Source organism: Lates calcarifer, linkage group LG13 (genome assembly GCF_001640805.2).
Source record: "Lates calcarifer isolate ASB-BC8 linkage group LG13, TLL_Latcal_v3, whole genome shotgun sequence".
In the NCBI taxonomy this organism is placed as follows: Eukaryota; Metazoa; Chordata; class Actinopteri; family Centropomidae; genus Lates; species Lates calcarifer.
In genome coordinates this window covers 21,487,582-21,604,538 of record NC_066845.1, presented here as the reverse complement: position 1 = coordinate 21,604,538, position 116,957 = coordinate 21,487,582, and the positions used below count along the sequence as shown (strand labels likewise).

The 116,957-nt window shown below is 40.1% G+C and overlaps 6 protein-coding genes and 1 long non-coding RNA gene across 16 annotated transcripts; 3 read left to right on the top strand and 4 right to left on the bottom strand.

The window, feature by feature from the left end:
- Positions 1-1,854: 1,854 nt before the first annotated feature.
- rpl35 (ribosomal protein L35) lies at positions 1,855-4,185 on the bottom strand. Its single transcript, XM_018669020.2, has 4 exons — positions 4,070-4,185; positions 3,416-3,552; positions 2,928-3,009; positions 1,855-2,049 (listed from the first exon to the last, which is right to left on the bottom strand). The coding sequence occupies exons 1-4, from the start codon at positions 4,070-4,072 to the stop codon at positions 1,900-1,902; spliced, it is 372 nt and encodes a 123-aa protein (XP_018524536.1). The 5' UTR covers positions 4,073-4,185; the 3' UTR covers positions 1,855-1,899.
- A 340-nt stretch (positions 4,186-4,525) lies between these two features.
- On the bottom strand, positions 4,526-25,621 carry golga1 (golgin A1). 5 transcript variants are annotated; one of them, XM_018669022.2, is made up of 24 exons: positions 25,423-25,621; positions 24,300-24,585; positions 20,736-20,826; positions 19,491-19,565; positions 17,857-17,954; positions 17,742-17,774; positions 16,609-16,737; positions 16,170-16,339; positions 15,927-16,038; positions 15,722-15,805; positions 15,299-15,424; positions 14,818-14,913; positions 14,225-14,320; positions 13,680-13,775; positions 12,133-12,273; positions 11,810-11,884; positions 11,559-11,648; positions 11,230-11,332; positions 10,707-10,867; positions 9,686-9,844; positions 9,495-9,554; positions 7,710-7,934; positions 7,466-7,552; positions 4,526-6,729 (listed from the first exon to the last, which is right to left on the bottom strand). In XM_018669022.2, exons 2-24 carry the CDS (start codon positions 24,426-24,428, stop codon positions 6,649-6,651), a joined length of 2,517 nt encoding a protein of 838 aa, XP_018524538.1. In that variant the 5' UTR covers positions 24,429-24,585; positions 25,423-25,621; the 3' UTR covers positions 4,526-6,648. The 5 variants fall into 5 exon arrangements, with proteins under 5 accessions (XP_018524538.1, XP_018524539.1, XP_018524541.1 ...); XM_018669023.2 differs by having other exon boundaries at positions 10,713-10,867; XM_018669025.2 differs by lacking the exon at positions 16,609-16,737.
- Positions 25,622-26,125: 504 nt separating this feature from the next.
- On the bottom strand, positions 26,126-33,360 carry LOC108878384 (serine/threonine-protein phosphatase 6 catalytic subunit). The gene is made up of 7 exons (XM_018669027.2): positions 33,207-33,360; positions 31,903-31,998; positions 31,696-31,761; positions 31,444-31,585; positions 31,253-31,332; positions 30,462-30,671; positions 26,126-27,050 (listed from the first exon to the last, which is right to left on the bottom strand). Exons 1-7 carry the CDS (start codon positions 33,279-33,281, stop codon positions 26,802-26,804), a joined length of 918 nt encoding a protein of 305 aa, XP_018524543.1. The 5' UTR covers positions 33,282-33,360; the 3' UTR covers positions 26,126-26,801.
- Positions 33,361-35,970: 2,610 nt separating this feature from the next.
- Positions 35,971-66,111, top strand: si:ch211-158d24.2 (multiple epidermal growth factor-like domains protein 9). Its single transcript, XM_018669412.2, has 6 exons — positions 35,971-36,900; positions 41,904-42,108; positions 53,546-53,685; positions 56,297-56,446; positions 62,910-63,179; positions 64,034-66,111. Exons 1-6 carry the CDS (start codon positions 36,336-36,338, stop codon positions 64,543-64,545), a joined length of 1,842 nt encoding a protein of 613 aa, XP_018524928.1. The 5' UTR covers positions 35,971-36,335; the 3' UTR covers positions 64,546-66,111.
- A 411-nt stretch (positions 66,112-66,522) lies between these two features.
- si:ch211-158d24.4 (uncharacterized protein LOC560966 homolog) lies at positions 66,523-71,605 on the top strand. Of its 2 annotated transcripts, XM_018669414.2 has the most exons (5): positions 66,523-66,708; positions 67,404-67,853; positions 68,819-68,849; positions 68,944-69,003; positions 69,177-71,605. In XM_018669414.2, exons 2-5 carry the CDS (start codon positions 67,638-67,640, stop codon positions 69,617-69,619), a joined length of 750 nt encoding a protein of 249 aa, XP_018524930.1. In that variant the 5' UTR covers positions 66,523-66,708; positions 67,404-67,637; the 3' UTR covers positions 69,620-71,605. The 2 variants fall into 2 exon arrangements, with proteins under 2 accessions (XP_018524930.1, XP_050931021.1); XM_051075064.1 differs by lacking the exon at positions 66,523-66,708 and having other exon boundaries at positions 67,336-67,853.
- Positions 71,606-83,286: 11,681 nt separating this feature from the next.
- Positions 83,287-88,350, top strand: LOC127143165 (uncharacterized). Its single transcript, XR_007814398.1, has 2 exons — positions 83,287-86,807; positions 87,026-88,350. It is a non-coding gene; the product is annotated as an uncharacterized LOC127143165 (long non-coding RNA).
- Positions 88,351-88,774: 424 nt separating this feature from the next.
- LOC108878427 (endophilin-B2) lies at positions 88,775-116,686 on the bottom strand. Of its 5 annotated transcripts, none has more exons than XM_018669112.2 (13): positions 116,397-116,683; positions 115,521-115,662; positions 112,408-112,419; positions 107,436-107,564; positions 106,626-106,759; positions 104,140-104,232; positions 103,998-104,009; positions 101,689-101,751; positions 100,409-100,432; positions 99,873-99,962; positions 99,379-99,479; positions 96,854-97,055; positions 88,775-91,065 (listed from the first exon to the last, which is right to left on the bottom strand). In XM_018669112.2, exons 1-13 carry the CDS (start codon positions 116,457-116,459, stop codon positions 90,958-90,960), a joined length of 1,173 nt encoding a protein of 390 aa, XP_018524628.1. In that variant the 5' UTR covers positions 116,460-116,683; the 3' UTR covers positions 88,775-90,957. The 5 variants fall into 5 exon arrangements, with proteins under 5 accessions (XP_018524628.1, XP_050930888.1, XP_050930887.1 ...); XM_051074932.1 differs by lacking the exon at positions 88,775-91,065 and adding an exon at positions 91,072-93,814 and having other exon boundaries at positions 116,397-116,686; XM_051074931.1 differs by lacking the exon at positions 103,998-104,009 and having other exon boundaries at positions 116,397-116,682.
- Positions 116,687-116,957: the final 271 nt, after the last annotated feature.

The window sequence follows — 116,957 nt, the reverse complement described above, 5'->3', positions numbered from 1 at the left end:
GTAACAGCACATACAAGAGCTGAGGACACAGAGGAAGATATGTCATTAGACAGACTTAAGTCTTAAGTCTGAAAACATGGGGGGAGGTAAATTTTAAAAAAATGTTCACAATGAGCAGAGGCTGACATATCCAAACTGCTACAACAATGGGCCAACACTTCCCATAATGCAACTCATTAGTATCTATGATTAGACCCTCCCCCTGTCTCTGATGTTTCAAACTCCTCACCTGACATTGGTTAACATGGTTTCTCTGTTACTGATTTGTAGTCTCCAAACCAAATGTTGTTGACATCACTGTGACATCATCAGGGTTATTTTCTCAGGCAAAGCTGGGATACAGATGCAGAGGACATCCTGCTACTGTTTCCACAGGAGCAGTAATACTCAATGTTCATATAAAACCAGTCGACTGCCCTTTTAATTACTCATTGACTTAAAACTATGTGAAATACACATGAAAAACTAAAATCTGATGGGAAGATTACGATTGAATGAGAATATTCAGGCTCTCAAGAGGACGAAGTGTGATGGACACTCACTGTAAAATATAACTGTTGTTTCAACTTAAAAGTACAAGTGAAAGGCCTGAAAGTTGTTCTTGTGTTCTAATGTCATCTTAATTAAATATTACATGTTGTGCAGAGCCTTGATTTAGTTTGGTTGATTTAGATGTGTTCATTTGCTCTTTGAACTTTCAAATCTTATTCAGCTGAATTAAAACTGAACATTGTGTAAACCTTTGTCTTGTTTATTTGATGTAAACTTCAGCCGTCTGGACTGAATTCAGTGCTAACTTTCATCAGCACTGTTTTGATTATTCTGAAAAGAAACAATCATGATTATCTTCACATGGATTAAAAACACAAGTTTCAAGAGTAGTTTCTGAGTTTTAACTCAAATAATACATGATGGGAAGTCTGCTAATATCCCAGCTTCTTTGAAAAAGTCATTTAACAAGTTGAGTGAACTTTGTAGAAGTACCAAGTATTGAAGTATTTGGTATATATTAAACATACTAAAGGCAAGTAAGTTGAGTAAATACTGCAGCGGTGGGTTGAGAAGTTTCTATGGACATTTAGTTGGATCAGTTCATTTATTTGGCCTCACATTAAAAAAAAAAAAAAAAAAAACTTCATGTAACAGTATGTAACTCCTCCTCACTCACTGTGTGTACTTCACTTCATGCAGAGATCATAAATGGTACAAGGCTCACGGGGACAATGCACCTGAATGTCACTTCATAACAGACCTAAGACTGACAGGTGCTGCCCTCCTGTAACATACACTTACGTTTTAATTAAATACCAACAGACACACAAGCTGTGTTTACCACCAGTTAGTCACAGTGAACACATTAAACAGTCGACTGTGTGAGCGTACAGTTCTAATCAAGACATAACTTCTGAACTGAAGGTGTAAGTTACATGTTCTCCTTGATGACTGAGCCTCAGTCTGCCACTGTAAGAGCAAATGAACAGTCTAAACATCACAGCAGCTTGTGTTACTGCTCCTCCCCGGGTTGTTACTCAGGAAAATCTGACTCATTAACACTCAACAAGTAGAATATTTAAATTAATGATTTACAGACTGGTCTTCAATGTGTGTGTCCTGCTGGGCAGACCTAGGGAGCCCAAAGAAATAACCATTATGAGAAGTCACCGCTCAACACTGAGGACACCAGGGAGGCACATCCCTGCCCAGGGGGTCATGGTCTACATCTGCAGGTCAAACCTGCTGATCTGGACAAATCTTTATTTAATGACAATACACTGTTATTGATCACATTTGGCTCTGTATGTCCCAAATGTCAGCATTCTGACATTTGCAGAGGAGATAATACACAACAGACCATTTTAGTCTACTACACAGATTTTATTGAGTCAATAGAAAACGCCTTTAAGCTTTGACTGCAAATTTGCGGATGGAGTAGAGGAGGTCTTTCCTCTGCTGTTTCTTGGTTCGCAGACTCTCTTCATGCTTGTTGAGTCGGCGGCGCAGAGCTCTGGTCTTCTTGGGCCTCAGATCCAGGGGCTTGTATTTCTTACCCTGAAAGAAATGAAAAAGAAAAAAAAAGTTTCAGTAGAGCTGGAAATCAGTTTTTTTCAGAATAAAAACTAAAAGTCAGCTAAGATTTATCTGCAGTTGTAGAAAGGTTTGACATGTGCCTGGAATATAAAGGATCATATTTCACGTTTGGTATTTATAAATAATATGTTGGAGTATTTTCATGCATGCAAGCAATGAGCACAAAGCAAGGCTTTACATGTCAAAAATGTCAGCCAATACTCACATCACAGACAGTTTGAATGTGCACACACTCATGTCACTTATCAAACAGAACATAAGAGATAAAATCCTGCAGCCATTTTGTAAAATGTCAGAGCCATAATCATGTAGCATCTGTCATCTTAATCTACTCTAATCACAGAAGCACTCTCACACTCCTTGTAAAACCAGTGCAGTTTGACAGTATTTGTATCTAAGAAATAAAAAATAAGCTTGGGTGTAGGCTGTGTCAGAAAAAAGACATTAGCCACACTTAGGAAACCAGCAACACTGTTTTCCTGTGGATGCTGTGATCAGGTTAAACTGATCCATTTTGACCATTTTCTGGTGGTTCTCATTTTTGACCAGACAACTAGTCCAAGTTTTCATTTCTGTTTGACAGGGGAAATAGACACTAGGAACATCCTTATAATAATTTAATCAGCATACCAGGGAACATCCAGATCAAAATAATGTCTTAATTAGATTTACAGCAGGCAATGCAAACTTTCAGGTCATCTCAAGTCTCAGTCTTTTGGTAAGCAGTTGTGAATGCATCAGCAAAACATCAGCTCAACAAATTATCATCTTAGACCAGAGAAGAGGAAAAGTGAGTGTGCTGCATGAGGAGCTGTGTTAGTAAAGTCAGACATTCTCACCTTGTAGAACTTCCTCAGGTTCTCCTTCTGTGTCTGGTTGATTACAGTCAGGACTCTGGCGATGGACTTGCGGACAACACGGCTGTTGAGAACCAGCAAAAATCAGACAGTGTTCTGTGCACCCCAGATTTTGGTTTAGTGACAAATTAACCTAAGCAAATGTAGATGTTCACTTCTCTGGTTAAATCAATGCGAAGAAAAAAAGAGCCCTGTAGATTGCAGATATCCCCACTGACTCAAATGACTTTTTACAATACTGCCGTCTATACTTCCTCCTCATGTGGGGAGGGGATTAGCAAACTTAAAACCTGACATAAATGAAAAAATAATAAAATGGTACATTTCTGAATACAACAAAACATTAACAGGCCGAACACTGAACCCATTTTGATCACAGTACAGATCAGCAGACAGTAAATGAATGATGCTGTGAGACTCTTAGGTTCCACACTACTACTGAGCTGGACTCTTTCGCATGCTGTACGTACATCTTGGAGAGCTTAGAAGCGGCTCCTCCGGTAACCTTGGCCACACGGAGCTGGGACAGTTCATTTTTCAGATCGTCCAGCTGCTTGAGCAGCTCCTCCTTCTTCTTGCCCCGCAGATCTCTTGCCTTAATCTTGGCCTGGACCAAGACAGAAGAAACAAACATTTGTTGGTGACAGCTGCTCATTAATCTAAACGATATCGGCACAAAATCCGCAGCTCGGGACTGGACTGTTCATCCCGACACGAGCCAAACACGGCTCGTGACGGTTAGCAGACCGATTACACCTTCATCACATTATGCTCACGACACAGCAAATTCATACCATTACTGTTTAATGCTACACGTGTTAACAAAGACGCGTCTGCCACACGTATTTTTCTGTTAACATTAACAGTACTGTTTGTAAGCAGGATGTCTATTGCCTGCCATCTCTCCATTAGCTTACGGTTAGCAACTCAGCTAAGCAGCGCCGCTCGGTAGCTGCACTCTGTAATATAACATTTTATTCCGTTCCGTTAGCAGCCCACTTATCTACACATGTATCAGCAACTATCTTAGAAGCTTATGTGTACGTATAGCACACATTTGTCGGGGTTTAGTTGAGTTAAACGTCAAAAAAATCGCAATTAATGCAAGAGTAACATCTCCTCACCATGTTCCTTATCGGTGCCCTGTTGGAAAGGCCGGACGCACCGCGTGCTCAGAAAAAGTAGCTTCCGGAGATTTTCTTCTTCGTTGGTTTTGATTCCAGTTTGTCAACATGCAGACAGTGCCCCTGGCGGGTGGTGCCACCACGGAGCCGACTGAGCCACGACGGAGGACAATTATATGAAAAAAAACAATGAAGAAATCAAGGAAATCAAAAAAAGAATTTCTTTCCTGGGTAAATTAAGTCCTTTCTAATGATTACATTACGATAATGAAAAATGTGTCTACGAAGTATACTGTTTACATTTTGCAATTAAATAACCCCCCACTGAAAAAAGATTCTTAAAAAAATACTGATGAACATGGATAAATAAATAAAATGAATACATAAAATGAAAAAAGTTAGGATTGAGAAATGAATTCTCTGACCACATGTGCAGGAACCAGAAACCACAACACATGATTTTATCATTTCAGATTTATTATTAATAAATGTGGGAAAAAGGAACCTGGCAGCAATTGTTAAATCATAAAGAGCAAAAGACACAAATGCTGTAGTGATTGTACAGTTGTGTTTCAGAGCTTAGCACAGCAAAATCAATCAGGTTAAAAAGTGCATTCACTGTTTCTTTTGATTCTCATGGAGACAGTATATTACCCAGCAGAGTCTAGGTCACTACATCAGTCTGCTACCTCTCATTTGTAACACAGAATGATGACAGGTCTGCATTCACAGATGTAGTCCTGCATCTTAGCATACAAAGAATGAGTTTAACAGATACAACTTCAAATGAAAAACAGATATCAGTTTCTAGTTTTCTGACAAACAACATCCCGATGTGTTTCTTGCTTCACATTATATGCATATTCCTGGAATGAATACAAATGCAGAATGTGCTGGTCTTTGGAAATGAGGAGAATTGTAAAAGACTGACCAGGCTGCTTTAGGGATTTAACCATTCAGTTTAACAGCAGACATGCAGATTCCCTGGGCTTCCCACGGACGTAAAAATAAATATCACAATGTTGTGACTGACATCACACTGGGGACTGAAGGAGAAACGTGTATGGGTTCTGATCTATGATGATAAATACTGCAAACTTGTCACATCAAACCATTTACATCCACTGATTTATAAAGTTCTCAATGCATACTGTATGTACATATTTCTATATATAAATAGACATGTGGAATGTACTTTTCATTAACATTAGCAAAGGCAGGTAAAGGTAGAGCATGTCGTCCTGTCACCATTAACATAGCATTCACTTATTTTATCACATTGTTATTATTATCCAAATGGTCAAATGTAGTCCATATCATTATTATTGGTGTTAAAGGACCGAATACAGTCTGCATGAACAGACCGCTGTGGTAGCCATTTTTGTTTCTCCAGTCCAGTAAAGAAGAGACTTTTTCCTACAATGAACTGAACCTCGCAGGCTGTGCATCCAAACTACAAAACACGTTTGTCTAACAAAGTGGAACTGACTACTTTTTATTTTCCATCTGTAAAATGTCCTGATCAATACACATCTTGGTCACAGTTCTTTGTTGGTCAAATCTAAGGGATCCTTGGCTGGTCTGTGTAATGTGTTTATATTAAAAAAGAATACCATCATAAGATTTTTTAAAACTCTAAAATATCAATATTGATTTTTGGCCTGTCATTCGGGCTCTAGTTCAGACCATCTTATAATGCTGGTGTCAGTGATGCAGTAGGAAGCAAAATAATGGAAAATGTGTTTATAAAGAGAAATGGGAGTAATTACATTTCACTGTTAATGATATGATTGATATGATCTGAAACTTTTCATTTCTCATTTCTTTGATGGAGCAACTGGACAATAATCCCAGTCTGGATTTCTTTGATTTTTCTAGGAACTTTGGAATTTTGAATCTGAAATTTACTGGCTTTAGTTCAGAGGACATAAAATCTAGACTTGCATTTAGACACACTCGGTCCTTTGACACCAATGTGAGCTATGTCCATTTGACAGGTATCATTAAATAAATTCTCACTGCCAAACTGGCATCAGAATGAGACATTTTCATTGAGTCATCCCCTGTGATTTAAATGAAAGAATAACCAATAACCAAGTGACAGACTAAAAGGTCCTTCAGTAATCAAAAGCTGTACCATCTGTCCAGTTAAGACACATCAAGTCAGCTGCTTTCTGTTCCAACACAAACAGAAGTGACTTCACTGACTAGAAAACATGAGATCTGTGTCATATATCTGAGGAGAAAAATGACGCTCAGGACACTTCAAACTCAAGTGTGAATATTGTATCTGTCAGTTTTCTCTCTATTACATTTGGTCAAAAGCCAGACTGCCTCAACCACTGACCAAGAAAATAATGTCACTTTAAACAACTGATTATGAATAGGTCTTTATCTCTTTGACTGTGCAGCCTTCCCAAACCACAGTTCTTCCCACACAGTGTCAGAGAAAACTGTGGGAGTCTGTTTAAAGCTAGAATCCTGCTCAGTGATGGGAGGCACACAGGAAGGACCTTCTCCTCCTGGAGGTGGTCCTTTAATTCCTTTCTCTCCACCGCTTCAGTTATTTCTGCTGCTCATCAACTCCAGTTAGTTGAGGTGCCTGAGATCGAAGGCCGGATGATACCTTTTGGAGAAGGTTTGGATCCAAACCATGACATCTATGAACACAAAACATGCCATAAACCAGGTTAGCTGAAGTAAAACCAGCTCAAATTAACATATGTGGTGTGTACCATTTAGGGCTTAATACAAGAACATTTTCATATTCTTATCCTAAACTTTTCCTTCTGTTTTCTAAGAGGATCCACATGTTAACAACACAACATGAATCAGTGGATGAAACCTGATGAATACCAGTTCAAATACACAGAACAAACTCAGCAGTGTCAGAGGGGACCCAAAACACAGGTCTGAATTAGATGAATGTGGTCAAGGGGACATTACAGATGGAAACAGACAAGCATTTGTATTAATTCCAAATTCATTTGGACAAAGACAGTATCATTTTCAAGTTTAACAAGTGTGTCTGTTTGATTGAAGGGTAGACGATCTCTACTGGACACATCTGAGCTGCTTGTGAATTTCATTTGTACTGAAGAGACTATTCTAAATACAAGAAATCAAGCTGTCAAGGTTTGGCTCTTGCCTGAGTCCATTGTGAGTACTGGTGTTAAATAAAGCTGAAAATATCTTGATCTTGACCTGTCAGTTTTTTTCAGGGTCTATATTTGCAGTCCAAATACCTAGTTTCAGTCAGTGCCCCATGACAGTGTAAATGTTTGAGACTTTTCCACCCGAATGACAACAACAATCTTAACTTTGGAAAAAAATTATGGTAAGAACAATATTCAAGAAACAAAGCTGAAAACTAAATACACTAACTTAAACACAAACCTTGTACTCCAGAGTTTGCTTCAACATGTCCTCTTCCTCACGAGTGAAGTTCAGCAGCACAGATACAGCTCGTATTAGCTGATACGCCTGACAGAGCAACACACACAAATTCAGAATGGCTTTGTAAGAGAGCCAATGTCAATCATTTAGTCACTACATACCCAGCAGACCTGTAGTGTTGTACACAAAAGCTTTGGTGAGTGTTGAATAGAAGGGATTTATAGAATGAGCACTGAGCACTTACCTCAGCCTCTCTGGATGACATAAACTTGAGGACGACATGTTTGAGATATTCAAAGTTGATTTCCCGTGAGTCATTGAGGTCTGACGTGTTGGTCACCATGGTGTTGGAGGTCGGGGGGCTCGGGGCAGATGCTGGGGGGGGCTCTGGACACAGCCTCTCTTGTTTTTCTGCTCGGCTTTCTTGCAACTTCTCCTTCCCCTCAGCCTCTGGTTCAGGCTTTAGCTTCTACACAGCACAGAGAAGGACATCATACAATATTCATCCACATTTACACTCAGTGCAGAAAAATAATACAATTTTATAAAATAATATAATGCAGTACAATCTAGTTGAATAGTGTGAGAATGTCAGTCACACATGAGTAAAATTGTGTGGACTTTGGGGTGTGAATGTGAATTTTTTTTGGGAGCACTGGTGCAAGTGACTCTTGGTTCTAAACCAGTTCTGAATTTCTAAGGAGCAGGACCATTTTATGTGTTCTTGAAGAGACCAGTGAGTGAGATTAGCAGATGTGAATAAATGGTTGTATTACTCCAGTGGACAACAGCTATGGTTGTTACTGTGTGTACAATAAAACTTTAAAAAGCCAATGAGAGTAATTTCTCTAAACAAGCACATTGAATAAGAGAGACATTGTCAACTTGGCCCACAGTCTCTCATGCACTGCCAGTATGTGTTCACCATAGCAGGTGTGTTAGGTTAGTGGCTAATTGGTGTGAACAAACTAAAATGAAAGCTGAAAATGAAAGTGACTGATAAGAAAGTGAGTGAGAGAGAGAGAGAGAGAGAGGAGAAGGGGGTGAGATGGGAGATGGTGATGCATTCTTTATGTTTAATGTTAAATGTTTAAGGTTTAAAAAAAGAGATGCATTGGCCTGATAGTCCTGAAATAGGTTTTGAGCTGATTCAATAGTATTATTATATTCATTAGAGCCATAGTTAGGATTTATGGTTATGTAATGGACTGAATGGTGTTTATGTGTTGTTCACATCCATGGGCCAGCAGAATATTACAAATGCTTCTTATTATAATGAAATGCAAATGTTAACAATCACAATTGTTTTCTTGTGCAAATTAAGATGAATCTATTGTCTTACTACAATACCCAATAAAGAATAATTAAGTTAATCAACATGGCAAATTGAAAGTAGTTACAAATACAATTTTTTCATGGAGTGTTTCGCTGAGTTTAACGGTTTACTTTCATACTTCTGACTTAGTTCACACTGTGTTTCCATTTTTCAGATCAAGATTTCAGGCCTCTCAGGTCTAACTAACAAGTGATGTTAGAAACACTCTAGTTGGTATAACTGAACTGTACATTCACAGCAGGACTGAATGATGAGCCAAAAAAAAAAATCATACTGAAATTATTTTGACAGCTATTGTGATGACTCATGATTTTAGTGGGAATGGGGGTCTGTACCAAACAAGCATGTTCCCTTTCATCTGGAGAATATGATTTATAGGCTGAGGCAACAAGCCTTCATTTATATGTTGTGACACATTTTACCTTTATTAAAAAAAATTGGATATTGCACTTGGCCATATTGAAGCTTTGATAATATTTGATGTTAAGCCCTAATTAATGGCAGCTTTGTCTTGATGGTAATCTTAAAGCAGGGGAGAAAAAAGTATAGATGACATCCTCCAGATAACATGGCTTCCTTTTGTTTATGTCCAGTTATAAGAAACAAGACAGACAAACTAACTTAATCAAGAAATTTTCAGCATACACTCATATTCCTACATTAGTACCATAATGTAGATTCATTTTGTCTTACCAGCTCTTTCTGCAGCGTCCTCTTCAGTTCTGCCAGTCTCTGCTGCAGCTGCTTGATGGTCTGCAAGACAACAACCACCATCACACTGATTAATTTCAATGTATACATCTACAGAATGTATCTGCTTGGAGCCAGTTGATATGTAATTGAAGCTACAGAAAACACAGAATGGGACTACAAAGATGGCTGACCCTGTTCTTGTCGCTGAGCTGCTGCTCCAGCTCTCTGTTGACTTTCTGAATGTGATCTAGGTCATCCACTGTCACACTGCCATTTTGATCCTCTTCACACACTTCAGGGCTGTGAAGCTGTTCTGTCAGGGTTTCCACCTCCACCTCCAGGTACAAGATCTGAACAACACACACCAGACCACGGAACAAACTGATCAGCAATTCATGTTCGAATAGTGACATAAGTTTCAGCTGCCTTTTTGGAGAGGCTGTCGCAGAACATTAGTGGACAGGATAAAATGAGAACACAGAGAACACATTCAGTATGTGAGATAATTACTACACTTCTAAAACTAATTACTGTTCTGAACTTGTGCAAAATATTGCTAACAAACATAAAGAAGATGAAACTACACATGATACAAAAACAATAGTTTCTGAACTGCAGTCTGATGCGACAGCAGCTCATTATGCGGTGTAGGAATGTAAGAGATGGAAACTGAGCTAGAGCTAACATGTCAAATTGAGCAAACAGTAATCTGTATTTTTGATTTATACTTCAGTGTGAAGCTAATTCATTTAAATTAATGCAACATTTTCAAATTAATTGTGTAGAATTACTCAACCTAACTTCAAAGGATCAATTCTTTTTAATCAGTCTGAACAATATAAAATAGTTCTGTCACAGATGAGGAGAGCTCCAAAAGTGGAACACTGGCCTGTCCTGGGTGTCACATGTTATGTGTGACTGACAGATGTATAATCAGCTTCAGTTGAGAGAATTGAGAGCTCTGAGTATTACATTTTCACTACAAAGGTCCAAGCAACTTATTAACAACATGGTAATATCTTATTCATAGGTGTTCAGATGATGCGAGAACAGTTGTCCAGTCCCAATGTAGAACTTATATAATACATGCCGTGTAGTCTATATCATTTCAATGATAAAGTCTACATCTTATTTTGAAGAAACAGTGTATGTTCCATATCAGAACATGCACAGTATGTTCACTGATTTTTGACTGTATGTGTAAATGCTGACCCGTGCCTGGCAGCTGTCTAGCTGCTGTGTCTGGCTGAGCAGCTCCTTCCTCAGGCTGATCAGCTGGGAGTCTCTGTCCAGCTCCATCTGCTGCAGCTGGGCTCGTAGCCGCTCAGCCTCCTCCTGCAGCTGGACCACTGACGCTTGCCGACACTGCAACTCTGCAACACACACACACACACGCACCATCTGAGAGGAGTTTGAATTTCCTATATATCAGTAATGGGGGTCACAGACAGACAGACACACACACACACACAGACAGACAGACACACACAGACAGACACACACACATATGCAGTGCTAGCACGAGACTCAAAGACAAACCACTCTGCTCCTCACACCCCTCCCACTCCCTGCTTCTTCATGCACCACCCACCCCTCCACCTACATCCTCCTTGTGTTCACCATCTCAGCTGATGTAAGAATCAGGAGCTCCTACCCTTGACTTTGGCCTTCTGTGATTGGTTAGAAAGGCAAGGTTTGCTCAAAAAGGATTTAGTGTGTGCGTGCATGCACATACCATTCTGGAGAGTTTTGATGTCTTCCTCTCTCAGTGCTAGCTTCTCAGTGACAGTAGACAGTTCCTGCTGTGAGGTCTGAAGAGATGCAGCCAGCTCTCCAACCTGACATCAAACACTTGTCATTACACAGTACATGCTTTCACAAACACCAAACAAACCAGCTCTGAATTTCTTCTACACTGTCTTAATCTTTGAGTGGTCAATGTTTGGTCCATGGACCCACACATTGATGTATGTGCTTGTGACTGGTGGAGGCTTGTGGGGGATTACATCAGCTGTTGCTTTTCTAATTCTGTGAATATTACATGGTGTGTGTTTATCCACAAACCTGTGTTTGCAGCTCCTCCTTCTGTCGTCTGGTTTCTTCCAGAGCTTTGGCGATTTCTATGCTCACTGTCTGCCGGCTGTCCAGCTCCGTCTGAGGGAACACACAGAAACAGAGAGTGAGGACTACCCACAGTATAACTCATTACTGTCCATATTTACAAACACTAAATATACGCAGAGAATATGCATTGAGAAGCCATTCAAACGTATTTATGTGCGCTGAAAACTCTAACGTGTTGAAGATGTTTTTACCCTGCACTGTTCCAGCTCCTCTGTCCGCTGCCTCAGTGAAGAGTTCACGTCATCTCTCTGCTTCTCCAGATCAGTCTACCACACAGGAACAGGAAGAGAATTAGGAAGAAAATTATTTTCACACTCAAAAGTTAAAAAAAAAGATCATACTCTCTCACTACAACAAGTACATTATATATATATTAGCAATTATTCTGCCGCTGATTCAGCATTGTCCTGGGAAGAATGAACATAGCTTACCAACATAACTTCTGCCTCGTGTTATAACTTACACATACATCTTTAACAAATCAAGAGAAGAGAAAATGAGAAGTAGAACATACCACCCTGTCCTGCAGCGTCTGTTTATCTGTCTCTAAAGAGGCAATGCTTTCTTCCAGCCGGCTGGCCTTCTCCTGACTCTGCTGCTGTAACAAACACACCTGCTGATCCAGAAAGGCTTTCTCTGCACTCCACACTCCTTGCTGAAAAAAAAAAACACACATAAGATGCATAATATATGTATACAAAAAGCCACAGTAATCAATATATTAACTCAAAAGGAATTCAGTGCACAAGACAGATTTATATTTTTTTCTTTTTATTGCTCACTGTTTCATATCCAGATTATGGATCAATATCTTCTCTATCTATTAATTAATGAGTGTGAGTGAGCACACTTGCACATGAACATGTGGCATTGAACTGTAACTGGAGGAATCTCTGTCTATATTTAAATTTTCTCAACAACCGCTCATTTGATCACCTTCAAACTTGGTGGACAGTGTCGACTTGGATGAGTGGTTCTCAAGAAAGCTTCAAGCTTCAAGGTGGAACTACACCATGAAGACAGTGAACACCCAGGGTCAGCTGGGAACAAAAAAGATCCATGCTTTCTTTATGTAACAGTGTATTTACTGTGCTTTTCACACTCCCAAACCAGGTGGTCTGAGGTCATAGATCTGAGGGCATGAACCTTGAATCCAGGAGCATGGCAAGTGTGCACACAGATTTCTACAGAGCCTACACATTTCCACATGGAGCTTCTTTTTCCCCTGCTGGCCCCTAGGGGGCTCTGTACCTACATTTGGTATGTTTCTGTAATGGGTAATTTTCATTCCCAAACTTAACCAGCTTCATTAAGTGGTGACTATTGCACCATCCCACAATATTTAATTGTTGCTGTGCTGTCCTGAAAGGCTAGACTTTTGAAATGAATACTGTGACGCTGTTTGGATGATGCTCTCAAGAAAGCTCTGAGATGTGTGACTGCAGACCAAGCAATCAGCCCTGAACCGGCACTGTACTAGCTTTACTGTATATGAAAATAAATGAATTCAACTTGAACTGCCTTGAGTTTGTATTGACTTTATAGGACAGTATGTCTAACTATCCAAAAAAGGGAAAAATGTGTCTTCCTACACAATAATAATTGAGATATTAGATATCATGGAAAGGGCATCCAGGAATCCATTTAATTTAGTAAGTGTAGTTCAGCTTCTGATAGTTGCTGGATCTAATGTTGTTTTGTCATAACTTGCTGTTATACTGTACTTTTTTTAATCATTTTTAATACTACCACCAGGTGGCAACAAAGTGAGCAATTTACAAATCCTTAGTGGTTTTACTATTTTGATTTTGTTAAGCCATTTGTTGAACAAATACAGGCAGAGCAGGAAAAGCAATTTGGAATGACAGCATGATTTTTAAAATCTAATTTAATTTTATGTGTACCATGCGTACAATGAAATTTCAATGATTTATTGATCATTGACCAACAAAATGACAACTGACAGATTAAGGAAAGTGCCTAAAATTATATTCCACAAGCGCAGAGATAATGTGTCGTCGTATTGAACATGGCTGATAAACCTTGTGCCTTGGTTCTCACCAGTTTATCCATGTGTTGTTGTTTGTCTGTGATCTGCTGCTCTGCACTCTTCAGTCTCTCACTGCTGTCTAGGACTTGCTGCTCCAGATTGGCAACCTGAAACACAAAATAGTATATTGACTGATTGTGACCGGACCACCACACTGTGAGAACATCATCAGAACAGAATCTGTTTTGTTTGTATTAAGGTAAACAACCAGACGCATTGATTCCCAAAACCATGAACTCTGTTTAATGAACAATGCTTAAAAAGAAACAAGTAATTTATTAGAGTAATCTAGATTGTTACAGTGCTTTTAGCTGTGTAATATGTTTGCTGTGTATCTGTAAGCTTGATCTGATATGCCTTCTGTTGGCAAAAAGTTGAATTGTGTGGCTCTATGCAGCTTGAGGCTGACTCAATTAATCACTACTAAGTTTTTCTGTTTATATTCCACAAGACATAATCATCAAAAAAACAATGTGACATTATGAAAGACAAAACACATAGAACAAACTAACAGGACTTTCCACTCTCAAATTTCTCTTGCAGGAGTGTTGCTTACTTGTGTGTCAGTTCTCTCTCTGTAGGCCCTGGACGAATCATCTTTGTGTCGGAGAAGGGTCTGGAGCTCAGTGATGCTGCAGCTCATTCTGGACACCTAAAGTCAGATGAGACAGACATATGTTGAGCTGGACCATTCATTACCTATCCTGAGATAGTTTTTTCTTTGACAGTGCAGTCTGTTTTTAATCAGCACCATCATAGTCAACATTTGGGACTTTTTTTTCAAACTGGATTGAAGTGACCACATTGTAACAGGATGGAATCGGAAATAAATTAAGGTGCATTTGTTTTCTTCACCCGAACTGCTCAACTGGCAAGTTGTGGCACTTTGTACAGCTTACTCTCCTCAGGCTACACTTCTTCACACTTCAATCTTATTTTCGTCACTCAAGAACAATATCCTCTATACCTGTGTCTGCTAATTTAGCATAGTGAGTAACTGACTCATGATTTATCATTCTGCTTCATCAACAGAAATTACAGCGATTTACATTTACAGAGTTTGTGGCTTTGGTGAAACACAATATGATAATAGATGCAGGGACTTTACCATAGATAAGGTTTTGGGGTTGAGTAATTGCAGCGGTTTACCTGCGCCTCCAGAGAGCTGACAGTATCAGCATGGTTTGTCCGGACAGCCAGCAGCTCTGCTCTGGTCTCTTCCAGACTTTCCTCCAGGCTGGATTTCTGAACAGCCAACCACAGCACTGATAAATAAACTGGTAAATAGCTGCTCTGCTTTGGTTTCTTTCTCTACAAATTCATGTGATGGTACTATTAACACTTGTTTTAATAGCTTTAAAAGTATTATCTGTGATCCAATAAAACATTACACCACTGAAATTCCCTCCACAAGTGAATGTGTTCATTGAGAACCATGTGTCCTACCAGTTTGTGCCTTTTGACACTTGGTAATCTACCAACTAATCTGCTGTAAATTATTGCAAGAGTCATAGTCAGAGATAACTGTAAAATAAAATTAAATAAATAAAAATACTAAATGACTAAAACTAATGGAAACACTCAGAAACACCAGTGTCCTAAACTCAGCCCGGGGCTAGATGTTCTTCACCTCCTGGAGAAGCTCTTGTAGATGCTCGTCTTGACTCAGGTTCCCCTGTAGTCGTCTCTCAAGGGAGGTCACTTTCTTCTGAAGGTCCATTAATAAGCGTTCCTTGTCCTCCTCTGTCACAGCAGCCTGATGATACCAAGAGAGGACATGTCTAAAAATAAGTACAGAATCCAGGTTTCCTCATCTTTATATCCAAAAACTTACAAAATCTCAGCTTTAAAACTCTCTGTTTTTGTGTTGGTTTTCAAAAATGCAGATATAATTCATAAAACAGTTCGGAAAAAGATCACTTATATTTTGTTACATTCCTGTCATGTAACTGTGATTTCTAGAACTCAGTAACTTTCACTGCCTGAAATACATTCTTACTCTGCATTGTTTGAATTTGATTTGAACACAGTTAGATGTTGTCTACTCTCTGACCTTTTGTTGTTGCAACTTCAGGACATCATGTTCAGTCTGTAAATCATGGAGGGACTTCTCTAAAGTTGAAACCATACTCTGTGACTGAAAAACAAAATTCCACAAACTTGGTTGACCAAAAAAACGTCCTGTCAAATGATGAATGATGAAATGATGTAAGATTTTGTGGAGACATATGTGGTGCAGCTTATATTCTCAGACTGACCTTCTGGAAGTCTTCAGAGACCTGTTGGATGACTGACTGCAGCTCCTGGCATCGTCCCTCCAGCTCGCCAATCTTCTTGTCTGCCTCCTCTCTAAGCAGAAGCAGATCCTCTCTGCACAAGTCAAGAGATACATGTTGTCTCATACATGGTATTCTTTTACAAAAATCACAGTCAAATTGTAACAGGCCATAATGAACTTCCTTTTCTCATTAGACATATTTATGTTTCTCTAGCCCACTTACCGCTCTATTTCAAGCTCAGAGTTGAGTCTGCAGCTCTCCTCATGCTGCTGCTGCAGAACCTGGAGTTTCCCTCGAGCCTCGGACAGCCCTCGCTTTGCTGACTGAGCTTCAGCCTCTTTCTGCTGGAGCTCTCGTTCCCTCTGGCTCAGCTGCTCCTCCTTCCGTAGCAACTGAATGGGAAATAAATCATAATCAAAGAACATACCATGCACTAAAGACTGAAGAGAATGCTGCTATGAACCCATGTTAAAAAAAAAATCAAACCTCAACAAACTAAGTGGTTTCAAACACATACAGTGCCAAAAAGACTCTCCTCTGCTGCACACAGGCTCACACACTGCATTCCAAAGCATTGTTCTTTAAATTACTTCTTTCCAGCTCAGCTCCACTTTTCAATTCAATTGCCAAATGCTGCAAATCCAATTCCACATGTACGCACCATGTGTTTAACTTTAGCGAGCTCCTGTTGCTGAAAGCCCTCCAGTTCATCCAGGTCATCCCTTTTCTGGAAGAGTGCTAAGCTTTGCTCCATCATCTCCTCTAGTCGGGCTGACAGGGCAGCCTTCTCCTAAACAAACACAACAGTTATACCAGTTGTACACATGCATTGTCCATTTTCAGGACAAGCAGGTTTTAAAAAGCCAATTTTTAAGGCTCCCTATGGAGGTTTTGACTTGTGCTTTGGAGCTGTTCTTCTATGGGTGAGCCCCAGTTTTGTTTATCTCATGCACGTGCACAAGGACATGCAGGTTATGGCATTAATAGTTTCACGAAACAGATAGCCCTAATACACCAAAATATGCAGCAATTTAAAAGTCAGGTTATGTATTCAACACATTTATTACAGCTCAAGGACACATACGACATGTGTTGGTGAGTAATACTGAATATAAGCATAACTTCTGCTTGTTTGTAAAAAAAAGTTCACCGAGCGTCTTTAAGTGTGTTTTTGCATTTCTTTGCTTGCTTGGTCCTGACAAAGGACAAAAGGAGCTCTGGTCTGTTTAATATTCACTCTGAAATAAACAACAGCTGATAGAAATGGGAGGGAAAAAAGAGGAACTTCATACCAGTATTATACCAATGGATTTACTGGTTTATTGTACTCATTTCATGTACTTTTTGTGGGAATACTACTAAAATAGCAGGAGCAGCGCACAAGCCCAACACACCTCAGGTTTAAAGCATTCACTTTCTGACATAACATGTTGCTATGCAGACATGGATGATACACATCACTTATAGCCTTGATCAGGAGATCATTTCTTAACAGTTCACAATCAGCAGTTCTATTAAACGATCATATAACTACAACAAAATCCTGTTAGTCTGTTTTGATTCCAAAAAACCAGACCAGACCAACAACCTGAATCCTTTTCAGGGTGTGTCAGTCTGGAACAAGGCTTCAATGACTTAACAAACACACTAAAATTCTGCAAACAGATTAGGTGTGAAAGCATCCAATTTGAGCACTGTACTTCATCTCTCCATGTTTGGTGTGGAAAACAGTCAAATTTTCATCACAAAATAACATATTACTGGAAGTCACCAACGATGGATTTAAAGACTGACCTTTTCCACATCGGCCATCTTCTCCATCCATTCCTGCAAGCAAAGGCCAAAAAGAGATAAGTACCCAAGTAACAAAGCAGCACTGTACAGCTGTACACTGGACAGTGGCACTTACCTGATCCTTCTTTTCCAGTGCTAAAGCCATCCCCTCTGCCATTTTGGCTCTGTTGGCCTGGTGAGACTCATTCTGCTCTTGAAGTTTCTTTATGGATGCTGAGTAGTAAAAGTGAAAGAGAGAAACAGAAAGGGAAACATGGAAACCATATAGAGAGGTTTGTAGACAACCAAAGAAAACAGAAATATTAAATAGCACAGACAGTGGCACTGTTAGCAGCTTAAAGTTAGAGTCAGATTAAGAAGTGTGTTTATCTCAGAAGCAAAGACAGGCAAAGACAAGCAATGCATGGCAACTGACAAAGACTAAAACACAGTTTGTTGAAGCTAACATCACACTATACAAGGTATATAAGAAAAAAATCCACCCTGAAGTAATGAAACTAGGATAAAATTCTAAAGCCCACAGAAGCTGTAACATTCACTCTATCTCACAATATCTAAACATGAAAACCAACTGATAATTTTACTATTCTTAGAGCGCTAATATTTGAGGATAAGCCTCAGTCCTCAGTAGCTCTTTACCATGAACTAAAACATTAAAGTCAGCTCTGAGGGGGGCGCCAGGAGAAAAGCTATGGGGCCATTAAAATCAAAAGATTAAGGCCTCATAGATAGAGAAAGGTTTATATCTTGGGAGGGCAACAGGGCAATGAGTCATCCTCTGGAGAGTATGAACAAACAAAGCAAATTTCATTGCAACCTGCCATTACCCCTTTATGTCCACTGGATCACTGTCAGTGAAGGCATTTATATAGACTCTAATTTATTTCAGGCATTAAGAGATGCTGGTCCAATGTATAAAGATTACAGACTGATGAAAGGAGCTGTGCAAAGGCACATCGGCACACTGACTGGAATGACAGTGGATCATCTCCAGTTGTGACTGAGCCAGTTGCACACAAAGCAGCTGTGCACAATGGACATTGGGGATTAGAGAGGGGTATAAAAAATTTCATTTTTAGAGTAAAGGCCAGGGACTCGCCAAAACATTAGGATTCCCCCTCAAGACCATAAATTCAGTATCATCAGTTAAGTCCTACAATGTTGGACAGAGAGCCTTCAAGATGTCACAAAACAGTCAGAGATATCAAGAGAAATACATGGTAAGGCGCAGAAATACCAGTTTCTCCACTAGCACCAAGCTCAACAGACCAGAATGCAACACAGCTACAAGACCTGTTAATATTTGAATAACGGGTGTGGCTATCATACAGTCTGTGTCTTGTGCACATACAGTACATCAGCTGAAAGCAATGGGTGAACATAATATCTTTAGGAGCTGTTTCCACACACTGTAGGGAATGTAGAAAACTGTTAACTTAAGTACATGTGTGGGGCAAATAGAGGGAAAGCAGGTAGACCAACAAAGTGACAGGCGGTGCATACACACCTCTAAAATCAATGTCCTGAATTAATATCAGTGTCAGAGAGCTGAGGGTGGATTTTTAGATTTAAAAGAAAAAGCGTCCAGCATTCCCAAAGCAAATCTCTAAAGCCCATGATATTAGCATCTGGAATACAAAACTGCCTTTACGGGAGGGAGTGATGTTGCACTGGGTGATGGTTTTTACAGCCAACAGAAAGACAGATGAGAGAAAGGAAGCTAATTGGGAGGAGAGTAGAGGTACGTACAATCCTGATGCTTTTCTAATGCAATTTCAAGCTTGTCCTTGGTCTTCTGCATAATTCGTAGCTGCTCAGCGTAGTCTAGTGTTGGGGAGTAGGGTCATGGGATGGGGTATTAACAGCACATCCACACACACACACACACACCAAAAAACAACCACACAAACAATACACAAACAAGGAAGAGGCAGATGACGGTAAGAGAGAGGCAGGAGAGAGAGTGAACAAAAGGAGGGGGAGAAAACAAAAGGGAAAACATGATTGAGAAATAATGGAAGGTAAAACTACTAATGATTTTCTTATCTAAGAAAACCATGCTGGTTAAAAGGCTCCATAAGAATGTGCAACCTTTAACCTTACGTCAGGGTGCGAAGTCACATAAGCCACCCAAAGGAAAGAGGAGCTATTATACCGAGTAGAGGATTGAAAAAAAACACCCTAAATCTAGAAATACATTATGACTTTTTTCCAACAAATATACAGCCACTAGCAATAAATGATTATATTCATTAATGTAGTCAATATTACAAACAAGAGAGATAACTGCTACCATGGCTAACCTCTCTGCTGCATTTTATAGCATGTAGAAGATGGTCACATTTATAGAGGAAACAGCTTCCCTACTTTACATTAAAGGATACTTATTTTCCCGTGTATTTGGGTGTAAATGACTGACAGAGATGAAAAATTTCTTTGTCACTCCATTAGTGAGCAAGGTGTACCTGGAACCACTAAACAGCTGCTGTAATGTAATCAAACGGTGCAACTGTCCGCCACTAAATACGTCCACTAAAAGCGCCTGTTTCTGCCACCAACAGGTTCATATGTTATTGTAAGAGTCTAACAACACTGTTCAAAGCCACCAGACTCCACTGACAAAAACAGTCATTTGATCTGACAGAACACAGGAGTTTCTAATCTAATACTACCTCATTCAGTTAGTTTGTGCTTTTACTTCAGTAAAGGACCTGAATACTTCTTCCACCACTGACAATCACACAATAACATAAACCAATTAACTGATGGAGACAATAGTAGATTAGCAGCTCCTGTATTCTCACAGGTAAAATGAGATAGGATGGCTGTTTCCAGTTGAACAAAAAAGACAAGATGAATGGCTTACAGCCCTGTGCATTGCTGGTACAAACTACACTTAAATTTTTCTAATCTTGGGTAGTGATCTCTCCTGTAAGCTACAGGCTGAATTGGGCCAGCTGTTTAGACTCTACTGACATGTCTGACATGTCCTACCTGATAGCTTGGCCTCCAGCTTCCGGATCTGATCATTCCTTCTGAGGAGCTGAGCAGGCAGGTCGTCCCTGGAGCTGCTGCCATCAGATGCCTGATGACACACACAAACGATACGTTAGATATCAATTCTACAAATCATCAAGCTGTGACAGTCAAAGTGTTTCAGAGGTAACTCATTATTTTCACTGCCAGAAAACATCCCTGGCTACCTTTCTAATCTAGTGATTCATCAGAAATTTGGGAAAGTCCCTGGATATAAAGTCCATGCATTAAACCAACCCTCTGCCACCACTGCATGTGCATCCTGTTGAGCCCTTATTATTCTATTTACACTTAGGGCAAGCTGTGTATTTTGGAAATATTATACCTTAAACCTACTTTAATGTCTTCCACCTGCATGTGTCACATGACTGTTTTGGTCATGATCATCAAGATCAAATGATCACATCTGTGGTAAAAGTCAGGCTAGTTTAATTAGCTATAGACAAATGTCGATTTGATATTAAATGGATACAATCGCTAAAGCAAAGAGGCTCAATATTTTGGTAATGAGAGATTTCAGTTTCTAATTTTTTTGAAAAAAAAAAATCAGAAAATGTTAGAATATGTTCTCACTTTGTCATTGTGCTTATGTGGTTATTGAGTGCAGAGTAATGGGCAAATGTCAATTTTTAAAAAAATCTACAACATAACAAGGAGTGCAAAAACTGAAGGGGTCTGAATACTTTCTGAAGCCACTATATCAGATGGCAGTATTGCTACTCAGCAACTTCACTAAATAATTTAACCAACTGCAACTGAGATGACACTACAGCCTAAGGATAGATTACAGTATCCCTTTTAGCTTCAATACACAGAGCATTTCCACAGATATGGATTTCCTTCATAAAAAAGGCAGGAGCACTGCTCTTACAAACAACCTGGGATATGCTTTACAAAACCCTAAAAATCACAGTGCACTGCAGAGCCTACCAAAACAGAAATGAAAAGAAGAAAAATTCTGAAACACAAAACAGACAAAGTCATCAGTGATTGTTTTCTGACTTCTGAATAAATGAGGTGGTGCAAATGACTGAACAGGGCTTCATGTTACAGTGGTTGGGCTTAAGTATAAGGCCTACATGCACTCAATACAAAGGAGACTATATTATCACAATTCTATTATAATAATGTGACATGTGACAAATTATCTGAGAAGAATATTCATCCGTAATTATTTGATAATATTATTTTTCAATCTACTTTCCATTACAGCCAGAATGAAAATAGTGTCATGGAATAAATGTGTGAACAAAGTTGAAAGAGAAATCTACTATTTCTGTAAAATAACCTGTTCAGAAAGTAACGTGACATTTGATAACCTTCTCCACAGAATTTATCACATTTCCTGTTTTTCTATTTTCACCATGTATACTGAAAAGTTATTTGAAGAGAAAAAACAGGTTTTGTTGTTTTCATGGAGCTAGTTGCATTTTTGGTTGGTTGCTGCAATTTTAATTCTGCTATTAGAATTCAAATCTGAGTTGAGATTGTTTATTTCATCATGCTGTTATTTTCTTTTTTTTGTGGGGGGAGATTTAATATTGAGCATCTATATAATTGGCAGTGATGTTGCACAATGACACAGTCCCTGGGACTCGATTACACTGGAGAGAGGCAGAAAAAGGCTCTTATCCAGCTACAGAGGGGATTACTAATGCAGCCGGACCAAGGCCATCAGCATCAACATGAGCTGCCAAAGAATCTCTAACATTTTAGTATGACTCACCGGATGTAGACTGTGGGTATAAGCCTGCCATTGGCTGTGTGTCTCAAGCAATGTTCTACTCCCTTACTGCTTCCCCCTGTCTGTTACTGTTCTCAAAATCCCCCTCACTACAGGAAACAACAACCTCCGAGCTAGAAGCCTACACATTAAAAATGGCAAGTTTAGATGAGTATTTGCATTGTGCAAACACACTGTCAACATCTTTTACTGTTGTTTCTGGTGTTCTCTTTGTGAGGAATTAGCTCCCTAAGCAAAAGTGTTCCATCAAAACAAGTTCCCTGCAGACACTATTTTGCACCCGCACTGGAGTCAACTGTGATTGGTTTAAGGAAATACAAACAGAAGAATGATAATGGTTTCAGCCAGACCACTCTGAAGCTCTGACAGGTCTGGCTATGAAAGACTGCTAACATTTAGACAACTGGCCTAAATATGACAGTTCTGCCTGACAATCAAAAATCATACTTAATGTCTGTCCAGTTTCAAAAGAATTCAATGCAGTGCGGTTCATTAATCAACAGATTAGATCTAGTAACGCCATAATGAGCCATTTAATTTAGTGAAACACAGGTCAGTTTGTTACAGAGGCTGTTGTGTGTGTTGTCATGTTCTCTGTCACTGTCTGTTGCAATGACTGGCTACAGCTTCTGCTGTCGATAGAAATTCCTGTTGAGCCTGTGAGAACCCAGTCAGAGTAAAAAAGTCTCTTCTCTGTTTTGAGTGCTTGCAAGTAGAGCTGTAACTTACTAATTATTTTCATTAGTGATTAATCAGCTAATTTTTTAAAATAATTATTTATATTATTTATATAAATGCCAGACTGCAAGATAATTCAATTACTATCATTTGGGACTAAGAATCCTCACAGAAGCCTGGCTGGAACTGTCTAATGTCTGGCATTTTAATTTATAAAGTAACTTAAACAGTTAATCAATTAGCAAAATAGTTAGTGATAATTTTTCTTTTAATTGCTGCAGCTTTAATACCAAGTCAAGTATAGAGATATTTGTTCTGCCTTAGAAAACCTAGGACTAAGGACAGCACAAATCAAAGATGGGCAATGACTACACTCACATGTGTAACAATTAAAAATAGTGTCATACAAGCTGCTGTGAAGGGCAATAAAGAAACATCCTTGAAAATATAAAGGGTCATTCCAATAATTGGACATGTAGAGTTTAATGCCAACTAGCTGCACCATTGGAAAAGGTGGATCTACCAATAAGCACAGATTTCTGGGTGCTCAGAGACAGAGAACATCTAATAGCCAGCAGTGTTTTCTTTACTAATTTGAACGCAACAGAGGAAAGGCAGACTAATTCTGGCAACTTTGTAACAAGGACTTTTATGAGTGAATATCATTACTCAATATCATGTGGGTCATCGTATAAAGTGACTCATTTTTTCGTCCATGCATTAAAACATTTCAGTGACTACTACACTTAGTTTAGTCATGTTCTAACAAGATATTCAGCTGAATAGTTGATGATAATGATGTGCAAAGCTGGTTAATTATTACACATTTTTAGATTAATATTTATCATGTAATTACTCATTATTCAAGTAACTTGACCAATAGATTTATGATCCCTACTACTTCATGCAGGTCACACACACACTTTCTATGTGTGTGATCTGTCTTTAGCGTGTTTTCAATTATTCTGAATTTTAAAAAAAATAAAATCTTAATGCAATGCAATGTCCAAAAATTTGCTGGTTATACATTAAACATGCAGTGAACCATGTAGAAAAACCACATGCAAAAATTTAAATGCATAAGACCTGTGAGAACTTACAAAGTCATCCCCCGAGTCTGCCCCCACTGAGGTGATGGATTCCTTACTGATGGTGCGTGGTATACGAACACCACCCCGAGGTGCTGTCGCCGCCTCTTCTGCAATCTTCTTCTTCAACTTGGCAAACATGTCTGCCTTTTCAGTGTCTCTTTTTTGGTGCAATTTGCGGTTTCTGGAGAGAAAGCAACTTCACGTGATGCATGGAGTTTATGAACTGAAACACAGCCTTGTCTTTATGCAGTGCCACTCAACAGAAGTCTGTACTGGTAATTCCATTCTGCTACATCTAGAAAAAGAAAAGAGACATGTATTAAAACACCAAGATTGACAACAGTGGTTTCTTGTCTGCAACAGTCACATGTCACATTTAATAAGCCCAACAATACCAACTCTTTTTGCATCCGTTATTGTCATCACACAGAACAACAGGTGGGCTGTTTTGCTACATCAGTGACAAATATTGGCAAATTTTGGTTGTGGTTGTATAGTCTGCAGGTCTACAGGCTACTTCTAGCAAAGAATCTAACTTATTTAGTAGTCTTTTATTGATGGTTAAAGGATAATTAACTGGAGACAATCAGTGTTTGTCAAACTGATAAACCACTGTGGCTTCCGCAATTGTTTAAAACACAGCTGATCATTTTGTTTTGTAGATGAGAGACTTCAGATTCTCCTTTTGTAATGCAAACTGCACCAGACCTATAAACGTCTGAGTTACTGTAAGACATATGACTGACTGATACAGGGCACAGAAAGTCTAATACTGGAGTAACTGCAATCAAATTAAAAATAACTGCAGTGGAGATTTTGAAAGAGGTTATTCGGAGTTTGTATCTAAATTTGGTTTCATGGCTGGGCTAGTGAGTGTATCCCAACTATTAACGCATCTTTCAACAAATGTGTGGATAACTAAAGACACAGACTGCTGCAAAGTAAAGGCTCTATGGTGTCTTGTCAGTGTAAAGCCCTTTTGTAAATGTACAATTTCACTGTCGGACTATGTTTTGACAGACAGCTAGCCTGCTAACTCTTCTAGCCATAACAATGAGAGTTAACATTACCACCGCCGGGTGATGTTAGCTGTCGCTAGCTTGCTCGTTCTCTGAAGTCGCTTTTATCTTACCATTTTAACAGCGAAAAATGTCAGTCCGTGGTGTTTTCGGGAGAACAATTAGTGTCCACTCCATTTTTCTCTATATACACACTAACAGAAGAGCTATCGTTGTGACCCCTCAATATGAACTCGCTGGTGGTATCCCCTCTGACAAGCTAACTGCTGCTAGTTGCGAGCTACACGTAATCACCTCAACACAGATGACTGCCGACGTCATGGATATGTCTCCGCTCATTGGACAGAACCGGTGGAACAACCGAGAGGTGCGGAAGTGCTGCTGGCACTGTGCGCGCCTACAGGCAAGAACAGTAGCAGCAGTAGCTTCACACCTGCAGATGTGTAAGATGTTTACTGAGGTGGAGGATGGGGGCGAAAAAGAGCAGAGGGTCTGAGTAACTTTTGATACATGACATTGTGACCTTCTCTTTTCGGGGGATACATAATGTTTTTTCCTCTTAATCTACAGTGTATTGTAGTTCTGCCACCCCATGTGAGATGAATTATATGAATCAAAAAGTTTTCACATTCACCAAGGGTATTAAGTTTGTGTCTTACATACATAAGATCAACCCTGTCTGTGTGGATCTTACTAGTTATTCCTAATTGAACATCACATCGCCCCCTTTACTCTACAAAAGTAATAATCATTTTTATTACTCCATTACAATTTATTTTGCGTGGAGTGTGGTGCCCTTATTCCCAGATACTGATATGTTTTTTGTATTTCTTTATTTAAAAACAGTATGGTGACACACAAAAAATAATGACTACAAGAGCTGATTCGAAATCTGGAAATTACAGAGAATTGTTTAAGGTACCACAGGCTTAACAATCCTGAAACTTTAACAGGTAGTTATATTTATACACATCAACTCTTTATTTATAAGATCACATAATAACACAAACTGCATAACTCCAGTGAAACTTGTCAGAACAGATGTAAATTTTGCTTTGGTGCAGTGCTTCATTATCTTACACCCAGCTTTACATCACAAAATCAAATGAAATATTGTATATAACACTGCACCTGCAATTTTATCTGCAGAGGGGTTTTTTATTGCAAAGTAAAAGTGAGATTTATAAATATGAACATTTTCCACATCAGTTGACTTGGGTATAATGTTAATCCTTCCTCTCAAACATTTCAACAGCACAGCAATGTTGCTGATCTAAATACTTCGCTATAATGTCTCAGTGATTTAAGCTGCAGAATAATGGCATTCTATGCACAGAGTGGGAATAACAATTAACAGTTGGCACCAAAAATGCACTGTAAATACTCTAAATGCTCTATAAAGAATCCATATGGGTTCACAAGTGCTGATGCCAGTGTCCCAGTCAGTATCTCTGCACTGAACAAATGGCTGTGTCATTTTAGTTTTAATGTGCTACAGGAAGTAAGGTGTTGTTGTTCGGGGTGGAATGACTCTTTCAGAGTCAGGCACTGCTCTGAAGAGCTTTGGCTCTCTTGTGTTAGCATCTTTGAAGACCATAATGGAGGCTATGTTGCCGCAGCGATAGCAGTAGTTAGGAGCAGACCACACTGTGACCAGCTTCTCATCAAACATGAACTTGTAACCTTCATGGACAAGTTGATGCGCCCTGCAGATCAGCTTCAGGTTGTTGATGTGAACAAACTGCAATTTTTGGAAGACAGAGAGAAACAAAAAAAGAGAAGAAATAAAAATGTGTTTAAAAAAAGAACAACCAACGTGAAGATATATCACCTCTTATTTTCTATTTTCTTTCGTGACCCCAAAAAAGCTTTGATATCCAGAGATCCAGAGATAAATATTTATTACTAGGAAATGTTCATCATATTTATCTGTACTAGAGGCAAGTGTGGAGAGACTGCAGGTCATGTAGAACAAAGCACCTTCTGGGTCAGCGTGTGCCTTTGACTCTACTGGGGTTGAATGTCTTGTCTTACCCATTATAAACATCTTCTGGAGAAGGCAGATGTTGAAGCAGTGTCAATGGTGATAAAGCACACATATACACACAACTGCCATAAGCTAGTGTAGGAATACCAATATTTATATTTGAATATTAAGGTTATAGTTATTATTTGTCCAATGCATGTGTTTTTGCCTTCTTTTCACCTTGAGATTGTGCAGAGAGATAAGGTGAAGCACAGAAATATACATGTCACTGTAAATTAAAGAGTATAAGAGAAACAAACAGATAAAATAGGGTCAGTTTCTGCTGTAAATACACATTCATCTCTTGTGATAATGCATTTTAACATTGGCACAGTTAGTTCTCAATCACCCACTTCCTAATAATAATAATATTAATAATAATATACTATAGGTGTACCAGTTCACAAGCACTAACAATACTGACTACTGTCAATGCTTGGAATTAGCCCACCTTTTATGAACAAAGTTTATAGCTGTAGTGATATTTATTTGTCATGCCTTTTGGCTCCATGGCCTGTCTAACACCTACCTACAGTGTATTACTATGCTCATCTTTCTCACTCTGATGTGCTGCCTTGGAATGACAAAGTCACTCAGTTGTCATTTGCGTGTGACTGATCATTTAATGAGTAACCTATCACTGGTGGTTATTCAACTTGCTGTTCAGGGACTGAACAGATTTGAGACACACCAAATACAGATAAAACTCCAATCTGTCATTTGTGTGTGGAGGATATTGCTTGCAAGTGATAATGATGAAACTTTCAAGCCAGAATAGAATTCATTTTGTGTTAACAGTATCAAATACACAGCCTCACTGCTACAGCCCAGGGTTGTGATTTAAGGCCCCGTTATACACTGCCTGGCCAAAAAAAAAGTCACCACCTAATTTAACTAAGCAAATAGGTAAGAGCCTCCTACTGGATGATTACTGCATGCATTACTGCATGATTATCTTTCAGCTGGCAACAAGTTATTTAACCCCAACTAATCCAATGAGTAGCTTCTCATTTCTTAAACAACCATGTCAAAAACCACATCCTGTGGTCGTGGAAAAGATGTTAGTCTGTTTGAGAAGGGTCAAATCATTGGCATGCATCAAGCAGAGACAACGTCTAAGGAGACTGCAGAAACTACTAAAATTGGGTTAAGAACTGTCCAACACATTATTAAAAACTGGAAGGACAGTGGGGAACCATTGTCTTCGAGGAAGAAATGTGGTCAGAAAAAACAACATTATGTGCCCAAAGAATGAGGTCAGCTGACTACCTGAATATACTGAATAACCAGGTTATTCCATCAATGGATTTTTTCTTCCCTAATGGCACAGGCATATTCCAAGATGACAATGCCAGGATTCATCGGGCTCAAATTGCAAAAGAGTGGTTCAGGGGGCATGAGACATCATTTGAACACATGGATTGGCCACCAGAGTCCAGACCTTAACCCCATTGAGAATTTTTGAGATGTGCTGGAGAAGACTTTGCGCAGTGGTCCGACTCTCCCATCATCAATGCAAGATCTTGGTGAAAAATTAATGCAACACTGGACGGAAATAAATCTTGTGACATTGGAGAAGCTTATCGAAACAACGCCACAGCAAATGCGTGCCGTAATCAAAGCTAAAGGTGGTTCAACGAAATATTTGCGTGAGTGTATGAGCTTTTCTTTTGGTGGCAACTTTTATGTCATGATGGATTTATGGATGATGGTGAGTCAGTTTGAGTCTTGGTAACAATGCCTCTTAACTATGTGTCAGTGGACAGTCTGCACAGATAAATGTAGTCTACAGTCATATAATCCAGAGACCGCAGCAGTCTAAACCAACAACTCTTACAGTGTTAATCATATGTTTAAACCAGTGTCAGTGCAACTTTGTGGACTGTAAGCAGCGACTGTATTTATCGGAATGCATTTTTATTTTACTCCTAAATGGGTCTAAAGCACCAATTTCAGAGAATATTCTGCTTCTGTTCTTTTTGGGGAAGTTACTCTTCACCACTATGTGGAGCTCTGTTCTTCCCCAAGCTGCCCCCACACTGCTGGAGCTGTAGGAAAACCCCTGCATCCATTCCATCCTTACTGGTTCTCTGTCTCTGTTCTCTGTCATCCCCACATGTCCAGATGAACAGGCTCATTCTGAATGACTAAGACACTAGGACACAGGCTGTGTAGAGCAAACAGTGGATAAGAAATCCTATTACTGATCTGATGTCAGATGCAAGGATGTTAGATCATAAAGAGAAAGAAAACAGTGCAAGAAAACAAGAGATGAGTGGAAGCTGCCCCACACAGAATATTATGGATGAAAATCAATGCTGGAAATGTAGAAATGGAGCACCATTCTGAGAGCTCACAGCCTTCATCCCTAGATCTTGGTCCAGGATGGGTGAAAGAGAAGCTCTGGGAAGTTTACTGCCACAGCGATAGCAACCACGAGCTTTCGCAGCAGGTAAAAGGGTCAGCACCCTCAGTTATGTACTATAAATCTGGAGAGGAATGCCTGCATATTGTGGTTACATTTGTGCATCACATAGTGTTAGCGTAGATGCACAGGCCCTCTTGTCAGGTCTTGTCGGCACCGTGCGCACAGTCTCTTCGTCAGGAATCCCCATAAGAAGCCAAGTCTCAGTTACTGCCATAACAAAACTTCTGCACAGATTTCTGCACGTCAATGACAAGCCCCAGTTCTTCCACTTTGTTGCTGAGTGATCTGGCATTAGTGATGTAGATGCCGGGCAGTGCGGGCTTGTACTCCAGCCTGACAGCCCTGCTTCTACTTCTGCTTCTGCTTCTTTTCTCTACACCGCCTGCTACATCTCTAGCCTGGTATATTAATACATGGAGACCCTACTGAGCATGCAGTCTCCTTCTGACTGTGTTCTTATTGATAATCTCTGATGAAATTTAACTTTAAAATTACAATCTTTAAAAGGTCTTCCTGGTTATATGTCAGGGTGGCTAGTGTTACAATTATGCTGATCAACAAACAGGCTGACAAAACAAAAAGCTGCTGTGTCCATGCATACTGCCATCTTGAGCTTGTTGTAATCCTTGGTGATGAATGAGGATGACTGCAAGTCATTAAAAAACAGCATTGTGTTGAGCTCAATAAAAGTGACCTACCTCATTAGTGACCTTTGCACCAAAGAGCCAGCCAGCTCCTCTGGGACTTATGGCCCAAGTGTCCACATCTTCAGGGTCTGACCACACCAGATCACAAAATGCCCCTTTGTGTGGGATCTCCTGGTTCCGCTCAATGGTTCGAATTTGGTCTAGGGTTTTAATGTCTGGGGAGAGGCCTCCGTGGACACACAGGATCTGTTCATCCATCAGCTGACAGAAAACAACACAAAATACAGGAACTGGGCCGTCACAAACACAGTATAACTTTGATGAAAGCTGAGAAAATGTAACCTGTTAATTAGGTTAAGTTAATTAGGTGAGTGACACTGTGTTAGCTAAGATAAACGCAGTCAAATACACTATAACCAACATTACATACTGGTCATTTATACTGTCTTCATTAGCAATGTATGACAGATTTGTCTACACAGGCAGAGCCATGAAATGAGTACTTTCATGCAATATTTAATCTTAACAAAGTACACTTATCTGAAAAAAAGGGTAATGTGGAAATGATGGCCAAGCAGCAGCTCAGATAACAGTGTCACATTATGCAATCCAAATTTTAATACCAGGGAAACAAACTGTGTTTAATCTGTGTTATAACATCACAGTAACAGTAACCTGCTCCTGTGTAGTGCAGCTGCTGTCTGGTAGGCAATAACTAAACATGAACCTAACACCAGGTTTTTAAAGCATGACATCATTTATCAAGTCATGTTATCATTCTTCTTATATCGTGTGAAGTAAGAACAAATTACCATAAAGAACAGTAATACTTCAATACTTACAGCTGCAACTGTTAACATATCAAATACTTTGGTGCAATAACGCCAAGCATTTGCATTCCCATATTTGGTCTGGCACTCATCTGTAAGACAAGAAAGCCTTCACTTAAATACAAGTGAAAATGTGTGAATTAGTGATAATGAAGTCTGAAGCTAGCCAAAAACTGATCATCATCTTCCATGAGTCACGTCACCATAAAAGCCATAAACTTGGGTGATCTGTCTGCTTTCATGGTTTCCACGTAGAAGCGTGATGCGGTCGGGCCATTTGGCTTTCAGCACCAGCAGGTAGGTAAATGTCTCCAGACTGTAGTATCCCCGGTCAACAAAGTCACCCTACAGATGACAGAGGCATATTACCAACACTGTACCAAACAACACTTAAAAAGATTCCACTGAGAATGTTTTTGTTCTTCATGAGATCAAACACATTTAAATATACATACCATAAATATATAGTTTGTATCTGGAACCTGGCCGCCAGTTCGGAAGAGTTCACAGAGATCATAAAACTAGGAGGAAAAAAAAGAGAACATTTATATCTTACATGCTGTGTAAACAGTCACATTAAAACTGTGGCTTGGCAATATTAAGGAAAACAAGGTGCTTCTTGTAGTGCCTTTGTGCTTCCTGCTATGAGACATGGTGTTTACCTGTCCATGTATGTCCCCACATACTGTTACAGGAGTAGAGACAGGCTGAACATTGGACTCTTCCAGCAGGAGATCACACACATAGTCACACAACCTCTGTACAGATGAGAATATAACACCGACATTAGTGATAGGGGCTAAGCTATCATTTAGCAGTGGTACTCAGTGTTTTTCAATGTGGCAATTTTCACAACAGAGTGACACACAACAGACTGTCTTGTCTGTTAAAAGCCTCTGAAACATCATTTAGTTAATAATGGAACACTAAATCTCTCCACTGTCACCAAGACTGATCAGATTCTGTTTGTTTAATGACAAACTTTACTGCATGCTTGAAGCATGGATACACACAGCAAATACGGTTTTCATATGAGGAAAAGGTTAGGGAATGAGTGACAGTAACTCAGACACTGTGCAGCCCTACATATGGGTATATATTAAGAGTGCAATCATCCTAGATCAACTAGTCAATGTGAGGATGTACACATTCACATTAGGAGTGCAGGATAGGAATCTCTGGTGTTTCCATACACGGTCATGCAATTTTAGGGGGGCAAAAGAATTTACACAGATTAAGATGAGCTTTATTAAGGCCATCATTGAGTCAGGTTCTAAATTCTATGGTTCATGCAGACTTTCACTGCCTGACATTTTCGAGCTGTGAGTGCACTTGTACTTACCTGTGTAATTAATTAGTTAAAAGCTGCTGGCATAAAACATGGTTCCACATTTTATTTAATGTTTATTTATTGTTATAATACTCTTTTACGCGGAGAAACCACAGTGTCAATGATTATTTAAAATCAGGACAAATAAGTTAACGTTACTATGCTTAGCAACAGAAGTAATCACATTTGTATTAATGAAGAGACAACGGCTCATGGCGCTGTGGTCCATCAGGTGTGCTTTTCAGTTAGCGTTAAATGGATCGGATACATTTTCGGTCACCATTGGAAAAAAAAAAAAACAATCTGATGTCAACTGAACATCAAGATAGTATGCAGCATCAGGTCACAGTATAAATACGGTCATTATAACGCTGGCAGATATTGGCATACCAAAGCAACTCATCCTGCGATTGGATAGTAGGACGTATGTATTAGGCTATGCTAAGTACTTATTTAACGGGTTTGACTTCCTGGCCAAGAGATTAAATTCGTAGGCTAGCTTGCTGAGGCAAACGTTACCTGAAGCTAACGTTAGCTAATTACGCTGTTACAACATAAACCCGCAGTGAGCGAACAATACCATCAAAAGCTAATAACACACCTTAATCAAAGAGATTTATAGAAAGTCACATTTACCTTGAGGTCATTTTCTGGAAGGTATTTACACTGTTTTGCGATCTCTGCATATTTATCCAAGTCTAGAGGCGCCATTGTACCTAGCTAGTCGTCATGCGCAACTTCCTGCAACAATTTAGCAGAGTTCCATCATGGATGACGTGCACGCGTCTTCTTTTCCCCCTACTGCCACCTACCGCCTAACAAATACAACTTCGACTCACGGCAAGCCACTGACAACAAACCCCCTACTTCAAAATGGATATCAGACAGGATGAAGATACAACACACGTCTCTACATCATGTCATCATTAGAAACTTTTGAATTTCTGTATGTTGAGAGAGTTGTATTTTGATTTCCACCGTAGTTCGTGTCTCACATGTGGAGTCAACAGTTATTGAATGTTATAATAGCAGCTGGAAGAAGAAAACAAAATTACATTTACAACTACATTCTAAATTATCAGTATTTTGTTTTGAACAAATGTTCAGGTGGAACCCTCATAATAATCATTAAGCCATTTTTGGCTGGTTTCAAACACACTAGATAAATATGTTATTAATGTTAGAACTGAACAGTCTATTCTTAACAACCACAGGGTCATTTGTTTATTTATCATTAAACTTTAGTGTCTCTTACACTGACAGACAAAATCAAACTGGGAACTAAATACTGGTTTACTGACAGATAACAAATTCAAGAATGAAATAAAATAAGAAATATTGGACTTTACCATAAACATGTAGCTCATATGAAAACTTTTGGAATTGATGAAATATGAAATTAGGCTGCCATGAGTGGAAGCAAAAAAAAAAAAAAAAAAAAAAAAACAGCATTAAAGAGTTAGGGTAGATAATTAAATAAATCACCCAACATATAGTTGTAGATAACCTTTCTGAAGATGGACAAAGATATAAAAAAAAATCTCTTTCTCTTCAGCTGGAGTTGAAAGGGATATGCTGTGCATTTAGAAAGTATTCAGACCCCCATTTTTTCATTTTATAATGTTGCAGCCTTATAATAAGATTTTTTAAAATCATTTTTTCCCCTCATCAATTTACAATCAATAACCCATAAGTACAAGTACAGCATAAGTAAGCATAAATACAGAAATTTTGCAAATTTATTGGAAAGAGAAAAAGTTAAAAATAACATTAACATAAATATTCAGACCCTTAGCTATTAAAGTCTCCAGATTTAAACCTCATGGATCTGGTTTGGGATGAACTAGACAGAAGGTGAAAGCAAAGCAATAAGCACAATACATCTGTGGGAACATTAAAGTAAGGATTTAAGACTCCATGATCCCTTTTTCTCTTTATCATTTGTTTGCTCTATTCTTTAATTCAGAGTACACTGAGACATTAACATACACACACTCACAGTAAGGTTGAAAAGTCAGGCCACTTTCCTCAATAGTATATATGTAGTATTACTTATCTTTTCTGTAAATGTAGACATACCTTTGTGTACTTGATTTGGAAGTCAATAAAGTTTTTATGAATGAAGTGAAGAGTGAGGAGCTATTTGTGTGACCCTGGTTCCATTCTTATTCTCAAGCTGGTGGTTTTCAATAAAACAGACAGATATAAAAAACTGTGATCTCCCTGAAGGTGTCGATCTGGCAGGTTTTTCATGTGTAACGTTCCCCCAAACACCTGAACACAATAATCCCTAAATATTCATACATTACTTAGATTTATTTATTTATTTATTTATTTATTTTGCATAACATGTTTGGCTGAGTAAACAATGTGTATAGGTTTACAACAGTCTGAAGAACACATAACAGGAAGTAGAACATGTCAAACTGCAGTCTTTTTATACTCTACTACAGCAATCACCGGAAGTTCATGTTGACCATCAAAGTCAGCCGAAGTCGATCTCAAACGCACCTAAACTTTCAGACAAAACACAATTTCTCAGAGACAGAATATAATTAATTAAAACTGGTGGCCTGTAGGGTCATTACACTTTCGTTTAGTGAAAAAGTACTGACGGCCCCTCCCACCTTGCCAGTCAATTATCAGGTGATGACTTTAAAAATAGAATTAAGTATCCCTAACCCTAAAGGCAGAGGCGACATACAGTATACTGCCCTGTCTTTTCATTTAGATAATCAGACAATCAAATCCATTGACCAACGGTTATTTAACTTCATCTGGAAGAATCGAAGCCACTACCTGAGGAAATGAGTGGTGATTAAGTTTTATTCAAAAACAGGCTTAGATGTCTTACATTTTACAACTTTAAATCAGACTTTCAAAATAAATTGTATCAAGTCTTTAGAACATTTTTTCTGTTGTTGTTGTTGTTTAGTTTGTTTGTCTGTTTGTTTCCCCTCTGCAAAACTCAACCGTCACATTTATTTTACTGCACCTTTTCCAGAAATCTTTAGAGGGAACCAACTGTTTTTATTTCGAAGTTTGTGATAGTTTTTCCCTTAAATGGGAACATGTATTGTTTGGTTTCCGTGAGCCAAATACTGAAGGTGACAAGTATATTCCTTAATGAACCCTTACGTTCTCCTACTGTTTATATCTTTTTCAGTGATAATAATAATAATAATAATAATAATAATAATAATAATTGTAGAGGAGATATGTTCTGTCGTATGGCCGAAGAGATAAAATAAGTAAAAGTAAAAAAAACGGACTTCATCCGATCCGTCAATCGAGATTTTTGATTTCAGGATACTTTGATACAGATACAGAAATGTAATCGTAGAAAACCAAATCTGTGACGTTGTTGTGTTAACATTACACCATCTGATTCTTACCTTTACTAAATGGTTTAATGGGGTGTTCAGTTCCTGAACGGAACAGGTTGTGTTTTGATCATTTCTGAGGAGTGAAAACGTTCGATAATTTACAGTATAATGTGTCTCTACGGGGCCACAGCGACTGTCCAACCAGCCAATGAACGAGCGCCCAAGTACGTTCTTCCAGGGCTCCTATTGGCTGAAGATTACGTCAATCTCGGGTGGATAATGGTAGGTTGCAGAGCAGGTGAAATGTTGACTGTGGTTCATAGGGCAACAAACAGCAGCGTACGCCACCGGGGGACATCAATGGTGGAGTACGCATCCATTCAGGGACAGGTCTGAGAGAGACCATTACTGGGGCTTACATGGAGAGCTGAAACTGAATATGAGGTTAACGGCCTTAATGATGTACATATCTCCGGTCCTGGTATTTATTTTGTATGTATATGTTGGATTTTCTGAAGCTGCACCTCGCATCAGCCTCTACGATGCGTCGCCAATCTCCAGGAAGCCCGGCTCAGCCTCCGACACCTGGGGGATCTTCCGCACCGACATGCCTCGTACTTTACCCGAGAGCAGGTTGGCTTTCGGGCCTCTAACCGGTCTCACACCGTCGCCTGCCATTGTTTCTGCCGGCCCGACCGCCACTGCAAGCCCTGTCTCTAAAACTGCGACCACCTTCCAGCCTCCAACCACGGACCCGACCACCACCACCACGACTATTACGGCCACAGATACTGGATTAATTTCAGCCACCACAGAACAAATAACAGCACCGATTTTTAGAGTAGCCGGTGCACGCAAAAGATCCACCGATGCACAAACATCACTTTTTGCTCCGGAGAAAATGCTGCAGACCATGGTGTCCATGGTTTCCCAGCGCACCGCCAACGATGCCTGGGCCGCAGATAATACTGGTACATCTGTTACCTCAGTGGAGAATAGTCAAGGTGAGTAGCTTCGAATCAAACAGATAGCAGTCATTCCTGTTCTCCAGCTCAGCTAAATTATTCTCTGCGGTCGAAAACACAAGAATGAAAGGGGAACTCTGGGCTGCATGCTTTTTAGCACATTCATGTAGAGAGAACGAGTTAATGGAAAGACATCCATGTGTAATATAATGTAGGCTGCTGGAGGGTCGCACTGTGGTTTTGACGCAGAGAGCGACCGAATAAACCAGATCGCAACAATGGGCAGACCCCTCAGGTTGGATGATGAACCCCTTCAGATAACCGGTAGCGCACCAAATCTCAGCGTCGGAAAAACATCTATGTTTGGTGTAAAATGTGTCCAGCGTGGATGTTGCTGTGTGGCCTGTTTTATATTCCAGACGCTCTTTAATCATAGGACGAGTGTGCCACATTTTACAGAGGGCTGGAGAAGGGGGGCTGTGAGAGGGTGTGCGGTTGATCCTGTTGTTGTTCAGTGAATTCATCCAATCCGTCAGTTGCCACAGCATCCACGCAGACCCATGATGCTTTGTGTTAGTCCAGACATGTTTGATATTTGCAAGAAATTGCAAAGAGCTGCTCAGATAGCTGCTCCATCCTTTCTATTGTTGTTTACATGGCATTTACAGAACAAGGCCATCCAACCAAAATGGCCATGGAGGCTAAGCCATGAATGAGCAATGACAGTGGAGCCCCTCCTCTTACACCTCACATCCATGTGGATGTGTTGCTCTCCAGCTAACACAGCAGCACAGGCAGGCGTCCTGTCTAATATGGTTTATTAATGGATATGAAAGTCTAAGAGGTGTGTCAGAGGAGCAGAGAAGAGGACGTTTCCTTCTTTTATTAGGATAGAGTGCTTCCTTTGGAATTCACCAAACTGTTAAAGAATATGAAGAATTCAAAGTAAAACTGGCTTCACGTGTTCTTTGCAAACTCTTTCCCCCATTGTCCATCAAAACCTCCTTATTTTTTCCTCGCAGACCACATTGTGTACCAGTCGCTGCCTCGTGTGACAAAGCCAGAACCTAAAATCTAGCCTGTTTTTCTGAGAGATTTTGGCCCCTCACATCAGGGGCCCAGTCCAGTCATCTTTCTTACATTGACCCTTTGTTCTCCACACTGTGTCCTACCCTACTGTCAGCACTAATCTCAGTGGAGGATTAGAAAAGATGATCAAAATGGCTGTTTATAGTGAGTTACAATCATAAATGGTTGATATTGGCATGTCTTGTGATTTAATGGAAATGGCTTTGGAGGAAAGAAGCAGGACTGAGAGGTTCTGATCTGCCAGATCTGATCTGTAGAATCAGTAACATAAAATGTGCATCAAATGGCTCATTAAACATCTAACCCTAACCCAGATGTTCAGTTTCAGCTGTTAATTCTGTATTTTATTTACCAATTAAACTGGAAACAACTAAAAACTGATTAATCATCAAGTCATTTTGCAAAAAACACCTAACATGCATAGTTTCCAGCTTTTCAGATGCAGCTTCTCTTTGTCTTGAGTGAAAGTCATACTCAGTATGTTTGGGTTTTGGTTTTGTCAGTTGGATAATGTGAAGACCTCACCTAGTGCTTTAAAAAGCTATGATGGCCATTTGTCAACATTTCCTAACATTAGGCCACACAATTAATTGAGAAAATAGCAGACAGATTAATTGATAGTCAGTCTGTTAGTTGATGTGTTCTGTGTCAGTCTTGTAGATGAATTGTTTGGCATTTTCCTTAGTAACTCAGTCAGTGTTATTTATCGCTGTTGAACCACAAAGTCAAAAGGAAATCTGGGCCCCTGTGTGAGATCATATATGAAAGCTTTACCCTGCTGTATTGAAAGCATCTCCAAGAACCTCAGCATGCTTCATTGTTCTAATGTAAAGACCAATCAAAAGGAACAAAGGCGTCACCTGGTTAACACCTCGCCCTGTTACCAGTAAGCACAATATTATCTGGCAGAGCAGGGGCCCGCAGACAGATACAGTATAAGGTGTGCTTTCACGTAGTTCAGGTTATCCTGTCTTTGAAATATCTCTCAGTGCTGAAAGCTGATAACGTGGAAGAGTAATCGTCTCCCTGCAGGGGCACCTCCCACCACTCTTGTTTTTCATGTAGCAGCACAGATAGATGATTGGTGAATTGAGCAAGAGAAGAGTTTTGAGACATGACTTGATCTGAACAACCTGCCAATGCGTGTGTCTGAATACCAGCCATGCTGTCACACCACTTTACAGCAGTCAGATAGATGGGAGAGAGGTGAACTCTGCCTCAGTTTCAGCCATTCTCTCCCCACTTCACACTGGTCCGGCCCAATCTACATCAAACCTGTTGTGAGGCTTTACAGATCATTCCACAGGGCCCCTATCCCACACCTAGAGAAAGCCTGTGTGTGTGAGTGTCTGTGTGTGTGTGAGAGGCGATACGCATTCACTGGCTAGATTTCAGACATTCTGAGGCGTGATCAGGACTGACAGTTCTTCAGTGGACGTCACTGTAGCAAAGGGTCTGACAGTATACTCCACAGGCTTGCATAACCATAGGCCTTTCTTAGTTACATAAAAGTCCAAGCAACAGTGGAAGAGCAGCATTATCTGAGTGGGATGCCAGGGCAGGAATACATTAAAATTCACCTGTCTTTCCTCTTTATCTCAATGCTAGCTGAGGTTATGCGTGCAATCGCTGTGCATACAACATGTGAGATCTCATATCTGCCTGTTGTCTTTGTCTGACTGCTGAGCACAGAGAGGAGACATAAAGTCAAGCCTGCAGTCCTCACTCGCCACACCTAACCTGAGATCAGATGAATAATAGATTGCCACTCTGTACTCTGTAGGGTCAACCTCATGCCTGTCATTATATCCTCTAGTTTCTTAAAGTGCATGGGTTTTAACATGAAATCCACCATCTGCTACACACTCATATCTTTTTAAAAGCATAAGTCATGCTTTATGAACTTTACAAAGAGTATTATTTATGCACAGTAGGGGATATAGAAGCAGGCTCAGGGCTTAAAAGGCTGCGTTTTTCAGTTCCCTGATTGGTGAGAGAAATCTGGACAAGTAAAGTGTATTAGCAACTTTCCTGCTCCTTTAGCACGTTGTACTGGGCAGCTCCCAGGGGCCTACAGGAAGACAAGAGGACTGTGAATATACAAGGAAGCTTTAAGTTAGTGATAGTGGAAGGCTGGTTGTACTGGACAGCTCCCAGTGTTACTCTCTCTTAGTGTGGTCACACTTACCCACCACCTCACCACCACCTGAAACCTCCCTATACTCAGCCTGGAAAAACGATATGATGTCACAGTTCCAGAGAGAGTTATAACTCCTGAGCAGAGTCGTTACAAACTGTGAGAAGTCAGTGCCACAGCTTGTAGTCTGGTATTGTAATGTTTTATCAATGGCGTACCACCTGAATCATGACTTCTGCATTTCCAAACACAATGCATCACTGTTTCTACTGAGCAAACAGGGCAAAGGTAAATTATTCGCTGAGACTGCCGCTAATATGACCACATATTTTAACTGTATGAATGTCTAGTAGGATGTTACTGGAACAGAATATCTAGCTATGTCAAGCTGTTTAGCTATTGAGGGTTTTAATTGAGAAAAATTTTGGGTAATTGCATGTTAAATCAACAGATTTTAGAACATTTTCCCAGATGATCATCTTAGATTTGCTTCATACTTTGTGTAAATAATGTTATTGTACCCAACAACTAATGTACAGTCATCATTTTTCAACTATTTATGCTACATGCTTGACATTTCAGGGGTTGTTCTACACTAGTAGATGTCTTTACCTTCTAAAATATTTGGCCCACAGCTGCATATTTGCCAGGTTATGGCTTGCTGAATAAAGTTTGGAGCCCATTTTATTTTCACACTGAACCACATCAGTACATTTTTATAATAATACTCTGTTAGTTAATAGTTTTAATAGTTTGTTAGCAATGAGGTTCATGTCCAAAAGAAATAAAAATTTCAGATTTTTGAGGCATTAAAAATAATGATAATAAAAAAAACCTATATATATAAATACCTATATTTCAAGTGTTTATTGTCCATGTATGACAAAATCTAATAATCATACCACTGGAGAGTAGGGATGGGCAATATGGACTTAAAATTTTATCCCAATATTTTCTGGTATTTATTGTGATAACGATATAAATGATGATTAAAAAATAGTTTAGCTTACCATTCAACGCAGCGGTGGGGGTAGCTATACACAGAGGAGAGGACTAAGGCAAGACTACCTGCCAGCAGAGCCATCATCGGCAGATGGTGCAGGATAAAAAAAAATGCAGATATTTTGGTCTGACTTTCAACGTCTGTATGATTTTATAGAGATCAACAAACCATGTTGTACTACAAATGAACATTCTGCAAACAGTTCTACCATTTAACTAAGTTGATGTCAGGAAATGAAAAGCCCCTGAGTGAAGGACATCAGGAGTCTTGCAGATGCAGTTATTGGGAAACATGTCGTATAATGTGTATCACCAAAAGTAATGGATAGGCAACATTCATGCAACATAGCAGCCTACTATACAGTATCAGGGAAAGGTCTTTTGGTGGACATGCAAAATGACCAACTGCAATTTGAAATCATGCTACAAAAAGCAAACAATGAAACATAAAATAAAATAAAATAATTAACACAACTCTCATGGTACTTGATAAAAGAAAAAAGACCAACAAGCTCTGCTTATATAAGAGACAGTATTTTTGTTTCTTTCATATCACCCTGGTACAAATTAGTGTATCTGCATCATTCAGAGGTATATTCATCAATGATGAATCAGTGAATTGTTGTTGACCAATTCAGCACTGCCTGAACCTTGAGTCTGTGTGCAGTTTTGAGACTGTGGTTTGCTACTGTCTTAGCTTTTCTAAAATCATATAAAATAGAATAAAATAAAAATAATGTATCATTCAGACTTGCATAATTTTATCACTGCTAATACAGTATTTCCCATCTCTTTCCTTTTTACCAACACTCAGAGGGCCTTTGTAACTGCAGCAGCAGCAGTGAGGGGATTTTGGATCCGGACGAGTGTGACCAAGGCACCGGTCAGTGTTCATGTCTGTCAGGATACACTGGTCTGCAGTGTGAGGACTGTGAGGAGGGATACTTCACCAATGGCACCAGTGGTTGCCTGCCCTGCGCCTGTGACTCCTTCGGTGCAGTGAACCACCTCTGTGACAGGTCAGACTACCTTCTCTGCTTCCTCTTTACGGTTTTCACACCCTCTGGTTTCCATGTCGGAGGTGTACGTTTGTTTAATCAACGTAATTTATGAGACCTTGTTAATATCTTTGATGAATTTGACTGTGGAGTGCTTGTCTCAACAGTAATAATCAGAGCAAACTCGTATTAAGATAATGTCAACTTGTTTGCTAACTAACTGTGGAAAAAGCTGCACAAATCAGCAGTTTCATGTCAACACTGGATTAAATTACTTTGTAAATTTAGCACTTTCCCTCTGCTCTGCAGAGCATTTTAGCAAATTTGAGCTGATTGGTTTGGTTGTACAGCACACACATTTACTCTTCTGCTCTAATAAACCCACTGTCAATCACCAAACATCAGTCAAACCAGGTTAGCAACGATCCAGTGAACACAGAGGACCATTTAGAGGCTAAAGAGATGGCTCAGGAGTTGGTGAAGTTGCTCTTACCAATCTTTTGAGGGCTTAAAACATGACTCCAAACGAAAGCTAATGCTGTTGCTTTTCTGCCAACTGTTTAAACCTGCTTGTTGAGCACATTAGCTATGTGACAGGTTAGGGCTGCTTGATTACACCCAATATGATAATCACAATTATTTGGATCAATGTTGAGATAATGATTATTTATCAAGATGATTGACTTTTATAAAATATTTTTTTTTGTACTTTCACATTTAAATAAACAGAGACCTGCATTCCTGTTAATGCACAAATCTTCATCAAAATAAGACATGAGTAGAACTGTTCCAAAGTGTTTTACCTAAAATGAAAACAACAACTGCTGTACAGTGTTACCGTAATGGATGTCTCAGTAACTGTGGGATATGTGAGATATTGTATTTACATGTTCTGCTGCCTCCAAGTAGCCAAAAAATCAATGAATGCAGCTTTAACAATCAGTTTTATTTTTCCTGGCTTTCCATCAAAACTCATTCATCATTGGCCCATCACCTAATGTTCCACTAAATTTGAGTGAAATGAGACAACAAATGAGACAGCCAACATCATCTAGTGGTAGAAACCATCTGATGAGACAAACATAACCAACCTACCCAGCAGCCAAACATACATTAAGAAACAGAAATAGTCGTATTTGAGTATTAGCTAATGAATATGTCTGGTTATGTACAATGGTGCAGTGGTTATCACTGTCACCTCACAACAAGAAGGTTCGAGTAGTTTTCTATATGGAGGTTACATGTTCTCCCTCTTCCTGTGTGGGTTCTCTCCAGCTCCGCCGTCCTAACACAGTCCAAAGACATGTAGGTTAACTGGTGACTCTAAATTATCCATAGGTGTGAATGGTTGTTTGTCTCTATATGGCAGCCCTGTGATAGACAAGTGATCTGTCCAGGACCCTGCCTCTCACCCAATGTCAGCTGGGATTGGCTCAGTGAGGGGAGGAATTGTGTGTTTATGAACAAACAACTGACAAATCCTGCACAGTACACCTTTAAGGTACCTGACCATTTTTCATCTCTGTATTTGCTGCTGACCCATGGTGTTTGGCTGGGGAGTTTTGGGTTCTTTTTGAGCTTGGCATCTGTGACAGCTGTTTGACAGATTTTCTAGTTCATTTCTGCAGTAGAGATGTAGACCCTGTTAACTCATTTTCACTCATCATGAATGTATTTCCTTTCGTGGCATTCAGAACATGTTACAGCAGCCTTCAGAAACTCCTGCAGGTTAAACTAGGGTAACAGAACACTTTTATGGCTGACTGACTCTGAAAGACAGACTCAAACAGTCACTAGCCCTCTGTGTTACACTGATATTCTCTCCATTCAAAAATAATATCTGATGTAATGACTGCATAATTGCCTGCATAAGAGCAGTAGAGAACTCTCTGCAGTTTGTTCTGTTTGTTCTTAGGCACTCTGCCTAAGTCTTATAATGGTAGGGAAACCCTCTTTCATATGTAGCCTGGTTGTATGCATTATGTTTTCATGGCAAAATCAGACTTTGTGAAGATGTGTGATTTATCTGCAAACTGCCTGAAGCTTTCTGAAGAGCTACTATCTTTAGTTACAAAAGTGCTGTGGCCTGCCAATCCCAAACAGACTGTCTGCTGTGAATTAGTGTTTGTTATCTCCTAAAGACTGGGATGAGATGTTCTGGGGCTCTGCTTTGCTCAGACTTTATGTTCATCATAAAGCCATAACCCTGCAGAATCATTACTCTGCCCATTGAGCCAGACCATCAGGCCTCCCTGAAGGCAGCAAAATGTTCAGACTCTGGTTCAGACCCTGCTTACTCCTCAAATTCAAAGCCAAAAAACACACAGCAGCCCTAACATGCAGTCTCTCCTCGAGTCACAAGAACTGCAACTTGGATAAGAAGCTGTGTGTGTGTGTGTGTGGGTTAGGAACATGGTAAAAATAGCGACTGCACTTTCTGCCTCTAACCATGAGAAGGAATGCTGCTGCTTTTCAAAGCCTGAGTCAGTGTCCACAGTGTGCAGAGGATTTGTGCTGTCATGCTTTGAAAAATACGTCACAGTATAGGCTTACATAAGCTAAATCCTAATGGGTGTAGTCCTAGGATGGAAACACAGGATGTCTTTTGGTGTTTCTGAAGCCTTAAAGGCTGTGTCTCGAGGTCAGTAGGATGTAGGTGAAGGTGCAGACAGGAGGGTTACTTCAGGGCTTCAAGCTTTCACATAGCAATAAAACTGACACAGTCCTTATCAGACAGTCTGAGCCTGACCATTGCTAACCCCATTAGCATAGCCTAGCCCCCGTTAGGAGCTTATCACTGTAAGTTATGCAGATTTGCCAGCTTTCCTCCCCCCTCAGTCTGCTGCTTTAGGTATCTTTCCCATTAAGTAATAAGCCAAGACAGAGACAGTTGGTGCTCTAGTTGTGTCTGCTGTTACAGGAATACTGCACTGACAGTGAAAACAAACCAGCTTATATTTTTATTTTATGCATTAGTTCATGTTTTAGCCCATCATGTTTGCCTGTACTATGCTCAGAAACAAACAAACAACAGGCTGAACAACATCACCCCAGCTGCCCTTCACTGGACACCTGAGGGAAAGAGAAAAAGAGGCTGACCCAAGAACACCTGGTGTCAGGCAGTGAAGGGAGAGCTGAAGACCCTGTACCACACCTGGGGCACAGAACAGACAGGGGAGATGTTCTTTTGTTGCTGCCCAACAGGCCACCGCACATAAAGGACAGTAAGTAATTTAGGCAGAGTGTTGCTTTAACCCAAATGTTAACATCAGCATGCTAATATACTCACACTGACACTGCTAAGATGCTGACTTTTAGCAGGTATAATGGCTGCCATTAAACTAGCATGCCAACATTTGTGAGTTAACACAAAGTACAGCTGAGGCTGACAGGAATATCATTAGTTCACCTCTACACTGGCCAGAGGCTGCATGTAGTGTCAAGTTTCGGACAAAAGGTGGGAAAAAGGTAGCTCTGCGAGGTGTTGGCGAGGGGGTTTGGAGCATACTGAAACCTTCAGTGCAGTCAGTCACTGATGTTGTACAACAAGGCCTGGCTCAAATTCTGTGTTCCAGTTTATCCTGAAGGTGTTGGATGGGATTGAGGTCAGGGCTCTGTGCAGTGTTTTTCCACACCAAACTCTGAAAACAGTTTTATTATGGATCTGCAACAAACTGTTCACACAAGGATGGAGTAACATAAACATCTTAAGTATCATTGGATCTTGTAGCATAAAGATTCTCCTACAGTAGAACTATGCCCAGAACAACAGTTCACAGGTCCAGATACATGCAGGTTAACATGAGTTTGATAGCAGCAGCAGAGATGTCTTTATGTCTTTACCAGCCTCAGGTGTTAATTTGTACTTCAGCTGTGGTTTCCTAATGTCATAAGCTGAATGAGTGATCCTCTAATTTAAACCCTGAGAAGAGCTCATTCAACCAGTGTGCTTTGGCACAGGGAAGCTAGTCCTGGCAAGAGCACAAACAGCTGTCCTACTGTTACAGCTGCACCCCCCAAGCCAAGCGTAGAGGGAAAGGCTTTGACACCCCCCACAAAATGCCAGTGTGAAAATGGAAAAAAATCTGGATCTGTGCATGGCTTTAGTTATGAAATGGCATAATGTTTACTCTGCCACGCAGCCCTATTAAGAATGTCCTTGTCACTTTGTTTTTGTTGCATCTGTCTGGAAAGCTAAATCCAAATATAGATGCCATCACAAAAAGATATTTCCAGCTGGTGGGACTGACTGTGATGGAAGATCTATTTTCAGCTATTTCAACACCAGAATTCTACATCAGTTCTTGAGAGTCAAAAAAAAAGAAAGAAAAAAGAGAGAATGCATTTAACGTCAAGAAGAATGAGCTCCATTTGATTAAAATGCTGTGCAGTGGTACTTAATTTCAAGAGGCAAAAAAAGTGTCTTGAAATTAGTCCAATACAGTGTCTCAGATGACACTGATTATTCTCAGTTTTTTGGAATTTAAAATTGATGCTGTTAAACCATCTGCTGTGCTCTGTAACAGCAGAGGTTCCAGTGAGTTCATCAAATGGGGAAACTGCCATCCATCAGTACAAATAAGCACTTAGTTCTTTTTAGGGCCGCAGGTTGTTGATTAACTCACCCTTCACAAGAATTGCTGATAATGACGTGACCTATGTTCACTGCCTCAGTGGTTCAGAGTTCTGTGAGTGTGCTGTGAAGCACTACAGTGTTGTGTCAGGGGAAATCTGGCAAAGAAAAGCTTGATGTTGTGAAGAGACTTTGATATACAGGCATATCTCAGGTTTAAATTAGGTTTTTGGCAGTCCAGTTGTGTTTATTTGTTGCTAAATATAGTTGTGCTTATATTTCTGATATATAATTCGCACAATTCAGTTTGGCATTCAGTGTCTGTTCCCTCCAGCAGTAATGATATTTGAGTCTATGACCATGGAAGTCTGTGCTGCTTTTTTAATTTACAGAGGTGAGTGTGATGGATGTGGGATATGTCGGTGTAAAGCCATGGTTTGGGTAAAGAAATGATGATGAACGGATGATAAACATTCAAAAACATAACAAGACTAAGAGCCAGGTCACACTAGAAACTACTGGTTGGTGTTTTGTGTCTGACTACAGTCAAAAGTGGCACACTCATGGTGATAACAGGGATAACAGCACACATTTTCACACAGTCTCTCCTGGAAGACAGTTATAGTGTTGCACTCGACTGGAAACATGAAAAGTGCCAGCAATAGTTGGATAACAAATGAAACCGAAACCGGGCTTGAGAGAGAAGTTCCTTGCTTGCTTTCTCACCTCTACACTGCCTGCCAATCCCAGCCTTAGATGGGAATGTGGGTTGTGACGCTGGAAAGGTGTGTGGGTGTGGGTGTGTGTGTGGGGGGGGGTTACAAAGCATTTCGACCACTCGACAGGCACCTCTGGCAGCATGAAATGGTGTACTGCTCATGTTTCAGTCCTAAAGTGGTGGTCCAACCAATCAGTTCTGCCATCTGCAGAGCCCCACACCACAAGCATGACTAAAGGCCATAAACACCCACCAGTATGTCCTGGATCGGCTATGTTGATACTGGGTAAATCACTCATCATTGACAGCTGCACGTGGGCAGATGAATAGTGCTAACTAGTTTTTTAAATGACCTTATTCTGGGACACTAAGCTTCACTGAAACCCTAACTAATGAAATTCCTTCAGGGTTAATGGCTCTTTAAAGCTGTATTTGCATCATTATTCAATGTTCTTAACAGCTCTAATAAGATTTCCTCTTCTTGTTCACTCATGACATGGCATTCTGCCTGCAGTTGAACAGCCAATCATGTGATAGAAAATAGACGCACTGTGTTACCCAGTTTGTTGGGTTGGGTCAATCCAGTATTTGACAAAAGATCTGTCTTACTTATATCTGTCTCAACAGTTATATCAGTAGTGTATTTGAGTCAGCTCCTCTTGGTATTCTTTTTACAGTACTGTATGGAAGGCACCACAGTGTGTAATGAAATGTCTGTCTCTGCATCATGTGTCATTCTGCAGTAGATGCATTACTGTCACCAGGTGTCTTTGCATCAGTTGCAGTGGCTGTTTGATATTATTTGATTTTATTTGCTGAACAGTGATGCAGGCTCTGGGTTAAACTGTTAGAGGAGTGAGAGTGCTTTATTCTTCCTCATAGTTCACATGAATGTTTCTCATAATAAATGTCAGGCATATCTGTTTTTCATCCAACAGTGAGGTAGAAACTGTTTACTGAAAAAAGTGCAGGTGTTATTTTTAGGGCAAAATTGATGTTCTTGCAAGATCAAAATCATGTGTCAAAGAGCTAGTTTATACAAAATGTAAACCAACAATACCCACTTTGACCGAAGCATTTGACTGAACATGTGTTGCTGTCTGATGAAGTGGAAGCATTGAGCTGATTCCCAGCATCCCGCTGTCATCAGAAAGCAGGACTGCAGGGTTAGAGCCACACGTCTGAGTCCTGACTGATGGCCACACCCAGGAGACTTGCAGTCAGTGCCTCACTGCACTGCCCTGTCTGTGGCTGGGTGTTTGGTGCAGATACACAGATGAATGTTTCTTTGTAAATCAGAACCACTGAATGTGTGTATCTGTGTTGGAGGAGTGTCATTTGCTTGTTTGCTATCACACCAGCTCTCCCAAAAGTGAAAAAAACAGAATCTTCAACAACTCCCACACTTTGTATTTGCATATTCATATTTTTTCTATCCATTACCAACAGTTGAAATGTGCAGTGACTGCATGAAGTATCTCTGAGTTTCATTTCTCATAGAGGTATTAGGTTTGAGTTCTGTCACTACACATCTGTCAGCAGAACCCAGTTAACACATGAAATGATGTGTGACAAACTTATAAATTAACAAGAAGCATGTAAATCAGACGGCTTTGGTGGTTTTCCACTCATGTTGGAGTTAGGCTAGCAGTTTCCCCTTGCTTCCAGTCTCTGTGCTAAGCTAAAGTGGTGAAACTGATGTATTTTGTTTTGTTATTGTTTTGTTATTTGTTGTTATTTGTTATTAATCATGATGTAAATTCATGATATAATGCAGGAAACAAAGTAGAAAACATAGATTTCACCTTTGAATGTTGTTGAATGTCACATCATAAACCTGGCTCATTTACTTTAATAAATACTTGGACATCTTCTGACTTGTAGTTGAGGCCAGCAGAGACCAGATCACAAGTCCTGCTGCTCAGTTGCTTAACACACCCTTTCAGGATTTGCCAGCACATCCAGCAATGCAACTAAACCTGCTCAATGTAGTTCCCTGTTTATTTTGCCAACCATTCACCTCTTGGTAATTAAACTGGCAGCACTTCCGGTTACATAGAGGATTTTTTTACAACTGCTCTGATCCGACACGCGTAACAACCGATGGCCAGCGTCGCCACAACATCCACAAAGAGGGGCTAAGCTTTGTTGCCCATGTAACACTGACCTACTTGACATGTAGATCTGACGCAGAGCAGCTGGGCCAGCACAGCGCAGCGCAGTGAAACCACACCAAAACAATAACAAGCCCCTCCTCCTGGCCAAGAGGGTACAAATGAACACCCAGATTACTGCTCACTGATGGAGGGTGGCTTTCACTGTCTCGTTAGCCTTGTCTCCATCCCTCTGAGAGCCCCCCCCCTTCACAACAACAGTGGAGCTGGGAGATTTGCAGGCTATGTAACGAGATGACAGCCCTCTATATTTGAGCTGCTCTCAGTGTAAGATGAAGACTCAGCAGACACAGATGACAGATTGTGCTGCATTGCCACAGGTCAGTGTCTGAGTGACTGCCAGCCAGTCAGAGCAGAGAACAGGCTGTGGTGCTGCATTAGAGGATTCTTCTGTACTGTTTAATACTACATCAGATTCTATGGTTTTTCAGTCCTTATCATGTAATGAGTTATTTGTTAATATACAGCTTACTTACTGGAAAACACTTACAATGTCCCTCCTAATTTTATTATTGTATTATAGCAGTTGGATATAGGGCCACCACAGGACTTCCGGGAGTGTCCTGTGGTGTCTGACACTGTGACATCAGTAGTGGATCCTTGGGGATCCTCCTTCCATGGGGTGGGGGCCACCATGGATCTGGCCTGTTCTGGATCATCCCACAGATGCTGGATCAGATTGGGATCTGGGGGATTTGGAAGCCAGGTCAACACCTTGGGTTCTTTGTTGTGTTCCTCGAAACATTTCTGAGCAGTTTTTGTGGTGTAGTAGGAGCAATGTCCTGCTGTGGGAGGCCTCTGTTACTGGGGAGTGTTGTTGCCATTGGGGGTGTGAGCTTGGTCTACAACAATGTTTAGGTGGGTGGAACGTGTCAAATCAGACCCAGATGAATGAAGGACCTGTATCTAATGGTATGAAACCATCATTACTGCAGGTCTTTGTGTAACTGTGTGAGCTGTTAGCAGAGACAGTGCAGTGACTGGTCTCAGCCATGTGTTTAGCAGTCTATTGGCTAGCACATGTGTTACTTTGTTTCCTAGTCACAAGCTGTAGATACAGGTCAGTGTGAGCAGCATATGCAATTTGCCAGCTGAGTAGAAGTGGTGTACAATTCCCACCCATCTGCCTGTTGGAAGAACTGATTTTTAGTTGTCATACATTGTAAATGAGCCAATCACAGGTCACAGACATGCCTCATATCAGACGAGATCATCTCTACTGATGATGCAGCTATTTATAACACATGCTCACTCACAGACCTGCAGCTGTCACAATTACTATTTATTTCACATTCTTCAAGCTGATATTATGAATTGATTAACAGGAAATAATTCAGTACGTTTTTTTTTTTTTTTTGTTGAATAGTTGATGCCAAGCACTCTGTGCTTTCAGTTTCTCGGATGTGATAATTTGTTGCTTCTCTGTGTGTTATTTCTTTGTGAACTGACACTCTGTGGGTTTTAGATAAAACAGACACAAAAGCTGAGATGGATATTTTCACCATTTTATTGAATAAACAAATTGCTAATTGAGACAACTGGCAGATTAATCAATGAAGTAACTTGAACAGCACAAACACGTTTATTCTCAAAATGTGTCTTATTGTACTCTGCATTATATGAAGATGCATGTGGGTATTTTTTGTTATTCTGTGTGTGTGTGTGTGTGTGTGTGTGTGTGTGTGTGTGTGTGTGTGTGTGTGTGTGTGTGTGTAGCCAGAGGAATGAGGATTGTTGATCTCCCAGCCTTGTCCTCAGCAATGCCCACGCCCCACTGAGCATTGCCATGGGCATCTTCATTTGCATTAAGTGCAGTTGTTTTAACAAAGCCCTGTTTGTATGAAGACCCACGCACACGCTCATGGAAAGTGTTCCCAGTCACTCTCAATTTACTTCAATTGTTTTGAAGTTATTGTCCTCAGATTATGTTACTGAGTCCATTGTCTGGGTTGGAGGGCTGATCAGGCTTGACTTAGCATTGTACTTTGTGTAAGAAATTTCCTTGAATGTGGTGGGATCAGAGAGCCATGGCAGATTTTTCTCAAACAAAGCTTCTCTCTGCCACTCACTCTTCCTTCATGTATAACTGACAAACAGCCACACAGAGCAGTCACAGTGCTGATCCAACCTGGAAAAGACACCATAACAAAACAAGTGATGGGCGTGTGTGTATTATTGCTGATGAGTTCCAGTGTAATTGAATTTAACTTTGCCAGCATTCTTGGGAATTATCCATTGAGATTTTCTCATCTGAGAGCTATCATACGCAGCTCTGTTAAACACATGAAGTCAATTAAAGGCTCAGTGCTCTGATTTCTTCTATTCAGTTCTGTTTATAGCCTGACTGATGCTTGATTTTTGAGGCTGTAACTGATATGAACATTTGGGAGTAGGATAAATCTACTGATAGTGTTTTATAACATAAACACAGAAGATAAACTAACAACCATTTTACAGTTCTCTTTTTAAAGGACTGTGACCGTGAGACGTACTAAGTGTAAAAACCAACTCGTGTCTGATGGACAGATGACATTTTTCTAAATGGCCTCAAACCAAGTGTAGCATGTTGTTCTACAGTTTGTACTTATCAACAGACATACACACAGATGGTGGTGCAGTGGTTAGCACTGTCGCCTCACAGCAAGAAGGTTTGAAGCCGGGGCTTTTCTGTGTGGAGTTTACATGTTCTCTCTCTGTGCGTGTGTGGGTTCTCTTTGGTTCTCCAGCTTCCTCTCACAGGCCAAAGACATGCAGGTTAACTGGGGACTTTAAATTGTCCGTAGGTGTGACTGTGAGTGTGAATGGTTGTTTGTCTGGTATGTTGGTCATGATGGACTGGCGATCCATATAGGGTGTACCCGGCCTCTCACCCAATGTCAGCTGGGATAGGCTCCAGCACGCCCACGACCCTTAACAGATAAGCGAGATGGATGGATGGATGGATGGATGGATGGATATCAGCCAAGCTGTTTTGTTGGTCTAGTTCTAGTTTCGTTAGTAAAACAGGGCTCAGCTCCCTCACCCATAGAGATCATCCTGTGGTTGAACTGATCAGGGATCAGATAAACATCACAGTAGCATTCCATACATTCTGAAGGACTACATGTTTGAAAATTGGCCACTTTCTTTCTGGAGGCTTTCATTTGACAGGGAGAGCGACGTGTTTACTGAAGTGAAATTGCAGTGTAACTTCAGCTGCCGTTATCACAGGAGTACGACCATACAACTCTCCACAGATCACTTCAAGATGAGATCCAGGTGGGTCCAGTTCCTCTGGGCTGCATTTACACTTGGCTTATTTGATCCTGAACAATTATCCAATCTGCCAAAGACCTATGTGGTTGTGTTTAAGTGTAAATTAGTTGTTACTTTGGTAGGAAGTAGTTCCAATGAAAACCGTTGACAGTGAGATTTATAGATTATCCTGAGTAACAGTGACATTGGTTTTGGAAAGATAAATCGATGCTTTGATGACCACTTACTAAATTCAGTTGTGTTTGGAAGCCAGCAGAAACCTCACAGACAGATTTATTATTTAAACTGTGTTAACATTAGAAATTAGTAAAATCAATTTTATTTGTGGTTTGGGTGAACTGTACAAACAAACTGACAAATGAATCTGTTAATAGAAAGTATGTGACAGTTTCCACTCAGCAGTGCCCAGCACAGCATGGCCATCACGTTATGAGAAACTGATGCTATATGAGAGGTTCAGACGGCTCTGAACTATAGCTAACTGTCAGGGTGCTTCTCACATGCCTCATATACCTGGAGCACAGTTACAGGAAGCAGATGGATGAGAGAACCTGCAGGAGGTCAAGTGTGGAATCACCACAACAGTCTGGACGTCATCTGTCATGACTGCAGTCCAAAAAGCAAACTCACACACAGCTCCATTCATCTTTGGCCTGATGCTCTGTTGCATTCAATGAAAAGCTCTCTGTAACTTGTACACTGTTGTATTGATTCAGTCTTCTGTTTTTCCTCTTTCAGCTCAGGGATATGTGTGTGCAAGACGGGAGTGTACGGACCCAAGTGTGATGAGTGCCATCCGGGTTTCTTCCACTTCAGCAGTACTGGCTGCCGGCCCTGCCAGTGTCACAACCACACCAGCTACTGCCATCCACAGTCCGGTGAGGCCGCTGAGGACAGAAGGAATGCTGGGATAGACTGATACACATTTTCAGCATTTTCAGAATTGAATGGGCTGCCTGCACTTATAAAAACCACATTTGAAACAGTCTGTTGTTTTTCAACTCAACTTTTTCTTTTCAAAGTTTTTTCTGTTAGTCTTGACAAAAGCATAAGGCCACAGCGAGTTGTACCTCAAATGTATCTCCCCATTTGAGGTTCATAGTCACCCTAACTAAGCTTTAAGTTCTGCTTTGTACCAACACGTTTTTAGTATGTGGGATTGTCACTGTCAAAAAGGAGATGCTGGATTTAAATCCAGGCAGACCTCCCACTGAAATCAACAGTGGAGATTCATTTTGTTAGTTTACTCGATATTATACTTAACGACTATTTCTAGGTGATTGTAGTTGCAGTAAATTTATTAAACAGCTATAGTGACTGGTTACTTTGTAGCATGAGACATTTGATTAAAAAAACATGATTAGTTCATTAAATATGATGCAATGCTATATTAGTATATGGCAGAGTTTAAATTAGCTCTACCTCAGCAAGTTATATCATTGACATGGTGCTTACAAAGTCCAACAATGTGAGTTACACACTATAGAATAAAAGTTCTTTAAATATATTTTGCTCTTGGGCTGTGTCCAGGTTAACACCTTGGTACTATACTCTGACTGACAATTATACGCTGTGTTTAATTAAAGCCTTTGGCAGCACACCAACCCCTCAGTTTCTCTAAAGTCAATATTTACTGTGGAACCACAACAGAAGTGTAATATTCAGCTGGTGAGAAGGACTCAGAAAGCTGCTAAGTCAGAACCAAACTACATATAAAGTGTTCAAATGGAAAAAAGCACAAATCCAGTTTCTGGTCTGATTTCTGTTCCTCCGTGTCCTTGATCACATTTAAAGGAGGATTGCTGCTCACCTCCCAGCAGCCAGGCTTAAAGACTTAAAAACCTCCAGCTAGTGACAGGCATGGGGGGGGGGGGGGGTCTTAGAAGCCATATGTCTTGCCATTATAATGCAGGGGCAGATGGAGTGCTGTGGCTGGGCTCAGTGTTCACAGTGCTGTGAATGAAAATAGTTCAGATTTGACAGCTCCCTTTAAACACTGACCCTGGCCTCTCCCCAGGGCTGCTTACACAACACATTGTGCAAATGCAAATTATACAGTATCCCAAACACTGTGGACCACAGATAAACATGACAGGGAGTCGTCATTTCCAGCAGGACAGAGGCAGAGTGTCCCTGCACTGACCCTTTTTTTTCTAAAGATTGAGTAAAAGAATGCAGAGACAAATAAAAAGCACAAGTTCTGCACTTGAATATTCACCCACGAACCTTGAGGGCCCATGTTTACAACAAGATGTGGGTGCTGGTAACACAATAAATCCCCACTGCTTCAGTTAGTTAATTTGAGTTTCACTTAGAAACCCCATGATTTATGACAAATGGTGCTTGATAGCTGTCCACAGTTTGATGTAGGGAGACACTCCCCACTAAGGTTACCCCACCCAACCAATAGCTCAGTCTGTGAAGTCTAGGACTTGCTGCAGTGACCTCCTGTTGGTTTTCAGCAGCTGATTTCACTCATTAGTAGCTTCTCTGTCAACAGCAGGTTGATACATAGTTGGTAGAGGAGGCAGACTAATAGCACATCGCTAAAACCACTGTTACACAAAGAGCCAGCAGGCAAGGCAGCCTTCAGACAGGTTTAGTCATGTCTACATAACCTATGTTGTGATCATGGAGGCACAACAACTCAGCCACAGACAGAAGCTCAACTGCAAACCTTGTGATGGTGGTAACACCAGAACACAAATATTTACAATAATAACAATGAACGACAATAGAGCATATTAACCTTTCTATGTAAGTAATTAAATATATTAATGTCGACTAATAACTTAAATACACATAAAAGCAGTGTGATATCAAAACCACAGATATAAATTTCAGGTGTCCAACTGTCTTTGAACTCAACAGTTTGAAAAACTAATTTTTCACCTGTCAGTCAACATACAGGCTGTCTCCATCTCCTCTGCATGTTTCAGCTCAACATATAATCTGTATCTTTAACTACAGTTCATATTCTTCAAATAAATAAAGTAAATGCTGGGATTGAACAGTCAACAATTAATTTTAATGAATTAATAAAAGAACAATTTAAACAGTGTTTCTGATTGCTCATTCTACCATTATTATGGAAAGCATGCTAGTTATTATTTGCTAAAATTATATGATGATAGGAATGGGAATGACTTTCCCTTTAATTCCACTTTAGATAAAACCCTGACTTTGTTTTTCTGCTGTGCTCAAGTCTGTCTTATAAAACAAGTTGTGATCTCTTGAAGAGGTTGTTAAATGTTTAGGTACATAAATATTAAATATTTAGGAGTACAATGTGGAATAAATAAATAATTTATAAATCAAATTTGAGGAGTGCACACGAATAAAAGTCCAAACTAAAAGCTGTTAGCCTCCCCTCCCCCCTCCAAACACAGCAGAGCCCCGTACTGGAGGGATGATTCTGCAGTGACCAAGCTGAAGAAACCAGATTAAGAGAAAACCCTGTAATCATGTGACCTTTGTTCTGTCCTCCAGGAGTGTGTCTGAACTGTGAGGGCAACACCCAGGGATCCAACTGTGAGGAGTGTAAGCCTGGTTTCTACCGCAGCCCTGGAGCGGCCCGGACCGAAACCTGTGCACCGTGTCCCTGCTCCAACTCCACCTCCACTGGCACCTGTCACACCGGTCAGTCCCCGACCGCTCACAGCCACACATCAGGCCTTTAGCTTGGCTTCTCATCCTTGGATTGTTGTGGTGATTTGACTGATGTCTTAAAAAACATTTTCCACTGTCTAACTGCTCTGCAGCTGTGCTGGAGGTAGCTCAACATGACACCTACCACTTTCAGCCTCTTATCCAATTAGATGCTATACTCAAAATACACAGCCCTACTTCTAATGAAGGGTAAACAAACAGTGTTTGCAATACCCATATTAACTACAGTCAAGAGTGTAGCCAGAATGCTGTTTAACTGTGAATTTGATGGTGGTGTTGAACATGTGAATGAGCTGGATGTTAGCAGGGTCTCTCTGCTCTGTGTCAGAAGACTTGACATTGACTCGATGAAACTGATCAGGAAACATTGTTTTGATTAAAAGGAAAGTTTGGCATTTTGACAGTTGCCAGGCAGATTCCAGAAAGAAACAGCCTAGCATATAAATTCAATTCAATTCAATTTTTTATTTATATAGCGCCATATCACAACAAAAGTCATCTCAAGGCACTTTTCATATAGAGCAGGTCTAGACTGTACTCTTTAAAATAGGTATTTACAGAGAGAGACCCAACAAATCCCACCATGAGCAGCAATAGGCGACAGTGGCAAGGAAAAACTTCCTTTAAGAGGCAGAAACCTCGAGCAGAACCGGACTCAGGGTGGGCGGCCATCTGCCTCGACCGGTTGGGTTAAGAAGGAGAGAGAGAGGGGGAGAGGGGGGGAGAGGGGAGAGGATAGCGAGAGAAGAACATAGCATAACACAGGTTCCATATAAAATGTAAGGTAATGCCAATAATACAGTAGTAGTAATGATAATAGTAATAATTAAAGTATTAACTGCTAATGTAGCACTAAAACTAATAGCAGTATACATAATTTCTAATTGTAGCAGCAGGTGTTGAGTGGAGTTGTAAGAGCAGCAGGAGACTTGTCATCACAGATCAGACTCTACAGCTCCAGAGGCAGAAATACCTGCAGAAAGAGACAGAAGAGGAGAGAGAGACAGAAGAGCATAATACTACAGGAAAGAGAAGATATTGAGTTAATAACATGTATTTATGGGATATGAATCCATACTGTGGAGAGAGAGAGAGAGAGAAGCTCAGTGCATCATGGGAGATCTCCCAGCAGTCTAGGCCTATAGCAGCATAACTAAGGGATGGTTCAAGCCTGAGCCAACCCTAACTATAAGCTTTATCAAAGAGGAAAGTTTTAAGCCTACTCTTAAAGGTACAGAGGGTGTCTGCCTCCTGGACCCAAACTGGGAGAAGGTTCCACAGTAGAGGAGCCTGATAACTGAAGGCTCTGCCTCCCATTTGACTCTTAGAAACTCTGGGAACCACCAGTAAACCATCATTCTGGGAGTGAAATGTCCTAGTGGGATTGGTATGTTGGTGTCTGACCATTAAGGGCTTTGTATGTGAGGAGGAGGATTTTGAATTCTACTCTGGATTTGACTGGGAGCCAATGTAGAGAGGCTAACAAAGGAGAAATATGGTCTCTTTTCCTAGTTCCTGTCAGTAATTGTGCTGCAGCATTTTGAATCAGCTGCAGAGTCTTTAGAGACTTGTTGGGGCAGCCTGATAATAATGAATTACAGTAGTCCAGCCTGGAAGTAACAAATGCATGGACTAGTTTTTCAGCATTGTTTTGAGACAGAAAATGTCTGATTTTGGTGATATTACACAGGTGAAAGAAGGCAGTCCTAGAAGTTTGTTTTATGTGTGAGTTAAAGGACATATCCTGGTCAAAGATAACTCCCAGATTCTTTACAGTGGAGCTGGGAGCCAGGTCCATATAAACCCCTGTAAAACACTAAATAGTCATTTGTGTACATTTGTGTATCCCAAACAAACATCAGTGATCTTTAGACGAGCTGATTTTTTAAGCTTTGGACAGAGCCAGGCTAGCTGTGTCTGCCAGTTTCTGGTGTTTGTTTGAAGTTATATGTTCTATCTAACAGACAGATGTGTGTCTCATCCAACTCCCTGCCAGACAACAAAGAGGCAGATTTTATATGCAGAGCTTTATAGTCTAGACTTGTGAAAGTTTGCGTCAGTTGTGTTTGGTTGAATCCATAGTTAAAAGAGACAGTGCAACATTTATGTCATTATCAGCTCAGCAAACCAACAAAACTGAGATGTAAATTCAGTTCTAGTCTCCTCTCACGCAGAGAGAGGTGCAGTCAGATATCAGCCTCACAGTGACTCAGCATGCTGCTCACTGACCTCACCTGGCTGTGAGTCTCAGTCTGCTGCCTGTGTTTCCAAAAAGACAGATACATACATCTACGCTGGCTTTGACTGCTTCAGTGCACACACAGGAACATACTGTGTGAGCACTTATTATGCCCAGGGTTTTGTCTCTCAGGCTACACACTGCTCCCCCCTACACAAACCAGGTGTTTCTGTTTAAAGTTGCCATATGTAAGAATGTGAAGTGATTTACATGGATTAATGGATTTTTTATTTTCAATGTGGGGAAAGGTTGTAAACTAACTTTAAAAATGAGACCCCTTAATCAGTCGGCTGTAACAGCCTGTGGACTCATCACTGATAAATTTCTTGGAAACTCTAAAGGATGTGATGTTTAACAAACGGGAATGTGACTGACGTCGTGTGCAGTAAAGACTTTCTAGTAACAACAAGATCATTCACTCCACCCGCCATCACACAAGCAGTGACATAGGTGATCAGATGAAAATGTATCTATTTAGTTATCTTGGCGTTGCACAGTATCTTTGCAGAGATATTTTTAGCCTGTAATTTCACAACATATACCAACTACTATATAAAACACAGAGGTCTGGACCTTGGTGACCTTAGTGCTCTGCACAGCCATGATTTTAATTACCTCATCTATCAACATGATGCCAGTTAGTCACTGTTTTGGTTGATGCCCAGAATGCTGCTGCTGTTCACTTAATGGCCACTGGTGTCATTTATAACAAGGCTTTTCTGAATGTTCAGTCCTTCATCTTTAAAGTGTTGCAAAATAATGTTTTCATTGTGGTAAAAATAAAAAAATAAAAATCTTCCAAATTCCCAGAACTGCAAAGCAGAGTGCAGTGACCTTCCTGTGTGACCCCACGTCTGTCACCTCCAGGCTGCTGCTGCCCTACTTACACTAAACACCCAAAGGTCTCTATTGGCTTGATATCTGGGTTGAACCAAAGTCACCGTCATATTCCTCAGCCACCTCAACTCTGCCTGAAATTTCATTTTGAAATAGCCAAACAAACCATTAAGGGATGCACCTACTCAACAACAACACTGAAGGTACTACAGGAGCTTATTGTGAGTCAGGAAAACATGTCATTACATGTCATAACAAGCACCAGAATTCATCAGAGGAGGCAGCATGTTTCTGATCCTCCCTCCAGCTGTGTGTGTGCTGCTCCTCCACACACACATCACTGACTCAACTGGTGTTTGGTTTGAGTTAAAACTGGTCTATGAGGCCTCAACAGCAAATAATAGTTTTGGTTAAGTTATTCTGTAATTATGGGATCTGATTAGAGGTGGTGACTGAGTTGATGACTCAGTTATACTGGACAGGATGCACATCATTATCATTTATTCTGCTTTTTATTTGTTTATTATTTAACACATCATTGTCTGTGAAATATCAAAAATATCAACTATTATCCATCTAAAGGGCCCAGTGCTGTCTTCAAACTGCTCATTTTGATTGACAGTGGCAGTCGTTGAAAGGTATTCATTTAACAGGTGTATTGCACAGAGAGGAACACCAGTGGGGAACTGGTAAATGAATGAATCCAATGAATCTGTTATCAAAACTGTCATCAGTTCATTTTCTGTAGCTTGACTTAGTGAAGAATCAAGTGACAGTAACACACTCTCTGTTGTGTTTTGTACACCAACACTGATGTTAAAGGGCTACTCCAGAGATTTAAAACTGGGCTTCCACAAGTTGGGAGACCTGCAAGTGTTCAAAACCCAGATAGACAGTTATTTAAAAAATAATGTATATAATAATATTAATGAAATAATTTGAAAAATAATAAATCATAATAAAATTCTCACGTTTGAGGAGCAGGAAACATATGTTTTTGTCATTTCTGCTTTAAAATTGACTTAAATATGATGAAGATGGAATAGTCACTGAGCTCCAGCTACAGTGTTGCTACTTGAAAGGATCCCATAAGTGGAAAGGAATAATTATTGCTTGGTTTATTTGTGTTTATTTGTTGTGATCAGTATGGCCAGGAGCCTTGTTACACTGTGCTGTGTATGTCAGTGTGGCCACTGACAGCCTTCTGTGGTTTGAGTTCAACCGGCTCAAACATTACACCATTACATAGTGGCTTATGATCACAGTTCACCCACATCACACTGCACTTTAACCCTCTCTGCAAACTCCCTGTTGAGGTTTGCATTCTGTGCTGCATCACTGTGCTCACTCTACCCTCTCACCTTGCTCTTCCCCTCTCTGAACCAATCATCAGCAGCCTTGCCATGTCCTGATGCCCCCCCATTGGTGGCAGCCTGCATGGCAACAGCCATGTATAGATGCACTTAGGCTGTCAGGTTGTATTGGCCCCTGCCAGGGGCAGCAGCAGAGGTTGTGCAGCGTGGAAGGGAGGGTAAGGGACACGAACCAGGCTGCGCTGAGCTGGGACAGCATGAGCACAGCTGGGCCGCTCCGACGCCAGTCAGGCAGCAACAGACGAGAGGGGGATGGGCAGCATCACATTCTCTTTTAGGACAGCAGCACCAGAGGAAGAGCTGTGTCAGAGAGGAAATGATCAGAAATCTCCTCAGAATCCCGTCCACACAGAGCTGCTCTGTGGTTCAGAGTGTGTGTGGATGTGGAGGATGTTTTAGACGCAACACTGGAGCTGGAGGCAGAAGCAGCCTCCAAGAAGAGGTTGCCCTGGCAACAGTGAGAAATGAGAAGATGCCACAATGCAGTATCATGGCTCCACACTGGAGGATAGATGCTTTTTAAATGTGCTGATGAGGTCTGTTGCAGTGAATGAGTATCCCTCCATGCTAACACACAGAGAGGTGAAATGGAGCATTGCACCAGTTCAGAATGTGGGTCACACATATTAAATCAGCCATGAATGATTCTGTCTTTGCACAGTACAGCTGGATTCATTCATTTTATCCCCAGGTTCATTAAATATTTCTATAAATGTTTTCATTTCTCTTTCACTGTTGTTTTGTTTTTCCCTGTTTCTCTATGAGTGTGTGTCGGACAGCAGTTACCAGCCCTCTCTGTAAGTGTGTCATAGCAAAGTGGAGGACAATAGGTAAACAAGCAGGTCAAGTCCTCTGGCCCTGTGCAGTGCAGCTCAGCTCATGTTTCTTCCTGGTTATATAACCTGGCAGGCTGGCTGCCTTTGAACCCCCAACAGAGGTTAAATCAAGCTTATCAGGAGCAGCCTGCTCAGTGCTGGAATACAACACGGTCACGTGATCTCACTAGATAGAGACCAACATCTAGGCCATTGGAAGGCAGTTATCGGTGTCTAAATCATTCAATACTGTAGGCTCTGCTCTGCTGAGGACTCAGCCTCAGAGCTACAGAGGAGACTGGCTAACAGAAATCTGTTATCTTATTATCACACCAGTGTATACATCAGAATGTTTTTATCCATCTCCGGGAAATTGCTTTCCATAACAAGTTTAATATGTAACTATATGGTCCTTATAAGGAACTGGACTCAGTTTGAAAACTAATTAAACTCCAAAGCTGAACTGCAACCCCACAGTCTCCTCCACTTCTCTGTCCTCTCATCATTCATTTGTGATGTTCAGTGCAGTTCAGGAGTTCATTGGACCTTGCTGAGTCTCAAGTATGTGTATATACCAGGTATTACAAATGACAGGATATCAACATAAAGTGAGTTCCACCAAAACAGCTTCACTGGTCTCTCCAGGCCTCTGACTCTACAGGAGGGATGAGCACTACTTCTTCCAAAGACATTCCCTCGTTGTTGTGATGGTGGTGGTGGAAAGCTCTGTCTAACATGCCCCCCACACACATGTTCAGCCGAGTCGAGGTCTGGTGACTGTGAAAGCCGAAGCACATGATTCACATTGTTTTCATACTCAGACTGTGCCATGTAGAGAGTGATACTGTCATCCTGAGAGACATCATCAACATTTTGAATCATAGAACAAACTAGACCCCAACTAAGCTAGCATTTTAGCGAGGGACATATGTGGACATATGTTGCACAAGTTTGTTTCTTCACAGGAATATATCTGATTGGTGTCTTTGCAGGTGCACCCCAGTGCTAATCTGCTCACCACATTTAACATTAATATTCCTGCAAGAAAGGAAAGCTACAGGTCATGGTGGGGGTCCTGAGAAGTCTTTTTGCAAGGCCTAGAGGTCAACATTAACCCAGCCTTGTAGGAGGTCTGGAGCTGAGATGTTTCTTTGTCTGTTCCTGTGCAGATTCCAGTGGCTCTCCAGTGTGCGACCAGTGCCTTCATCGGTACAGTGGCCCACAGTGTGACAAGTGCAGCGCTGGCTTCTACAAAACATCTGGGGCTTGTGTTCCATGTGACTGCAGTGGGAATGCAGACCCTCAGGGTCCCGCCCAGCTCTGTCACCCCGACACCGGTCACTGCCTCCGCTGCACCAACAACACCACCGGGTCCCAGTGCCAGCTCTGTGCTCTTGGATTCATAGGGGACGCCCGAGCACATAACTGCAGCCATCCAGGTAAGACTGGCCCACAACCCACCGTTTGGTCAAACCTTTGCTTTCTTTACCTACTTACCCACTCAGACTGTAGCGTGCTGGTTCAACAGCTCAGAAAACAAAGACAAGCAATAGATCTTTTCCCAGCAGACACTTTGACCTGTCATAGCAGGAGAAGCACAAGTGGAACTAAGAACATTTACAATTGCCCTGGAACTGGCAAAACACTGACTGACACAAAAACTGGTCAACTGTGCAATGTCTTCACAGAGCAGATCTAATGAATTTATTATTAGATCTGCTAATTTATTATTTGATGTATTAGATATTTCTCCAAAAGAAGAGGCTCTTTTTTCTCTCTACATTTTGCTTCAAACAAAACTTGCAGAATACTTCACAAATACTAAAATAAGTTTAGCAACATGACCTTTTCCCACAGCAGATGTTTTAAGAGGGAAAGCTCAGGTGGAACATGAACGATGGTACCATTCTTTTGAATTGTCACCATGAGCCAGCATGAACAATGTCAGGACTCAGGAACAGAGTCAGTGAACAGCTGACTAGTCACTGGCATAAAAACAAAACACCAGCACCGAGGGAGGACAGCCAAGGGAAATCATCACTTTAAGCTCAATCAGAATTGTTTAATCAAAAAAAAAAAGAATGCAGTAGTAAGAGGTAGTTACATCTTTTTGCCACTAGATGTCACAAATTACTTTTCTTCATACATCAACAACCTGACCTCCAGTCCAGCACTATTACTTTGTGACTATTTCCAGGTCATTGAATTGCTTTTTAAAGTTGTGAATTTATTAAAGCTGGAAGATAAAATCTTGAAATGTTCAGCCATGTTTTCCCTACTTATCTCTCATCAGCGCCCCGACTCATTCCCACACCAGCAGATACAACCACAACGGAGGCCCCCACGTCCCCCTCCGTGTCTGCCACCAGTACCACTCTGACCTCCGTCACGAGAGGCGTCCCGGCCTCCACATCCAGCAGCAACACGAGTACTGCACTGAGTACCGCTGCCACCACCCAGGCCCTGCTGACCAGCCTGACCAGCCCCACAGACAACACTACAGCAGCCCTGACAGAGGTCTCCTGGACGCAGTTCAACATCATCATCCTGGCCGTCATCATTCTGGTGGTGCTGCTGCTGCTCGGCTTTGTTGGAGGCGTGTACACCTACCGGGAGTACCAGAACCGCAAGCTCAACGCCCCTTTCTGGACCATAGAACTGAAAGAGGACAACATCAGCTTCAGCAGCTACCATGACAGCATCCCCAACGCTGACGTGTCGGGCCTGCTGGAGGACGAGGCCAACGAGGTGGCACCCAACGGCCAGCTGGCACTTACCACACAGGGCAACTGCTACAAGGCTTAGCACTCCATCCACCCCCAAGCTGGACACCTAGATTTACAGATGACACAAAGCTGCTGGAAAGTACCAAATCCAAAGCTCCTTCTTGTATGACTGCTTGTTGTTAACCTGCTCAGCAATGACACTTCATAACACTCGGCAAACTGACGATGTGATCAAAGATATGAAAGAGTTTCCACTTGAAATATTTCCCCTTTTTGATATAATTTTGTGTGGAATGGGCGATCAGTGAAAAGGATCCAAAGACTAAAGTGTTTTGTTTGAGTTGTGCCTGCAGAGGGCACTGTTGTGCAGATTAGTTAGGTAATTGGCATCGTGTGAGACAAATGCAAAGCATAGACCTGCTCACTCAAACAATGATCCTGACACCAGTTAGAGAACTTACAGGAACCTAGCATTTCAGATATTTTTAAAATGGACTTTTGACTGTTTAAGTTGTAACTGGATCACTTGGAACAGTGATCTGAAACTGAGACAATGATTGTTATTTAATGAATTTTTATTCTGTTCTTATTTATTGGTTGACGTTTCAGTCTTGGGAGAAATGCTGCACATGTATGATGTGTTTATTGTGTTTATTCATGGTGTTTTATCTGCTGTTGAATGGTAATTTGAATTGGCCAGTATGTTCTCATGTATAGTTCACGTGTTTTGGAGAGAGTCATGGGGAAGATGAAGGCTGCTGGCACAGGCATTTTAACAACCTCATCTTTTGTTTATAGCTTCCTGTTTGTTAAAGTGTGCCAGCTCACCTGATGTATCTAAGAGGAGCGTTTCTTTTACAGATACTACACCCACCGTTTATAAACTCTCACATTTGTCACTACTGCAGGACTTGCATAAACTGCTGTAATCTACTCCTAATCTTATCTGCGAACAAACCATCTGAAAAATGCACACATGGGGTATGAAGAGGTTGGGTTCTGTGACTCAGTCTCAAATGATTGGATCATCAGATCTCTAGAACAGAAACAGTGTTCTAGTGTTGATACTGCTGTTACAGAGTGAAACCAGCCTGCACAGTGTAAAAAGTCCTCAGTCTACCGGTCTTTGTTATCTCATATGGTTGAGTTGCATCAGCTACAACAGTAAGCTGTTGTGAAATCAGTAGACTTCAAAGCTTCACACCTAATCTTAGACATGGATCCTGTGTTTTCTGTGTTTCAGTTACCATTGGTTGGGTGTGTTTGTTTTTACCACGGTGAATGAGTAAAGCTAATTATGGAACTAACTCCTCAGGTACTGGCTCTTTCCCTAATGTGATCACTGTAAATATGATTACTGTACAGATGAATGTGAATAGTAGCACTATTAATGTACAGGTAGAATACTGTGTGTACACTGTCACTCAACAAGCTCCCAACCTTTCACTCTCTCGAGGGTGTGATGTTGCTGTCAGCCCACAGCTTTTTGTATTTTTATTTCTTATTATCAGTGGACATTGCCATCAACTGTATGCGACTGCAGGACTAAAAAGCACCACCCTGAACTTAGAACAAAGAATGAAACAATGTAAATAATAACCCAACGTCAGAGGTCAACTCTCTAATAAAATTGGGGTTAACTGTTGTCTTTGCCTCACTCACATATCTGTGTAATGTAATGTAAGTTACTACCACATTTGGAACATCCACTCCAGAGATGTTTGAATACACATTGAGATATGTGACAACAAACTGCACAGTGAAGCTCAGAGATTAAAAATGAAGCCACAATAAGTATGAGACACTTTTGAGTAGCGGGGGGGCTTTAAAGGAATGAATTATCACTGCAGATCCCCCACATTTCCTGTTTACACCCTGTTTTATTCACCAGAATAATATTTGCATTGGCAGCTACAAGCTGACCAGGACCTGACCATCGCTCATGAGCACCATTGTCTATTACCTCCCCCCTCCTTTCACAGCTGCAGGCTCTCCTCGTCATTCTAATCCTCCACCTTCTCATCTGACGCAGCCTGTCATCCAATTGAACGATGCTTCATCCACAGTTTGAAGGACGCCTCTTGTTGCAGTTGTGGCCATGCTATTAAAATACTGACAGAAGGGATTTAGTATTTTAATGCTCAAGCACTTTCTGTTTCCAGACTGGTCTAACTTATTGGTTGGTTGGTGGTTTGATCGACTGTGTGAGTGATGTGGTGAGAGAAGCCTTGAGTTTTTCCAGGTACGAAGATGATACTATTTAACTTTCTATACAGCAGTTGGACATAGATATTGTTATATCTGCTGTGTGTATGTAGGTGTGTGGTGTTGGGGGGGGTGTTTTGAAAGATTTGAGTCAAGAGGTGTGGTTCAAACCCTAACACAGGATGTGGTTGACGTCAGCTAATTTATTGCTACGTTGTCAAATTTTAGATTTGGTGACCACTGCTTCTTCACTTGATGCCATTTGATGTCAATATTTCATGCTGTTCTTTGGAAATATCAGTCAGATGAAAATGTTGTTGACACACTGCTGCTGCTGCTGCTGTGTGTTTATTATGCTGACCTGCCCAGGTCGCTGTCTCTGTGGTTTCACGCTGAAGTTAGTCTGACATTAGTGTTTGTACTGACTTGTTTCAGCTGCAGAGGAATGAAACATGGTCTCTGTTCTTCCCCAGGTTTCTAGGGTTTTTTATGTCCAGACAATCCTCATTAAAAGGAAGTGGCTCTGTGGTCAGGGGCTGACATTATACTGTCTGATTACAGTCTTCATTAACAACCAAGACTAATACAGTTTAATTACACTCTGTGTGTGTGTGTGTGTGTGTGTGTGTGTGTGTGTGTGTGTGGTAAATCTCAGTGACGGGGTTGTCCCTGACAGGTGGGGGTCATGTTGTGATATGGACCGGTAAAAGTGTGCTTCTATTCCTGTTTCAGGTGTTTGGGGGTGTGCATGTCCATGACCTGTAGCGGACTATAGTGATGAAACGTTTGTAGCCTCTGACAAACTAACCTCCGAAAGAGGATGTTGGTGGTTGAGTCCTGGCACTCAGTGAAACTGTTGAATCGAGACTCCCTACCAGCGGTTTTTCAACGTGGGCGACACGGCGCTGATAAATGGAGCCGCTGGATGGGAGCCTATGACTGATCTGTGAATGGGAATCTAGCGGCATGGAGGCAGAAGGCTGCTGCTGCTGCTGCGGCGGGGAGGAGGCGGCAGGACTTCGACACAACACCTTGATCCAACTTCTCCGTCAGAGAGAGACTCGGTTCCAGCGGATGGCTCAGGTTCTGTTAGTGGCGCTGCTCGTCACCGCTGCAGCGGCTCTGGCTCTGCTGTTCACGGTCGTTCTGAACGGGCGAGGTCAGCAGGCAGCGGACACACAGGTAACATTTACACACCTGACGACTCTGTGCTCCTTCAGGTAACTGTTATTACTGTGGCCGAGAACAGCACCGGTCTGAAGGTGATTACAGTCCAGGACCACGGGCGGTCCGGCTCTGTAACTTTATTCAACCACACAGCGTGTCGGTTGTGTTTCAGTGTGTTCTGTTTTATATGTTCGATCAAGAGGAAAACCTGAACACATTCAGATTCTTGGAGCGTTCTAAGTAGGCCGAAGTGTACTTCCTGTCGCAGTGTTTGCTGAAGTCAGGCAGGAGTTGGATCAAATGCTCTGTTAACGGAAGTTCGGTGTAATGATCCGTGGTTTAGAAACTTCACTTTTTCTTCACCACACACGCGTCAAACAGAAGCACATGTTCACTTTTCTGTCTTCATCAGCTCCACTCAATGTCACGTTCGCTTTAAATGGACTTTTTTTTTTTTTTTTAATAACTGTGAATCAGCCGCTCAGAGAGAACACGGTGAACCAGCCACAGGTTGACGCCACTGTTTTCTCTGAAGCGTTTTAACGTTAAGTTTTTCAGGTGGATGTGGTGACGGGACGAAGCCATCTTGTCATCTCTGTTGGTTTCGTTGCCTAGTAACAAGACACCGTCCCATGATGAAACAGTGACAGGGGTCAGTCAGTACCTTTGACCCGCAGCATAAATTCTCATAAATATTCTCATAAATATTCTTATGTACTATAATAATAATATATAAACATTGTTCTGTCACTGCGGTGTGGTCACACAGATTGTTATTTAAATGCACTGTCATCAGGTCATACATGTTCAAATATTACAATATTCTTTATAAATAGCATTAGCTGGGGTCAGTTTATATTTTCTAATTATTCAAGTGAAACTCGGCATTGTTCAGTTGTTTCTCTGTGCTGTCTTCAGTTCTTGTATCGTTACTCTGAGCTCCAAGAAATGTTGCTAAGACAGTGTTTGTGTCCTTACAGCCCATGAAGCAGACGGGCAGCCGTTCACCAGGTAAGCATGTGGTCTGATCATCACGTGACATTACAGCTTTATAAAAGCAATCACTGGTCAGCGTGTGAACCATCACTCTGAATCTCTCCTGTAGACATCTGCGTCACACAGCAGCAACATCACCACCTTGACAATCCAAGTGTGATGCTAACAGGTAAATATATGATTACATATCAACAATACATAAATGATAATATAGTGTATTTTGAACTATATAATTATACTGTAGAGTCTGTATTGATTATACACAGACATACACACAAATATAATGTGGAAATGATAGAGAAGCATTGAGAAGTAAATTCTTGCTCCCGCTCTTCTCCTCAGCTCCAAGTACCAATCAGATTCCTGGAGAATTCCTTGAATGGGAGAGCGAGATTGGAAATATCCACTGTCATGGAGGCTTCAACTACTCCAGTGGGAACCTCATGGTGCCCAGAAAAGGCATTTACAGAGTCTTCCTGCAGATCACCTACGAGAGTGTGAATGCGTGTACGGAAGCGACTAAGCGACTCATCAGTGAGGTGTTTTATATCACAAACAGTTACAATGACAACAGGCGTCTCCTGTCATCAGAAGACACAGTGAGTTGCAGTTTAAAGCCCTGGAGAAAATCCCTCTATACATCCGGCTTGTTTGTCCTGGAGGCTAACAGCAGACTACGAGTTAAGTCGTCACACCCTGAACTTATTGTTAACAAACAATACCTGGTGTTCTTTGGTGCTGAGCTTCTGCCCCAGTCATCTGGTCAGACAGTCAGAGTCACCTAAATCCATCTGGAGGTTTCCTGCACCCTCCACTCTGTGAACACCTAATGGAGGAAACCAGTGTAGATATGGTTTCCTCTTACTATTACAGCTCATGAAAAGTCTGAATCCCCTGATGATGATGATGCAGCAGCAGCAAGAAGCTACTAATATCTGCTCAGCTGCAGGTTTGCTTTATCTCAATGAAGTTATAAGCTTAACCTTAATCATTTCCCTTTCATATACTATCACAAAAGGCATCTATATTTTCCTAAGAACATCCCTAATATGTGTAATTGTAATAATTCCATCTTCTTACAGGTTTTATATTATTGTCAACTGAATATGATTCTCGAGAAAAAATAGAAAAGCTTCATTCCCTAAAATATTATGGCTTAGATTTGAATATTTCTTGTTTACGTGGGGAAAGTTCAGAAGGATCATTCTTTGAGGAGCATGAATTGCCAGTGTTAGTTCTGTGCTGTTGGTGGAGCTCTAAATGTCTCGTCTTGGAGGATGTCTTATCAGCATCCTTGGGTTTTCCCCCCAGCTTTAAAGACGAAAGACTGTTGTTCTTCTCTCGATTTTTTGCTGCCATGAAAGTTTTATCCTTTAAGAGACTAACACAATCTGTTAGCCTGAGGGTGAGCCCTGTCTTGTTCAATGTTAGTTAAAATAGCACTCAGTAGTTTGTTTGATAAACCCTGTGGGAAAAACCCTTCACTGAGATTAAAAACAACTCAGGAACCATCGTGTTAAATAGATGTCAACTGGATAAATATCCACAGAAAAAAAACAAGGCTTTGGAAGCATAATCCTTAAACACAGGCCTGTCAAGACAGGAGAAACTGTAAAACAGAAGCCAGATACTATGACGTATGAATTTGTGAAGGAAAGGACTTTTGATTTTGTGGAAAAGCAGAAGTGAAGGGAAAGATTAGAGCAAGGGAAAATAACAGAGGTCAGCAGAGGAAGAAAAGGCAAATATATTTTTGTCAATCAGCCCGTCCATTATTTTCTGTAAAGCTATAGATTCTAAAGTGGTCAGTGTAACACGTGTATCATTAGTATTAAAACAAGTTTTTACTATAGTACCATGTACATTTTGTCCCACAGACACGTTGTGTTTGAATGTACTCAGTACTGTGGGACAGCATTGGTTATTTAGTGCTCATCATAGTGAAGTGTGGTTGGTAATACCAGAGAAGGCTGAACCACTCTGTGTCATTAATTTGTACATGTCTTATAGTGTGTTGCTGTTGCCAGCTCAGTGGCTTTCACTAGGAAGGTCTGAAGAGTGATCAACAGTGCAGAGTTACTGGCAGACTATCACACATAAACCCAGCCCACACCCACACACTCCTGCAACATTTCTGTGTTATGTCTGCCTGTGTTATGGTTTTATCAGGTGATAAATATGAGAAGTACAGAAATACTTTCATCATTGCTTAACACAGAAGTTCTACTCCTCTTGTGCATTTTGAAGTTTGAGGGTTTTTTCCTCTCCAGTACCAGTGTAGATGTGTTAGGGTTAGGGTTAGAAAATGTTGCAGCTCACTTTCGACACTTTCATCAATGTTGTTTTACACCTGTTGTGAAAGTAACCCATTAAAGTAGAATGTGCTGGAAACATGAAAGGACATGCAATGTGGGAAGTATCTCCAGTACTCCAGTGTATTTGTGTGTGAATCAGTTAGATTTTTTTTTTTTTCTTTTTACCATGGGGTTCATTGTAAGCTGGTAAAAAAATATGGAAAGGGTTTTCTCTGGTAAGGTGCTGTAGGACATGTGTGCTTATAGAAACATATTTAACGAGGCTAAGGATGTGGGTTTGTTGTTTTTGTTTTGTGTTTTTTGTTTAAATTGAATTATTTAATTCATTGCTTGGGCACTTTGTACTCAGAGTTGGTGCTATGCAAATTGACTTTTTCCTACTTTGAAAGAAATGATCATACCATTTGTTTGTGTGTATGTTGTGAAATAATTAATAAATAAAAAAAAAACCTTGAATGACAGAATACTCAGCAGTTTCTTTCTGTCAGTGGGGAGTAAAATGTCCTAAATGTTTCTCTTATCAGTTCCTTTTGTTCCCAAAAGCCAAACTTCCTCAGTCAGAGGAACAGGAGAATTATTCTCTTTATTTTCACATTTATTATCTCTTGTGCTGACAAAACCATTCCTGGATTACGAGGGGGGGGGTTAATAGTGTTTAATAGCACCCACTGAGAGACAGCCATTGATATTATACTCAGTAATCACTGTGGGTCACCAACCCATATATAGTCATACTGTTGTCATAGTATGGTTTCCTGTTGGCCATTCACAGTTCCTGAGTGGACTGTGGGAAACCCATGACCATTTAGTCATCAACGTGATTCACATTGTGGAATTTTTTTTTTCTTCTTCTGCTCTGTCTGTCTTGGCTGCTCATTAAGCTTCTTGGTACAGTGGAGGAGCGTTCCTCATGATATTCAGGATGTTCATTCTTTTCAAGAGGTCTGTTCAGCTCAGTCACTTGTATTGCACTTTAAGACCTCAAGGGATGAATAAAGAATAAAGAATTTTTACATTAATTAGTGATGTAATGTTTTTAATAGATGTGCAATATGTGTTGTTTCCTGAAAAAATATAAAACTATATGTCAGCAAAACTGTATATTCACTGTAAATGTATTAATAAATTATTTTTTAAAGTTTAAAGTTTGTACTGTCAGTGTGACACACTAGAAAGGACAGTAATGATTCCTGTATCTTGTTCTTTACACTGAAGTCATCCATGTGATGTATTACAGAAGAATTCATTTGATTCTGAGCCATGACTACATAATATGTAGCAGCAGTAGTTTTGTAAGGAGGGACCAAACTGTGTAAACTCTGTTACAAAACTGGGTAGAGTGTATGGATTTAAAAAAAAAAAAAAAAACTGCATATGCAGTTTCTGGGAATTTCCACAACAGCATCTGGAGTTTTTTGTTGCTTTTTCCCTTTGTACAGAACTCATACCAAACTGTGACGTCCAAACTGTGGTGTGACTTCTGTGTACCATTACACATCCACTGTGTACTGTGTGTTTTCATGTTTTCATCTTTAAAAAGATGTCACACAAAAAAGCTTTAGTTCTAACCTGACCGTCAGCGTTAGTTTCTCAGGTGAACAGAACTTAATGATGGCTACTGGTGTAAAAGTGATAATGCACTCACAGGTGTCAGGATATACATAACAGTCAACAGAGTTAGAGTGAGCTCTGGCTCAACCATTGACAACAGTACACTTAGGCCTAGACTGCTGGGGGATTTTCCATGATGCACTGAGCTCCTCTCTCTCTCTCTCTCCACAGTATGGATTCATATCCCATAAATACATGTTACTAACTCAATATCTTCCCTTTCTCATAGTCTTGTGCTCTTCTGTCTCTCTCTCCTCTTCTGTCTCTTTCTGCAGGCATTTCTGCCTCTGGAGCTGTAGAGTCTGATTCATGATGACAGGCCTCCTGCTGATCCTCTTTTGTATTATTGATACCACTTTACATTTTTACATGGAATCTGCATTATACTATGTTCTCCTGTTGCTATTTTCTACTCCCAGTACATTTCAGTATATTTTCCTCATGTACTTCTTTTACTTGAATAACATTTTGAATGCAGGACATTTACATTTATTCTTTTCCCTGTGTGGTATTTCAACTTCTACTATTTCATCCACCACTGTCCTAATGTGACCAAGGCTTTGGTATTGTTGTTTACCGTATTATATTTCCATCCTTCATGCTTGTATTCTTTTACCTATACCTTATATTTGGAAGAGTCTTATGATTGGTTTTGAAAGGCACCAACTGAGGACTTGCCATTTTTGTCTCTACCTTCACAATGGACAGCAGAGAGGCATCCCCAAAGCTAGATGCTACAAACAAACAAACAAACTGCTGCAGCATTTCAGCTGGCAGTGGTTTAATGCTAGACTTTTTAGCTAACTAAAAATTACTATAATCTGAACAACTAGTAACAAAAAAGTGACTGAATGTTTCAGCATTTTTCAGTTAAAAAAGGTCTGCTTAGGTAATATTTCTGAAAAGAATGTTTTAATGACCTTGTTAAAATCCATCTGTTTTCTATACTGTTACAGTCCCCCTCCTCTTCCCCAGTTCCCGCCTGGTTTTGGCTCTGTCCCGTCATCCCCTCTCCCTCTGTGTGTGGGTGTGTGTGCTCTCTCCACAGGAGTGTGGCATGGCACCAGCACAGCTGCAATCTACTAACTCATCCTCGCTCATTCATCCACCCTGGTTTGTCTGCCACTCATCGCCAGTTTGTTCTGTCAGCTTTTGTGGTAACGTCTGGCCTCTCAGTTGAACTTGTGTGGTTGTTTCTGAGCTTTTGTTTGGTCTGTGCTCCAGTGAGCTAGTTAAGTGACCCTGTCTCTCTTCTGCCTAGTCTCCCGTCGGTGCCGCTGTCCACTTCTGTGGAAACCCCAGCCATGTCTGCGCCCCTGAACACTTCCCCCTCTCCCTGCTCCACCACCAGACCGTCTGCCCCGGACTCTCCCCCTCTGCCCTTTTCCCCCATCCACCTGTTGCGTTACTGCTGAGTGCAATAAACGTCATTTGTCTCTGCTATTGCTGGTGTTATTGTTTGACTCAGCATCTGGGTTCAGTCCACTCAAACCCTGTAACATATACAGCTTATCTGTCAGGGTTGCAGGGGGCTGGAGCCAGTACCAGCTGACACTGGATGAGAGACGGGGTACACCTTGGACAGATCACCCCATCTATCATGGAGCTGACATACAGACACAAAAAACCATTGACACTCACGTTCACACCTTCAGCCTGCATGTCTTTGGACTGTGGGAGGGACACAGGGAGAACATGCAAACTCCACACAGAAAACAGGGGCTTGAACCCAGAACCTTCTTACCCCTCTTGTTAAAATTAAGATCTGAATGAGGAAGAACCCCAAAATTTGTGATTTGCAAGCAATGCATTGGGATCATTTGAGTAAGCAAAGATGTACAGTTGCATATCATCAGCATACATGGTAGTTTACATGGTGATGGTTAATGTTTCCAAAAGCAATGATTTTGGTTCTGGAAAGGGGAAGAAATATATCTTGTTCCAACAGGCTCCAGCCTGGAGCATGTACAACAGTGATGCTCGTCACCCAGAGAGGGTAAAACAGAGGGGGAGAGGTAGGGAGACAAAAAGCTATTTATAAAATGGATAGTTTTGATCCTTGATTGTGATTGGCTAATCCATGTCTGAGCTGGTTGTAAAATATTCTATAAACCTGTGACTGCACTGAATCAGTATTACTCCATTCAGTCCTTCACTAAGTAACAAGAGGAGCTGCTGTGTCCTGCTGCACCATCTTCTTTACAAATGATCTTTGACCCAGATCCAATAGTGATGTCATGGTCCACCATTGGCCCATTGTGGGTTTAGAGGACCCATGCCACTCTTCCTGTGCATCAACCCAGAACATTAAATGGCTGCATTGGTTTTCAACTTGGGCTGACTTTGACTGCCTTGGTCAGCATGAACTGTCAGTGACTGAAAGAGTAGAATATAAAAATAGTGTTAGTGGCTGATCTAGTGGCATTTGCCTTTTACCAGTTACACTTGGAACACTTTCTATTTGGAAATGAAAACCATAGTGTTGGTGTCCATATGTAAAAAAGTGTCAGAAGGAGGAGATGAAATAAATTGCATCACCTTTGGAAGAGATAACCACAGGAGGTGACTGATCTGAAGTTCATGGAATAAAAACTACTACACATCATATCTCAAAAAATATGTTAGTTTAAAAAAGCCTCCAGGCCAGGCTACATTCTTCTGGATTGGTGGAATGCCTTTTCCTCTCCAGCTTTTGCGATATCTGTTTTTAAGCACACATTTGTGAATTGTACCATGGAGCTAGCCTCCTCTGATTCACTACTGCTGTGTCAAGTGCTGTGTGTAATGAGGCTGCAATATTATCAACAAGACCATTAACTTGTGCGGAAGCTGAGACAGCTGTTCTCCATTGTATTGACATATGGCACTGGAGTAAATAACAATGAAATCATTTCCCTAAATTTAGAATTTTCAGAAACCTCCTGTCATGGAATTTTTTCCCATTAATGTAAACTCAAACATTACTCAAACTGATCAGACAAAAGAGAGGTTTGGGGAAATATTATTTTATTTTATAATATTAGTATTTAATAATCAGTTTTCGATGCAATAAGTCAGAACAATGTTGGGGGTGTGTTTAAAACAGTGAGTGGGTTTCTTTATACTTTAAGAAGTGTGAGTCTAAAAGGGAATGAAATGCAGAACTAAAGCTGTTGCAGTCAACATCTACATGAATGTTGAAATCTCCCACTGTAACTGTTTCATCTTTAATAAGCACTGACTCAGATGAAACAAGGAATACAGACAAAAAAATCAGAGTAAGGAGCAGGTGGATGATGGACAGTAACAAGTGGAACTGGTTTTTGAGTTTTCCCGCTTCCCAGTGTGAAAAACTAAGAGAGGTTGATTGATAAGCCTCCTCGGCCTCTGCTTCAAGGGGTGTGAGGATTCATATGAGCAGTGAGCAGTTTTCTTGCTGTAACCAGGTTTGCATAAATCAATGTGATGATCAGTTAAGAAGTCATTGACAGGGATTGAGAGTGATCTAATATTCAATAGTCCACAATTAATTTCTCTGATTAGAGTCATATTTATCAGATAGAGTCCAGTTTGTTCATGTTAACAAACACTCCTCCATGTACACAGAAGTTAATCATGGCGTTCCACAGGGTTCTGTGTTAGGACCAACACTTTTCACCCTATCTATGCTTCCTTTTGGCAACATTATCAGGAAGCATCATTTCCATTACTACACAGGTGACATCCATTCTTAAGTTCTCTTGCAGCAGTTATGTGCATTTTTAAGGCTTTTTTTTTTTGTCTAACTCCTCTTCTGTTTCTAGATATGAGAGCAGTTGTACAGACAAAGCCGTCAACAGCTGGACACCACCTCCACAGCTAGTGGTTGAAATCAGAGGTAAAATCCTCAAATCAGGTGCCCACATCATCCACAGTGCACCTTGGCTGGAGATTTTTCTGTTGTGGTTTGACTTGACTCGACTCTGTCCTCAAGTAGAGATGAGGTCTGTTAGCTTGCTTCTTTTCCAACGCTACACCCACAGACTTCAGACCCAACAGAGGCTGACTCAGATGGCATCATTTGAGGACATTTGTCAGAATTCACACAGCTCCATCTGGACACACAAATAATATTTCTTAATGGTGCTTTCTCAACATATGTGGTAACAGTGGCAAACAGACCGTGATGTGTAAAATCAACATCACATCAAGAACTTTGGGTTTCTCAGGTTTTATCTAACAACATGGAATATTATAGTTGGCACAGCCGTTATAAGAAATCTTCTTAAATCTACTTAACAGACAGAGTTGATGCTGCTCCTAAATTCCTCAGGTGTGGCACACTATCATCAGGTATGAATCATATACCATCATTTACACTACAGGGGGTGAAACTGACTTTTACACACCATAGTTTGTGGGTATGATGTGGAGCAGACAGTCGTCAGAGGTGAAAGTGCACAGTACCTGTAACTCTGTGTCAGAGTGCAGATTTCTAAAATGGTTTCTAATGTAATTGTTGTTGCACTGACACATTTGTCAGCAGCTTTAATTCTTTGTATTTCTGTTCCATTTGATGGTTCCTGTATAAGGTGCTTACTGGTGATAGGTGATATAACAAAACGGTGAACAATGACTGTGGGAAACAGACAAGACTTGTTCTATATGAAACGAGCCTAGAGGTAACTTCTGTTGTGATGTGGCACTATAGAAATAAAACTGACTTGACAGTGTGAAATCTGTGAGTAGATTTTTCTGAAACTGAAACATCCATACTTTTCAGCTGGATGCAGAAAATGTTTGATTTTATGATTATATGAAGAATGAAACAGAACACTTTTTCCAGTAGCAACAGCCATAGTTATTGTTTATTTAAGTAGAGATTCATATCTTTTCAGGTCTGCCTTTAAAGCTATGAAAAAATGTTTTTTCTTCTTCCTGTTTAGACTGTGCACAAGCTCCCTCCCCGCAGCACCTCGGCTCTACAGGATGATAAAATATGCCTCTATTTGTAGCTTTTGTGAGTGGGTGTGCATGAGTGCAATCTTTACTTCTTTATCTATCTGTGGTTTGACCAGTTAAGTGCAAAATGTTGTTGCCTCATATTCCTGCTGTTCCTAAAACCTCTAACATAAGTTACTGTAATGGTATGATAACATCCCCTCCTCCCTCTTTTAACCTTTTTTTTCCTCTAATTTCCTGTTGTCTGCTAACCAAAGAGTGACGGAGAGACAGAAAGGGAGACAGAATGTGAGTCACTGCGTCACTGTGTGGGTGTAGGAGGAGGGGGCAAAAGAAGAATGAGAGTAATGGCAGGGGTGAAACTTCCTTAATAACTCTGTAGATGAAACATTTCCTCTGTCTGCGTACTTGACCTTTCAGTGTACAGCTGCAGGAAGTGAGTGTGTTGTGGTGGATTTGGACTGATGATGGGCATTTATTGTCCATTGTGACACATGGTGGTCGTGTTTCCTCTGCCTCATTCATCATGTCTGATGCAATCATGACCATGTGTAAGTTCAATGACTGTCAGTATCTCTGTATCGCTCTCCTGTCCTTTGGCCTCCCACACTAATAATTCAGTTTTATTTAGATAGCGCCAAATCACAACAGAAGTCATCTCATGGCACTTTTCATATAGAGCAGGTCTAGACCATGCTCTTTATATTATGATATTTACAGAGAGAGACCCAACAAGAATAGAGAATAGCAACAGAAGAACATAGCATAACATGGATTCCATGTAAAAAAAAAAAAGTAAAAGTAAAGTGATGCCAATAATACAGTAGTAGTAATGATAATAGTAATAATCATAGTATTAACTGCTAATGTAGCACTAAAACTAATAGCAGTATAAGTAATTTCTAATTGTAGCAGCAGGTGTTGAGTGGAGTTGTAGGAGCAGCAGGAGACTTGTCATCACAGATCAGACTCTACAGCTCCAGAGGCAGAAATACCTGCAGAAAGAGACAGAAGAGGAGAGAGAGACGGAAGAGCATAATACTACAGGAAAGAGAAGATATTGAGTTAGTAACATGTATTTATGGGATATGAATCCATACTGTGGAGAGAGAGGGAGAGAGAAGCTCAGTGCATCATGGGAGATCTCCCAGCAGTCTAGGCCTATAGCAGCATAACTAAGTGATGGTTCAAGCCTGAGCCAACTCTAACTATAAGCTTTATCAAAGAGGAAAGTTTTAAGCCGACTCTTAAAGGTACAGAGGGTATCTGCCTCACGGACTGAAACTGGGAGAAGGTTCCACAGTAGAGGAGCCTGATAACTGAAGGCTCTGCCTCCCATTTGACTCTTAGAAACTCTGGGAACCACCAGTAAACTTGCATTCTGGGAGTGAAATGTCCTAGTGGGATTGGTATGTTGGTGTCTGACTATTAAGGGCTTTGTATGTGAGGAGGAGGATTTTGAATTCTATTCTGGATTTGACTGGGAGCCAATGTAGAGAGGCTAACAAAGGAGAAATATGGTCTCTGTTTCTAGTTCCTGTCAGTAATTGTGCTGCAGCATTTTGAATCAGCTGCAGAGTCTTTAGAGACTTGTTGGGGCAGCCTGATAATAATGAATTACAGTAGTCCAGCCTGGAAGTAACAAATGCATGGACCAGTTTTTCAGCATCTTTTTGAGACAGAAAATGTCTGATTTTGGTGATATTACACAGGTGAAAGAAGGCAGTCCTAGTTTTAAGTTAAGTTTTAAATTAAGTTTGTTTTATATGAGTTAAAGGACATATCCTGGTCAAAGATGACTGCCATCTAATCTAATCATTAGGTGTTCGGGACCAAGTGCGATAACTTCGGTTTTGTCTGGTTCTTCCATCCAAGACGTGTCTTCAGTCTCAGTCTCACTTGTTTTAGCAGAAAAATTTCAATTTTTCAATTTCAACCCTAGAGTGTCATAGCAGGGCACAACAAGACTTTTTTACTTTTATGACATTTTTGAAAATATAAAATTTTCATGTCGAAAATAAAGATCAATGAAGTTACCATATATGGTTCCTTGCCCATCTAGGGTAAAAAAAAATTCTACAAGGTGTATATATAAAAAAAAAATAGAAAAACACATATAAAGTTAAAGGAACATTTATTTTTAGCATGTTTCATCAAACATAAATAACACACACACACACAGACACACACATACACACACACACACGTATATAGAGATATAGATATAGATATTGATTCTCTGACCTCACTGGGCCATGTAACGACACCATTTGGATGTCCAGTCCAGGAAGTTACCATACATAGTCACTTGCCTGATAAAGGGAGAGAGGATAAGCCAACATGAAGACCAGAGAGCTGTCTATGGGAGAAAAGCAAGCCATTTCAAAGCTGAGAAAAAAGGGAAAATCGATCAAGAATTGGTCCAAGCACTGACCCTTGTGGAACTCCATGTCTAACTTTTGTGCACATGGAAGAATTGTCGTTAACATGTACAAACTGAAGCCTATCAGATAGATAGGACTTAGACCAGTTTAGTGTGGCATCTTTAATGCCAATAAAATTCTCCAATTCTCTAAAGGCATGGGATCTTGTTTTTTTTTTGTTTTTCTTAGTTGCTGGAATATGGACCAGACTGCATTAGATGTACACCAGCATGGACACTGTGGACTGAAAACATTCCCTTTCTCAGGCATTTTGCAGAAGGAAATATGCTGCGTGTTGCTGCCAAGACTGAATTCCTACCATCTCTTTAATAAAAAAAAATATATCACAGGCTTGGCAAGCTTGAATACTGAAGTTGAACATACCAGTTTCCACTACTACAAAAATACTTTTACCAGTGCATTGATACCACTGGGTTAAGTACAACCAGTAAGATCAGCCTTCACATCATCTTGGATTAATATGGAAATCACTGAACCTGTCTCTAGGTTTCACTTGCCACCTACACTTTTTGTATCATGCTGGTCTCCTCTATTTTGGGAATGTACAGTGCATTCCTTTGTGTGTGGGCTGGGACACTTTACACACTGTGACAATAGTGATTCATATGAAATGAAAGTCAGTGCAGGGCAAGTGCAGTTTGAGTTTGATGATTTCATATATAACACCACACCATACACACAGTTTTCACACACACACACACACACACACACACACAAAATTGTTTGGCATGAGAGTCACAATGATTCATGCTCTCTTTTTGCCCCTTTAAATATCTAAATAGCAGCCACCTGGTCTCATCAAAACCTACACAGAGACTGGGTGTTCTTTGCAGTTCTCTCTGGATGATGAACTGAAGGGAATTGTCCCTGTTTGCTGTTGATGTTTGTTGCCCCTTGTATGCCACCTACTCGGTCTGCATGGTAACACAATGTTTGGAATGTACATGGCTTTGTATGTCAGTTGCCTTGGAAATGTGGGTGTGTGCAGCAGCAATGATTTTGATGAGTCATGTTAAATTCTTTTCATGTCCTCTTCCCACTACATCACCACCTTCCTGTCCTGGAGCAGCGGGCAATGTTACCAAATACCAAAACTGAAATGGATTTGTGTGAAGTTAACATGAGGCTTGAGGATTACTACTCAACCTGCAGAGATAGGTGGATACTGTTCTCTGTAGCTCTGAAGGAAGAAACTCTTTGTTACAAACTCAATTCTGTTCAATTTTATTTATATAGTACCAAATCATAACATGCATTATCTCAAGTACTTTACAGAGCAAGGTAGAAACCTTATTAAAGAGAGAAACCCAGTTTCCACAGAGAGCAGGACTCAGCAACAGTGGAGAGGAAAAACTCCAAGAAAACTCTACAGGATGAAGCCCCAGACAGAACCAGACTCAGGGTGGGCCGTCTCCTGTACCAAACAGAGAGTCCTGAGGGGGTGACGCATTTTTCTTGGCTGGCCTGGAAGTTAGCACCAGCCTGGTTCCTCCTGACAAAAAGCCAATGGGATTTTTTCATTGGGTTTTGGGTTATTCCAGAAAATAAACTGTGACCAACTCAAGTTTCTGATCCTTCCAGGTTTAGTTCATCAGTTAATCTTCACAGATGAACACCACTGCTCTGATGTTTGAAGCCTAAATACAAGCTCCCGAAGTAAAAAGCTAATGTTAGGCTATAAACTAACTACACCACGGTCACATGACGTGAATGTCTCCACCACTAAGTTTCCAACCTGTCATTTCATTTAGCTCTGAGCTCATGGAAAGTTAATGATAGTCTCTGGGTTTTAGGAGTCTTTCCTGCACTCCCCTGACTTTAAGTGCTATTTAGTAGCTTCATGGCAACTGCAGTGCTTTTAGACATCAACTCATACATCAGACTTCTGCCCCACTGATTTCATTTTTTTTGTGTTTTTTTTTAAATTGCCTCTTGTGAGACCTGTAATTCACTGGAGTAGTCCTTCAAGTAATATAGAAATTCAATTAAATTTTCAGTAAAATTTTATTTATATAGTACCAAATCATAATAGAAGTTATCTATCAGTTATCTGCAGTTTTCATGTAGAGCAGGTCTAGACCGTACTCTTTATATTATATTTACAGAGAGAGACCCAACAGTTTCCACCATGAGCAGCATTAGGCGACAGTGGAGAAGAAAAAGAGGAGAACATAGCATAACGCAGATATACAGATTCAATGTAAAGATGTAAAGTAGTATCAATAATACAATAGTGATAATAATATGTAATGACAATGTAGTGTTAGCAGTAATACCAAAAGCAGTTCTAATAATAATCTCTAAGTGTAACAGCAGGTGTTGAGTGGAGTTGTAGGAGCAGCAGGAGACCTGTCATCACAGATCAGACTCTACAGCTCCAGAGGCAGAAATACCTGCAGAAAGAGACAGAAGAGGAGAGAGAGACGGAAGAGCACAATACTACAGGAAAGGGGAGATATTGAGTTAGTAACATGTATTTATGGGATATGAAATAATTGGAATGTTATTGCAGCCAACATCAGGAGTCAACGGAAGTCATTTGTATTAACAAGTCCTCCAACGTAAACAACCTCAGCAGTGACAGATACAACCTGTGCATACCAGCAGTAAGTCAGCGACACCTTTGTCATCGTGGTAACAATAATGGTAACAACAGGTGGTTAAGACTGCAGAATAACAAGACAGCAATAACTTTCAGTTTCACACTGGAAAGTCCTGTGTTTTGTTGGTCCATCCATCCATCCCAACCTCCTCCTGATGTGGCCTTTGCTGCTCTTTATACTACATCGCCTGACCCCCCTTGTTCCCATCATAATTACTATGGTCACTAGAAGTCACCTCACAGAAAATGTAACTATGAGTTGTTATAACGTGCTGGCACAGAGTCAGGTTTTTTGTGCTTTTGTTGTTACAGTAGAACAGTCTCATTTTTACTCTGCACATTTTGTGACCGCTCGCCTGCTGTGTGACTTTAGTTTCTGTTACTTAGTATTTTCTCTTGTGTTTCTAGTGCTTATGTTCCTGTAATTTCTCCTGTGTTTCTGGTTTCTAAGTTAGTGTGAACGTAGACTCAGCATTCACGCTAACTAAGAAACCTCCTCCTGATGTGGATGTGGAGGAGTGTGAATGCTGAGTCAGCATTCACACTCCTCCACATCACTATTGTTCTTCAAATCTTTATTCTTATTAGTTATTACTTTTGTTCTTCTATTTCCGTAAACTTTTGGCCACTTCTTCCGTACGTTTTTCGGCATCTAACTAGTTGCTTATCAATCAAGAAGTTGCCAGTTCAAGTCCAGCAGCAGACAGTTCATGACATCACCTGCTTTTGACTTCCAACTTTTAACTTTTTCTTCTTCATTTCAACAGTGATTTCAGCCATTTCCACCATTGTTTCAGCAATCCATTCAGCGCTCAGCACTCACACGCATTTTCTAGTTCTTCTGTACGTTTTTCGGCATCTAACTAGTCCCACATACTTTGTGCTATTAAAACATTCAGGTATCAAAATGTTCAGCTCATTCAGGACATTCCGGCTTGTATACAACTTTTTTGTACAATTTATAATTTTTGTAATATTTAGCTTTTTTTTTGCAAATTTTTTCTCATTCAAATGAATGGATGGAATGTTAAAATTGCCTCTTTAAACCTTTACTACTTCAGCATACTTTCACCTAGAAACTTCATTTAAACTTTAAACTGGTCTCAAGACGTTCAGCTCTTAAGCTTCCATTCAACTTGTTGTTATCTTGTACAGCTTTTGAATGACAGCAGTTTATATTTCATGCTCATTTCTGGCGATTTCTGAGTTTATAATGGGTGTGTATTGCACTGGCTAGAGTGGGTAATGTCACTGTGTGTGGGTGTGGGTGATGTCACACAGTGACATACAGTGACACTGACACTCTAGCCTCATTTCATTGACAGCAGCTATGTTTTTTTAATCAATAACACAAATTCCAGAGGTGGGTTGAGCCACCTCTCAGTACTGTGTGACTGTGAATGAGGGCCAGCTGGTCATTAAGACCTCCTCTGCTCTCTGTGCTGTTTACACACACACACACACACACACACATACAACTGAGACCTGCACATTTACACATGGGTCATTCTCATTGGTGGACTTCCCCTACACACATATCAACTTTAACCTGTTTTAACACACACATATACACGCACACACATGTACACACAACTGACACCTGCACATTAACACACTGGTCATTTTGATTGGTGATTTACCCTAACACACACCTCTCCTTTGAACTGTTTGTCCCTCACCTCCTCTCTCTCTCTCTCGCTCTTGCTCTTTCTCTCTCTCTCTCTCTCACTTGCGCACACACACATCCTTCATACTTTCTGCTATAGAAACCATTCAATTATCAAGAGGCTTAAACTATTACCCTTTTTACATTTGTGCTTATTCAACTTTCTTCAACTCTTTACACTTTTTAAAATGTTCAACTTTGCTATTGCAATTTTGCTATTCAACTGAATAGTTCAGCTGTTGGTTTTAACTTTCAGCTTCTGCATCTATCCTCTCTCTCTCTGCTAATTTCCACTTTAATCATTGCTTCAGAAATTACTTTTGATTCCAACTGACTTCCAACTTCTATGTTTTTCTTCTTCATTTCAACAATGATTTCAGTCATTTCCAGCATTGCTTCAGCGATTCATTCAGCTCTCAGGATTCATACGCATTTTCCACAGGAAATGCATTTTCTGGTTTTATTTTGGTATTCCTTTCCCTCCTGTTTCTTGGTCTTGTACTTCCTGTTTTATTTTGTAATTACTGTCCTGGTTTATCTAGTGTGAGTTTACTTCTAGTCTTTGTCCTGTGTTTCCCTCCTTTTTTCAGCCCTCACCTGTGTCCTATGAGTAATCACCCCCACTGTATATATTAAGACCTGTGTCTTCCCAGTTCTTGGTCAGAGGATTGAGTTTGTTCCTGCGTCCTGATCCTCTTCTTGTGTTTTCCTGGTTCCCCAGTGTTTCACCCTTCTTTTGGATTTTGTACTGTTGGAAGTCTTATCTACCTCCTGGTATGTTTTTATTTTTTTGGTTGCGTCTTGTTTTTTCAATTCAATTATTGAACTCTCCTGGACTCTCCTGCATCAGGCTACTCACCAAGAGGTCTTGAATATTATATGTTTAAATTTCTTTTTCTTCTTTTTTTTTTCTTTCTTTTTTTTCCTTTTTTTTTTTTTCTTCATGGTTTCGTGTGTGGACACGGCCTGAAAGATGACTCTGAATAGCTGGTATCACCCAACTCAATCCAACCTACAGTCATTTCACAGCTGCCTTTCAAGCCCACCAGGGATGAATTCTGGAAACTGAATGCTGATCTCACATTTAGCAAGACTGCAGTAAGATATTTTTGACACTGGCAACTAACCTTTTGAAAAGATCAAAACTGATATCATTAAAGATCTATGTCTCAGTACTGAATGTTGATCTGTTGTTTGAGAGAGCTTCTTTGTATGAGGCTTCCTCAAATGTGGGTGATTGCTGACTCAAGCTGCAGAGATCTTACCACTGCAGCTGCAAGGTCTTGTCATGGTTAATTACATGCTTGGTCATGTTGTGCTCTATTGAGCTATGAAAAAAACTCTCATGAGAGTTTTATTTGTTTTGCAGTAAAACCACTACATTCAGATGTATTCTCAAGAGAATCCTTGAAGTAAGTGGCAGGGCAGTTATCAAAGAATCTGACTGCTCCGTGTAATAGGTCTAAAAGAGTCTGCTTTGATTTAATCAACAATCGAGTCAGACAAGATCTCCTGTTTTCACATTACACTTTACCATTATGTCACAGTACAAATCCACAACATGAACTACAATCAACAAAAGGGAAATGAAACAGTTGTGAAATATTGCACAAGAAATTATTTTCTCAGTATCTCCAGTAAGTAAGGTCACCCAGCGATCAGAAATCCCTGTAAACATGTAATGTCCATTTTTTTTTCTGAGCAGTTGAAAGAGCTCCAGGAGTTTAGCTGTCTATGGGAGAAAAGGAGGCCATTTCAAAGCTGAGAAAAGAGGGAAAATTGATCAGAGCCAAAAACAACAATCTAGAGTGTCCTGAAAAAGAAAAACTGGTGAACTGAGCAACAGACATTGAATAGGTCAGCCAAGAACAACAACAGCTGCTAATGATAACATTATGAGAGCTGTGAGGAAAAACCCAAAGTGGAAGGTTTTGGACTGCCTGAGCCGATCACTGGATCTAGAGGATGCACTTCAATTGAAGGAAACTGATATATTCCAAACAAAGAGTTTAGGGTAGGATCTTAATCTTCATTATTTCCTCCAGTGATTGTTTAACTTCCTTCCAGAACTCTCCCTCCTTTCCACACTCCCACACAGTGAAAAATGTGTTCCCTTCATCAGTCTTCATCTGGCACACAGATGTGGAATTTCAGTGATGTATTTGTTTCATTTTTCTACTACGATATACAGTATGTCCTCATCAGCTAATCATACTGTAGTATTTTAAGACGGGTATTTATGCTTCCTTCCAGGCAGTCTTTAGTCATCTCAGCTTCCACTTTTAAGAGAAGAGGAAATTTCTCAACTGCAAGTATTTTTAAAAATGGGGGGTTCTCTGTACTCCTTTTACGTTTATTGACTCTATCTGAGCATTAATACTGAGTGAGTAGTGGTGTAACTCAGTAATATTCCATGTTTCATCCAACAAACTTTTTTTTTTAAAGTCTCCTGCTGCTCCTACAATCCAGCTCAACAGATTTTGTTACAACATTTAAAAATGTATTAGTGTTTCTCCTTCTTAAAAGGAAGTTTTTCCTTGTCACTGTCACCTAGTGCTTGCTCATGGTGGGATCTGTTGGGTCTCTCTTTGTAAATTTAAAGAGCTGACCTGAGGCCTGTACTACGAAGCGAGGTAACTGTCTTATCAGAGTAACTTCAGGAGTAACTTAGTGACGTCAGGTTTAACTTCCTGATTAACCTGTACTACGAAAGGTGGATAGGTTTTACCTGGGGTCTGCTGCCATGGTCATTTACACTGCATCTCTAAACTGCTCCGAGCAGTTTCTGTTCGTGGTGTAGTAGTGGATGATAGCGGTATGTGGACCAATAAATTGTGTTTTTTTTAATGCTCTGTCTTTTCTATTTTCAATTTCAGTTATTTAATTTGTATTTTTTTCAAGCGGCAGAATTTAGCATCATTAGTGTTGCATATTATCGATTTGAATAATAATTTAAATGGGGTGCGGGGCATTATTGTCCTGAAAGACAATATAATACAACAGGCTGTTGTAATTGTAGACTACAGACCAACACATGCAGCATTAATGATGGGAAATATGAATGTGTAGCACTTTATAGAATGTTTCTATTTGATCCAGGTTCAGTTTCCACTGAGGCTGAAATACTGTTAACATGAAGTTCATACTGAACATAACAGCATTACATTCATACATATACAGCCTGAGTGTTCCAAGTAGAACATCATTAACAGTAACAGCTAATTCTCAGACATGTGACCCACGTGTTGTCTGTAATCCAAGTATCCGGAAAATCATCACATAAGTTCCGTGTCCTTACATCTCATACTACAGATAAAGAACCCAGGGAACATGTGACAAGTCTCCCTGTCTTTGTTGGCAGCCTGAGAGATACGGTGCACGCATGTTTTATGCAGACGCACTAACTCTGATTAAGTTAACACCGGCTCAGATCGAGGCAGTCAGGGTTTGTCAATCCCGACTTTCCTTGATAACCTGAGTTAAATCAGAGGAGGTTAAACTCCATTCGTAGTACAGGCCTCTGCTCTATATTTACAGTGCCTCAAGACAACCTCTATTGTGATTTGGTGCTATATAAATAAAAGTGACTTGACTTGAATGCATACACCCTGCTCAGCAGTTACTACACACTACATAAACAAATGCAAAACGCAGGAGTGTTAGTTGTGTTTAACTTTTGAGGCCTGTGTGTGTCATTCTGGGTCAAAGTGCACCACACTGAAAATGTGTTTTGTGAATGTGTTTAGAGTTTTGCAAAATGGGTGTTTCAGATTTGCAAATTGTGTCTAACCAGATAAACAGTGTTTAAAGTTTTGCCAACTGTGTGATTGTTCTGATGATGTTATTTTGGCAGTTGACAGTTTAGAAAATGGGGTTTAGTGTTTTGGCAATTCAGAAAAACTGTAATGCACATTTTCAAAGCTTAAAATGAAGCATTGTCCATGTGTGACTCCAGAAATGTGTTTTTTTTTTCTGCTCTTCTATCTTGTTAATCAGCAACCTGTCTGAGAAAGCAGCTGGTGTATCTGGGACTGAGTCAAAACAAAGTACAGTGTATGTTCATGGTAACAGGACAATAATGGAGCTCTGTGACACAGAGGCTTTGATACACACACAATACTTCACAGGATTTGTTGATAAGAAATAAGAATACTGAATACACAATATTGCAGCTTTATCCCACACCTTGGTGTTGGATAGTGATTAAAACACGAGTCATGGGAGCTTGATAGGAGCAGGAGCAACTGAAACAATCACATTCTTGTGGACAAAGACTGACTGTGTCCACTTAACGTTGTACTTTAAAACACATCTGCATTGGCTTTAGCTTTCAACCACAGTGGTTTTTAGATGGTTTCCAATGACAAGTAAAAATCACTGAATTCAAATAAATCTGACTTTTTATTAAATTATATACATTTCATTCATTCGGGATGGTTAAGGAACAGGCAATACATATTTTGACAAAATAATAATACAAGATGAGGTACAACAGAATCACAACAGCTGTCATATTAAAAAATAAACAAGAAAAAAAGAAGAAAAATATTCCCCAATATTTTGTGAAATGAGCACAAGAGTAGAGAGCAGGGTACATGATGGGAATTACATTCCTCCACCAACAAGAATTATTAAACCCCTGTTTGTCTCACTGACAGCAGGTGAGAACAGGTTCATTTCATTTCTCTGCTGGCAGATTTTTGCATTTTTGTTGCTGCTCATTTTACAAAAACTCCTGAGGCCTGCCTGGTAAAAAGAAAAATAACAGAGGGCATGCATGTCTATACACTGCCTGTGAGAGAACATATTTGTGTTTGTGCAAACATTTTGGTGTTCTAGATCTCACATTAACAGACTTAGCAAATTATATACTCATATACACACATACACGTCCAGCAAGACAGGCTACTAGCTGTAGCACATGCAGCACTAAGACACTTTCAAGTATTAACAGACAAAAGAGCAACAAACAGGAACACAGTAAATCAAAAAAAAAACACTGAAGTGCAAACCAAAATCACACAAGAGACACACGTTATTAGAAGGAGTTAGAATCTGGCATGCTGTAGGTGGTGTACATTAAGTCTCTGGATATTTTGTTGAGAAGAGCACATTCTCTGGTTTGCAGCAGGTGGCCTTAGCAGTGCCTTCCCATCGTCTTAAGGCAGTTAGGATGGGAGTGTTTACTTTTATTCGCTGCACAGGTGTTGTTCGTATTGTTCAAAGGGACATCTTCAGTGCTGCGGAAAGGCGTGGGAAGCAAAGAAAAAAAAACAACAAAAAAACAACAAAAAAAATGTAGGAAAGTCTGATCAAGACAAAACAATGACATGACTGATCCAACAAAACTGTAGTAAAGTTCCTTCCAACTGTTCACTTAACATAAAACAGGGACTACATTCATTCCTATCAGCAGTTAAGGTAAATCTGTCTCCCAAGAGTTAAAAATGATAACCCATCCCTGAATAACTTTACTTGTTTCATAGTAACTGATTTTCATTTTAAGTTAATGTTTGTCATACTTAAAAAAAAAAAAAAAAAAAGAAAAAGAAAAAAGATACATCACACATGCAGTTCTTTTTTCATGTCACACTGGAAGAGAGGAGAGGAACAGAACACGTCTGCATCACAACTAGGGAGCATTTTTTGCATGTGATTTAAAATAAACCATAAAGCATAAAAGGTTTCCCTCATCCTGTCTGGTAATTACAGGAAATGTAAAATGAAGACATGTGTGTCATGATGAGGTCACAATGTCACTACTGTTTTCTTTTTTTTTGTCCCCCCCCACATTTGTTTTCACTTCTTCAGTGAGGAGCGTCAGTCACACAGATAAACTGTCATCTCCCCTTTATCCAGGAGAATCAAGAAGGTGCTGTTATTGCATGTTTGTTTCATTCATGTGACTGCCTTCTCAAGATGAACTACTCAAACATTTCTTCACTCAGTGCAACCTTGACAAAGAGTTAAACAGAAATCACACAAAGTGTTTGTGGCCATCATGCTGGATTCATATTTTAGAGGCGTGACTGTGTTCCCATCACAGTTCAGCACTGAATTAATGAACAAAGGCAGCTTTAAGAGACAAAGACACTTTTAAAATAACAAATCAACAATATAACTTGGTCAGAAACCCGTCTGAAGACAGTGTGTCACAGGTTGTCTACATCCAACCATGGAATGGTCTACCTGAACCTTTGGGATGCACAACAATAAACAGGAAATAAATAGGAAAAACAAAGCACATCATAATAAATCACCAAACAAATTCAAAATGATTGTTACCCTTCTCGTTGTAACAGTGTCTCCATCATCACTGCTGTCAGTGTGAATATACTTTATTATGCTCTGAGAAGCACATGGATGAGTGTGTGTGTTCAACTTAACACTTGTGTTAATGCTTAGTGTGGAGGAGAGCTGTTGGAGGTTACAGGTTAGTGTAAGATTGTGAAATTAAGTGAACGAAATATCCTCATGGCTTTACTATCCACTCACACTCACATGCGCATTAGTATTACCCACTCACACGCACATGCATGTGTGTGTGTGTGTGTGTGTGTTTTCTTTAGCTGAGAAGCTCCAAGTATGTGACAGGCACTTTTCCTTTCTGGTTTCCTCTCTCTCCAATCAGCCAGTCAGAGTCCATTCCCGGCACTGTGTAAACTGTAATGAGCTGCAACACACAGGACATGCACATGATGAAGCCCAGTATTCAAAATGTACAGCTACAGCAAAGGTTAACACTCATAAAGGAGGATTCAAAGAAAATAAAGAAAAACAACTTTGATATAAAACAATGGTGTCTAGTTTCATGGTGGGCTGATGTGCTGGCAAAAAGTTCAGCAACAGTGCGAGCAAAGCTGGCTGTGATGAGATGGACACGAGGAGTTAGTTAAAATTACAATCCCTTACATTTTCTTGAAATTAGTCACTTGTTTTGATACCATTTCAATGCATTTCCACTCAGTAATGACCTCTCTGTACAGTAGTTTTCATTCAAATGACTTCGCACAAGACACTGGAAAAGGAATATGCGTTACTGCTTGTATTTCGATCTCACTGATATCAGCCTCACTGTTTACTGTTCACTCTCCTACAGCCATATGAGAGTGGATCAAGTTACTACTAAAGCTCACACATCATTACCTACTGCTCCTGCTTGTTAAAAGTGTCCAATTTGCAAATCAGAGCTGCTTTATTGTCGAGTCACAGGAAACACCAACAGTTCTCCACCCACGAAATCCTTTTACTGTGTAGAAAACTACTCATGCTGAGACATGAAATCAGATTGCAGTTGCTATTATTATTCACTGACAGCTTTATTAAAGCCACACACACTGTGTCTGCACTGATTGTTTCCTACATTGTTTGGTATTTCTGACAAAGAGGCTGCTGGAGTGTTGGCTGCAGTATTTAGCTCTTGCTGTTATGACCAGTAACCACAGATGTTGCCAAATCAACCAGGACCCAAATCTGATCATTTTGCACTGTACTCATTGTACACTGATTTGGCAGTTTATTAGTACACCTAGCTAAAAAAGTCCTGCCTGCAATAAATCCAGCAGAGAACCCTGCTACAGGTATATAAAATCAAGTATCTAGCCACTGCAAATTGGAACCATTTAGGAACCACAGCAGCTCAACCACAAAGTGGCTGATCCTGTAAAATTACAGAGTGGGGTTGCCAAGTGCTGAGGCACACAGTGCATAAAAGTCGCCAACGCTATGCTGCCTCAGTAACTGCAGAGTTCCAAGCCTCCTCTAGCATTAACATCAGCACAAAAACTGTGCACCGGGAGCTTCATGGCATGGGTTTCCACGGCAGAGCAGCTGCATGAAGCCTTTACATCACCAAACACAATGCCAAACGTTAGATGGAGTGGTGTAAAGCGCGCCACCATTAGACTCTGAAGCAGTAGAAACAGGTTCTGTGGAAAGACAAAGCATGCTTCTCTATCAACTTGGACCAACAAGTCTTGGAAAACAGTGGGAAATGGTCCAAACATATTTTTTCTTCCAATGGTATCTCACTGAATTAATGGCTTCTCCCTGCCAGATTTGATTTTGACAGTTGTCTTAGTCATATTTTGCTGAGTTGTGGGTGGGACAATATCCCAACATCTTCCAGACATTCATGAATACTTACTCTGAACAGCATAATCTGAAAGTAAATGTATGAATTGGAACTAAAGATAATAAGAAATTGAATTCAGTTGCTCTGAAACTGTATTTGATTGAGAGAAAGTTTTGTTAGCAATTGCATGGAAGAGCAGACTAATGGCTAACAGTAAGCTAGAGGAGTGAGTGGGCGAGTGAGAGTGAAGGAGTGGCTGCTCAGGGGAGTCAGGTGTGGGTGAGCAGTTAAATGAGGCTGTATAATGATCCACACTTTGCTATAAAAATAAATGATACAGTCCTTCAAGCAAATCACAGTTCCTGAATTATGTTGTACATTTTGCAGATTAATGACTAATGATTTAAACAAACTATTGTATAAATTTTGATATATTTTTATTTAAATTTAAATTCATCTTGTTGTTGAAAACACACCATTCACAGGCTGTACACTGTCAGATACTTCATGCAATAGTTTTTTTTTTTTTAATCGGGTGATGAATAAATTGGTCATTTATAACAACATATTACACATTTTCTAACCCTTTCTGGATTTTGTTTATTGTAAAACCACTTAGACTTAGACAGACTTTATTGGTCCCTTTGGGATGACTCCCTCTGGGAAATTACGTAACCCAAATAAAACTTGAAAACTGATATGCTGAACCTCCATGTAACAGGGCTCTGGATATTAGTTTATGATTATGTTTGATTACACCATGTGGTCCTATTGAAGGCCCAAGGTCCAAGGTCAATAAATTCTACTATTGTAAAGGATATAACGTTCAGTCTTTATTGAAACTGTTTTAGTGAGTTGTTGATTCAACTGTATGATCATTCTGGAGGATGTGGTCTGTGGTGCTGTTGAACTGTTGATCTTTACCAGTTGTCAGGTTTCAAGTTTTTTCTCATGAGGCTGGTGTTACAGGAAATGTCATAGTCATTAAAAAGGGGGTTCATCCTGTGAAGACATTCCCACAGCTCACAGTGAACAACAGAGATATAACTTCCTGTGATAAGGTTTTTGGTGTCTGTTGCAATGGGAACCTAAGAAGCTGCTGATGGACACTGGCAGTGAGGGAAGCTCACTGGCAGTGTCTGAAGAGGGAGGCCCTCCAGGCTTGGTTGTTCTCCTGAAGCAGGAGACAGGTACCAGGAGGTAAGAAGGGCTGCAGCATCAGAGGAGTTTCGATGGAAAGGGACTTTCAGTTGGCCTTAAAGAAGTTCTGGAAAACTGTTCGACAATTCAGGAAGGGGAAGCAGGGCTTGGCTCAGGATGTGTTCAGCCAGGGAGGAGAACTGCTGACCTGGACCGAGGATAGTGCAATGAGTAGTGGAAAGAGAACTCTGAGGAGCCCCTGAACCCTGCCAAAAAGTCCTCTGTGGAGGAAGGAGTCTGAAGACACCTCTTCAATGTTGCCTAGAAGTCAGGGACAGTCCCTGTGAAGTGGCAGACTGGGGTGGTGGCACTAGGGTGTGCTGTAAATATCACAGCATCACACCGAATAAGCCTCCCTGGGAAAGTTTACTCCATGGTGCTGGGGAGAAGGTTTTGACTAACTGATGAACCTTGGATTCAGGAGGAGCAATGTGGATTCAGCCCTGGTACATACAACACTTGCTACATATCCAAATGTTTATCATGTTGTTAAGGGTCTATTCTGCAACTTTGGTTACTAAGCTAGGTTTTTATCAGTGTTTTCATCAGCTAAGCTAGAGAACAAAGAAATATGGTTTATAGTAAGTTCTCTGAGGAAATACTACTTTAAGACATAATGAAGCAAAATCTCCTACACACTTCTCTGGTTCCACTTCCTTTGAGCAGGTGGTGACCTGTTAGTGACATGAACTTAAAAACACAATATTTGACAGAGATTGCATAAGCAATGCAGACACAGTAATGAGTCAACAGAAACATCTGCTGAACAGGTCATCCTATTAAAACAACAAGAGCAACAATACAGAAACATGTTTGATTGTGGATTTTTTGACTAGCTCTGAATCACTATCACTTATTTTCATGAGGCATGAAAAGGCAGTTTCCCAAAAGCAGGTTGCAAAACATGTCTCAAACACAGCTCATCTGGTGGGTTTTTTTTTTCTTTGTTTAGTTTTTTTTTTTTTTTGCAAATGCTGTAAGAATGCATGTGAACCCATATACTCCATCAATAAGTATAAGAAACCCAAGACATGTCCTGCCCCCCCTCATCAACACACTGAGGGGAAAAGGAGTTCCACACTCTCCACCCATCCTTCCTATCTAAATTCCTGACAATGTCCCTCCTTCCTGACAGTGACAGGATGACTTTCAGCATGCCTGAACAAAGTGACTGACACCAGAGACCACTTCATCAAACTGAATCATAGTGAGTCACTGAACAACAGTTCATCAGATGATTTTGACACTGATGAACAGAGGAGAACAGAACAGTTTAACGCAAGAAAAATGAATCTTTTGCTCCACTGAACAGATGCAAATATTAAATCTGTGTGCAACTATGATGATACAGTAACCTTAATTAATAAACAGAACAAAGATTAATGCAAGAGTTTTCTACACTGATTTTCACCATGTGAAGTTTCACTGGTGCTCTTTTAATTCCTTGTTGCATCCTGTTCTGTTTATCTCAATGATAAACAGAAGATTTTGACAGTGTGTGGACATATTCTTATATATGCCAACTACATTCCATGAAGTGACTTCTTCCCTAAACTCTGTGGCTTCTAACCTTTTCATCACTGTCACTCTTTCATTTGTGTCTTCATTCATTGGAAGTACCCCAGAGCATGTGAGTGAGAGGAGAAGAGGGAACCAAAACCTCGTAAAACACATGAGCAGGATTAAAAAGGGCTCACACAAAAACTCCTATTCCATAAAGAGAGGAAGTCCTTTACCGACTTTAGGAAGTGGTGGGGAAGCCTTCTGACAATTTCCAGTATATTACTGGGCATCATTCATCAGTTTGAGTATGGTCTGTTGTTTATAGTTCGGTCTCTATTCTAATTTTTTTGTTACAGTTTGTTGCTTATTATTAATGGTGGGACTTGATTTTAAAAAATGAATTAATTAGGGGCTTTGTAATTAATTAACTGCAATTAATTGCATATCAATATTTGACATATTTGACAATATTTTTCAATTCAAACGGCTTAATAAAGTACTCTCTCTAATAGAGAACTGGGTCCCTTAACACAAAATTTATCCACCCTCATCACAGACTGGGACTTTCTTCACTTCTAATAGAATAGATAGAGATAGAATTTTAAAGATCATCAAAGACCTGGAGCCAATCCCAGCTGAGACGAGAGGTGGGGTACACCCTGGACAGATCACCAGTCAATCGCAGTCCAGTTAAAATGTAAAAATAAAATCTTTCTTGCAGTATTCAGTTATTCTGCAGACCATGTTGGCCATAATACAAGGCAATGTTGTCTCCCCTGGTACACTTGCATTTCCATTCACTTCAACAGATATTCTTTGTGCATGGAGCAAGGAATAGTGTAGAGGACTGCACTGAGGATTGTTTGTAGCCATATTTTGTGCTAAGCTAACAAGTGTTGTCAGTCCATATACAGTGAGTTTTTTTTTCTTAGTAGTGTTTGGTTAGTTCAGTTTAAGTTGCAGAGGAAAATACATTCATGATGAGTGAAAACAAGTTTACAGCATTTCCTGATGTCTTTACTGCAGAAATGAAACTAAATACATCTGTCAAGCCAGACGGTACCCTACCCAAAGCCTATCAATCACTCATGCAACGAGCACAAAGTCATCATCTCAATACAAACCACCCATCACACAATACCCGTGTCAAATCAGCATACGGCTGAATCTAATAAATGACTGAACACATCTGAACCGACAGCAGTTGTGTGTTAACATGTAATTGCAAGGAACTAGCCTTATACTGACTCAGTGACTAGCAGCTGGGAAGGGTCTTCCCTCGGCAGGGGCGACATCTCAAGCCACAGCAGCAGGCAGTTAGTGAGTTACCCAGCATGTGAACATGTCCCACTAATGTTACCATCCACATTGTCTTCAAATAAGGCAGGAAATACAGTCTGGTGGCTGCTAGTATGCAGTTTAGCTCTGTTGATAATGCACTGATGTTGGGTAGGGATGTGTGTACAGTACCTATCAACATTGGAGCTAATCGAATCCAGTTACTTCACCAACCATAAACTGGGTCCAAAACACAGCTGGCTATTGAAACCCATCACTTGACCAAGAACTAGAGCAACTCTAACTTATTGACAAAGTTTTGTAGCAGAGGGGGGCCACCTAAAGTGGCCAGTGGACAATGGTTCTTATTTGACCCACTGGCTGCAGTTTGATGATGAAACCTCACCTCATCAGCTAGAAGGGAGAGCTCACTGGAGTCAGCAGCATCGTAATCGTAAAGGACTTTGGCCTTGCGGGTTCCTGTAGCTGGCGCCTGAACTTCCTCAATCTTCAGAGTATCTGTCTCCACAGGACTGCTGATGCCTTCTGCTGCAGAGCCAGCAGCAGCCATAGAGTGAGTGGAGTTCAGTGCAAAAGCATTGGGGAGCCTGGGGGAAAGCAGGCAGATGTGATGGTCAGAACATACAGTATAAAATACAAACATACCATAAAAACAACAAAAACAGCAAAAACCAAACATTTCACAAGTTACATTTACACGTAAGACTGTATGAAGTGGTAGGTCTTGGGTGCATGAACTGTGTGGGTGCTTAAAAGCATATCTGTTATTTTGGTTCATGGTTGTTGGGCAGTGCAAGGTGTAAAACTGCTGGACTAAGCGGAAAATAGGTCACAGGGTGCAGTGATTAATAAACACACTCTCAACCAGTCACATCAATGGTCTCATAGCTCTGAAACATCACAGGGAAGTACGAATGCAACAGAATCAGCAAATGCAACAATTGATTGCATCAATTTTATGCTCTGTCAGTCTTTCTCATGTTTTAAATTGCCACATCATCATTTGCCACAAGTTTGTCAGCTTGCTCTCATAGATAAAATCACTAGTGGAGTGATGTTGGGCCAGAAACATTATCGTGCAACATTTACGACCCAGTATCTACTACAATACCAATTACTGACTGGATTCCTCAACTGAACAAAACCTTCCATACGTTTGAACTAAACATAGATGGATTTGCTCACATGCATCATAATACCACACTGACAGGCAAAATTAATTTCATGGTCAGGAAAACACCCAACTAGGTAGAAAAGCAGAGATTTTAATTCTGTTCCTAAATATCAGTTCGTAATAACAACCTAATCCACTGATTTCCAGTCTCCAGCACTATTTCATTTATGCTTAATATATACAAATGGGTGATAAATTAACATAAAGTGTCTTAATCTGGACTGCAGGAGTTTTAAAATCATCATCTGTCTAGTGTTAAACATGCACACACTACAAGCTTTGAAAATAATGGCACATCACAGACTACAGGATATTATTAGGATTATCAGCATGACAATGCCACTGTCAGGCCTGATCCCTTCCTCAGTGTACGCCACGCATTCTCTCATCCACTTGTAGAGGATATGGTGAAGGAAGACTCATCTGACTGTCACTTCTTTCCACATCTCTGTAGACCAGCACAGAGACCAGAACATGTTCATTCATCTCTGTAGTGAGGGGTTCATGCACTGCAACCCTACTATAATGTCCCTCTCTATGAAGCTGTTGACAAACTGTTGTTGCTGCCACAGTCTGATCATGTTCTGCATTGATATTCCCATCACCTGAGGAAGAGTTAGTTTTTCCTTACATATCACACTAATGCTCAAGCATCACAGTCATTAAATGTGATCTGCTGACTACAATTTGAAGGTTTGAAGGTTGAATGTTAACTGCTTAATTGTACAATGAAAACAGTGCCCCCATGTGGAAGCACTGTTTTCAGATCTTTCATTTAACTTTAATCACCTGTCTGTATTTGAGAAAGCAAAAAAGCAAGAAAATATATGGGTCAGAAGAGACACACAAAGAGAAGGATAAACTGCAGCATACTCACACATCCTCATCAGAGCTGAGGGCATGGGACAATGAAAATGATTTGTCATGATGTGACAAAACCAAAAACAACAAAATAGTGGACCTGACTGGTACTGGGGACAAATCCAAGTTTTTCAAAATTATATCTATAACAATACATTTATCAAATACAAAATTTGAAAATGTCTGAGGCAATAGACGTAGATGAACTCAATTTATATTCATTTATTTGTTCCGGCCAGATACTGTACGTATCTATATTCCTCCTCGCTGTATTGGGATTTAGATCAACACTGCCATGAACTAGGGCTGTTGATAATCAAAAATTGACTGAACAATTACACTATGTGGAGCTAATTTAATACAATTTCAGTGCCTTAAAATTTGAAGCACATGCAAGGTAAACTGGGCATCTGTGTCAAACAGTAACAAATCAGTGTGTGTGGTGAGTCTGTTCAGTGGAACATCTTGTTGAGAACAAATGGGCAGATGACATTTGTGAAATGATAGATACTGCAGGGAGGAATGAAAAGCATTGGATCCACAAGTTGGATGAAGAGATGCAGACAACAGGTTCCTGCTGCAGTCTGGGTGAACTCCAGCTGTGTCTGCATCATGACTCTGATTAGAGTTGTTTATGGTACACACTGTTCAGTTATCCTTTAACACTGAAAAAATATGTTTCAAAAATACACAAAAGGTTGTGCCAGCTTTAAGAACCGCTAGTAATTATATTCTTGATCGATCAAATGTGATCAATTAATCACTGATTATTCATTAACATCTTTAACTGAAACGTTGCAAGTAATTTGGTGCCACCACAGAGTAAAAGCTGACTGTATGAAGATGACTGGTTATCCCATATTACTGGTTCTCACCTTCCCAACTCTTTCTGTAGTTCCTGCATGTGGAAATGACACTGCTTATAGTAAGCTGCTTGGGCCTCCACAAACTCATGCAGACAGCGCAGGTGATTCACCTAAAGGTAAGCAACACAACAGTCACTCTTTCAGAAACACTGATTTTTTTAAAAAACTCATCTGAATGAAGTCAAACTCAGGTCCTTTACTTAAGCAAAAGTAGCAGTAAAGTAGTAGTAGTAATATTACAATTCTCCAGAAGTTTAAATACTCATTATGCAGACAAGTGGCTCCTTTTATGTTTATGTTTAAAGTTTATTTAGAGTATGGTTTTTAATGTCTCATAGACATTGGAAAGTACAAACAAATGTGAATAAATGCAGCCACCACAACTGCCAAACAAATTTCTATTTATATATCAAGTTTTGAAAAGCACATCTTAGAACTTTTTGGTGTGGTTTGAAAAAAATATTTTGCTGCCTGTACAAACTAAAGTGGCATGGCAGACATACATGTGTGCTACTGATGCCCTCCAAAAGCAGCCGTGTAACCTCTGCTTGGCGGTCAAACTCTGTTTGGGCCACTCGCAGTTCATGTTCAGCCTGAAACCACAAGAACAATATTAGTGACATACAGTATGTCTTTCATATCCTTTGAAATGAACTGACTGAATGTTAGATTTATAATCAAAAAAATAATCTGTTAGGTCGAGTGATTTAACTGTTGTATAGGTCAGGAAGTCACAAACTTTTCACAGACACATGATGTAATTGATACCAAGGTGTTTTCATAAGGGAACAATCTTAGGTTTGAATTACCAAATTATTTGTACACTGTACTATACTAGGTGCAGAACAGAAGTATGAGTAAAATCCGATCATACACTGTAAACATGTTCTGTTTTTCTCATGACACTTTATTGTGCTGGGAATAGCTTTGTGCCCAGGTTTGTTATTAGACATGATCAGAAACCAGATTGTCACTGTTGTTCACTGAAGCATAACAGGCAGTAGGACAAAGCTCACAGCCAAAACATTGTTGTACTCACTTTTTCCACTTCCTCACTCCATAGCTGAGAGGCCAAAGCATGCAAAAAAAGAGGAGAGAAAAAGTGTTCATTAGTGCAGTCTTTCCCAACCAGTGTGCTGTGGCACATAAGTGTGCCATGGAAGATTATCCAGTTTCACCTGATTGGTACTCTAAGCGAGCGGTGTGTAGCGACAGGCAGAACAATTACATGCTCTTCCACTAGAGGCAGTATCGTGCTAAATACAAAAGTACATAGTCATGCTGAGAGTGAGACAACGCCATGGCTGTGCCGTGGCTCAAAAAGGTTGGGAAACACTGCATTAGTATGATGTAACTGTTGTTTATGGTGTATGACCCTATAGAGTGAAAATGTCACAGTTTAAGTTGAGTTTTTACAAGATGCTGTTAACTTTCAAATCAATAGAATATATTTAGAACCAGATGTTTCTGTATAGGTTAAGACACAAGAGCTACTGCAGAGTATCTCAGTGTATATGTTGGTTAATAAATAACAAGAAACTGCAGTACGGAATTTTAAACTCCCAGATATTGATATGAACATGGACATCACAAATAAAGTATTGGTAAAGCCAAAACACAGGGCATTATGAAAGTTAGATGGTTAGTCCTATAGGACAACAGTACAGATGACTCTGAACTATAGAGTGAAACAAGGACAAACACCTTTCTCCACAACAAAGCTAAAACACTAGTTTCACATCACCTCTAAATCTCTTATAACATTGAAACTCTGCCAGAAGTAATGTAGTGAACAATGGAGAAGAGTGAAGACAAGACATTGATCATATAGCCAAAGAGGTGGACTATGTTGAAGGTGTAGTGTGAGAAGTTTCTGTTGATGTTTGTCATTTAGTGCTCTTTTTAGCACCATGACATCTTGTTTTTGCTGACCTCCAGTAGTTGAACTACCCACTTCACACAATGACCAGGCTTAACAGAGTTTGAGTACACTCAGTGGTATGCCAGCACAACCCTCACTGTTACTACCTTACACCACACATGACACAGACGTCTTGTATGCAATTCTTAGATCTTAATCAGTGTTCTTACCAGAAGGAAACACATTAGTAAAATTCAGTATTATTACAGTGAATTGGTCAATCAAAGTCACTGACTTCAGTTTACAAACTTCAGTTTAAAAAGCACTTTATTTCTGATCATATATATTTATATGGGCCACCTTAGAATTATTATTACATAAAATGACTACATTACTTCTTAGCTAAAGCTCATTGTACATGTCCAGTTTTGTTTAGTGAAGCAGAATTGTCACCTTACCGCAGAGGCACTGGCAGAAAGCACATAGTTGCGGGGTCTGGTTTCCTGAAAATCTGGAGCCATCTACAGAAACATTAAGGTTATTTAACATTTGTATAACTGTGCACTCATTTATACAGGGCAAGCAAACTTCAGCAAACACTGCAAGAAATGCAGACAAAACAATCGGAAAGCAGAGCAGAAATGAAACCATGATCTTGATGAATTACACTTTAAGCAGCATAGAAAAATTAGACAATGAATTGGTCAATCTCTGTATTATTAGTATCAGTGTCAAGTGATAATTCAGTCTAGTACATTAACTAATACATCAGTAGGATATTATGTATTACATATGTCGTCTATTAAAATCAAATGTCACTCATGTGGATGGACCTCTAATATGTTGCTACAGAGAAACATGTCTGAAAACCCTGACCCTAAGTTTAATTTTCATTCTGTCTTTAAATTTAGTTTGTTAAATAAAAGTTGTGCAGTTTGGTTAAATTAAAAGGACAACTGTGATTCCCAGAGTTAACCTCTGTTACCTGCCTGCACACTTTTATGTTAGGTGTGTCTTTACTCATAAAAAGAAAGATGCAGAGAGGTGATGCAACACAACAGTAAGTCAACATCCTCTCCACACTACTAAAACTCATGACTAATGTGTAATTCACCAACCTGACTAATCCACTGTAAATGGGCCAATCATTGATATTAATAGATTTCAGGCCCGTCAGCAGTAGATTCCCATGCACATGCTAACATGCATACAGGTTGCAAAAGTCTGACTGTGTCAGTCGGCAAAATGTGCGGCTGTCAACATTGTACTGAAAGTTCTGATAAAAGTCAGACTTTTTTCTGTCCAACAATGAAACAAAAAGAAGCTTTGAAAAAAGCAGAGGGGGTTCTGACATCCATTCCTAGATCATGGTGAAGTTTTCAATTTCTATCTCAGGCACATGACTTTATTTGCACTTGTGTGGTACAAACTAATTTTACAGTGCCAACGGATTTTTGTGCAGAATTCATAATGATGTGAAAAGGAAGTCAGATTTAAATACAAAATCTTTGTCCTCCTCTAAGGCCCATGCATTTACACAACAGATTAAAAGAAACTGGTCTGTCTAGATGTGGGACAAAAAAAAAGATGGATCTTTGGATTTTGGAGCATAAAAAGTTCTCTTTGCCTTGACTCAAAAGTCCTAATTTTTTATCCATTTTCCAGAGAAGAAAAGACTGAACAGGCCACAGTGCCGTAAAAATGCGGACAGCAGTCATTTATATTGCTCTACCAGCCAACAAGTCCTACTGCATGAAATACTGTTGGATGTCCAGAAATTGTAAGCCTGTCTGTATTTAACCACATAGTCCTGCACTTAACTAAACTTTGCCCATTTGTCATGTTTAGTCCAAGACACGAGCATGTATCAGAACGACTTCCACCCTAAAATGCATTATTATCACCACTGTCGCTGTTATTTGTCTGAGGAAGTCTTTTTATCATGTTTCCAGTGTAGAGTGATTTGCATAACTGAGACTGATGAATTATAAAATCTTGAACCTTTGCTCTAAGGGAACTTGTGAGTCTAGGGCATAAAAACTGATCTGTTAGTTTGATTCGTCAAGTTCCACTAAGAACAGTGGGCACTGATTCATCCCTTTGCTCCATGTATTGTACACTGTGGCTTTGTCAGCATTTTTGTGTGTGTGCACTGAGTTTGATTATTTCCAGCAGATACCCTCACACCACAGCTCACCACTATTCACAGCAGCAATCTATAAAACTGTTCAGTAAACTTATTTCTATTACGGGTAAATTTTATAAATATTCAGGTAAACTATGCATGCCAGGCTCGGTGATGGAGGACAGCTGTAGAGACTGTTAGTGAGTAATTGCTAATTTATAATCCAAATCTTAAAAATGCAATATTGTACTTTAATCTCCATTCACAGAAAAGAAAGCATTTCCATTTCCAAATAAAGACATTTATGAAGAATTTATCCAAATAGAATTTATAATATTTATACACAGTCACATTTTTGTATTTTTTTACTTAGAAAAACCAAGTTGTGATGCAGGAGTTTAATGAACCATCAGATCCTAGTAAGTTGTTCTCACACTGTTAAATAAACAAGCTTTCTCTGCTTTCTCCTGCTAGTCAACATCAGGTCAAAGATGTTTTATCAGTCATCGTCTTTGCTTTTTTACCAGTTATAACTAGTTTCCTGCTACCAATAAATGACTGGAACAGAAAATAAATTCCAAGCAAGTGAGACAAGAAGAGGAACATAACGAGTGAATCATACTGAAAGTCTTTAATACTCACTTCACCCTCGCACTGAAATGGTTGTGAATATAAAGACAGACATGGTTAATACCTGCACCACCAAAAGTTTTAATTCAGTAGAATGAACATGGGAATGTGTGCAGAGATGAGGTTATGTGCTAGGCAACGATAAAGAACTCACCGCAGTTTTAGCCTCAGCCAACCTGGCCTTCTTCAGACGTGTTTTACAGGCATCCAGGTCCAGGCGAAGATTCTCCAGAAGACGCCGTTCTTTCTAAGAAACATAAAATGACACAATCAGCGAGCAGTTGAGGTGTGGCTCAATGTCTTGTTACTAAAGGTTTATACTTGTGGGCTGTAGATTGTGAAATTTAATATTTGAACATGTAGAGCTGGATTTATAGGTCATGTGTGTACTTGCACTACCCACTGTAGTTGTGTTAACGTTCTTTCATTCATTTTGTGCTAGAGAGTGATGGCTACAATATATAGAACTATCTGTCTTGCTGTTATGGAGTAGATTCGATCACAGTGTTCAAGTTGTTATTCACTATGAGAGCAGTTGCTGCATCTTCATCTATTTTCTTTAATGCTGTCTTCACTATGAACACTTTTCACAGGCATCAGAAACTTGTGGGAGAAAACACAGGTTGCCCATTATGTGGGCTTCACATTTCTAAAACCACCACAGCTCTGATGTACTGTAACATTTTTGAGGAGGTGTGCTGCAGCTGTAAGTTCTGTAGCAAGGCCATAATCTCTTAATGCAAACCAGCCTCACATTCTGCCAGACCGTCTGGTGGATCCAACTCATACCGTACAGAGGATGGTTCAGGCCCACAAAATTTTATTTATTGTATGTAGTGACGATCCCAACATCTCCAAATATATAAAGATGAGTCAGTCAACATGGCTTCCATCATGTTCAGATGACTATTAAAAAAGTACATCATTTTTATACAGGTGCATCTCAAAAAATTTTAATATTGTGAAAAAGTTCAATATTTTTTGTCAGTTAATTCAGAAAATAAAAATTGTACATATTCTAGACCAGTGTTTCCCAACCTTTTTGAGCCACGGCACAGCCGCGGCGTTGTCTCACTCACAGCATGACTATGTACTTTCGTATTTAGGGCGATACTGCCTCTAGTGGAAGAGCATGTAATTGTTCTGCATGTCACTACACACCGCTCGCTTAGAGTACCAATCAGGTTAAATTGGATAATCTTCCACAGCACACCTGATGATTTCTCATGGCACACTTATGTGCCGCAGCACACTGGTTGGGAAACACTGTTCTAGATTCATTACATGTAAACTAAATGGTTTCAAGCACTTTTTCATTTTAATGTTGATAATTACAGTCTACAGCTAAGAAAAACAGAAAATAACATATCTCAAAATATTAGAATATCTCATTTGGAGTTTAGGTAAATCACTATTTATGCAGTATAAATACAATGGATCTCTCAGTCTGGTTCAGTACACACAACCACAATCATGGAGAATGACTGCTGAGTTGACAGCTGTCCAGAAGACTCTCACTGAGTCATGGAAAGTTGACTGGCAGGGAAAAGTGTGGTAGGAAAAGGTGCACAAGCAACAGGGATGACCGCAGCCTTGAGAAGATTGTCAAGCAAGGCCGATTCAAGAACCTGGGCGAGCTTCACAAGACTGAAGCTGGAGTCAGTGCATCAAGAGCCACCACACACAGACGTGTCCAGGAAATGGGCTACAAGTGTTGCATTCCTTGTGTCAAGCCACTCCTGAACCAGAGACAGTGTCAGAAGAGTCTTACCTGAGCTAAGGAGAAAAAGAACTGGACCGTTGCTCAGTGGTCCAAAGTCCTCAGATGAAAATCAATTTTGCATTTCATTTGGAAATCAAGGTCCCAGAGTCTGGAGGATGAGTGGAGAAGCACAGAATCCAAGTTGCTTGAAGTCCAGTGTGAAGTTTCCACAGTCAATGATGACTCGGATGCTATATCATCTGCTGGTATTGGTCCACTGTGTTTTGGGGGAGGCTGTGGCTCACGAGGTAGAGCGATCGCCCACCAACTAGCCGCTAGAAGGTTGGTGGTTCGATCACCAGCTCCTCCTTGGGCAAGATGCTGAACCCCAAATCACCCCCAATGCGTGTGCATCAGTGAATGAATGTGAGCACTTATGCATGAATGTGTGTGCGAATGGGTGAATGTGACATGTAGTGTGAGTGGTCAATCTGACTAGAAAATCGCTATATAAGTACAGTCCATTTACCATTTATCAGGTCCAAAATCAATGCAGCTGTCTACCAGGAGACCTTCACTTTGTGTGTAATGAACCTAGAATATATGAAGGTTACATTTTTCACTTTTAATTAAATTACAGACAAAAATTAACTCTTCCATGGTATTCTAATTTTTTGAGATACACTTGTATATACCTTGGATAAGCAATAATCTCAGCCTTGACTAGGAGCTGTTGTGGCATCACAGATCTGTTTGCAGGACAGTAAGCATCATCCAGCATTGTACACTGGATAAACCCATAAGTAATAAATCCGAGCACAACAATTCAACAATCCATTCTCTCTTAACAGTGCAATGTTCTTCCTAACAATGTCTTAGAATGACTACTGTGAATGGCCATTCTACCAGTATCAGTGGATGTAGTGTTTCAGACTCACTGAAATGGTCTTCCAGTCTCCTTCCAGAAAGTTCCTGAGTGGGGTAAGAAAGCTGATGGCTGATGTCTGGAGGAACTCCCTCTCTGCTGCTCCTAATCTTCTCTCACATTCCCCCACCTGGATCAAAGTGCTGCCTGCAAAAAAACAGATGAGATCCATTCAGTTGAACTCTAGTCCACACTTGGGCCTTGTTCTGAGATGGGCCCCTGAATCAGCACCTGGCTACTGTACCTTAACAACTACTTCATTCTGTGTGACGCACCAGATGTGCCACGACTGTCAAATGATCCAATGTGCTACAACAGTTTGTGTTGGTTTTTTAATTGATTAATTTCTAAGCTCTGCTTAAATCAAAAATTTGCTTACATCTATAAAACCAAAATAAAAAAAAATACAATTTGATTAATTACAATTAACTTTAATGGTCAAGGTCATCATTTGATATAGGTACGGGGAGGAGGAGGAGGGGCCAACTTTGAATAGTGTGTTTACAAACAGCAAACACCAAATCCTGCGTAGAATTCCTTTAAGATAGGAAGAGGAGGATTTCAGTGACTGTTGCACTTGTTGGGTAGATTTTATTCTAGTGGAAGAGGTTCTACGTACAGCTTACGTTTACTCTTAGCTGAAATTCACAAACACTGCGAGCCACCAGTCCAATCATTCCAGCTGCAGAGTATTCTGCATGCATTTATACCTTGTGTTAACCTGTTTTTCTTGATTAACATAGAGATTGCATGTTACAGGGTGTAAACAGAGTCCTGATGTTACCAGATTTTAGCCCTTTGAAGCTTGTGCTTGCATACTTACCATATGGAGTTCCTGGGCCAAACTCCTTTGCTGCATCCTGCATATACTGACCCAGCAGCTCTCCATTGGTAATTCTGGACGGCGCCTTCCTGTCCAACTTTTCATAGAGAAACTCCTCAATTCTGGCACCTGCAGACAAAGTCAAGGACAGTTAAAGTTATGAAACAGATGGGAAACAATGCAGCACCTGAAACGTATAGCCGTTTTACTCCTCATGCTAATTAAATAAAAACTATACCTAAAAATAATAACATATGTACTATACATATACATATGTGTGTGTGTTAAACAAGATGTTTAATCTCAAGGGGTTATCCTAGTAAAGTTGTTGAAAATTGATACCACTGCAACAATTAGTTGATTAATTCACAAAAAATCAATCAATCAATCAATCAATCAACAACTATTTCAATAATCGACTGAGTCTTCTTTTTTCCTGGTTCTAGCTTATAGACAAAAAACTAATTGATTAATTGAGAGAATAATTGACACATTGGTCAATAATGAAAGTAATAGTTGCAGCCATGAAGCAATATATGGGAAAACTTTTACTGTGAGCCATCAAAGGTTATGATGTGATAAGAGAATAAAAGTCATTTTTGGGTGTAGTAGTTATTTAATCACCACATGAGAGAGAGGTTTCTCTATCCAACTGCAGCATCTGTAAGTAAAAAAAAAAGCATGGGGGACAAAATAACATGAACACTTTACAATGAATAGGGGTGGATTAACTTTTTCTTGTAACAGTGCTTACAAGACCACCTGCGTAGACATGAATAACTGGCACATAATTGGTTATTTCTTCATAATGAAGAGTTAATACATATGATCCTCTCAACATAGACAGAATATAAGGTTCCTGTTAATTTGTCCACTGCCTGCAATGTAAATAAAGTATATAAAGATCACACGTTATACCCTCAAAAATCTTATAGAGGTGAATCAAAACCTCTGACTCACTCCGAACATTATAACCTTTACAGATGCCCTGCACTGCATCAGAGTACAGCCGCTCTTTTGACATCCAACACTGATACAATGGCAAGAAAAAGTATGTGAACCCTTTGGAATTACTGAACATACTTTTTCTTGCTGCTGTATATCACAAAAGACTCACACATAACATGACTGAGATGTCTATTAGCCTTGGGTGGTATCTTTGTGTTTGATTTCCAAAATACCTTCAAACATATACAGTACTGTGCAGATGTTTCGAGTCATGTCCATCAGGAAGGTGTCTGACTGGTCTCAGATTCATTCTGCAGCAGGACAACAAGCCCAACATACTGCCACAGTCATAAAGAACTACTGCAGGACTGGTGGCTGTGGGTGTTGTTTTTGTAGGTGGGGGTGAAGGTGGAGGTGGAGGACCATGATCAAATGTTCCTTTATAAAAAGAGAGCCCACTGCTGTCACACATGCTTTAAGGAAGGCTTTATGCCAAAACAAGACAGCAGATTAGTTAACCTATGGATTGAAAATGAAGATCATCACGTGATTTCATCCTCTATTCCTGAACGTGACTGAACTTGTGTGGGAGAAGCTCGTATGTCAGCTTTTATGTCAGATGTCAGGTCAGAAATATTACCACAACTCCAAGCATCAGCTGCAACATATTTTCCTGCCCCCTCGTGGACAAAAGTAAATCAATGCTACATAAAGCACCTGGAAGTTTGATAATTGTAATTATATGTAGTACTTGCCAGGACTTTAAAATACCAGCACCACCCAAGTCTAATGTCTGTTACATAGGATAAATGAATATCATGGAATAGTTTAGCCTAGTGAAGTACATAGCTACACATAAGAAAACACATTTTCCACAAGTACATTTTGGAGCTGACGAGTAAACACATTAAGCAAGGAAAATAAGTTGATCTTTTCAATACAGAGGCCAAAACAATATTTCCGCACAATATTGAAAAGATTCACACAGAGTGAAAGAAACTTGATCAGGGCGTTCCTACTTAGGTTCACATTCATGTTTCTGGACATTGTTTCTGTGTTATTCTATGGATCTGTGAATTCATCTTTTTTCAGAACTACCTATTGCTCACATACTTGTCAGTGATAAAAAGAGCAATGTGTTGGATTAAGTGGCATCTAGTGGTGAGAACACTAACTGCAGCCAACTGAATACCTGTCCTCTGAACGCTCCCGCTCCAAGCACGTCGGAGAGTCTACGGTGGCCGTCAGGTGATAAAAGGCATTAACTTCTGCATTGCCTACTATGTCAAGAAAACTAAATATTTTATGTTATATAATGTATGTTATTTACATGACTTATGTGCACTCTTTTCATTTCAGTGTGAGAGTCTGTTATGTTTTGTTGTCACTTCAGACTATGTTTATATCCTCTTCTCTTGTTTTACATGTTTGTGTGTGCAGCCCTATATAGAGCCACTTCTTGGTTCGATTTGTCTGTTCTGGGCTACTGTAAAAACATGGCGGCGCAACACAGCAGACTCTGTGGAAGAGAACCTGCTCCTTATGTAGATATTAATTGCTCATTCTAGGCGAATGAAAACTCAATGATTAGTTTAAAAAATATTATATATAACAATAAAAACATTTTTGTAGATTATATTCCATGTCTGCCTGTTGCACACTCGACCTTTAACTGTGCAAAATGAATTCTACTGTTAATCACATACGAATACAAGGGTCATGACTTGTTTTGTCAAACTGACATAGGAAATTCACTGAGACTTAAATTGTTACTAAGAAATTAAGTTAGTGGGCTAACTGATAAGTCATACTGTACTTGTGGAAAACTGTATGTCAAGGCAGAAATCTGCAGTTGGCACCCTGTGTGCAGGAAAACACTGAAAAAGAGTTAAGTATGGTTTATCTACCCCACAAACACAGACGGCACCATATAAGGTCAAGGTGGAGTAATGAGAATAACATCTTCAACCAGTAGGAGATAGGGATGTAACGGTATCAATTTCTCAATATTGTGAGAATAAAAATGTCTGGATACCATCCTGGACCTGGAGGGTAACAAACGATAGTTCTTCTGGGCAAAACTGTACTTTTGTTATAGCCACAGTGGAGTAGAGTGAAGGGAATGAGGACTACTTAGACCATCATCCTTTGCGCTCTGCTTGCTCCCTCTTCAAATCTACAGCAAAGCTGGCAGATGCTGGTGTTGGAGGCGAGGGAGAACAGAGCAGGGGAGAGAGAGAGACGGAGCCTTTGAAACTGTGGCTGCTCCAGCATCTTTTAGATCTGACGTGTGAAAACATTCTGGTTTCCCCATGTCACAAAATGAGAGAGGAGAAAAGGTGACAGGTGACAAAAAACAAAATGCAGACACGAAGTTACCTACATGTCAGAGAATACGACAAACTATTGTTGTACTTTAAAATTAATGCCTTGTTCATTGTTCAATAAAAAAAAAAAAATCTTCATTAATTTTTAAAATATTGCAATAATTATCGTATCATGGACTTGTCATCAAGGTATTATTGTATCATGAGATTTTGATATCGTTACATCCCTGGTGGAAGATGATGTGGGGAAAATATTAACAGGATGGGTGGGAACTGTGAAAACGGTAGAAATGAGGGCACACAAATTCTATGGTACGGATCAATCCTGCCCTGTTTTTGTACTAGCTTCTCTTCCTCTAGCTTTCACTGCCCAATGTGATCTGTTAAAGAGATTTTTTTCATCATTTTTTCTGAAAAGGTAAAAAATGATAGTGTGGTTTTCTGTCCGCATTCTACACTACACTTCTATGCTTCCTAATAGTCTATTAACAATATTTTTAAAATGGAAATATTAGCATTTAACTACTGTAACCTGCACGAGCCTTTGGTGTGTGTTAGACTCGTGTTAGGTTGACTGTTGTTTGATGAGTACTTAATAGGCTTCACTTCTCATCCAAGCTCCTAAAACGTGCTACTGAATTCAGTAAACTAGTTTGAAAGAGTGTCTCATGTCTGCGTATATTTGCATACATGTAAATTACTTGACTCAGTTCAAACCTTAAAAAAAGGGACACTCCAACTCAATTTACTTATGATCAGGAGCACTGAGCAGCCAGTTTCTGAAGCTATGAATGCTAGGTACTTAAAAGTAGGTACCTAGATATATATATTAAAGACAGATATTAAAGCTCCTTGTAATCTCCTTGTATCTTCCAATTCCCCCAACTTTGCTGAAGTTCCTAACTCAGGACATTTTCTCAGTTTTTTCTGCAAAAATAACACTTCTTAACAATGACAGGTTTCATAAACATCCTTCTTAAATGTGCCTGTTGATGGAACTGCAGCATGCAGTGTGACAGGTTTGGTATGGTCATCCTTTCTTTTATATTCATTTCATATAACTTGTCTCTATGCTCTGCCTAGAAGAGCATGCAGGTGGTTTCCTTTTCTGTGACCAGGTTTTATCTCTAAAAGCACCTTCAGAAAGACAGAGTCTCTAGACTACATATTATGTTCGGGCTCCTCTTGGCCTGGATTTAATAGAGTGCTCAAATCTGACAAACCAAAGCAGTAGTAGATACTCTTCTATTTTTGGACATGGACAGAATACCCACTTATCATGCCTCAGCTATATAGCAAGAAGACAGGAAAGATGAGATAAAAATCCCCTCCATAATGAACAAAAGAGTGTCTGGACAGAGCCAGATATCTCATTAAAAATGGAGCACAAGTTTTAAGTCATCATAAACCCATGTATAGTATGTGCTGATTCACAATCAGCTGTGTGTCAAAAGAAGATCAGACCCTTGGTTATGTACATCTAGAAGTGCTTCGCCTTGAAGTCACACTGATGCTTTGAGCTTCTGCTCTGAGCATTAAATGTATTTAACAGCCAGCTTTGTTCTGAGTGAATCTCAAAGAATCATGTATCGATTTGGTCCTGTTAATGTTCATCAACTGCTTATTTTCTACCGATAATTCAAAGGCATGAAAGGTTTCCACAGCAGGGCACCAGAGTCGGGAGGCAGAATACTCACCAGTGTGATCAACTGTAGCATGAAGAATCAAAAAGTCATATGTTAGAGCTCCCCATTCTACAGTATGTCATTCCATATCACTATATACCTGGAAATAATGCTAATATGCTACATTATGCACACAGTATTTGACACAGTTACCATAACAGGACCATACCAGTGGTTTTGTATGTTTCAGCCTTTTAACTGTAAATTTCATTTGCCTTTAGTTGCATTTGTAAGTTTGACCCTTTCTTATGGAGCTCTGTGGAGTGTCTGACCACTAGTAGCACTACAGAGCAATATTTTTCTGATATCTCAACAGTTGGTGGCAGTAGTGCACAGAGAAGATAGTAAATATGGATGTTTACAATTCAAAATATTCACAGAAAATTTGCTTTTCAAACATTTTATAAGGAAGGACATACAGTGGCTTAAGAGAGTATTCAGATCACTTTTAGCACACTCTGTAGTGTTGAAATATTTGATTACAAATAGATAAAATTGTCATTTTTGCCCCTCAATCAATACTCAATAACCAAGTGAGATCATTTCATGTTTAAAAAAAATATTCAGACCCTTTAATTCACTAATTTGTAGAAGGCAGCAATTACAGCTTCTAGTCTTCTTGCGTAAGTCTCTGCAAGCTTTGCACACCTGGATTTGGGCAGTTTATCCCATTCTTCCTGGCAGATCCTGTCAACCTCCTGGGAACACTCTGAGCTTTAGAGCTTAGTGCTTCATTTGTGCCTTTCTAAACTATGTCAATTCGATTCAGTTTGCCAATAGTGGGACTCTACATACATAATAAAAGTAAAGGATGCACCTGATGACACAGAATTTAGAGAGCCACAGCAAAGAGTCTGAATATACTTCGATTGTCAGGCATTTTCTGATATCATTTCATTTCATTTCCATTTTAAATTAAATCTACAGCACAATTAAGTGTGAAAAAGTGAAGGGGTCTGAAAACTCCACTGTACATTCAACACTCTTAGACTTGAAGGACGCATATTGTGTATTCTGATGACAAACGCATGCAAACGTAACATTTGACTGTTTACAAGAAAACTCCACAGGGCACATTTAAACTCTTCTGACAATGCAGGTGATGTTAGCAAATGTTACGAAAAGACAAAACGCCTTACTCAAACTTCTCAAATGTAATGAAGATGAGTGAGGTCTGGGCTCTGGTAACAGCTTCTAACAGCGATCCAGTGCTAAAACAGTGATCCTACAACAACAACAACTGTGTGTGTTAGACCAGTCACACAGTATCATACAGCCTCAGGTCAGACGATAAAAATGTATCCTAAGTCAGCGGTAGAGTAAATGTCCTATTTTTTAGTTATTGTAAAATGCGTATTGCAGAGAAAATGCCAAACCTACAACACAAGAACTGTTAAAACAAAACATGCTATTATTATCATCATTACTATTATTTCCTTTATCTCATTTTCAGGTAAAAAAAAAAATGGAAGGAAATTCAAAATTGTACCGGAAAGACACTTACAGTGGCAAGAAAAAGTAAGTGAACCCTTAGGAATTATCTGCATTTATGTGTAAATGTGTCATAAGAAATGGTCAGATCATCATCTGAGTTACCATTGTACACAAACACAACTTATTTTCACTGAAAGTACAGAAATCATTGCATTGTTTTTGGCCATACTGTTTACTGGATATTTAATTTTAACTCTGTGACTTGAAACCTGACTGGAGATGTGGGTGAGAGTTTAGATATTAATCAGTCCACAGACAAACTGTATCAATGGAGATGATTTCGTCCAAAGCCACAGAGTGATCAGTGAGGTGAAGCTCAGAGTAACAACTAACATCAACATCACTGCAGCTGAAGTTTGTCAAACAGCAGCTGGACTCTCCACAACACCACTAGGAAAATGTTCTGTGACTGTTGGTGAAGAACATGCAGCTCTACATCTGGTATAAAAAGGCCTCTGCAGACCAACATAAAAACACCATCACAGAGATGGATCAGGGTGGAGGCAGCTGTCCAGCCTCTGGGTCTGGTCAGTTCACCAGAGTACCTTACAGGATAATGTCTGAGGCAGCTCTGTAGGAAGAATGGTCCAAACGTCCTTGTGAACATTGATCTGATCTGATCTGCAGATACTGAGGTAACTGCTGCTGCCAAAGGAGATTCAACCAGTTATTAAATCCAAGGGTTTACTTACATTTCCCACCAGCACTGTGAATGTTTAATGAGTGTGTTCAATAAAGGAACAAAGATTATACTAGTCTGTGTGATATCAGCTGAAGCTCTTTGTATTTCTCTGTAGATGTGACTTCGATGAAGATAAGATCATATTTTATGACCAATTAATGCAGAAAACCAGGTCATCTCAGAGGGCTCAATTACTGTTTTTTGCCACTGTGTTTACCATATGACATGATTTAATTGAATCATTAATATAGATATGCTTTGAAATATTGTCAGAAGTAATAGAGCATACACAGTTTCCAGTTAATGGGTTAAAACATGCAATGCCACCATTGTGGTCCCTTCAGTATTAAACTGTTTATAATACTAGTACTACTACTGCTACTGTACTGTCTGATTGTAATAAATACACTGATGAAGAGATGAAAAAGAAATGCTGAACATTTGATCATTCCACAGGCATTTAGTGTGACAATGAGTTGGACAGCCTGAGGTGACATACAGTATCATGCCTTCATCCTGCAGCGACCTAAACTTTGATTTGAAGACATGATAGAGCCCCCAAGGTCAAACAACACCTGTTATGCCAAGTTGTGATGTCTCACTGTATTGTTTGTCACAGGGATTACAGTAAATTGAAGGTGTTCTTTAAGGTACACAACCCGTGACTGTGGTTTAATCAATCTGAAAACAGTTGGTTCATTTCTCCATCAGTGTGCCAAGCCCAGCTTTACTTTGCTGAACTTTATCTTTTTGTTTATTATTGATATTTGCATTTGATCAGGATAGGATCAGGATATTGCATATGGCTAATCCATTAAGATATTATAACTGAACTGATCATCCCCCTCACAACAGCCATCTGTCTTATAATAGGGGAAGAAAAACAGACTGAAGAAGATAACATGTACTTTCCAGCTGTAATGATAGGATAGCTGTATGTATGTCATACTTGGGTTGGGCTGCAGCAGGACCTCAGTCTGTCTGTAAATTTTCTCAGTCCAGTTTTTGGTGCAGTCTGCACGGCTCATCAGGTTCTCAAAGTGAGCGTCCAGCTCAGTCTTCTCAGCCTGGCCCAGCTTCTCCTCTGTGAACTGAGACACAGCAGACAACACAAACTCTCAAACACAGCTCCTCCTGTTATTGTTTGACCTTTTATCACAGACTGACATAGCTTTTTTTTATTTTTTTTATTTTTTGGGCTTTATGCCTCTATAGGATAGTACAGTGATGGCAGACAGGAAACGGGGAGACAATAAGGGAATGACATGCAGCAAGGATCCGGCCGAACCAGAATCGCACCGGTGACAGGGCACTATGGCTCATTTAGTGCGCGCCCTGACCATTCCGGCTATCTGGTCGCCCGTTTCATCACTTATTATTAAAAGCTATGGAATCTACGGGACGTCGTGACGTCGTGCAGGGTCCAGTTCATGACCCGCTCGCGCTCAGCTGATATCCATTTACGCCCCCTTTCCACCTGTCACCATCAAATGTCCAGATAATATAAAACAACGCACCTACTACATTTTGATAAGCTTTTCACTGAGTCCACGGTCGTTTCACACTCGCCACCGGTAAGCTACCTAGCCTCGGATGATAACGTAACATTATGAAGGCGTCGTTAACGGCTAACATCCCTGTCAGTGATAGCATTTACACAGAGCTGTGTTTCATTACGTAGGCCTCAACTATGACCAAGAGGTTCAGCTAACTGTTTCCTGGGCTACTAAACGCGTAGCGTTACGTTAGCTCAGCATTACGGTCAGTAACGGCTGGCTGTCAACAAACGTCCTCTGCACGAGCTTTAGTACGAATGCTCCATTACCTGGACAGCTCGTGTGAAGAACAGTCCGGCACCTGAGGCTAATTTCTTAACGTTGAAATCCATCGTGTTTTGACCTACTAGCCAGTGATGTTACACCCGAAGACTACACGACACCAGCGGTTATGGCACACGCCAAAGATCACGTGACAGCCACGGACCAGGGCCTCGTTACGTCAAACGTGTATCACTCACAAAAATCACAAAATATTTAAAGAGAAAAGCACGAGACTCTCTAAATGGGTCATTCGCTCGGAGTTAGCATCTTGTTGTTCAGGATCACAGCAGTTTATATTTCAGTATGAGGTCTTGTTTTTACTTTTACATTACTGCAATACCAAAGACTTACCAGCAGGTATCGCCATTTTGGCTCGATCGTCAGCTTCAAAAAACCCCAAACCCCTCTTACTCTGTTTACAACTAACACTGAACAATGCTTTGTTTTTCCCTATGGATGTATTATGTGATCAGGTAGATTAGGTTTTAAAAATACATCCATCATCTATGGTTCCCTCACCTCTGCTGCATTACTTACTGCTGATGAATATGAAAAACCCAAAGCAA

Bases quoted from the DNA above. Each gene is read 5' to 3' on its own strand.
- si:ch211-158d24.2 (XM_018669412.2), top strand. From the start codon at position 36,336: ATGAGGTTAACGGCCTTAATGATGTACATATCTCCGGTCCTGGTATTT. The intron at 36,901-41,903 runs GTGAGTAGCTTC...ACCAACACTCAG, and splicing joins CTCAGTGGAGAATAGTCAAG to AGGGCCTTTGTAACTGCAGC. The intron at 63,180-64,033 runs GTAAGACTGGCC...ATCTCTCATCAG, and splicing joins ACATAACTGCAGCCATCCAG to CGCCCCGACTCATTCCCACA.
- rpl35 (XM_018669020.2), bottom strand. The intron at 3,010-3,415 runs GTACGTACAGCA...GGTTCTCAACAG, and splicing joins GCTTCTAAGCTCTCCAAGAT to CCGTGTTGTCCGCAAGTCCA. The intron at 2,050-2,927 runs GTGAGAATGTCT...CATTTCTTTCAG, and splicing joins ACCTGAGGAAGTTCTACAAG to GGTAAGAAATACAAGCCCCT.
- golga1 (XM_018669022.2), bottom strand. From the start codon at position 24,428: ATGTTTGCCAAGTTGAAGAAGAAGATTGCAGAAGAGGCGGCGACAGCA. The intron at 12,274-13,679 runs GTGAGAACCAAG...TTTTTTTTTCAG, and splicing joins AACAACACATGGATAAACTG to CAAGGAGTGTGGAGTGCAGA. The intron at 11,885-12,132 runs GTATGTTCTACT...CCTGTGTGGTAG, and splicing joins AGACGCTGCAGGACAGGGTG to ACTGATCTGGAGAAGCAGAG.
- LOC108878384 (XM_018669027.2), bottom strand. From the start codon at position 33,281: ATGGCGCCTCTAGACTTGGATAAATATGCAGAGATCGCAAAACAGTGT. The intron at 31,586-31,695 runs GTATGTATATTT...TGTCATCTGTAG, and splicing joins ATACAAACTATATATTTATG to GGTGACTTTGTTGACCGGGG. The intron at 31,333-31,443 runs GTGACGTGACTC...CTTGTCTTACAG, and splicing joins CCAAGTTTATGGCTTTTATG to ATGAGTGCCAGACCAAATAT.
- LOC108878427 (XM_018669112.2), bottom strand. From the start codon at position 116,459: ATGGATTTCAACGTTAAGAAATTAGCCTCAGGTGCCGGACTGTTCTTC. The intron at 104,233-106,625 runs GTGAGTCTGAAA...TATGTTTCTTAG, and splicing joins GAGACTGGAAGACCATTTCA to AAAGAACGGCGTCTTCTGGA. The intron at 97,056-99,378 runs GTGAGAACCAGT...GCTTTCCCCCAG, and splicing joins CTACAGAAAGAGTTGGGAAG to GCTCCCCAATGCTTTTGCAC.
- si:ch211-158d24.4 (XM_018669414.2), top strand. From the start codon at position 67,638: ATGGAGGCAGAAGGCTGCTGCTGCTGCTGCGGCGGGGAGGAGGCGGCA. The intron at 67,854-68,818 runs GTAACATTTACA...GTGTCCTTACAG, and splicing joins AGCAGGCAGCGGACACACAG to CCCATGAAGCAGACGGGCAG. The intron at 69,004-69,176 runs GTAAATATATGA...TCTTCTCCTCAG, and splicing joins TCCAAGTGTGATGCTAACAG to CTCCAAGTACCAATCAGATT.